Source organism: Chamaea fasciata, unplaced genomic scaffold, assembly GCF_029207755.1.
Source record: "Chamaea fasciata isolate MVZ Bird 193981 ecotype frontalis unplaced genomic scaffold, bChaFas1.0.hap1 SCAF_1, whole genome shotgun sequence".
NCBI lineage: Eukaryota > Metazoa > Chordata > Aves > Passeriformes > Sylviidae > Chamaea > Chamaea fasciata.
The window spans coordinates 129,675,739-129,795,613 of record NW_027094086.1 but is presented as its reverse complement, the minus strand read 5'-3'; the positions used below and the strand labels follow the sequence as shown (position 1 = coordinate 129,795,613).

At 37.7% G+C, this 119,875-nt stretch overlaps 1 protein-coding gene across 1 annotated transcript; it reads left to right on the top strand.

Moving 5' to 3' along the window:
• Positions 1-1,508: 1,508 nt before the first annotated feature.
• Positions 1,509-78,883, top strand: VPS50 (VPS50 subunit of EARP/GARPII complex). The gene is made up of 28 exons (XM_066197510.1): positions 1,509-1,624; positions 3,996-4,064; positions 11,292-11,414; positions 12,008-12,079; positions 16,604-16,657; positions 19,721-19,791; positions 20,203-20,320; positions 20,416-20,451; positions 22,884-22,966; positions 24,581-24,623; positions 27,363-27,461; positions 30,397-30,537; positions 33,647-33,782; positions 38,465-38,562; positions 39,263-39,357; positions 40,005-40,103; positions 43,386-43,476; positions 45,004-45,180; positions 45,644-45,762; positions 47,223-47,329; positions 54,642-54,763; positions 57,986-58,066; positions 69,557-69,705; positions 70,770-70,866; positions 71,014-71,172; positions 73,516-73,637; positions 76,518-76,707; positions 78,135-78,883. The coding sequence occupies exons 1-28, from the start codon at positions 1,592-1,594 to the stop codon at positions 78,252-78,254; spliced, it is 2,904 nt and encodes a 967-aa protein (XP_066053607.1). The 5' UTR covers positions 1,509-1,591; the 3' UTR covers positions 78,255-78,883.
• Positions 78,884-119,875: the final 40,992 nt, after the last annotated feature.

Here is a 119,875-nt window from a genome sequence, read left to right as displayed (position 1 = left end):
AGCTTGTTCCAGGTTAATAAAGCAGAAGTGGTCCCACCAGAAATAATATCACCACCTGACATATGTCAGGAGATGAAGAGCATAATTCACGTATTCCCAAAAGCTTTCTGGCTCCATTGTCCTGCCCACTTGAATGTTGTTGTTTATAACCTGTTTAATCCACCTAACTGTAGGCATGATATATCAAATTGCAGCCTTTCATAAAAGCTAAGTTAGAAATTATGATCTACTTGATTTCACCAGGTAATAAAATATGGCTCATAGGTACTAACGAAGTTCTAACTGAAATGATGGAACCTTTAGTACTGGAATAAAACCTACATTGGCATTTTAAATGCCCCATATGGACAAAGAAAATAGTAATAATAAAAGGAATTAGCAGAGTTATGTTTTTCAATTTTGTCCTGTCATTTCCAGCATTTGAATATATTCTTGATGTCATTAATATACTGAAAGTTTTTACAAGGACTCACACAAATGTCATGCACTTGAAAAATGGATTTATTTTCCTGTAGAATTATAGCTCGCGCTAGTTGTTAAATGGCATCTAGACTTAATATAAATCAAACCTCCCCTCTTTCAGATAGGAACAACTATATTAAAGCAGCACTATTCGCAGCACCAGCATTCTGAAAATTTTAGTTATTTTATTAATGAGAAGTAACTTTATTACGTGCTAAACTTGTTAGAGGTTTTCCACAAAACAATTACACGGTATTCCCAACGGTAGCCAGAAATAACGAGCTCCTGCTAAAGAAAGCAGGGAGGGACCATCGGTCCTGACCCTCCCTTTGTCAGTGTGCGCTTCCAAAGACACCTGCTCTTGCCTGCCCTACCCTGAAACAACACAGCAGCAGCTGGGAGCTGACTATCACCAACAGGATCAGGAAACAGGCGGAGCTGACCTCCCTGCACTCAAGAAGGAAAAAAACCCACCCCTTTTTCTAAAGGTACAACCATGCCACAGTGGATGTGCCGGTAGTTTCACCGTCAAATGCTGTCTCCACTTAAGCAAAGACTGGAGGATAAATGATTTCTTTATTTGTGCTGATATAAAATAGGTTTAAAAAGCTATCCGGTGGGTCTTGGCGCGTGTGGTTTTTTTTTAAGTTGCTATCAATACAACTAAATAGAGTGACACGCGCCTGTTTTGGCGACGCAAAACTACATCCGTCCCCCGTGTACAGGCAGGGCGCGCTCTGTGCGTAACACCCGAAATAACCCGAGACAACCGGGAAATTCTCCGCGTCTACGTGCACGCTCTAGCTTGTCTCCAAAACCAGTCTCTGTCTTCTGAGTTAACCGCTTCCAAATTTACACAGGCGAACCTCCGCGCTCAGACACCCCACCCGCACCCCGCGAGTCGCGGCGGGCCCCGCTCCCCACCGGGAGGAGCGGACGGGGCAGCCGCAGCTCCAGAGCCCGCCCTGCCGCCCGCGCTGCCGGGACTTGTAGTCGGGCCGGGCGGCGCGGAACTACCGCTCCCAGGGAGCCGCGGGCGGGCGCGGTCAGGTGGCGCACAACATGGCTCCGCCGTGCCCCTGCTCCCTGCGCGGCCGCTGAGCGCAGTCGGGGCGGCGGCGGGGCCACCATGCAGAAGATCAAGTCGCTGATGACCCGCCAGGTGAGCGGCTCTTCTCGGGGGGCGGCGGGGTACCGCCGCGGCCGTCCCGGGTTCTCCTCGGAGCCGCCGTGCCCGGGCGCTCTGGAGAGCCGCCGGGGCGTGGGTATCGCCCTCTGCCCTGCCCGGGGAGGAAAGGCTCGGGGCGTGTGAGCTCTTGCCGCACACGCATCCACCTTGTTTTTCTCTTTACGCCGGGAAATGGGAGCGTGCGCAGGTGCCGACGCGTAGCTCGTGTCACAACAACAGAGAAGTCGTTGTTGAAGATGACAGGGCAGGCCTGTGTCACTTTGCTTTTTTGACATGTAATTTTGAGCGCTGGGCTGTGGTTCTGTAACATGGCTTTGTCTGGAAGCAAATGCTTTTGGTCCAAAGGGCGGCGAGGCTGAGGAGGTGCTAGGGACGTATTTGGGTGGGCACATAGTGAATGTGTGCCAGAGCACTCGGTGCGTGTCTGTCAGCCCACTGCTGTGTGCCGCTTGTACCCAGGATTATGTAGATCTAAGCCTACATTTGGACCAACATTTCTAAGGCTGAGAGTCCTTTTAGGGAAGTGTATCAGCAGAACATTCCAGTTATTCACATACATGAGACACCCCTGAAAATAAGCCTGTTTATCTCTGTCTAATTGGAGAACTTAAAACAAATCACTTGTGTCACCCACATCAGGTATTCTAGATAGTTACAGAAAATAATGGGAAAGTCAGAGCCTTCCCCCCCCCCCCCCCCCCCCCCCAAAACTATGGCCTCAGAGTTGTAATCCTTACGCAGGAGGCAGGGCTTAAAAATAAACACTTCTGTGAAAGTGGAATTGCCAGAATAATATTCTGTTCTGCTTCAGTCGAGGGGTACATGATTCATTTTCAGCTTGACTAGAAGGAGTGCTGGGAAGCCTGCCCAGTGTGGAGATGATGTTTCCTGCAAATGATACAACTTAGGCAATTTTCAGTCATTCGGAAAGATTAGGTTCCGTTTACCATTTGATAAGTGAAACCTTTTATTTGTTCTGGAGATAAGTCACTAGAACTGCATATTTTTGAGAGGACTTGGGGAAGATTTTGTGTGAAGTATGAGAATCTGCAGCTGTTGCTTTGCTTCTCTCTTACATTGAATTTCTGGTGCGTAGAGGTGAGTCAGCTTTGATGATGGCAACTGCAGAGGGAGTTGAAATGATGCACAACAAAATCTGAGAATCAAAACCAAAATGGAGAGGTTTTGCATCTTGGGAAGATGAAACAGTTGCAAAATGTAGTAGTTACCACTGAAGTGATGTACAGCACTTAGTCAGTTTCAAAGAATAAATACAGACTTTCTCACCATAAACTAACATACCACTTGCATACGTCCTTATAGAAATATAGGTACCCAGGGCCAGAGAGTGGCTTGGAAAAAATACTGTTAGCATCGATCACAAGAGTGGGAAGGAAGTCTAACTGAAACTTGTGACTCACAGTATCACCCTGAAGTCTCAAGGGAAGCTGGAGTCAGGACCATATCTGAAATTTGAATTTTTAGATTCATTTCTGCCTAGGGAGCTGGCAGAAAATAGGCTAAGCAGCCTGTTCTGTGGTATTGCTGCATGAAGTGGTGAGATGCTGTTTCAGGTTGTCAGGAGAAGTTGTGGATGCCCCATCCCTGGAAGTGTTCAAGGCCAGGTTGGAAGTGGGGCCTGGGCAACCTGATCTAATGGAACGTTTCCCTGCCCATGGCAGGGCTTGGAACTACGTGATCTTTAGATTCCTTCCAACCCAAACCTTTCTATGAAAATTGTGAGTATGTTTGATATTCAACAAACATACGTGCTATTTGTGTGGCTATATGTGTTTTAAGGAGTAATAATTATATAAAGCAGCTAAGGTGGATTAGGCAACTGTTTCAGTTCAGTTACACACAGGGAAAGCCAGTCCTGGTAGTGGAATATGTTAAGTAGAAAAATATGCCATCAAGGTGAAATAATCTTGCTATTGAGTCGGTGGCACCTGACTTGAATTCAGTTATTTGATTCCATTACGTCATTAAGTTAGTGGAACAAAATATGTTCAAAATGTTTTTTGGACACAGGCTTGTTCTAAAATTTAAGATAACATCTGGACGTTGACAGGAGGATGTGAGTGAGTTTTTAAAGAAAATGGTAGTGAACTGTACTGAAAAGGTACATATTGCAGCATAAAACTGGAAATGCTCAGATGTTTGAGGAGCATAATTTATATACCAATGGTCTTGCTTAAATGTTTCTGGAATGAAATCTTAGCCTTCCAGCTATGTCAGAGTATTTATTAAAGGACCTGTCGATATCTATTCAACATCAGGTAAGACTTGATTGCAAGATACATAAAGGAATCAAACTTAACTGATTATTAAAATTCTTTTAAAGGGTCTAAGAAGTCCTCAGGAGAGTGTTAATGACCTCAGTCCTATTGAAAGCTTTCGGATTCCTACTAAGGTATGATACAACATCTCTCCCCTCCTGCTCCCTTTATTTTTAGTTTTTCATTTTATAGTTAAATGACACTTAGTTGTGTCTTTTTTTTCTTAACACAGTGTTTGCTGTTGTTTCTTTCAGTTTTATTTCTTCCTGAAAATCTTTCAGAGTGTTTTAATGAAAGAATTAAGAACTGTGAGACAAATCAGTTCAACAGCTCCAAATGAACTTGCATGAGTTTTTTTTTCTTGAAACTTTTCAGTTGTCACTGGATGCTTATATAGTGACATTATTATTATTATTATTATTATTATTATTATTATTATTATTATTTAGGTTTCTTGCTGGCATGAATTAAAAAAAAAGGAAAGAGAAAAAACCTTTTTTAGTTTTACTTTGGAAAGTAGATGCTGTGTGGATGGCCTGTATAGTTCTAGTCTTAACATTTAGTTTCTTCATGATTTTGGTGCTGTAAGTATATTTTGTAATTTCATAGTTTTAATCTTCAGCATATATAATTAACTTAATGTTCTACTTTAAAAGTTATGTCTTTATAATAGCAATAATTTTTGGTATTTTTTTGGTCTCACTACTTAAATGAAGCCAGCTCACTGTCGTCTCACAAGTCATGCTGAGTAATCTCTGTGTGAGGGAACAATTGTCACAATAATTGACTGTTCCTTATATCCTGTTGATCTGTCCCTGTTGAAGGGAGGATTCACAAGACTTCTCTGGTTGTCTATTATTTCCTATGAAATTGGTCTTTGCCTTTAACCAATAAGATACTTAAATTACTGACTTGAATTTAGATGACCTATTTTACAATAGTTTAAAAAATCAAACCAAAAGACCCCTTGTGTTTCTTTGTCTCTGTATAAGTAGTGTGTAATAAGTTGCTTGTGCTGAGGCAGATCATAAAATTAGCATTGCTGTATATTTAAAAAGTGAAATAAGAATCTCTGAGTTGGTACATTATACTTTGTTAAACAGTGACCAATACATTGATACCAGAGAGTCAAAGTATTCAGTTGCATCAATGTTGAAAAAACTATCACATCTCCATGGCTTATATTTCACAATTGCAGATTGCTGCCACTCCCTGAGCAGCCAGTTTCAAGCTGTCTTTTTGCCAAATGGGCTCTCCAGATATAAGTAGATGTAGGGTATCTTGGCTGGACTTCCATTCTGTAATGGTTTGATGTTATATGTCTGATAAGTCTACAGTGTGTAGCAATAACTGTTTTTATTTATCTCTTGAACCATGAAAGTCTCAAGCTGTTTTGGTGACAGAATGGTTATGATGCTGCACTTTCATTGTCACACTTTCACATTCAAATTGGTATCTCCAGACAGATCTAGGTCAAATGTTACTGGAAACTTTAAAAGCTGCATTAAAACTATACAGAAGTATACAGAATGAAAGGCTGCAGGGTCAGCATGAATTAGGGCCAGTATGAATTACTGGTAAAAGCACAAGCCATTGGTTAGCCCATCCAGTTTGTTTGTTTGTTAGGTACAAACCCATGGTTTTTGAGATGAGGGACTATCACACTAGTTTGGAGGTCAAATGGGAAATACGGAGGACAGGAAGAAGAACATTCCACCCCCATGAGGGCAAAACCAGCAAAATTCTTTTTGGTCTTTATATCTGAAAGTTGTTGATTTGCTGACTGGCCAGCATGATGAAGTGATGACTCTAGTCCTCAGGTTTTTATTTTTAGGCAATAAAATTGTTAGGCATTTGCATGTTTTAGTGAGTGCCTGAGTGTATTCACTCATGTTAACTCCAATAAGTTCTGCAACTATTTTGAAAAAATCCATTTTTTTATTATATGAAGGCCAATCACCAGCAAACTTGCTTTACTCATTGTTAATAGACTCATGCAGCCAACTCACTCTCAGTATCTCAGTAGAAAGTAAGTCTATAATAGTTTGAGTCTGTGGTAAAGTCTGTAGAGAAGCCAAATCTGAACTGCAAGGTTGGATACAACAGGTTGTGCAGAGAAGTTGTGGATGCCCCATCCCTGACAGTGTTCAAGGCCAGCTTGGATGGAGCTCTGAGCAACCTGGTCTAATGAAAGGTGTCCATGACAGGAAAGTTGGAACTAGATGATCTTCAGGATCCCTTCCGTCATTCTCTGATGATTCTTGGACAATTCTATGATATCTAGAAGAGAAAGTGATCCGTAGAAGGACATAATATCTGTTTTGACTGAGATACATTACTTCATTGGCATACTCTGATTACCCAGGGAAATGAATTGTTTTTGAACCATTCTGTTATTGTTGTTTCCCAAGCTGGTAACAGTTCTGTTTAGCAGATTCTGTCACAAAAGGCTGAGGTAAGTATTCTGCATGCTTGAATTCAAGAGTGTTGGATTAATGGTAAGTTGACTTTGAATTAAGTTACGTTTATTTTTATGATAATCAGCTCATATGCAATATATGAATATTATTTGACTTTGTAGCTTATCATGGTAAATAACAGTGAGATGTCTTTTAATGTTTTTTCCTATAGATATGGGAATGTGGGTTTCTGTTTTCCCAGCAGTAACTGAGTTCTTTTCAGGAGTGCATTAAATAGTACTAAGCAATAAGTAATAGGACTGAGATGTATTCTGTGGATAAGCTTTGTTGTTCTCTCCATCATGAGAGTTATTTTCAAAGTATAATGTTTGTTTTGGTAGAGTGAGAGCTTTTTAATAAGTACCCTCTATACATATTGAACAAGGAAAGATCAGAAAGAGGTTCTGGGCATTTTGTATGAAAGATGGGGAATACCACAAACTTCTCTGTGGTACTGCCTTCCCTAGCTGGGGGAGGGGGAGGGAGGGGCAGGGAGGAAAAGCAAAGTAAATTTGTAGATACAGTTCTACAGTGTATTTTGTGATGTTATAGACATTAATTGTTATATAAAATACATAGAGATATATTAGATCATTATATATATAGTTATACAGTATTTGTATATTGTTAGATGAAATATATACTGTTATAGTATAATACAGTATCGTATAATACATACATTAGATTAGATTCTAGGTAAAATTTCTTCACCCAAGGGTAGTTGAGCACTGGAACTGCTCTCCAGAGAAGTGATCACAGCTCCAAGCCTGACAGAGTTCAAGAAGCATTTGGACAATGCTCTCAGGCATATGGTGTGATTTTTGGGGATGGTCCTGTGCAGGGCCAGGAGATGGACTTGATGATCCTTGTGGGTCCATTCAAACTCAGTGTATTCTGTGGTTCTGTGATTATAAGACAAATATAATCTTTAAATATATCTTTGTATATGGATAAACTTGGAAGATTGTGTTTGCATGCGTGTATACAGATACATATATAAATGCTTTAATACTTCTTTTATTTCACGGAGGTGCAGTGTTGCAGTATACCTGCTGATTGAATCTGTTGAGCGTGACCCTCATCCTGGTATTTAGGATTAGCTTTTAGCACAGGTGTTATCTGTTTTCAGAATGGAGGGATATAAATCAGCAGCATATTCATTGGTGTGTTTTTGGCTCATGACAGAAAGGGAGGCTGTGTCCATATGAGTATAGCACAGATTTGGCCCCTGGTAATCTGTGGATAAAAGTGCATAGGCTGTTGCTTAACTTCAGCTTTTAACTAGCTTAGAAGCTGTTAGAATTTTTTTTTCTCTGAGTAGTGTCAGTTGACCTTTTTCAATATCTTCACTTCCCAGTCCTTTAGGTGACAGTGACTGGAATGCAGAAGGTGTTTGCTTCTACTTATTACCAGTAATGCTTCATTCAACAGAGCAATAGTGGTTTTACTGGTGCAGGCAACATAGCATACAAGGAGAGTGGGAGTGTGATGCACTGGGAAATAGCTGGTTAGACATCTAAAACTTGCTGAACTGCATTTCATGCATCTGCAATGAGGTGATTCTTCTGAAATACATTTCAAGGAATTGCCACAGGCTTCTAGACTGTAAACTCCTATTTTCACAGAACAGAAGGACAAAATGGTGCGAGATGTGTGTGGATGCAAGCACTGTGTTTTATTTAGCAGTGGCTTCTTTGAGTATGCAAAGCTGTCAGACTTCTTTTTCCTTCTTTCTTTTCCTCCCCAGATGCTGTCTTTCACTGTTCTATTTAGGTGGCATAATGAGAGAGGCCTGCTGCTGAAGGTTGTGCTAATGGTAACCTGATACCATTAAAGGATAAATGTTTTTTTCCATGAAAGTATGATCCCAAAGTACTGGGGGGGAAAAAAAAAGGTGCTGTTGGCACCACAAGTGACACGAGTTTTAAGTAGGAGGTGAAGCCTCTTGCTGAATAAAACTTTGGAAAAATGAGTAGCCTGTGAAACAGTATCTTACCAGGCTGTGTTGGCCCATTATTGATTGGAGAGTTTCTACTGCTGAACATGTGTGTTAACCTGGACAGGTGGATTGAAGTGAATTTTGTGGGGTCCACCTTGCCAATGTGCTGCTCTTCCTGACCTCCTGTGTGTCTTATTGATTCAGTTTAGGAATGGCAGAGTTGTCTGCAAGGGTATTATCATGAGATTCCTGCTGTCACAGCTTTGGACAGGTTTTTCTATTCAGAATAGTGCTTGGAAATGCTGAATTAACATAAAATGTAAAATGTTAAATGTGTTTTAATGCTGACTTGTTTGTTTGTTTGTTTGTAAGGAAGATACTTATGTGGCAATAGCTAGACAGGTTTTGAGGTGGAAAAATACCTTGAGGGATTTAGTAGCGCTTCTCTCTTTCCTTCTACTCAGTGTGTGAGTACCAAACCCACAGAGTTAAACCAGCCCTTTGCCAAGACTCCTGAAACTACGGGTTTATTTCTGTATAGTAAAATTGGTTTTGTGTATCTAATTGAAAGGATGAGGAAAATGGAATATCAGCAAATAAACTCCAGCTGGGGGTGGTTGCCTCCTTTAGTGGTGAGTGAGTAAATTGGCCTTCACTATGTTGGTTACTCAAACTACTGGAGCGTGATGTGCTGGAAGCTGCAGGTTATCCTGGCAGAAAGTTTGGTTTCAGATAATGTCATTTATGTGGAACCTAAAGCTTATCCTGGAGAGTTGTTCTAACTAGACTGATTTTCTAGAAAAATTGAACAAGAAAAACCTTGTCATTTAATAAATATTTTCCTGGGTAGTGTTTTTGCAAGTGAGTGATCTGAGACAGGATGAAATGGTTTCTTAGCAATTTTCCTAGGCACTACCTACATCAAATACAGAATATGTGTCCATAATGGCTTTCTTAATGCATCTTTAGTAGATGTAAATCACCACTGATTGAGATATTTTTTCACCAACGTGACAGGATATCAGCAGTCCAGAATTTCAAATAATCCTAAGCATTTCCTAAACATTTGCTTAGTTTTTCATCTTTTTTTTTTTTTTTTTTTTTTTTCTTTTAGGAAACATCCATACAGGAACTTGTAGGCAAATATTGGATGATAAATTCAGTTATTCTGTTTGCAGTGGTTCAGTGGACCCTGTTGCCTGTCTTGGATAAATTTTTAGTTTCATATAGCTAAAATTCAATGTACTGTAAGATATGAAACTGATTTACAGTGGGGTGTACATTATAAAGCTACCATTACAGATATATAATGATATAGCTGTATTATTTCCTTGCTTCTCTCGATCTGTCAGTGGAGTCCATGTCCTTTCTCTGGTTGGGCTTGGGTTGCTGTGTTCACCTGTGCTGGTGGCAGCGACTGCACCAGGGGTTTCAAATGGAGTTTGGAGACGCCTGGGGCCTCTTGGGGCAGGAGAAGGTGGCTTTCCCCAGTTCCCCACTGCCTCCTCGATGGTTTTTCTCCCATTCCCTGCTGCCCCGTCACAGCTCGGAGCCTCCCAGCTGCAGCCTGACCCGCAGCACTGCCCGCGGCAGCGCCTGGAGCCTTCCTTCAGCCTGGCTTGTGGCTGCTTGGGATGCGAGTTACACATGAAACCTGTTTTTCTCTGCATCAGAATCGTTGCTTTTTATTTCCCCACTGCCCCACTTTTTTCTTCTTTTCCTTTTTTCCCTCCTCTTTTTTTCTTGTGAGAATTATTTCAGAGGAGTAACGGCTTCTCTGATGCTCTTCCAAACCACCTACTTGTGACCCCTTGGCTGCCTCTTACTGCACAGAGAAACAGCACCTCGCTGTGTATTGTGTCACTTTGCCTTGGAACGTCTACACATGGATCTTATCTCAGTTGACACACAAAATAAGCAAATTAGTGTTTGTTCAGTCATTTAATTTAAAATCGGATGCCACTAGCTGGTGAAATAAGCCTCTGAGCTCTTTGTGATGAAAATACCAGGACTTTGCCCCGCTGGAACAATTCAGCACTCCTGGGAGGCTCAGGGTCATTATGGGACTCTTCAGTCTGCTGGATTGCTTCACCAGAGTTTAATTTCATTATCAAGCAATTTTATCTTTATTTTTGATGAAAAAATATTCCAATACTTCTCCCTTTTGAGTCTCTGGTAAAGGATTTTTCATTCTTTTTGAGGGAACGACATCCGGGAGAGGGCCAGAGGAAGAGAAGGTTCAGGCTGAGTCCTTGCTTTGCGTTCAGCTTCTGGAAGCATTTGGATTGTTGGGGAGACCTTCCAGAGGAGATCGTGACAGCAAGGAAGGAGATGCGTATCTCTGGAGTGTTGGCTTTCAAAAAGCTGACAGCACATCTCTGCTTAGACCACTGTGCTAAAATCTGAGAGCTGTTAGTCTTGTGCAAAGAAGGCAGATCTGTCCTGCTTTTACCTGTAGAAATCAGGTGTTTAATGGCATGACTTTTATTGCAGTGAATATGAGGACTGAGCTGAAAAGTTATGCATTTGTGGAGATACTGTCTCCCTGTCGTTTACAAAGAGGGTTCTTCTGTTTTTCAAAATTCAAGTTTTATTTGTTTTGTGCAATTTTTTTCTCCATCTGGAGAAGTAATCTGCCAGTATATTTTTAGTTTATTATGAGAATTTCTAAAATTAAGAAGGAAAAACTGGATTCAACATGCACTTGGTGCCATAAATGTATCAATGAGTAAATGTTTAAGTAGGCTGCAACGCTGAAGTCTTCACTATGTTTTTTGAAAAGTTTTAAATATTTTGCTCTCCCTAATAGGAGGTACAAGCCGCAGCGTACTGATCTTTCTCAATTTTGCCATTGCTTCTTGTGCAAATGTTGGAAGTGACCTTTGAAAGATGTTTGTTTTGTTAAAACATTGTTCTTCCTAGGATGTGTAGACATTATGGAAATTCTTTTTTGTTTTGTGCAGGAGGAGCTCAGAGAAGTACATGAAGAACCAACTGATCCTCAGGCACAACAGGAAATAATTAACAGCATTGAAGAAGTTTATTTTTCCAATGACTCCTTTGATATTGTGAAGTATGAGTTAGAGGTAAGCCGTCATTGTAAAAGATAAAATGGTAACATAACAAAAAATGAAGACCAGAAGTATGCTTGTTTCAATGTGCTAGTTTTATTTCTTAGATCTTGCATTAATACAACAGTGTATTCCCCCACATCATCTTGCACTTGTGTGGAGCTTCTAGCATAGAGTATCGGTGCATATATACAGTATATAGTCTCTTTTAATGTGGTGGAATGTGCTGACAGGCATTTTGTAATTTAAACTGTAGTGAAAATGTCAAGATAGCTGAGGAGACAAATCTGCTCTATGTTTTGTGTATTTTTTTAGCAAACTGAGACAATAATTTCTGTGATTGGGTGGTTATGTGTATACATATATGATGTAAAATAAAGTAACTTTGAGGTAATTATAATATGATATGACACAGTATGATCATGTGTTGTATATCTTAATGCTAATTGATTTCAGTATACATAATTTGAAAAAATGGATTAATTTTGCAGATTAGATTACAGAAGCCATAAGAAGGTTTCTTTAATGAAACTGATTGCCTAGCTAATACTATGTGTGATTAATAATCTTTAATTTCTCACTGATTTTAATTTTTTATTTAAATGCAGAGGCTTCCTCCAGTACTTAGTCTTCAAGAACTGGAAGAGTACAGAGACAAACTGAAACAACAGCAAGCTGCTGTAAGTAAAGTTTTTTCCTCTGTACCCTTACACAATTCGTTGTCTTGTCTGTCGGTCTAGCAAGAAGTGTAACTGAAAAATATTTGATTTCTTAACACATTAGATACTAAGCATTTTTTTAATATCATGTTGTGTGCCTTTATAGTGAAAAATCATCACTAAATTATATAATCATATGAAATCATGGGAGTAAATCTTAGTGTTAAGTACTGTAACAAAGAGCAAATGTGCTAACTATTTTTTTAGAAACTTGACTTTTTGAATGTTTATCTTGTGGTGTTCAACACAGTGCTGAATAGTGGTATCTCTTTGAGGGATTTCTGGCAATGTTAGACATAAAATGTTTTAAAAACTCTCTCCTTGAAGATGCTGTTTTCTCTTACTTTTCATTTGCCAATATGCTAATTGTTCACAAGGGTTTTTAGTGAACACTGATACAGAGTCATTATGTAATAAACCAAAAGGAGTAACTACGAGGAATTAGGAGAAATTGGAGTTGCAGCATTTGAAAGCTGCTTGTTATGTTGCAGACTTTGAAATTTTCTATTCATGTATTAATTGTTGTTCCATTACTCTTTTGAGATGAATAACATGGTAGAGGAAACAAATCTATTAACTGTGGCATTTGGAGAGTATCTGCAAATAAAATAGAAGTAATAGTCCTAATTCATGTCTTCAAATAAATGAAATGTATAGGAGACTCTTGCATTGTTAATAGTATGTAAAGCGAGTGCCTTCTGCCTTAGACTGCTTTCCCCATGATAATGCCTATCAAGTTTTGTGAAAGATTAGTGAGAAGTTGAGGAAATGAATATTCCATATTTCTCACCAAGATTTATAAGGAAAGAAGTTGGAAATGAGCGAGAGGTAGTAATTTTTTTATGTATTTGTTTGTGTGGTGGTGGTGGTGGTGTTTTTTTAAAATTTTAAGTGAACATCTGGTGGTGACCTTGTTTTGCAAGGAAGTGCTCCCAAGACTGAGACAACTTCACTGAAATATGCTGCATAAACCTAATATGTGTTATCAATGTCTTGGCCGTTTTTTGCTGGCAGGATGGGAACTGGCTGCAGCTGGGGGAGTGGTTTCAGGGCATGGCTGCTGCTGAAATATTTGAACTGGAATGTGCATGCAGCTAATGAATAATAGGGGAGAGGACTGAGCACAAGGCTTCCAGTAAATAATGCCAGATGTGTCTTTCTTTTAGAATACAAACAGGTAAAAGCTCTCAAAGCCAAAACTTTTGACAAGAAACATGTGCCCAGTTCTTCCCTCACCATCGCCCTCAGACAGGATTGGTCCTTGCTTGTTTCTTTCTTAATCCCATCAAAAAGTATTTCTGGTATAGGTAGGAATTATTTCTTCCTTGGGCATGTGCCGAGGTGCTAAAATGTCTTATATGCTGTGTTTCACGTCCTGATGTCATGTGTTCAGGTAGAGTGTGAGGCTATTGCATGTTTTCTTCTTCTGTCTCAGTTATTATCCATTTATCTTGTGATGAGTCATTTAGAGAACTGCTAGCCTTAAAGGACATTAGTGTCTTTCATGGAAGATAAAACTGCAGAATGTTGTATGTTATTGTTTCAGTCCTAAAAATATTTTAATGGTGAATGGATTATTAGATAGAGGATTCAAGAAGCCTGTTGACACATCACACAATACCTCTGCTTTTTCAAAAAACTAAATACTGCATTTTTCACTTCAGTATTTGTACCTACAGCTGGCAGAGGAATTTACAGTAGTAAATTGTAAATTGGAGATAATTTGCAACTTCTGAATTTCTCTAATGCAAAGCACTTATGTGAGTGTGAATTACAGGTACAAGAGCTCTGATCTTCCACTTCTCTGCTTTTGCACAGCTAATCTTGGTCATCCCTTTGTTTTCAGGGTCACTATAGACTTACTTTCTGTAGTTTGCTCATTAGTTGTCCATTCCACTGGAAGGACCCTAACTTGCTCACACATTTTTAATGTATGTATCATAACAACTTTAATTTGTAATCCTCTTGGTACAGAAAATTTGAATTAGAAAGGCTTTTTAGTTGTATGTCTGCTAGACTTAATTTTAAATAGTAATCTAATATCCTTAGCTATGTTGTTTTTTCTTCAGGAGATGAAATATTTTTTACTGATGTGATTAGGAAAGAGAAAATTGTCCCTTCAGCAAATGTTGGCAGGCATTGATAACCATGATCACATTCAGTACTAGCAGTTGTAATGCAGGATTCCAGGACTTAGCACAGCACAGTTGTGTATGGAGGATGCCAAAAGGGGTGTGGCAGTTTGGAAATATATGAAGTAACTGGGGATAATATTGCTCATCTGAAAAAATAATCTGAGAGAATAGCTTTGAACCTCAGAAAGAAACATAGTATCACTAAGTTCTGGGAAAGAAAAAAAAGTGCCTGTGGCAGGTGCTTGTCAATGTTGAGGTTGTTATTAGTCAAGGGTAACTGAGGACTTGCAAAACAAAAGGAGAGTAAAAGAAGTGTTATCTTTTAGTCATGTGTACTGCTTGAACATTGCTTAACAGTGAAGAATAAAACTGTGAGGTTTGTACCAGAGCATTGAGTAATCAGCAGTTATATCCATGTCCTGAAGTTTTTAACAGGTACAGGACTAGAATGAAGAATATATTGAAAAAAGAAGGTGAAAATTTCACAGGGTGTAGACTGCAGAGTGAACAAAATTCCTTAAGAGCCCCAGGGTCACATAGGCTTGTGTAGCGTTTGGCTTGATAATATCCTATCCTGACCCCACCTCACCCTGGAGTGGTTTATTTGCTGTCTGCAGAGGAAAGCTGTATTAGTTATGGAATAACTAAAAGGTTAAGAACAAAAGAAAAGTTGTAAAATTGCTTTGCAGTTCTGGCCTGCTTTTGATAAGGAAGGAGGAGAGCACAGCTGGGTATATGCCCCTTGTCCACATTGTCCCCTGATGACTTTGGAATACTTCAAAGACCATTTATGTGCAAGTGCTCTTCCCAAGGATGGGAATTGAGCTGGTGGAGCCAATATAAGTTTGTAACAGGAATGCTGATTGAAGAGCTCAACTTTGTGCTATGTTTGCCTAAGCAGTCAAGCTTACAAAACCCTCATTTTTTCTCTTTCCCAGTAGTACTTTGTGGGCTGGCTGTCATAACCAGTTTTATTTTATTTCCATTTCTGGGAGTACTGTTTCCCAAAAAGAATATAGAGCAATACCAATAATTACTTTTTCATGTTTGAAACCATTTCTTAAATATTTTTCGTCCCTGCTGAAAAACAAAACTAAATACACTATTCTCAAGCTGGCATTTATAGGACTATTACTGTTGTATTTCTTTTTAAGTTTCTGTGTTTGTGGACAGGAGATTGATTAAGGTAGCAATGCCCAGTTTTTAAAGTCAATACAGACAGCAGGTCTCAGGAGCATTCTGCTTAGAATTATACTCAAAGCAGTGGAGAAAATTTTAAAATATACATATCCTGTGTTCTAAAGAAAGGGTATAATGTGTAGAGGGTGCATATTCATTTTGACATAGTTTTAATTTAATGCAGGATTGGTCTCAAAGGTAGGTGTCCTTATGTTAAATGTGTTGTGGTTTAACTCTAGATGGCAATGGTGTATCACGCAGCCTCTCAGTCACTTCTCCAGTCGTGGGGTGGGGGGGGAATGGGAAGAATAAAAGTGAAAAAGCTCATGGGTTGAGAAAAGGCAGATAATGAAGAAGAAATAGCTAAAAAATAGGTAAAGCAAAAGCAAGTGAAGCAAAACAAGGAATTAATTCACTGCTTTTTGTGGGCAGGCAGCTGTCCAGCCTCCTCCAGGAGAGCAGGGCTCTATCATGTGTAGCAGTTATTTGTGAAGACAAATGCCATCACTCTGCATCCTTCCCTTCCTTCTTCTCCCCACAGCTGTATATGATCATGACACATGTTTAGGATATCCTATGGGTCAGATGAGATCAGCTATCTCAGCTATGTCCCCTTTCAAAGGTTTGTGCACCCCCAGCCCACTTGCTGGTGAGATGGTTTGAGGAGTAGAAAAGGCCTTGATTCTCTGCAGGCATTGCTCAGCTGAAGCACCTCTGTGTTACCAAAACTGGTTTCAGCCCAAGTCCAAAACATACCAGGTACTTTGGAGAAAATGGAATACCTCAGCCCAAGCCAGTGCACCATGCTGTATGGTTGACTTTAATTTGTACTCTAGCAACAGCATAAGCAAAATAGAAATACTTGCAGTGTCCCTAATTATTTCTATTTGCTTTTCTAGCTCGTTTGTTAGCAAGCAGAGAGCTAAGTGAGTAGTCTAAAAATGCCCACTAATCACTAGATGGAATTGTGAATGTTTCTCTTATTTTGATTCTAAGGAAAGCTGATCATAATTTTTACAATTTTTTATATGTTGTCGTGGAATATATATTGATAAACTTGAAAAATGCAGAACTTAATGGTAGAGAGTCACAAACTTGTAGAACTTTAGTATGGGCATGGCCTACTTAATTGAAATTGCTGTGTATCACATGGGGTGTTCTTCTTTTTAAGGTATCTAAGAAAGTTGCAGATTTAATTCTTGAGAAACAGCCTGCATATGTCGAGGTAAGACAACTAACAGTTACTCTTCAAGAATAAACTGCTCTATTTTGTGCTTTTATAATGCTGCAGTTGTGTCGTTATAGTAATTTGTAGTAGGGGTGCTAGTGCCTGGTTGGAACCAGCTATTTTTGTGTGCTAAAGCTCTGTCTTTATAGTGAAAACCAATGGTCTGTTGAGTTGAATGTCCCTAAGATGATAAAAGTTTTGACATATGGTTGTTTTACAAGGCTTTCTGAAGAATCCAGAATTCATGAATTCACACGCTTGGCTAATACCTGCAACAGACTTGAACAGGTGCTGCTTTAGTGCCCCTGTTTAGGAGTGGTTTCACATCTTATTCCGTAAGCGAAAGCTATAGTGATCTTTCTTAAGATCACTTAACTGTCACTAATCTCAGGCAGTTTTGAGAATCACAGAGTCACATAATATGTAGTGTTGGAAGGGACCCACAAGTATCATCAAGTCCAGCTCCTCTTCCTGCACAGAGCCATCCCCAAAAGTCACACCATGTTCCCAGGAGTACTGTTCAAACAGTTCTGCGAAGTGAAAATGGTGATTGTTATTGTTAGTCTGAGAATGATCCTGTGGTGAATACTTCTGTTTGTGTACAGCACCTTACTATCACCATTGTTATACTGGTGGTTATTAAAATAATTCTTATTTTGGACAAGAAACTGGAGAGAGTGTGGAAGAACAAAGATGGTTTCCTGGCTGTTAACCAGTGGTAGATGTCATGGAGCTGCAATTATTTTCCTCTTATCCAGAGGACACAACATCCTCTTTTGTTTTCTTGTTCTTATGGCCAGTGCGTCCAGCCTTAGTGAGGTTGCCATCTGTTTTCTGGCATCATTGCCTGGTGAAAGGAGTGCTGCTGTTCAAAGAACAATGGAGGGGGGAGAAGTGTCCACAAAAGAAGCTTCTATCATCTCCTGCAATAGCAAGTGGAAGAAAAAGGCTGTAACAGTAAAGTTGTTTCAGTTTTAGTTAAAGGTGTGAGGTTGGGAGGCTGTTGCAGAAGGAGGCTGATAAGTGCTACTGTGGTTGAATCTTCACATGACAGTGTAGAAGGGGGAGAAAGGGTAATTGTGTGTTATAAAAATCTTCTGGTATTATTTTACTGTTGTGCGGGTTTGAAATTGACAGTTTTGAGTGAGTGCTGCTTTTTCGGAATCCAGCAGCTTCACTTTGAAAACCTCTCGCTGCATAATGGAACTGCAGCAAATGTTCTTGCATTTTTCTGTGTAATGTTAATGTTCTCATTGCAGATATCTTAGTGAGGTGCACCTGTTTTATACATAGAAGTGCTTTCAGATGTTCCAAAGGGACAGTTAAAAATCCGTAGTGCTAGTAAAAATGTTTTAGAAACTTTTCTTAAATGCATTTGTGCCTGATGAAGTCGATAATCCTTCAGTGTTACTTATGGGCACAGGCCTGCACAGAGTTATTCTTGTCAGTAGACTTACTGGAGACTTCTGGTGGGTGTTATAGGTCTCACTTTCCCACTGATTCATGAAATGAACCTCCTGCTCTGCTGCGTGAACTTGTAATGGCAGCTCCAGTTCAGTGTTCAACTACAGTAACAGATCATTGCAAGGACCAACAATACAATTGAACACATCTCCTGTGCACATTTTCACTGTACAAAGTGTAGTTTAGGAATATCATTGTTTGAAGCCCATGCCTAGTATGAAGTACTGGTTGAACAGGTGCTTCTGTGGCCACAAGAGGCATGGCACAGACACTGCGTAAGGGTTTTACAGTTTTCTGTTGTTGGAAGAAAGACCTGCTTTAGGAACAACCAGTGGGTGAAAGACTGTTTTTGAGAAGAGAAAAAATTTCTTCAGCCCTAAATGCTGGGCAGAAGACTTCCTCTTTGGGAATATTAGACTGTACTCTCCCCATTTCTCTCCATCCAGTCATGTTCAAAGGAGAGATTTAACAGAGTTTGCGAGAGGCAAGACTGGAGTGGAGTTGCTCCTTATTGTATGTGTTTCCTCGTGAACAAGGAAACAATGGCTTTTTGAATAGCTCTGGTATTTGGAAAATATGTTTTAGAGAGAAGTAAGTATTGAGGAAAGTAATCTTTGAATTTGGTTTCTTGAAATATTTTACATATCAGCGACTAGGCTGTCATTTATACAAAGGAACACTGGTAACATAAAGGGGCAGGTTTTGGTGGACAATGCAGCTTAATGATTTGGAGACTGACCAGGAGCTGATCTAAAACTGAATTGAACTTTGAACTCATTTTTGCTTCGCATATTGTTAGAATTAGATTAGTTTTCAAAGTGAAAATCTCCCTTCTCATGGAAAGAACTTGATTTAAATTTAAATAATGAGCAGATCTAAAAAATAAAATAGAATTAAAAAAAAAAATATATATATATATAACCTCTTTTTCTGTAGCCTGGGGAAAGAATGCGCTTTTCTGCATAGCTGTTCTGACAAAAGAAATCCTAATAGTTGTATTAAAACATTTATTTTTTTCAAGGAGTTGAGATTATGCTAGGCACTTCACTAAGTCAAAATCAAGCTAAATTCAGGTCACCTCTGCTGAAGAGTTTTCAGCTGAAAGTCAACAGGATATAATTAACATTCATTATGATGTGACATCTATTAAATCAGTAGAACACAAGTGCTTCTAAACAAGAAAATGCTGTGTGAAACTTTTTTTTTTGTTTTACTGCTCTCTTGCATATTAATGCAAATTAAGTCCTATGCTTCTATCCCTGAAGCTTTGATCATTCTGTTGTAATACATTAATGGTAAAGAAATTATTAGGCCAAACGTGCAATATATAAATGTAGAGGGTCCCACTGCATTGAAAACAGATTTCAATTGTCTTATCTTCAAAATAGAATTGTATGTATTTCAAAACATAGTTTATATTAATGTTACATTGCAGTGTATAGTGTATATAAATGATGAAACAAATAATATATAAAGTAACTCTACAAAATCATTATAACATCTCAGGAGAAATCTCCTAATGAGTAGTCTTCACTGGTGTGTACCTTGTGTATTTGTTTAACTTGTATATTTGTTTAACCTGTTGTGTCTCTGTAGGAACTGGAACGTGTTACATCATTGCAGAGTGGCCTTCAGTTAGCAGCGGTTATTTGCACAAATGGAAGAAGGTATTTTGCTTAAGGAACTGCAGAGATTGAGAGTGGGAAAGTATTTAACAGGAAATCTGTAAACCCAGGAACTTTGCTTGCTGATGATATTTCCTGTTAATGTGCTGAATGCTATTAGGAGTAGTAATTAGAGATACTGAAACAATTGCAAACTCTTGCAGCTCTCACTTTTGTAATTGGGAGTTCTCTTTGAAACAGAAAGCTTTGGAAATATACCACAGATCCACAGACAAGTGCAGAAGGGAGGATGTACCTTCTTAGTAGTTTGTTGGTACAATCTTGTTTTCTGAGTTTCCCTAACAATGCTGACGATCTTATTTTCTACCATGTATTTTATTGGACTTGTTAGGATTGATTAGAAATAAATTTTATTTTATGAATTTTTGAAGATTGTTAATTTTTACCTTGCAGACACCTGAATATTGCAAAGGAAGGCTTCACACAAACTAGTTTGGGGCTCCTTGCAAATCAGAGGAAACGACAGTTGCTTATTGGACTTCTAAAGTCTCTGAGAACAATAAAAACACTGGTATGTAGTTGTTTTTTGTTCAATGACAAATATTTTTCTTAAATTCTGCGTAGTAATGACTGGAGTTTTTTTTTGGCTCTTTTTTTTTTCTTTAGCAAAGAACTGATGTGCGTTTGAGTGAGATGTTGGAGGTAAGTCCCTACCAGACTAGTATTATTTGAAGCTATTCTCAGTCTACATTCACCAGTCATCTTAATTTTGTCCCTTCCTTTCCTCTTGCCAACTAGGTGTGTGCATGGGATGAAATTATATTTTTATTCTTCTTTGAAATAGAGAAAAATTTCATATCAAATTAGATAGCCCCTCTGCTGGGAGAGTGTATTTTCTATTAAAAACTCATTCCTGCCTTTAGATCTGGGCACTGAAGCTTGAGTTAGTTCAGTAAAAATGTTGTGGGGTCTTCACTTGCTCCTGCTCTCAACTTAAACCTTTTTTCTTTAGCTTGATATTTGGATGAAAAAAAAAAAAGAAAAGAAATTTAGGTGACTGTTGATATGCTGGGTCTGGATAAAGAATTTCTATTGATAAATTACTATACAAATTTATAGATGGGCTCCCTGCTTGGTATTTTATTTGTAAATGTAGTAGCCTTCTGTCCTTATTCACTGGCTTGGCTTTTTAATTCAATTGTAGAAAACATTGCAGCATGCAGGCCATAACAGTGAAAATTCTGATGCTGTTATGTATGCTGTCTAAAAATGCAGTAGATACAGCACAGGGCAAAATCAGATCTTGTCTTAAGGTGATTAATTGTATGAAAGGAAGCCTCAGGATTTTACTGATGGCTGTAGTACATGTAGCATAACAATTTCGACTTGCAAGTTTGCCAGATGTTTACAGCTAATGCTGGATGGAATGTCATGATGACAATCCCCAGTTATTAAATTTGGGAATTGAATCTTATTAGTTTTAACTTTCAAGATTCTGTGAATTTAATTCCATCTTGAGTAAGTCACCTTGTCTCAGCAAACTTTCTTACTCTTTACCAAGCACAACTGTACTCATTTTCAGGTAGCATAAATGCCTTTTGCTCAGTAAACCCTGTACAATGATTAGCTTTTAATTTCTGTGCTGTATTTTGCTACACAGGAAATTAACTCTGCACTGTCTACTGGCAGCAGTTGACCTGAGGAGATGTGGGTGTTGCATTCACACACAGACCCTAATGTCTGATTGTCATAATTGGTCAGTGATTTTTAAGAGCTGGAATTGCTGTTTTTGGCAGAGTTCAGTTTTGGGACTGTGCTCAGTGTCTGCTCTCAATAAGTTATCCCAGCTACTGGCCCATTTATTTTCTGTACTCCAAGAAGTTAGTAAGTTGGAATATTCATGAGAACTATTAGTAGCCACTTAGAGAAGAGCATTTTGAAAGGGTTCCCAATTTAAAAAAGACCTGGAATGAAGCTACGGTAGCTTACAGGGCTGAGGCATCTGGAATATATTCATAGCACATCTTGTGCAAGCAGGCTTTCTGATTTGAGCCCTGTTAGACTTAATAGAGCAAGTACCAGGTTTGCAGTGGAGAGAGCTGTAAAGAGCTGTAAATACAGCAGTCCGTTTAGACCAGTGTACTGTTCTGTTTTCATCTAATGGATAATGTATTTGGGGTTTTTTTGTGTTTTTTTAGTTAAATTCAATCTGCATTAGAACGTTGCTGTTAAAACCAATTTCATTTCGAAAACTCCTCTATGATAGTAGCTGAATATAAATTACCCTTGCGTTTTTACTCTTCAATCAATGACTGAAGTTCCAGTAACAGCTTTGCATTTGAGCTCTCTAAAACATGTAATATAACAGATGTAATTAGGACAAAAACGAGAAGCTCTTAGCTTTTAAAGAGAGTTTCTTTTCTTCCAAGATTCTTTCTGGTCTCATGTCTAATAGAATACAAAAATAATAGGTGTATCCAAGGCAATGCCTGTATCTTGTTGGTAGGATACTTGGGTTTTACATTTTTGTGTGTATGTTTTTGTTTTGTCCTGACATCCTCATTATACTTCCTGATTGAACTGTCTATGTTTTTGATATTCTTCTTATATACTAGGTCTATGCATCTGTAGTGTGTTCTTTGTTTCCTGAGGCGTTCTATGGATCAGTTTTATTTAAGTTAATTTCTAATGAGCTGGATGTGTCAATTTAAATGGTGTTTATTTGAGCATAAGATTGGGAGTGTCTTCCTTGTCTCCTTTTATGTTTTATAAACTATGGGAACAGCCTGCCAGTGCCTGAACTAACCTCTTTCCATGCCCATGATTAGATTATTGGGAAGATGTTAGTTGTTCTGTAATAAAAACTTTGTGATGTATCTTTTATGTATGGATAAGGAAACAATACAGCAAGTTGTTTGCATAAGGTAATGTAATACCTAGTGTTTTCAGAGGCTGCTAATTCTAAGCTACTTGCACATTAAGTGCTGCACTAGACCCTCATTCTTTAACTTTACTGTGTAGACAAAGAGGAGAGGCAAAATATTTTATTCTTAATGTTTATACATAAGCATGCAAGCAAAAATGGATATTTCACTGTTGCTTCAGATGAGCTTTCAATTGTATTTTATCCTAAGGAAGAGGATTATCCAGGAGCTATTCAGCTGTGCTTGGAATGCCAGAAAGCTGCCAGCACTTTCAAACACTACAGTTGTATAAGGTAGGGTGACATTGTGCCCCTGTCAACTTCTGTATGGTTTTGTTTGTAAGTGGTATTAAATAGTGATCACTGATTCATTGATTCTCATTCTCTAAAGAAAGTTAAATTGAAAAGTAATTTTCAGCTTAGAAAAGTAAAATTGAGGCAGTTATAAAAGCATAAGTATCCTGTGTAGTTGCCCACCTCCCTCTACCATGACTAACCAGTCTTCACAGTTGTAACAGCACATAATCAGTGTTTAGATTATATAATTGTTTTCTAACTGTTGTAATATGTTGGCAGGTAAAGCATCAAAGTGAATTATAACTGTGGTACAACCTCCTGCCTAGAGATACCTGAGCTGAGTTTTGAATGAAAAGGTTTTATTCTAGAATTAATTTGCTTATATAAACAAGATGGCTTCTGCAGGATAACTTACTCTGATTCTTGTCAGTGAAATTAGCAAGTGCAGAGTTTCATGCTGACATGAAGAAATTGCTTTCAGAACCAAAACTAATCTAAATATCTGCAGTTTCTACCTTAGAAAGACTTAATGTTTCCATTGCTTTTAAAAAAAGAAATAGCAGGAAATGCTCATAAACTCCAGCAGGAGGTGTAGTATCATCAAGTTATTGTGGAGGTCCTTCTGTTTGAAGGTTCATTGCATGTGAAGAAACAATAAAGAAATAGTGGCCACTCTCTTTAGTGTTTAATGGCAGTTCTTTTTGACGCCTATTTTTTCTATTTAAACTTCTCTTTGGAGGGTGTTGTACCAAATTTATCTAATGGAAACAAAAAAGGAGGGTGATGGGTGTATCATTTAAGTGTAGAGAAGAGATAAGAGATGAGTCTAAGCAGAGATGCTAGAATCTGTCTTTTGATAATTAATGTAGGCCCCTAAGGAGAAGATTGACAGCACAGAAGGAAGTTGTCTAAAATCAGATATGATGATCATTTAATGAAAACTCTGCTTTCTCTGCTAGAAGAGGATATCTTACCTATTTCTTTGTTGCTTTGATGCTTCCAAACAAAAACAGTGGTCTTTTTTTTTTTTTGTCTTTTGTTTTAATTGCTGTCATTCTGAAATTTTTAAAGCTGATTGTTGCAAAGGTGCAGTGGTGCCTTTCTCTGTCCTAAGTAGTTTTTCTTATGGTAGCTATTTTGTTGATTTTTTTTATACCAGCTTCAAAAATTTTTTTTGAGAAAGCTTAGATTCTCTTTTTCCTACCGCATTTCTGTAAGGGGTTTCTGAGCAACAAATAAAAATTACTGTAGTTTGCAAAGATTTGACAGCCCTGACCCTTCTGGGTATGTTCTGCTGTAGACACCAATGCCAAACCAAAACATTTAGAGCAAGTTTCTTGGGCGTTGGGAATGTCTTTGAATTCTTGACTAAATCCTAGCAAGATGGAATCTTATCTAGACCCTCTTAACACTGCTGCATTATAAACCTAAAATAATGTGCCTTTCCACATAGCAGTGGTGCTAGTCTGACACAGCAGCAGCAGCTTAATGGTTTATGATGAATTACTATATTGTGGCTCAGTAACAGGGTTTTTGGAAATAAGAAATGATCTGAAATGTTTATATAATGAGTAATTTTATCCTAAACATTTTTTTTTCGTTCATCAATAGTGAGTTAAATTCAAAACTGCAAGACACCTTGGAACAAATAGAGGTAAGAATTAGTATACTGATGTTTAGTATATGTTAATATTTAACCTCTAAATATGTGCTAGTATCTAATCTCTAAGTACTAGAGCTTTCTAGTAAAATGTTCTTAGCAATTATAGAATGTGTACATTTCTTTCAAATACTCTCTTTGGATGCTGTAGCCATTGCTGTTCATATAGACTTTAGTGCTGTGATCAACCGAAATGCTCTGTAATATGTTATTATGTGATGACCCAGTCCACTAGTTGTGCTCACTGTAAGTGGTAGAGTAGTCAAATTAAAAAAGTCACATAACATTTGAAGTATTGAACTTCTAAAGAGTTGTGAAAAGTAAATAAATAGCAAGCCCTGGTAGGTTTGGATAAGCTATACAAGAGATCACAGTTTCACAGGAAACTTTAGAGGTCAGCAAACTGGAAACTGCTGGATAGGACCAGTGCTAAGCTCTAAGTGATAAAACTTGAATAGCTGTGAAGGATGAGACTAAGGTTGGTTTAAGTTGGTAGATAGTATCACAAAAGCAAAGGAATATAAAATGTTAAGTGTCTTCCTGGAAACTGGTGGAAACAAAGGAATTCTTTGACTCTACTACTGGGTAATTTTGAGCTGAAACTTGGCAAGCTTTTTGTAAGAAGTTGAGCAATGTAGGTATGTATAATGTCTATGTGATGCATGTAATGCATACACATGTAATGTTTAGCAGGAACCTGAATTAGCTATTTGAGCAGATGTCTACACCTGTTGTCACATGCTCTTCAGAAAGTCAGACTAGCGCATGTTTTATCATACCTTCTTATTTAATTCCCTGTAAAATTAGAACTTTTTCAGATTCTTTCAGTTATGTCTTTGTACTTCAGCTTTTATGCTAAGCTTTTTTTGTTCCTTTAGTCTTTCTCTGCTTTATTCAGAGCATGTCTGGTTCAAAAGAGCTGATGGAATGACTGTTTTCTTCCCACTCTAACACAGGCCCTGTGAGAGTGAGCTCTCATTTTTAAATTGTGAGCAAATACTGATGTTGTTTAAAAGGAGACATGCATGTTTACTTCCTTCCAGTAAAAGCTTTGAAGAGCAAATTCTGGTCTTATCAAAATATGATAAAATATGCCATATTGGTTGGTGAAAGCAATTCAGAGCTAGCTAAATAATCACATTCAAGATTTTAATTTATTACTTGTGAATTTATAAAAATATCTTACTTTCTTCCTGTGAAAGTATTTTATTTTCTACTGGAGTTATGCCTGTAGATATGGAAAAAACATAAGTCATCCTGGGGTCCATGGAGTATTGCTGAGAAATACATGGTCTAATTAATATAGAATAATAATCTGCTAGTTGGAATTTCAAAAATGAGTCTTTTTGAAAAATAGTTGAGTGCCTCTTCTTAAGTCCATTCCATTTTCCTTTTTTAAATTTAGGTTTTAATATAGATCTAACTTTTATACTATGTTACAAATAAAATGCAAGATGGCTATAGTGGAAGGAACTATTGAAAAATGTAACAAAAAATATTAATGTTCCTTGTTTAAGAGCTCTATTCATGGGCAGTTTGATATCCCAGTTTTTCTCTTTGTGCAGCTGTTCTGCAAGAAACAAGAGAAGGAATTTTATTTTCTTAATGTCTGAAATTCAAATTGCTGAGTAATGTTTTAGAGAAGTTATGAATCTTTAGGTTACTTGTCCTTTTACCATTTGGCTTAGGGAAGAAAGTGCAACAAACAGCTCCCACCAAATCTCTAGGATTAACACCAAAAATATTTTGTGACTAATGATTGATTAGTGAAAATATTCCAATGGATCAAGTAAAAGTACATAACAGGCTAAACACCCATCTACTGTGGTTTCTGTTTGAAAGAGCAAGACTGTACTGCAAGATCAATAAATAATAAGAATTGAAATGGTTTTAGTATCTAGCAAGGAAAAAAATTATTTGTTAACTGTGTTAACAAATATGTTATTATATGTTATTGATTCATTCTGTTTTTATTTTTTGCATTGTTGGTTGAAAATAACTAGTGTTAGGTTGTGTATCTGAATATATTATGGCGTCTACGTGAGAATTATGTTATTAAGCTACATAGTCAAATTTTTGAAAGCTTTATTAGTCATTAAATACATGATGCTACTGAAGTTTGTTTTTCACTTAGTTTACATAATAGGTGAACTTCATTTGTTGCAGAGCTATTTAGTATGCTCAGACACGGCTCTTGCTGGCAGAACTTGTATTTGTGTGTCTGCTTTCTTTTTTGACTCTCTTGGGTTCTGATTGTTGTGCTGATGTAGTATTCTAAAAGTGGCTGTCTTGCCAATGAACTTCTAATTCAGATAGTGTTAGTTACATTTCAGAGATGCTGTCAGAGGGTTAAGTAGTCTATAATTGAATTGATTGAGCTGAAACCCCCAGATCTGGATTTTTCTTAGGGGTGGAAGTAGACCAACTTAGAAATCCCAGCTCTCCCATATTGAGGTTTCTGGCCTTCTCAAAGTAAACGTCACTTTGAATTTGACTTCAGTGTTCTTGTTTGTTCTTGGGAGTGGTGGAACTCTGGCTGACGCTGCAGTACTTACGCTGCAAGAGGCAACGCTTAAACACCTCAGAACAGCCCAGAGACACTTGGTTACTTTACAAGCAAAATTATCACACTGTTTAAATAAATATCTTCCACGTTTGCCATTGTTTAAGTAATGTATTAGTTGGTCTGTTTTTATTTAGTGTTTAACACATTTTTTTCTTTCATTTTTATAGGAACAATTGGATGTAGCGCTTTCCAAAATATGCAAGAATTTTGATATCAATCATTATACAAAGGTTCAGCAGGCTTACAGGCTGCTTGGAAAAACACAGGTTAGTACTGATTTTCTGAGGAAGTCACAAAGAATAGTCATGTCACAGCATGAAGTTTTGACTACTGTGATGGAAATTTATTTTCCTAATCGTTGTGGTTAAATCCCAGGTGGCAGCTAAGTCCCACAAAGCTGCTTGCTTCCTCCTTGGTGCAGTGGCAAAGTCAGAGGGCAGGCAGGTGTTCAGTCATCCCCAGGACAACAAGACTCCATCATGTGTAACAGTGACTTGTGAATACAAACTTCATCACTCCAAACATCTCCCTGTTCTGTCTTCTTGCCCCAGCTTTTATTACTAAGCATGATACCACATGTTATAGATGATCCCTTTGATCAGTTGGGGTCAGCTGTCCTGTCTGTGTCCCCTCCCAACTCCTTGTGCAAGCCCAGCTCACTCTAGAGGGTTGGGGTGAGAAGCACAGGGCTTACACCTGAGCCTGTGTAAGCCCTGCTCAGCAATGGCTAAAACATCCCTGAATTATCAACACTGTTTCCAGCACAAATCAAAACCACAGCCCCACACCCCATACCAGCTACTGTAAATAAAATTAACTCTATGCCACCTCAAACCAGCATACTAATGCTGATGGATCTTGCCAAATATATTTATTTTAAGGTTTTTATAATGCTCATGTGATTTAACAGTATTTGCTAAAGGTAAGCTGTGTGTTACTGCAACATGTTGTTTTTTTGGACAGGTTATAACTGTAACAGTTGCATATTTCAGCTTTGTTTATACTGCTTTTTGCACTGTTCATTCTATTTGGTCATGTGAATACTATTTTTTATAGCTAGGTCTGTTTTTCTGGGTTGTGCACAACCTCTGCCTTGAGTATTTCCACTTTATATTGTACTGTTAACATGATGGGAATGGAACATGTGAGGATGTGATTGTTGCAGTAAAATACATCCCATGCCAAACATTCACTGTGGACATGCCTTGAAAGTTATGTCTGTGTGTGCCTAGAGCATTTTCTGCGTATGTAAGAGTAGGATCCCATGGGATGGAGTTCTCATCCCATAGGATGGAGTTCTCTTCTGTTTGGTGCACTGCCTTGAGGCTGCATATTGGTTTGTTTCTCTGAGAAGGCAAGTAACCAGTTTCCCTCAGAAGTTACGAAGTATGGGAGTTAATACCAAGGTCCTGTGATGTAAGGGAGTAAGGAGATGTGAAAATCTTTGAGGCATGTTTTGTCAGTGGTCAGTGCTCATAATACAGGCTGAACATGGTGGTGCCAGAGATTGATTTGCTCGGGGAAGAGATTCCCCCAGAAAGCTTTAGGTGCTAAAGATCAAGTCAAAGCACCTGTCCCCTGATGAAGACAGGACAAAGACCCCAATCATTTTTTATTACGCTTGGCTTTTTTAATGCTCTTTTCAGATTTCAGGAGCATATCTGATATAAGATTGCCTTTCTTGGGTTTGTTTTGAATTTTTGTTTTTGTTTCTTTCCAATTAGAACCTTTGTAGCAAAGTTGGGTTCTTTTTTCCTGGCCTGACTGTAGTAACAGTGTAGCTCTGCAATAGGATAGAACTGGATTTATCTTCCCATAGTTGGTTAATGTGCAGAACTGTTGGAATGCCTAAAGACTAGAACTGAAAATCAAGGGAGGAGATTAATTAGACTTTTTCTTTCTTTAGTGCACTGTATTCAATTTCTTATTTACTGAACAAAAATAGATGCAATGCATTCACTGCATGTCAAGTGCATGACATGTTGAGAAAGGTAGACATTTGTTGGAAAGGAATGAAGTTTCTGACAAAACATAAGTGTTACTTGTTACTGCATGGTTTTGCTTGCTTTATTCCATTATAGAATGACTTGGTTTTGACATTCTTTTTTATTACTAGTGAAGTACATATTTTGAACTTGTCCTGAAAATAATTTAGTTGCATTGTTATTCAAGTCTCTCCCATACTGACCTCTTCTCAGTAAAAAAATAGTCAAGAACTTTCAGTATCTTCAGTACTTTTCATTATTTCATTTGTTATTCTGTTTTCTTTGTCTAATTCAAGTTAGGACTAGCTGTAGAAGATGGGCTGTTTTCAACAGGATTTAAGCAGGCTTGCTTCTTCATTTCTTCGGAGTGATTGAGTTCTCAGCTCTTGTCAGTAGCTAAAAATGTCAAATAGGAAGTAGTGAAACTGAACACTTCCAAATCTGCTGATTACATGTGTGTGAAAACAGTGAGGAAATTCAGTTTCTGAAATGGAATAATGTTACATACGATTTATTAACAACAGGGACACTTGGGAAACATCCTGATCTGAAACTCAGACGTGATTATGGCAAAACTAGTATGTTGCATAGTCATTAGTCCTTAGTACATGTTACTTTTTCCTGGAAAAGGTAGTTGTTTTTTTTTAAAACAAATGCATTTTTTTTTTCCACCTAAGAGAGGAGTTTTATAGGAAATTTACTTATATGATGTGCATGTCTTTCTGTAATGCTTTATTCTACTTTGGGTTCTTCACTCTGGCGAGAGGATGAAGACTTCGTAATCGTGCTTTTAATTTTAATGATTGCAAAGGAAATATTTTTGTTTTGGTTGGCACTGTTTCCTCTGGGAGGAAGAGCATGAATCTTTTTGACGCATTGTCAATGATTGGGAGAGTAAATAAATGAGTGAGTAAATTCTATTATTAGTTGTATTATATTAATACTTAATAGAGACAGTGTAGCAAAAAAAAAGTAAATTACAAAGGGAAGATGGCAGAGGAAACTGATTTTACTTGCAGTACCTGAACTCTCTCATGTGAGGGTATTGTAATATTGCCAAGGTCTGTGTTAGGTATTTTTGAGGCAGAGATTGGAGGACATGCTTACAAGTGTTCAGTACTGAAAAAGACGAATGTTTAAAATGATGGCTAAAAGATGATGGCACATGACAAATTGAATTTTGCTATTTGATTTTACGTTACTCTGTTTCTTTCAGACAGCAATGGACCAGTTACATATGCACTTCACCCAAGCCATTCACAACACCGTGTTTCAAGTAGTCCTTGGATATGTGGAGCTCTGTGCAGGAAACACAGACACCAAGTTTCAGAAGTTACAGTACAAAGACCTCTGTACAGTATGTAATTCTTGCATATATGTATGCGTTTTAATCTGAATTTTTTCACTTCTGTAGGTGTACCTTTTGTCAGTAGGGATTCAGTTGTTAACCCTGTAGCTACTCTAGTTTCTTAACACTTCTCTTAATACAACTTATGACTGTTTGAAATATTTGCTACTCATAACTTAATGTTGATTTTGGTTGCATTAAATCTTAGCACCTTGGAGTTACTGTGCACTCCATCTAGCAAACAAAGACCAACATTTCAAAATGTGTGTGTCTTCAGTATGATATGCTAGTTGCTGGAATAACCATTATCTTTGAACTTAATTCCAGTGCATTTAGGTAGAGTTCACAATTTCTCTGATACTGCATTTTAGTAAGAATTCTTGTAAAGATTCTAATTTAATTGGAGTCTTCCCATTATTCCTGACTTTTTATGATTCACTTTTCATTCTCACATTTAATTTTGCACTTTTGATACCAGGATGGAGGACAGCTATAATATTGAGATGCAAAAGCCTGATGATAGGCAGATCATGGGCTGAGAATATGTATATATTTTCCTCTTCCACAAATTTTAAGTGCAGTTTCTTGCATGTGTTTTTAGAATGAATTACTGTAGTTTGAATAGCATTTTTAGTTCACTTTTTTAGTTTTTTCACTTGGGATTTTATAGTTATACCCTGAGAAATTTTCGAAAACTTCAGTGATGGGGAAAAATAATGTGAGATATTTTAGGTGGTTCTAATGTTGAATTACAATTTGAAATTATGTTTCTATCTTGAATGTTGTTTAGGATGTTTGTCTCAGTCACAGACTAAGCCCTCATCATACTTCATCAACTTAAGGACCCACCCCATCAGTTGCAATTTATTAAATGAAAATATTTAAAGTTCACATTCTGATCCATTTTCTGTTCTTTCATTTCTCTCATCTCCTGGCATCATTTAGCTGCCACTAGCAAGCAACACATCTGCATTGTAAACCATTTCATTTTAAAGAGGTGCCTCTTTAACTTAAAAAGCTTACATAATCTAAGAGCCTTCATATAAATGAAAGTGTGATAAGCAAAATAAATTTATTGGGAATGGTTGACTTAAGTATTCATGAATATAATGAGTAAGTTTCTGGATAGTTGGTATTTGCACTTCATTGAAATGAAATCTAGCTGCAGAAAGCCAGCAAACCCTGATCTTTGTTCTCCAGACTGCAGTCCTTTCATCTTTCTGCTATAAGCCTTCAGAGTTTTTATTTTTGTTTCTTAGTTTCTAATGAACTTTTCTTCCAAGTCTTTTTTTTTTTTCTTTATACTTCTGTATGTCCTTCAGTTTATTTCTCATTCCCTGCTACTGCTAATGATACCAAGTCCATTTATTTACACTTGCACGCTCTTACTGAGCTGCTTCTGACCAGTTCTAAAGTACAGGTTGTGTGTTGCTGTTTATCCTTATACCTGAGCGTCTGGAGGGATCTTTTAGGTACTTGGAAATACCACATTTTGTAATACACAAAAAGAGGGTGGCTTTAACTGCATGGTTACAAAATTATTACCTCATTATTTCTATTAGTTTTTACTTATGCAAAGCCTTAATGAGATGATGCTTAATGCTGCAATAGCTAGCATTCTGTATAAAGGAAGGTACTCAGATTTTGGGACTTTATTGTACTATGAATATTGCTGTAATTGCATTGAAATTTACTTTTTTTAATTTTTCATGACTATCTTGGTAACCATTAGATATGTAAGGACAGGCTGCAGATGGGAAATTTTGGTCTCTTACAAATCATGCTGTTCACTGTTCGTTGTTACCTGTTGTAATGCATTTGTGAAACCAGGGTGCTGAATAAGATGAACTATCACATCAATTCAATTTCTAACTTCCTGTAGAAAAAGCAGCAGATTTTCATCTCATGCATTCAGTTGTTGGGGAATAAATTGTTTAAGACTAAAATATGAGCCTTCTTTCTCTTCTAGTTCAAGTGAGAGCCCTCTTCAGGCTGCCTATGCTGTTAAGCCAGGATGCCCTTAACATGTAAAGGGTTCTGGAGTACTTACTCTAATTAAGCAAAGGAAGTAATATAAAACTGAAGTATTCCTATTGAGGCAGATATTCTGCTATGTATTTCTAAAAATCTGTCAAAATGAACTCATCTTTCTTATTTCCGCTCTATATGGGTAGTGGGGGACTATAATGGCTTTTTTCTTTGTTTTGTTTACATCTTTTTGGGAGTCAGATACTGCATATTATAATAATGTGAATCTTCTAAAAAAGAATAATGTTTTCAGAAATTCTTAAGCATTTATGAAAGTTAGTGCCTGTGCACTTAAGAGTTGCTTTTTCATTGTTGAGTGTTTCTTAGCAATATGGTATGCTTTTACATATTTTCTCTTTTTGAATGTTGCTGGAGCAGGGCAAAGCTTGGCTGCTTCAGGCTGCTTCAGTCTCAAGTTTTGATCTTCTTGATTCTAGTATAAACTCAAAGAAATTCAGTTGTTTCCTTAGTTTAAATTGAATTATCTTGATTTTTAGTAAGTAATCTTTTTTTTCCTGTCCACGTGAAAGTCAGTATGTCTTCAAGTATGGTGATTTGCGTAAGGAAACTTCAGATTTTATATACTAAAAGCCCTGAAATACAGTAAGACTAACATTTCCTGATAAGTTAGTAGAGAAAATTGCTGAACCAGCAAGTTTTTTTGTTTCTAAACTACTTCTTTAAAGCTCATTCAACCCAATGGGGTATTTGTCAGGAAGGCTTCTCTGTGGCGCTGAAGTGCAAAAGTCTGTGGTGTTGAAGTGACACACAGGGGTGGCTGCATCCCTCTCATAGTGAGATGGCCTTACTTCTGTATCTGTGTCACTGTAAAATAAATGTAAGAGGTAGTTAATATACAGGCCAATTGAGAAAAAAAAAAAAAAGCTAGCCAAACCACTTTGTACTATTGGACACCATTTGTTTAGTTGACCAAAATCAGGAATCTGTCACTTCTTAAAACACATTTGAAAATGAAACTGGTGTATCTCAGCTCAGCTCTATGAATTTGGAGAGTTTGGTAAGGTTTGCTCTGCAGCAAAAAAATGAAGAGAATTTTGAAGTTTCACAATGCTGTTTTGTTGTTCTGTAGCATATTACGTCAGACAGCTACATTCCATGCCTTGCTGATCTCTGCAAAGCCCTCTGGGAAGTCATGCTCAGTTACTACCGAACCATGCAGTGGCATGAGAGCCATGACCAAGATGAGGCAGCAGTTGTGTCTTCTGGTAAGAAACTTCTGGAAACAAAACTTCTGATATTTGGAAATAACTTTTCTTGTGCTCAAGTTATTAATTTATGTGCTAGTATCTTTGTGGTCTTGACTCAGCACCTTCAGCATTTTTGCTGGTAGTGTGCATTAAGGACTAAAGCACTCACTGGATTTTTTTTACTCTTCAGTAAAAGGTTAATTTTTTAATGAGCCAGTATTGCAGATATAAATGATTTTATATTCAACAGTGCTTAGGGGAAATGTTCTTCCCCTACTGTGTGGAATTTTATAAAAAAAGATAATTTAAAAATAATTTTTTTAGTAAAAAGATTTATTTTGGATTGTTGGGGCTGTTTGTGAATTGAAGCCATTGCTAGAGATGAAAGTTTTTATAGCTATATCAGATGTCAAGTTCAGGGTTGAAATATTTGCTTTTGTGATACGTTGTGTGAAGAAAGATTCTAAAGTTTTGATCGAATTGCCCATTCTCAACAATATTTACATTTACAGTTTAAATAAGATTTTATACATAAAATAACATTTTCTTCTCTTGTGTCCATTTCGCAGTGGTTTTTGCAGATGTAAAATCAAGCAGGTATCATAGAGAACTTACTTCGTGCAAAAATGATCACAGTAGACTCCTAATTCAGCCACATATGCACTTATAAAACTAGTTTCCCTTAGTGTCGTTACTTGTGATATCCTGAGGAAAGAAAATAATCTGCACTCTAAAGCCTTCTACAGGAACCATTAAGCCTAACAAAGTGATATATACAGTCAGATGCATAATTTTAAATGCACTGCTTTTACATGCATGCCAGAGTGTTTTGGTATGTTTACTAGTAACCTTCTCTCACTCCGTTTTTAAAGTTCTGGAGATATGGCTTAGCTATAATTTACAACTGAAGTGTAGTGATCTACTGAATCACTTTTTGAAATACCTCAGCAATGATAAAGCTCAGAAGAGATTTTTACAAATGCAATGTAATTTCAGAGGGGCTATAAATACCTACTGATTTTTTTTTTTTTTTTTTGCTAAAACTCACTGCTTATTCTACAGTAATCATTAAAACTGCGCATGGAATTCTCATTCATACTTACTGATTTAATGGCTGTGATATGTGGGGAAGTCAAAGAGTAAAATTCCTGTAGAATGGGCATGTATGTCAGAGGGAACCAGGGAGGCAGTTCAGGAGATTATGCTAAAGTTTTTCCTCAAATAAGCCCCATAGCCTGGAGGGGTAGATGTACCACTATGTCTGGCATTTATTATTTTGGGAACTCATGGCTGTCCCAGTATTGTCCTGCTTAATCTCAGCACTCTTAGAAAGTACCTTAAATGTGTCAAGGGACTCTTGATCTTAGGGCACAAGTACAACTGTAGAAGTGAGAAGCTGGACTTGAAAGATATTATTTATAAAGCTCTTTGTGTTTTATCTGTGAAACTTAGCCAAAAGAAGTCCTTGGAGAGATAGAATTAAGTATTTATATGTAAAACTTGTTTAATCAAACTGAAGATAAAATTAGTGAACTAGAATTATCGACATAACACATAAAATGAATTCTATGTCACATTTAATGAGCTACTACTTAGTCTATGATTTTGTTGTTTGTACAGTAAACAGCAAATTGCTGTTATATGGGGTTTCATCCCTCAAAATAAACTACTTACTGGAAAATTTTCCATTACACTGTTTGTTGTGGTCAGAGCATTGTTTATGTTTTTTAGTACAGAATCAACCAGAAAATGAGTTTTCAAGAGACCTATGCAGATCACTTTTGTCCTCCCTGCTCAAAGCAAAGTGAACTTAAAAGTCACATTGGTTTATGTGAGAGTTTGCCTAGTTCAGCTGGATTTTCACATACCATGAAATTTACTAATATGTTGATGTAATTTACATGCATTCATGAGACAATGATTTAACAGAAAACTTGAAAGTGAGTGGTAAAATGATCACTGTAGCATTTGAACTCCTGATTTCATAAGTGTAATCCTACAGGTAAAAGTTGTTAGCAGCTCTAGTATCTGTAAAAGATTCAAAGAAAAGCAAGAAGAAAATTATGTAGGATGTAAATTCAATTTCAAAATGTTTCCTTTATAGTACTGTGTAAATTCTGTGCAAGACCTGCTTAGTATTCAAATAGTGAAGCTAGAAGACAGAGATTTGATTGAGTCCTTTTTTTTTTTTGCTTTCCTCTGCCATGCAAGGATTAAACAAAAGCCTTTTGTTATGACTGAAAGCTGCCTTTTTGAATTTTGAGAAATACTGAAAAACGTGAAGATTTAGTGTATTTAAATCAGGTGTCTAGAATAGTAACTTTTGGGTGGTTTTGATCCTTGTTTTTATGTGGATTTATGAATATTTATGTGTTCTCTACCTGTTCCAAATTCCTCAACGCAAAATGTGTAAATACTTGTGCAGTCCTTGATTTTTCAAGCCAGTTATCCTAAATTAATGTGTTTGCATGTGTGAAATTAGCTACAGTGCAATTCATTAAAAGACTGGAAGCAAGACCTCTTAGCATGTCTGGCCATAAACCAGGACCATTGGGAGACTGACAGAGAATATTCCATTGATTTTTTTTTTTTTTTTTTAGTGAACAGTATCATCTATATTGCAGTGTCTGTCCATCCATTCCTTCATGAATGGCAGTTCGTGAGTACAGGGAGTGTGGTCTTAATCTAGAGAACAGGTCAAAGACACTGACTTGTTTAGCATTGGCTTCAGTCTGCAGAAGTTTAAAAGAGAGGAGGTTGCAGAAACACATGAAGAGTGTGCTGTGGCTAAGATTGCTGGTTTTCTTTCCTTGATAATCCAGGAAAGGTTAAATCCACTTAGAGGCTTTCTGTTTGTAGAAATTAGATTCTTAGATTCTTTCTATTTATGTTTCATTTAATCTTCCATGGAAGATCGGGAAAATGAATTTGTCAGAATTATTTTTTTCAGAAGATGAGCATATTTAGGTACAGTTACTAAATTATGATTTATGTAGGCAGTAGATAATATTTGTTTTATGATTTTTCTTTCTTAAGGATTTTTTTTGCATGCCCTGCAACAGTAGATATAGTATGGAATTATGTTTATAGGTCTTGTTTGCACATTAAACAGCCTTTTATAATTTCATTTTGAGTTATTAGGGTAAATTCTCAGTAAACCTGCAAAAACAGTCTCAATACCTTAACACAGGAAAAAATTGAACACAGATTTGCAGCCTTGTAAAATGAATATCCCTAATAATAAAAACAAAATCTGGATTGTATTTTATTATGTTTTTAATTTTTATGCGGAGTTATTCAATTCACAGTACTGGAACTTTTAGATTCTGGCTGGTTATTATGCTGGTTCTGTGTTCTTGAATTCCAGCCTTGTGGGCAGACATTTTAACTCAACTGGCTTGCCAGTTGTTCTTGGTAGTGTTTGTATGTTCAGTACTGTAATCCCTAGCTTACAAATAAAGCTTTCTCAGTGTTCGATAAAGTTCATAATTTAATAACATGTCCAGCCACACCTTATGGCTCCATCTGAAAGAAATCAAGCAAGGCCAGCATCCTTCTCAGTATTCATATTCCTCACATCTCTTTACTGAATTTAAATGGAGGTACAGATGTAGAAGATACCATATTTTTGTTGTTCCTGTTAAACTTCTAAAAACAGTCTTAAAATAGGCAATAGTTCTTTTTCTGAGAAACATACTCTGGAAAGGTTCAAATCAGAAACCAGATGGTTGATGAGGAGAAGGACAATGTATAGACACTCTTACACTTACAAAGAGTCTGGCCTAGGACTGGGAGAATGAGGCACTGCTAAATGCTGTTTATAATTGGTGATTGTTACAGAAGGAAACTGCTTGCTTTACAGCGAGCACTGGATGATCTGAAGAAGATGCAATCAAAACATGGTCAGACTGCTTGTGCTCTATTGTTATTTAGGTTTAATTGAATTGTCAGTGTCCGATACAAGTAATAATAATTCCTGTTAGTGGATGGTTTTTCTTTTGTTCTCTTAAATATGCGGTAGGGTCTGTTCTGCACACATCTGAAAAGGCTGAGAAAAATCCTGTATCCAGTGTCCCATTCCTTACTTGCCTCTTTAGTAAGGTGCTCACAGTATTTACATGATATTCATATAGACTGCAAGGTCTGGACTCAGGGCAAGGCATGACAAGGAAAGAGCACTTACTTTGTGGATAAAAATTTCTTGATGCTGACAAATGGAGGACAGATGTATGTTATTTATGTTTCTGGACTCTTCTTCAGTAGACAACAAAATTAGACATGAAAAATTGCAGTTTTCTCTAAGGAAGGTGAAACTATACCAGGAGTTTTTCTGGAAAAAGCTGTGAAGCCTAGTAATGAAGAACTGCAAGGGTCAGTCAGGATTAGATCTCACTGTGATCCTTGCAGTACACTACTACCTACTACACTACTACCTAATGTACCTGTAGTACATTACTACCTAAGGAACACTACTGGGACAGGTATTTGGTGTGCAGATGATGAAACTCTCCTGGTCTGCATTTGCATATAAAGCTTGTATGCTTATATGTGCATTATTCATTTCTGTTCAAAAGTTTAGAGCAAAATAGCTCTTCTGGAGTTTGCATAATTAATAATATGGCAGTAGCTAAGGAAATACTATTCTGTGTAGGATAACTTTAAAAGCTTTTGAAAATACTTACAATGCCTTTAACTTGAAGTTTCAGATGGCAACAATGTGATTGGAGCTGAAGAGAACAGTTTTGACCGCAACTATGTAAAAAAGAAATTGGAGCATGGGCTTTCACGAATATGGCAGGTGTGGGTTTTGGATTTTGTTTCCCCCTAAATATTTATTCCCCCTCTCTTCCACCTCTCCAATATTAAATATGGTTATATTTATGCTAATGTCCTTAAAGAAATGTCTCCAGGTTGGTTTTTTTTTAAGTGTTTTGTTTTGATTTGACTGTATCAAGACCATGGAAATATAATTTCTATGAGTCAGTGGTTGCAATGCTTCCAAACTCAGTCAAGATACCAAAACACAGTAACAGGACTTTTAGTCTGATCCCGTTTCTTTCCACCTGTGTGCTGCCACACAACCTATTTTCTTCTCATGTGCTTATCTCTGTATACTGCTTTATATTTCTGGTACAACCATAGCTATGGAGAACCTGGAGCCTTGTGAACCTGACTGGTTTAATGGTGTTCCTGGTGTGATTGCTGGATCAGTTTGGTGTGCAGTGTCACCCAAAATGTGTGATGAAAAAGCTGAGTTCTGTTTTTGCGTTGGCAATAAAGCATCTAGGAATGACTCTGTGTTACAGAGTGCTAAAGAAACTGATTATAGAATTATTTTAGAGAAATTACCCATGTTACAGAAAATAGAATTCTATTCTCATTCTCAAAAAAGGAACTTATAAGTGCAAGCAACCAACAAGTGTTAATGAACTGGGCATCCAAGCCATCACTTTTTGTCTTCAGTGTATTAAGTATACAAAAACTTTTGTGTTTTGTAGGATGTTCAATTGAAAGTGAAAACATATCTTCTGGGAACAGATCTGTCTAACTTCAAATACGATGACTTCATATTTGTACTTGATATTATCAGCAGGTATGCTGGTGTGGTCATAAGACCTTTTAGTACATGTCCACAAATAAGCTCTGATAAGGTAGCGCTGCTGATTAAGGCTGGTATTTGCATTTTGATGCCAATTTCATTGAAATGTGCTGATAGCTTGAAGAGCAATTCTTCTATATGTGAGAATTTATGAGGATGTCTTTAGGAGAGTAGCATGAACTGCTTTCCTGCTTAAGTGTGATATGATTTCAGTATTGTCTCTTTTTAAGATGTGGGATGTACAAGTCTAGCAATTTTTTTTCTAAGAGCTTTTGTAGGGGGTCTGAGTCAAGCAGAAAAATATTGTGGTACTGCCAACCTGTACAATATTATATCCTTCTGTTTTGGTAATAAAATGACAGATTGAGACTGTGAACTGTCAGCTTGCCCTGTGTAGTGGGCTCTCAAAAATACATTTATTTTGCATATGGGTCTTTGTCCCTATGTATGTGGCACACAATGATAGGATTTGAAGGAAAATGAGACATGGACTTCTGTGGAATGCAACCTTAACGTTGCAATGTAACACTGGTGCTCTATTTTGTGGAGATACATCTACACTCACAGTTGGAACAGCAGTATTAAGAAATCAATAAATAAATAATCAATAAATATGTCTAAACTTTGTCTTATTACTCTAGGCTGATGCAGGTTGGAGAAGAATTTTGTGGCAGTAAGTCTGAAGTTTTGCAAGAATCCATCAGAAAACAAAGCGTTAACTATTTCAAGACATACCACAGGTGAGACTATTGTATGTGCAGTGGGTGATTCTAATGACATTTATTGTTGTTGGGTAGACACTTTCCAAAGGAATTCCACTGCATAATCTTCGTGCACTGAAGTTGACAGTAGAATATGCTTCCTGATGAGAATAAGGCTCTGAACCCTGCGAAAGGGGAGAGGATAGAGAAGCCTTTGCTTCCACTGTGTTTGTGGAAAACTCTAGTTCTGCAGCAGGGAAGCCAGATAAAGATGAGCAACATTTTAGTGTAGAATTTCAGTAGCTTTTTAGGCTTCCTCTTGTCTCCTGGCAAGAGGAATTAGTGAGGAGGAATGTCTCTTAAGGCCATACTTTGTAGCTAAATTGTGTCTTCTTTTTCTACACTGTTGCTTAAGAAGACTCATCATGTACTGCTGTGAAATGTTTTTTTCAATTTGCAGTTCTGTCTTGCATCAAGTAAGATACTTAGAACTGAGTCCGTCCTTTTGAGTCATGTTTTCACGGCTTGTTCATTGGCAGGATCTAATTACATTTCACTCAGCTCTGTTGTCATATCTGAGGCCAGTCATATCTTGTCATGGACAGGCATTCTCTAGACTCAGATATGATATATGGCTATAACAACATCAAGACTTATCTTTCTATTTGTTTGTTTCAGTTGCCTTGAGTTTACAAATGTTTAGGTTTGGGTGATTGAAAACTTTTTAGTTCTAGTTTTCTGGCATGACGTTCTTTCTGGGTGTAAAAACTAGGAAGAGAAGAAATGCAGCCTTCCATGCTCTAGGAAATGCTAACTTTCGTAGTCTTGATCTGCTGTCCTCCTCTTTGAGAGCTGTCATTCAACTAATACCTCCAGAGCCATTTGAAAAGTCTGATGCTTTCTGCCTAAATTCCATGAAGTATGAAAATTAGGGCAGGAGAACATGAAACAGTGTCTAAATTCAGAAGATGAGAAGAATGTGGTTTGGAATTTCTTCCAGCTTTGGTAGTTTGTAGCTAGGAATTCTTTCTGGACATTTGATGAAGTCCTCAGTTCCAGTTAACTGAAAAACTTGAGCCTTAATCAGATCCACATTATGTCTTGTCAGGAGGTGCCTGACAAGACAATATTTTTATTTCTTGAAATTTTTCTGAATCCTGAAATGAATTTCATGAACCGATTTTGGTCTACCTCACTAACTTTTACTACACTGAAATATCACATAATGCCTTTTTGGGTTAAGTAAATATAATTTTGGCTGTTACCGTTTTGTTTAACAGCTTAAGGAATCATAGACTAATTTTCTGAATTATCTTTGAGTAGCATAAATGTTAAGGAACATTGATGGAATATGTATAGAAATAATAATTTTTACTTGTGTTTTTTAAGATAATGTAATTCTTGTGAAAATATTTTTGTCATGAATTAAATTATATTTCATATATATATAATATATATGAAATATATATAATATATATTCTAATATATTCTACATTTTTTATGCTGCATGGGTATTGTGAAGATTAATTGGCCAATTTTTTTTCATCATCAGAAGGAAAAACATAAAAAACCCCTGTCTCAGAGCTATGTCCCCTAGGTTTTTTAATATAAAAGCTTTAAGCATCTTGTGGTTTCAGATCAAGCTAATGTGGCTTTCACTTCTCTTGGGTATTTAATTGGAGGGGAAAAAAAAAAAGCAGGAGTGCTTTTAAGGATTCATTAGTACATGAAAGCTATACAGAGCTAAAATGCCTAGAGTCCGGGAGTAATCAGTTCTTTGTGTAATTTGACATATGTGCCCTCCTGGGCAGTGTGGTGTTGTAGAGAACTGCCAACATAGAGCAAATATTGAAAGGAATTGGCTGTGTGATTCAAAAAACGTGGAAAGGAACGTAGTACTAGAGCATACAGGAAGTCTTTTTCTGGGTGCAAGTTGATTGTTCTGATAAATCAGAATGGGTTTTTGGCAAAGAGCATTAGTAAGATTATTTTTGAAATGCAGTTTATTTTTTGTACTGTAAAAAAGTGTGTCTGATCACTTTAAGCTTTTTAGAGAATGAATGCAACAGGTCTTCATGCATTCCCCTTCCTAGATGTATATGCTGGTGAAAATTAAGAGCATTTGTTCGAGTACTCTGTCAGAGCCTTGGTTTCAGATTTGAAATGCTACAAAACCTGTTGTGTGGCTTTTAAATTTTGCTTTTCTATGACTCTTTCACCTTAGTCTCCTTCACAAAGACCTTTTAATCTCTAATGCTTGCTTTCACAGCGTCTTTATCTGTTGTTTCTGTTGGCTTTACTGTGAGAAGTTCTGAAGCTATGGGTACTCAATGCCCTCAAAATAGCACTTGAAGTCTACTTGTATTTAACTGGTGAATTTAAATAGACATAGCAAACTGTAGTCACAATTCAACACATTGCTTATCTCATAGCGGCAAGCAAATTTTAATTGTAGTGGTGGTTGTAGTTCATTATTGAAGTTGTGGCATTCCTAGATATTTTATTGCCTAATCAGAAACCCAGTGCATCATTTACCCACTGTTACTTGTAAAACAAAACAATATGCCCTATTTTAAGAGGAAAAGATAGAGCAGTGTGATTCCAAAGAGCATTCATTTGTGTCTTTTCCTGTGTGCTTCATTTATGTGGCAATTTTTTTTTCTTTATTAAAGATGTTTCTGCTTATGACAGAGTGGAGGCTTTTCTAGTGATTGAAAACAACAGAAGAAATGCAGAGATGTGATGGCTTGATTACTTTTCCTTATTACTGTATTGATACCAAAGTAAAATTAAGATATGATGAAAATTAGAAATTATTAGCCATTTAGGGTTTTTCTTTGAAAAGTTGAGATGTCTGTAGAATATTAGTTCTTTCCACTTCCCTTTGCTCTCTGTTGGCTTCAGTGTGTTTGAAAGAAGCATCTAGCTTATGTGGGCTCTCAGAAGCTGTTGTGCTGCCAGTGGAGTGTTTGTATATATAATACTGCCTTCTTCAGTTTACAGAGGAAAAAAATCCAATATTTCTGCATAACTGTAGGTGTCCCTCTATAATATGTAATCATTTTGACTAAAAAAATTAGTTAACGAATTTTGGAGATAGTCTCCAAGAAAAATTTTCTCCAGAGGTGTCATAAAAAATACAGTGCTTTGGTAGCTGCAGCTTTTGAGTGGTTTCTCAGTTAAAAGAATTGCTTAAATACTTGTTTTAAAGTATAACTTTCTGTACAGTTTTAGAAGGAGTTTTTCACTGCAGAAGTGAAGTAATTGCCTACTTTGTGATTTGCTCTTTCTGCCAATTAAGAGTATTCATTTGTGTTTCAGAACACGCCTTGAAGAACTAAGAATGTTTTTGGAAAACGAGACCTGGGAACTTTGTCCTGTTAAATCAAGCTTTAGTATTTTGCAGCTTCATGTACGTTCTATGAATAAAATGTACAAATGTGTTAATACTTTAATAACTAAGAGTCACAGTGTTCTAAGAAGTAGTAAGATCCATGAACTACTTTTTTTAATGTCTTATAAAAGCTCCTCAATTTTACTATATGATATTAGAAAGTTAGGAGTGAAATGGTTTTGAAACAGTAGTGTTTCTGTTTCAGGCAGGCAGAGGTTTTTATGGGAGATGCTAGAGTTGTAAGCATAATGTTAGCCTCTGTTTTTCATGTTTCAATGTACCATTAATTTGTCTGTTTTTCATTTCTAAATTATTTATCTGACAGTAAGATGCTAAAAGATGAGTGCTTAAAATTAGTTTCATGAGCACTCACTAGCTTGTACCAATTTGGCATCTGTTTCTGGAAACCTAGGTCATACAGCCTCATTTGGAAAGGAAAAGTAATACTCTTCTGTGGTGAAGTCCAACTGAAAGCAAGTAATTAGTGTGTTCACCTTCTAATCATCTGACGTGATTTTTTTAAAAATTATTTTTAGCATGTGCTGGATGAAATTAACTTGTTTTGCCAAATAAAACATGGTGCCTGTGATTAAAGCTATAGCTGAATTTCAAAAATGTTTTAGCACAGCAGTGTTAAGAAAGATTGTTTTGCAGCTTCTGTGGAGTTAACTGTTGAAGTAAGCAGTAGGCTACTGGGTCACTAAAAGTACAGAGGGAAAGCAAGGGAGGACCCTCAGCAGCATCCAGCAGCAAAAGGAAAAATATTTTTAATAAAAAAGGGGATTATCCATCTATACATACTGCTCAAGGGACAATGAAGATGGCAGAAAGTTACTGATTTGTTGAAGCAAACAGAAATCTAACATTGTAGTCCTTTTAGCTGCATGTGTTTTAATCTTTAAACCTTTAATTAAATGAAAATGTACATTTTACCATTATGAATATCAATAGCTAGACTTTAATAGATAAAAATGGTATGTCATCTGAGATAAGTTGTCTTTTTTAGGAAAAAAAACAGTAAAAAAATCATGCCTTTTGGGTCCTCCTTGGTCCATACACTTGCAAAAGTTTGTGCACTCACCCAGTGACCAGAAAACCTGCAGTGGCTTTGAGAAGTAAAAAAAATTTGACAACTTTTTAACAATAAAGTATCGACAAGAAAATTTCAGCTTTAGTAAATTACTTGGTAACTTCTGTAAAGAAAACTGCGTTTTTGGATAAAATTTAAGGCTTTTTTATCTCCTGATTTCTGTGAAATAAAAATCACAATTAGTTTTCACCTAGTTTTAGACAGTAAATACTTTCAGAATGAGGATGTATCGCATATTGTAGCAGAAAACTTCTAAAAGTACAAAGATGGGCAGTGTACGGTTGCCACTTTTGAGGTTAACTTGAACCAGCATGAAAAGCATGTTTAAGTAAACAGCAAACTTTGGCTAAAAGTTAATTGTCCACAAGTTTGTTGTCATCCTTTGTTTTTATGGAACTGGAGTCATAATAATACTGAAAATGCCTGATTAAAAGGTAATTTATTTCTGTTGATAGGAGTTTAAGTTCATGGAGCAGTCGCGTTCCCCGTCCGTGTCACCGAGTAAGCAGCCTGCCTCAGCGGTTTCATCGACGGTAACGCTGTTTGAGCAGTACTGTAACGGAGGAAACCCCTTTGAAATTCAGGCCGACAGCAAAGATGATGAGACAGAAGATGTGTTAGCATCCAATGGGGTATGGAGTGTTTCAGGAAAAAAAGAAAAAAAGGAAAAAAAAAAAGGCAAAAAAAAGAAAAAAAAGGCAAATTGTGCTTTCAGTAAACGATGCTTTATTTTGCGTGGCAATGATGGCAAACTGTCTTAGTGCAAGAATCTGTTGCCTGCAGTACTGTGCTGCTTTGCTTTTGAAAGTGCCAGGAAGCCAGGCATCCTGTTTAAAGTTCAGCTTGTTCAGCACTGGATCAGTACTTTTTTTCCACTGAAGTCAAGCATTCCTGAAGGTTAGCAAGACATGTTCCACCTAAATTAGTATTTTTCCGTTTTTAAAGAACATTGTCAGCAGCCTTTCAACCAGAAAAGTTATTTGTATTCCAATCAAGGTAAAAGCCAAAAAGTGACTGAAGTGCAACATTAAATGAGTGACAATATGATGAGAAAAATAATGGTAGTTGATTTATTATTATTATTTTTTTTAACAGTATGAATCAGATGAACAGGAAAAAAGTGCATATCAAGAGTATGATAGTGACAGTGATGTTCCTGAAGAGTTGAAAAGAGATTATGTGGATGAGCAGACAGGAGATGCCCCAATAAAAAGGTAAGTAGGCTGTGTGTGTCCTTGGTCTAATTCACATGCTTTTCATCTCAGTATTCTAATTAGTTCAGTTTCTATAATCTGTAACAGTGGAATAATAATCAAATAAACATTACGCTGCCTGCACAGTTAGAAGGCTCGGCACTTAGATCTCCAGAATGGGGAGGAACATGGAACAGCTCATCATTATTGCAGACTAAACCTGAAGAAAGGAACATTTTTAAAAGGAGATAAAGCCCCTCTGAAGCAGGTAGTGGAAAACTCATTAGTAAGGACTAGATGTTAACTGAAAGTCCTTTTATAGCAGCTGTTGTGTATATGTGTAATTTCTGTTGTGGCAAAAGCAGTTGTTCGCAGACAAATGCCTTGAATTTTGGGCTTCTGCTTCTGCAGAGTAGTAAACTTCTACAGGTTGAGAAAAATAATTAGATCTTCCATAGCTTGGAGACAGTACTTTTGAATTTTAAATTCTCTTTAATACATACATGGATATATATATAAGTGAATATACATATTCTATTTTGATGTATAAAAAAAAGTATTTATATATATTTCTATTAAAAAACCAACTTTCTATCCTTTAAAAGAATCTGAAAACAAGTTTCTGTCTAGGACACTGTGCAACTTAGATGTACATTCAGACTTCGTGAAGCAGGCTAACACTTTTTTTATGTAGGGTTTGCAGGACAACTAGAATGTCAAGACTTGGATCAAAGCAGAGTAGCAGAGTAGTTACAGGATAACTCTTTAGGATTAAATATTGTTAGCATGATTCTTTCTGTAAGGTGCATCATATAAACTGTCTCCTTTCAAAGAACAGGTGGATATATAGTTAAAAATTCCTTACTTGGAACAAACAAGAGTTGGTGTCAATAAATTTGTACTGTGAAATAGAAATTTTTGGAAGAATATAATTTTGAGGGATGGCAGCTGGCAGGGGCTTTCTCTTATAGAAAAACAAAATTTGTCTAGTTGGATAAATATCATTGAGTCGAACTTCCCACTTCTTTCAGGACTAAAATTTGTGAAAAGTTTAATGACTTCTTTAGTTTCATCTTCCTCAAAATTGCTTCTATTTCTAGGTGGTAACTTTCAGCTGTAGCTGACCTATCTGCCTTGCTTTGTTGTGACTTTTGTTGTTTTTATTCTCTTCATGAATTATAAGTTTGAGTCAGAGTGGTTAAAATGGCTTTTGGGGCAAGACAGAGGCCTGCAGAGTGCCAGTATTAGAATAAGAGTCAAAAATTGCTTTCTCTGGCACAGTTCTATGTAAATTAGGTCAGGCTTCTTTCTTAAATTTTAGAATCCTAACCCAGTTGTGCTTTGGCATAATTAAAATTCTGCACTGGAAGACATACTGTCATGTGAAAGAAGGGGGGAGGAGTAATACATTTTCCACTAAATTTCGTTTCTATGTCTTTGAATGTTTTCACATTTGCTGTAATTTGTTGTTTTCTTTGAAGCGTTTCTAGAGAAACTCTGAGGAGCAGAAAGAGATCAGATTATAACCTCAATAAAGTGAATGCACCTATTCTAACCAACACTACACTGAATGTAATAAGGCTTGTTGGTATGTAGAATAATCGTTTTTTTAAGTGTTTTTTGATTTTTGTTCAAACTTATGGATTATAGCAAATATGTTAAATGACATTTAAGGCCCTGAAAAATATACCTAGTTGGGCTCTCTTTCTACTCTTTGAAAACATTAATAAAATAGAAATGAAGCACTAAACAAGTTTTTCAATTAAATAGACAAAAATGCTTATATCTTGTGAGTTATTTTTACGTGGAAAATTAATCTGCATGCATATGTTGGTTTTAACCCATAATGGTAGCTTATTTGTGTGAAATATTGAATGTGTTAGGTGAGTAGAGATAGAGCATTAATCTTTTTGCTTGCTATGTTGCTGATGTGTTTTGTGAAATGATTTATTTTAAAGTAGAATCGTTGCGAAAGTAAGAGCATTAGGACTAGGGGTTTTTTTTCCATTTCATTAATCAAGTTCTCACATTCAGAATAACTGTTTTTACTACATAGTAATCAACTAGAAGAAAAGAGCTCTCTCATACATCCTTAGTAATCTCCAGGGGGTTTAGGGAATCTATCCCTGGAGGTCATTAAGGCATGGCTGAACAGGCTGCTGAGCAGCCTTGTGACCTGCTCTGAGCAGGAGGTTGCACTAGGCCACTTCTTGAGGTCTTTTCTTGCCAGTTTTCTATGAAAACACTGGCCTCCAATTTTAGATGTGATGGGATTGACATTTTGTGATCATGCCTTCTGTGTACAATAGCAGTTTTCTGCTACTGACTTCTGTTTTATTTTTAGAGAAGGGGAACTAACTGCCTGAATTTATCTGAGTAGGCAAAAGAGAGGAATTCTGTTTGTGTTGTATTAATGAGGTTTGCCTTCAAAGTTTGGAAATTATTGTTGCACTTCAGAGTGAGCCCTTTTAAAAAAGATTACTCCAACACCTGGTTAACACCTTTTGCTGTCTTTGAGGGCAGCATGAAAGTCAGGAATTAATTTTCTAAGTTTGTTTTACAGGTTTGCTAAAACCTTTTTTTTTTCTTGAGCATTTACCATATAGACCTGAAATGAGAGTTCATTCTGTTGTGACTTTTCTGGCATTGATCTGTGACTTAGGTTGAAGTGATTTGTTTGCTGCTTTGTGCTGTAAGGTTTTGCTCTAAGAAAATTTAAGATTGAATCTAGAAACTACTCATGGCACTTTCATGCAAACTCCAGCCTCTGTCCCTGCCATAAAACACTGTCCCAGTAGGTGAAGCAGTAGTTCTGGTTTTCCAGTTTTCCGTAAGGAGTCCTATTTGTGGATTATGTTCATAACCCCAAAATCAAACATTTTTTTAAAAGCTCATATATATGCTTTGTTGTCCTTCTGAAACTATTGCTAATTTTCAAATTTTCTGCTGTTTGAAGTGTTTTATGTTGTTTTGGTAATGAGTGATAGTAGTGCTATTTGAAACATGGAATTGAAAAGGGATCTCCTGCAGGAGGAAGATGTCATTTAGTACTGCCTATAAATATACTTGTTTTGAACTTCAGTTTAAATAGACTTCTGTTCCCACCACTCATTCTAATAAGAATTCTGGTTCAAAAGCCTTTTCAGCCTGTAGAATAAAAAAAAAATATTCTCCTATTTTTTGCAGACTTGATCTCATGACAAAAGAAGTTGTGAGGTTTAACAGGTTATTTTGTTTTCTGATGCATACTGCTCTGCTGTTTTTACAGGAAGTGATCCTATTTCTTCTTAGTCTTTGATTTGCTAAACAATGTGCCAAGATTTCTAGTGTCCTCTGTATTTATCTAGCAGAAATTTAAATTTTCTGCTCTTGTTGTAATCTTAGGAAAATCATGTCCAATACTTTGGATGAGATCTTCCTACATTGTCTAATTCTTATATCATTGCATCATGGTCCTAAGTTCCTTCAATTTTGCACCTCTTTTGATTTCTTACAGCTTCCTTGTACTGGAAGTGTGTAATAACCTTGTACAGCCAGCAGATCCTTCACTTTCCCAGTTTTTTCCAAGAGATAAAATGCTAGCTTATAGTAGAAAGATGCATATTTCTTAATTAATTGTCCCCTAAATTAATGGATTTATGATCTGTGCTACTGAATTTCATCAAATTCTTATTGCAGCAATCATCAAGTACTCCTGTACATTATGCCAGTCCTTTTCTGTTTTGATGGTGCCTCATTTTTTTTTCTAGTATCACTCTTACTTTTGTGCCAGAGTAATTCATGAAAATGTTAAAGAGATAGCCGATTGCTGGGAACTTCACCAGTAGCTTTTTTAGTTACATTCCTTTTCAATACACTCTTACTTCATTTATTTACTGTGCAATGTTGTTAAATTAATACTTTCATCAAACCCCAGATCGGTGAAATGTACTGTGTCCTTTGTGTAGAAAATCATGTACCTTAGTCTAGTACAGTTCACTTCTGTTAGATCCATGATTTATCTTAATTTTGTCTCCGTATATCTGTTTCTGTCACTTCCATACTTGCTTCAAAAGAATCTGAAATTCTGCATCCTAAAAATTAAAACAGTGGATCAGTAGTTGTTTGGATTACTATTTCCCCTCTTTAATATGTTTTTCTTTGCTGTGTTTCAGTCATAATGATGAAGATGGAGAATTAAGTTGCCCAACCAAGTAACAGAAATAATTGCCCTACTTTTTAGGAAAGTAGTAGTGCCCATTGTGTCATACTGAATTAGTATGACAGTGTTTGTTAAGCATTTTGAACTATTTCCGTGTGCTGTCTGTTTTTAATGGAGGCTAAATGAATAAAAAAAGAAGTAGCTTAATGTTTATAAACTACGTAAATGAGTTGCTAATGTATAACTGAAGTGGGAGCTGCTACAATTGCGTTTGAATTTCAAGTGAACAGTTCAATTTATCAGATTTCTCTCACTAATTAACTAAGGTCTAAGGTAAATAGTTCTCTTTCTAATATAAAGTAGCCATTACACTAATTTTATAAGGTTAATTTTTCCTATCAAGCCATTGCATGTTGACTTAAAAAGTAAAGGAAAAATAAACCTGTGTTAAATTTGTATGGAATATTTTGACTAAGCACTATATATCAACAAGAATATTTAATGACTATGTCATTGTATGTATTGATTCAGTGATCTCTTAATTAATATCATTCTGACCATAGTAATCGTTTAGTGGGTATTTCTTATATTGATGGGTTTTAATGCTTTTTTGCCCTTACTTTTGCTGGTGTTAAGAATGGGTTTTGAGGACAAATTCTTAGATTCTGCTTGCTTTAAATCCCATTATCTTTCAAGGAAATAATAATACTGATGACAAACCTCACAGCAGAAGTAGTTAGCTGAAGTGAGTGATTGGTCACATAACATAGAACCTCATGCAACTTAAACCTTGAATTGCAGACTCTTTCAAAATGGTCAAGCTAAACAGACTTTGCACTTTTTCCTTCAAAGCGGTGTTTTGGCTCTTAATGTATGTCTTCTCCCATTCCTTTTTCCCTGTCACCTGGGTCAGGGATGGTCTTGTCAGTGAAGACTGATGCACAGAAGGCATTTGGTATATCAGCCTTTTCTGCATCCCCATACCAGGGTTCCTTCTCCATTTTAGTAGCAGGCCTTTTGTTATTGATATATTTGAAGAAGCCCTTCTTCTTGACATTCTTGACCTGATTTGATTCCAAGTGAGCCTTGGGTTTTCTTGTCTTAGATCTGCTCACTTCAACAACATCTCTGTATTCATTCCAAGGGGCCTGTCCCTGTTTCTACTTCCTGTGGATGTCCTGCTTTAGTGAGTTTTGACAGATGTTCCTTGTTCATCCGTGCTGGTCTCTTGCCCTCTTTGAAATTTCTTGCTCATCAGGAGGCACCATTCTTGAGCCTGGAGGAAGTGGTGCTTGAATATTGACCCTCTCTCTTAGACCCTTTTTCCCTGCAGAGCCTGTCTCTTTGGGATTCTTCCAAAAAGATGCCCAAAGAAGCTAAAGTTAGCTCTCCAAAAGTCCAGGGTTGCAATTCTGCTTGCTGCCCTGCTTCCTTCATGAAGGATACTGAACTCCACAATCTCATGGTCCCTGTAGCCAACGCTGTCCCCAACCTTCACACCTCTAACAAGGCCTTCTTTGTTCATTAGTGTAAGGTAGAGCAACACATCGTTCCTCATTGGTATCTTCCAGCGTCTCTGTCAGGAAGTTGTTGTCAATGCTTTTACTGTTTGTGCTTTGCTGGTTTGTTCTTCTAGCTGATGTCAGGATGACTGAAGTCCCCTGTGACAACCAGGGCCTGTGACCATGGGCTGCTTCTACTTGTCTGTTAAAAGACTTCATCCACTTCCTTCTCCTCATCAGGTGGTCTGTAGCAAACAGCCTCAACAGTGTCACCCTTACTGGTCTGCCCTGTTATCCTCACACTTAAGTTCTCAACTGACCCATCATCCACCCCAAGACAGAGCTCAATACGTTCCAGGTGTTGTCTCACATACAGGGCAACTCCAACACTGCGCTTTCCAGGTCTGTCTTTCCTAAACAGCATATAGCCCTTCATTGGCAATTTTCCAGTCACACAAGCTATCCCAACATACGTTCATAAATGCGATGAAATCAAAGCCCCATGACTGCATACACATCTCTAATTCCTCCTGTTTGTTCCCTACACTGCGTGCATTGGTGTACAGGCACTTGACAGAGGTATTTGAGTGTGTCACTATCCCCTTGGGAGTGCCATAAGGGGATGTCCCATAGTCCTGTCTTAGAGTCATGTAAGGCTACTTCTGTCTGCTGGAGTTATCCCCACTTCAACCTTATTTTGCTGCATGCATGATCACTGTAACTCTCCCCTTATCCCATCTTTCCTAGTTCAAAGCTCACTTTACCAGACTGGCCTGGTAAAGATTTTTTGGTAAAGATTTGTGTGTGCTAACTTGTGAGGTGCATCAGTTTTGTATAAATTAGTCTGATAAAGAATGCTCTCTACTTGCTATCCTTAAGGGCAGAAGGAGTTCTGCTAGCAATACTTCAAAAGAAACCTGGCAAATGTTCAGCAGTTTAAGCTACGTAGAACTTCTAGAAATTCAAGCTACTTCCAGTTGCTGAAACTTTAAATGTTATTCTCAAATATTTCTGGAAGTTTCTATTTTGTTATGGCTTTGGACTGTGTTTGTGCTGTTTGGAAATGTTCTTATATATCCCTTTTTAACGCAAAACAGTAACTTCAGGGCAAGCAGGTAATGATGTGTAGACATTTAAAATTGGTGTCCTGTTAGAGAGAGCAACGAGGAGGAAATGTTCTTGGAACACTTGTTGTGTCAAGATGCTGAGTGATGTAGTAATAGAGAAATGTTCTTGGCGCTGGAAGATTTTTATAGGGACAGTACTTGGGCAGTGTACAGTGCATAGCCCTTTGGAAAAGTATAAGACACTGCCCAAGAGATTACCTTCAATGTTTGTGCCAGCTGCACAGATACTTGGAAGTCTTAACTGTCCAGAATGTGACTCGTCACTCATACTGTGTTTGGGTTGCAGGCAAGTTTAAAAATATGTTTATCACAGAGTAAGTGGAAAAAGTCAGCCTGTCCAATACAGAATATTCATATAGTATGGGTGAAGGTAACACTTGGTTTAATTAGGGTACCAGTACCATCCTTTCACAAACATCCAAAAATTTCCACATTGGACTGTGCATTTGATTTTCCCTTTTAGAAAACAAATTGATTTTTTAAGTCCACTTTTCAGGTTGTTCACAATGCTGTGGGTCAAAACATTAAAAAATAAGTAGTATAGAGTTAACAAATGTGCTAAACTGACAAATATTGATTATTACAACCTGTGTCAAATCTATAGAAATAACATAACAGCTGCGTGCATGTCATAGCAAACAGGAGCGTAGTCACATAGCTTTCAGTAAAGAGTCTAAATTACCTGGAAGGTAGCAATGTCAGGCTGTTTCTTGGTTCTTACTCTAGTGCTCTACCATTTTACCAGGTATGTAGCTGTATCTTGCATTCTTCAACTTAGTTACCTTTGCTGACCTAAACAATTACTTGCTTGAAAAATTCAAATAACTCCCCCATTATTAAAAGATAGCTTTTCTTTCTTTGTTGACCAGTTTCTCTGATTAAATCAATATTTTCTCTATATTAGTAAATTACTTCTCTGGGCACAGTATTATCTTGAAGATGAGTGTTGTTGACTAGAGAAAAAAAAAATGGTTTTAGCACCTTGTAATTTTTCTAACCTGTCACATGTAAACATGTGGAGTATGGCAATTTGTGAAATGACCTGCTGTATCCTACATGCTGGGGTAGACTGCATTTGTGTTTCAGTTTAAAAATTGCTGTCTGTCTCTTACTGTAATAACCAAAAGTCTGGTATATGTTACATTTTTAGAACAATGAAAGAGTAAGCAGGATGTCATTTGTGAGGTAGCCAGCAGGAAATGTGGGGTGTCTGCAATATCAGGGTTTTCATTAAGTGTGCTTCTTTTGTGACCCAATGAAGAGCCATGTCCTGTGCTGGAAAACAAAAATAACTGAAAATTATAGGCCCTGTGAATTAGGTCTGTAGGGAAAAATCCCTTTTGGACTCCAAATTCTATGATCAGTTTGATTCAGATAACATACAGATGAAGATCCTGTGGCTGGGGGGGTTTTATTATTAAAAAAAAAAAATAAAAATCCTAAGTCCAATATGTTACAACAGAAAATAGGAAGGAAGAGAAGGAATTATTCTTCTCCCTGGATGTGCCAGGGTACTGACATCCTCCTTTACTCATAGTCTGGCCCCCTGGAGACATTTCAAAACTACTTGGGATTCTTACCACAGAATATAAAAGAAAGAAAGCAGAAAATGCTGTATCACCGATGTGAAGCACATAATTCCTAGAGTTGTTGGGTAAAATCCAATCTTGGACATATAATTTTTATGCTGTGTTTTTCTATTGCCTGAAAAGTATCCATGTGTGCATATATAAACACACTAATGCATAAAATCTTCAGTCGCTCTATATAGCATTTGCCAAAGACTGCTTTAGCAGATTATTATTTTTTAGCTAAATGAAGCTGAAACTTCTAGAGGATCCAGTATGTTTTGAATTGGGTAGCAGAAGGCTTGAAACAGTTGAAGACATTTTGATATGGATTAACATATACATTTTGAGAAGTCTTGAAACAAGTGTGGTGTCTTAAGCCATCATTTTAGCTGTTTTTAAACCTTTCTGATCTGTAAACTATTATTAAGTTGTTGTTAATAAACATAAATACACTTGTAAATAAACATAATACACTTGGTAAAGCTGTCTTTGAGTTTGTCCAAACTGTCTTTGTAGCACTTGTGCTGAGGAAACTGATCTTCTGTATTTAATTTTTAAGGGAAATACATGCAGATGATGAATATTCTGAAACCTATTGCATTTGATGTGATCCACTTCATGTCCCAGCTGTTTGATTACTATCTGTATGCAGTCTATACATTTTTTGGCCGAAATGACATGGTAGGTAGAAGCACTTTTCTTTTTCAAGTATCACTGTACACAGAGAATGAAAATACAGCTCTTTGCTTAAAATACTACCTAATATATAATTCCCAGAATTACATATTAATTAGCGGCAAAAAAATGGATTTGAATATAGGAGTAAGAAAATGCTAATTAGATCAGCAATATGGGGAAGAAGTACTGGGAGCATTATTGTCAGTGAGACATTAATCATATTATGTTTTGAATAGACAGATTCCTTATTCTTTTTTCCAGCACTATTGAAAAGGAGGAAAGACAAAGTGAAATACCTGGAAGTAGTGGTAGGAAGTGGGTAACAAAGGAGCCTGCAGAAGGAGGGTTTGAGCCTCAGGGTTTGATTGACTTTTTCTGTGTATGTTTTTCTCTGCTTTACATAAGAATAGCAAATATAGGAAAAGGGAGCCATGAAAGTTAAGTAATAACTCAAATTTAAAAAGTCTGAAAGACACATTTTCATATCTAATATTCCTCTGTCAAACTACTTGCATTAATGAAAGCAACATTTTTTTGAGTGATCTTGTAGCTGAAAAAAATGCTAGTTGGCAGTGTCTTTATGTAACATAGATCAACTTTCAATAGAATTGTCCTAACAGCTACATATAAAAACTACTTTCTCCTATCTTGGCCCCTAAATTACTCCACAGGTAACAATGTTGAGGGGTTCCAAATCCATCATCATGCATTGGCAAATTGTAATGAATTTTCAGACTCAACATATGGTTCTAAAAGGTTTTGAACTGTTTGGCAGGACAAATGTGTTTGCAATTTGTGTTTACAGGATGGGTGGAGGGGTTTTCTTTTTGTTGGGTTTTTTTTGTTTTGTTTGTTTGTTTGTAGTTTGGTTTGGGGGTTTTTGGTTTGTTTTGTTAAGATAATTGATTTCCATTGACTTAGTTGCTCTGGTATTCACACTGTGCTGCATTTATTGTTATTTTTTTGCACCTCCTGTTTTGTGTTTCTAAAGCCCATACCAACTTCCTCACTCTGTGCTTCTAACAGAGAGCAGCTCAGTGCTAGGCAGGTAAATGTTATAGCAGATGGGTGGTAAAATTATGATGTTTTTGTAGTGTGCCTAGTATTTGTTTTGACAAATTGTTTTCCATGGGAAACAATGCTTGCAAGGGTTTATGATTGTAATAAACCCTCTTGTAATGCTGCTTAAATGTCCTCACTCCCACAGTGTTTCTAAACCTTTAGAAAGTAGAGATGGGTGATGGTATGTGATTTAGACCACTCCGAGAGTTCCTGTTTTATTTTTATTTAGAAAATTATGTCAAATGGGATTCTTAGAGTATGCTGGTATAACTTCCTTAAATGTTTAAACATATTTGTGAATATTGTGGTTATTTTGTATATGTGAGTTAGTACACACGTAAGGAGAGCAGTTGGTTATACAAAATTCATTGCCAGCTCAGTGAAAACCAGGGATTTAAAATATACATGTTGAGTTTTGTGTCTGTTCATGATGCTGTCATTGCTCTTTCCAGACCTTGTTTTAATCATTATCCTATGTAATTGGTATTTAGCTTTCTTCACTGCCAAAAAATAAACAATATTGTAGCCAGAATTGCTTTCAAAACTTTCTTTATTTGTGGGATGCAAATTAAGCTTGCCTTATCTCAAATTATGGAAGAAGAAAAAATTAAGAGGATTGCCTGTATGTAACATCTACTCACTAAAATTTAAGACATTAATGAGCATGCCACAAAATTCTTTTCCTTAGCAGAAACAAATTGAGGTGAGCTTTCCTCTTTTTTTTGACTGGACATTGCATTAATTTGGAAACTTTTTTTAAAAATAACTATAGGAGGTTATTAGAAGAGGTAATTACTGTAAGAGGTTAATGATAAGAGGTAAAATTGGTGATGAATAGAATTATTCTACAAATTGTTTAATGCTCTGCTTACTAGGATTCCCAGGTCATCAATTTATGGAATTTAAAAATCTATAGATCTGCAAATGGAAATAGCAAAAATTTGCATGAAGTGAGTCAGATGTAGTGATGAGTGAAATGTTCATCATGAGGCTGTGAGGTTCTGTTCTTGTGGACATGTCTCCTAGATCAGGTTTTAGATTTCATTAGAGTGTACTTCCCGTGAGAATTCAACTCAGATGTAAATTGTCATTTAATATATAGAAGAATTGGAGCAGATGGACATTTTAAATCAAAAACTTTAGATGCACTAAATGGGGACCTAAATGATACCTGTTTGAATTCAGACGGAGAGAGGAGGAGGTCACATAAATGCAAATACTTCCTTCCCTGATTCAGCCCACTGAAAGGAAGTCTAATAGTGCAGTGTACAACAGTGCCCTAAATATTGTTCAGCAAATTGCCTTTTGGTGTGAGTCACATACCAGAACTGTATTCAAATCCTTCCAGGTTGTTGACTTAAATGTGTGTTTCTTACATGTCCCGTTTCCACTTTCTTTGTTGTGTTAGTTTGTTGGGGGTTTTTTATTAACAGTAGAAGATAAGATGTTACAATAATTATGCATGTCAAATCAGACCTTCAGCTGGTATAATCTGTTGCACTGAGGAGGGTATTAGTGTGGCTATATGTATATGTATATATAAAATAAATACATCTATAGCATAGGTATATATATAAGTATATATCCAGTCTGAGCATCTACCCCATACACTTGTGAGCCATGAACATGAAGATGGCACATTTCTGAGGTTGATCTTTGTAGGCATTAATTAATAATGTCTGTTTATAAAGATCAGTGGTTATAATTTTTGCATATGCAAAAGATGTATCTATTTTTGATAATTACAAGAGATTTTATAGGTGGAAAGAGTAGTGAAAACCATTTGACTTGGGTGTGGTGTGAATGCAAGGCTCGAGGTGATGGTGTGGGGCACCATTCTGGGCTCATCACCCAAATGAGAAAATCTAGAGTCCTGCAGTCAAATGCAGAATTGTAACAGTAAAAAAAGATATGGGATGTTTTATTGGTATGAATGATACACTGTCATCTTTATGAAAAATACTTAGGTCATTCTTCACACCAGTGCAGTGTTGAGTGCTGTGAACTTTGTTGATTTTCTTTTCATTTTGTGTGGTTGTGATTCTGTGCTAAAATTTTAATATAAGCAAGTTGTAGATAGTCTTTGCAAGTTCAGGTTTTGCTGTGTGACTTTAAACCAATGAGATTTCCTTTTCCAATTTAAGTAGAATGTATTTCTTCCAGTTTGAATCAACAGGACTGGGCCTCAGTAGCAGCAGATTACGCACCACACTGAACAGAATCCAGGAGAGTCTGATTGATCTGGTAAGTACCTGGATTTTGCTAATGCTCAGTGGGATAGGGGCCTGTGTATGAAATTCAGGAATTACATTTCATCAGGGCTTTTTGGTTTTTTTGTTTTTTTTTTTTTTTTCTCTTTTCTCGTTCAGTGTCTAATAACAAAGGCTTCATTTCATGATGTAGAGGTCATTATTGTGTGAAATCACTTGTTTCTAATGTACAACAAAATGAATTAAATAGATTTTGCTAGATATTATAGTGAAATTCTATATTTATATCTTCTATTATGCTCCATGTAATAAAGAGAGACATTCAGTATTATTCTTACTAAGAAACATTTTATAAAAAGAATTGGATGACTCATTTTTCTTTAGTAAAAGAATAGCAAAACAGTAAGCTATCCTGAAGATTATTCACCTTTCAGGATAATAGAGGTTGTATACTAAGACCTCTCTTAATTTTGGGGAACTTTCCCTGATGTATATTTTGGATTTTATCCCACTGGTCATTTCTTGATTTATTTTCAAAGTGTGAAAAGCAAATATGGTGCTTATGTCACAGTGGCACTAGATTACTGTTCTGCACAGGAGGATGGTAAAGGACAGTGTAGGTAGTTCTTGTTATAAAGAAATATTGCTAGAAACTACATCAGAAATGGAAGTTCTCATATTCCACCTAAATATGAAACCCTTGAAACATTGTGAAGAAATTTCCTCAAGCTGTCATAAATGGCTTGTGTAGAAGTCAATACCATAGATGCTACAGGAAGGTTTTATTTTCTGAGGCTTCTATCTTAGAAAGAAGAAAAAGATGTTCTACTCCGACTTGTACAAGGATTTGACAGTCCACAGAAATGTACTTTATGCTTTTTTTATTCCTTGAATCATTATGTCAAATCCTAAACTGTTCTCTCAGAGAAGCATCTTAAAGGGCTTGGGGGCCATTTCTTATGCCGTCAGTAGAGGGAGCATAAGATAGCCAATAACCCTAGGCCTCTGTAAAAGAGAAAAAAGGCTTCTTGATATTCTTCTCAAGGGCAGTGTATGCAGAAAGAAAAATTAATTCTAGGAAGTGCTTGCAAATGAATCAGTTAAAGATTATTGGAAAATGGCAAGTTATGGAATTAATTTTTGAAATTACTCTATAGTGATGGTTCCTGACAGTGCTTTACAGACTTCATTTTTTTTAGCAATTGAAATAATTTAGAAGTTCTGGGAGTGAAATGGAAAGGTAACAGTAGTTTGTTTTCTTCTTCGGTCATTAATAGTACTGTAACAGATAATGTATTGCCATTTGAAATTAATAGCTATGTTCACTGTAAGGTTTGAAAGAAGAAAGAAATCTTAGCTAACTGCTATTAACTTAAAAACATTCCATGAGGCTTATTAATATCTTACGAACTTATCCCAGTCTTGTACTATAAATGGTAATTTTTTACTTTTTGATTTTTGAGGAAGTAAAAGTATTCTGGATATTTTTGTTTATTGTTCACTTTTTTTTTAAGAGTTTGTGAAAATCAAGGTTCATTTTCATTGTGTCATAAAAAGGGTATTTCTCAAGACTGTTTGGACAGTTCTGAACTGCTCAAGGGATTCTCCTATCTTATTTTAAATTTTTGTAAATTGCTTTCTGAAAGTATTCCTGTTTGTGTTGTGGCATTCAGTCCCATGGCCTGTTGGGAATTAAAGGTTGTTGCCTTGTCTCCTATCCATGGTAACTTTATTGAGGGCTTCATTTCTGTCACCTTTCAGTTCCTGATGGCAGCATCAATATTTTATTTCCATAAAGATAGTCTGAATCTGACAGTTCTGTGACCAAAACTCGGCCAGACTTGCATGTAGATCAGAATAATTTCACAAATACATTAGTGTCTGTGAAGGTTGAGCTACATGATCTAGATCAAGACTCTTCAGTAATTTAGTCTGGATCATTTCTAGCTTTCCACTTGGACTTTCTCCATTCCTTTTTTCGAGATGTCAGTTGATGAAGACAACTTTATTCAAATTTATTGTCAGGAGTTAGAGGAATAATTGGGGGATTGTGTGGCCCCCCCCTCCAGCTTCGTGTAGAATTCTGGTGGTTCCTGTTTGGGATTGAATTAATGCTATCTAGTTTATACCAAATACCTTTTTTTTAGAATACTGCTTTTATTGTTATTCAGTGAATTTTAAGTTTCCTTTGTGAAGGAAAAGGCGATTTGGAATGGAAGTTTCACTTCCGGCAGCCTGTTCATTATGAAGAGTATGGAGGTTGACTGGAGACATTCCCTGTAACTCCTTATGGAGCTGCTCTATTTTCCCATTGTTACAATATAAGAAGTTTCTGTCCTTTAGTATATACTGTGCTTACAGTATACTAACCGTACTTGGAAAAGAAGTACTATCCTGGTTTTTATTTGGACCACTGAGAGACTAAGTCAAATTTCTGACTTGAGGCCAGTGTGCAAAAGGCTGCAGCGATTTGAAGCACTGCATCTACTCTTCCCTCCATCCCTTCTCATGCATCACGTGCCTCATGCTTTTGCTGGAGCTCCTTGTCTCCTCTGAGCAGTATTCAGCTGTAGCTGAATCACTTCTTCATTGTTTTTTGCCATCTAATACTTCATAGCAAAACCAACTGTACTTTATAAACTGCAGCAAGTCCTCCTGCAGTTTAGATTAATGTTTTAGATGGCGAACAGGAAACAGCTGAGATGCGAACATGTGTTTAGTCCTGTTAACTTCTTTGCAAGGCAATAATGTGGCACCTCAGCTGTGATACATATTATTCAATGTCAATATGTCTCTCCTGCACTGAAAAATGATAAACTACATTACAGTAAAGGAAAACCCCCAAACAATAAACAATCACTGAGCTGCTTCAGTTGGTGGTAGATGTGCTCCTGCTGGTGGTAATTGGGATACAAAAGCACTTTTAATTTGAACTTTTCTTGAAATTTGGATGTTCTGTATGATGTAATCAAAATGACAGTGATGAAGGACTTTATTATGACAATGATAAAGGGACTTATTTACAATTTAGATTCTTAAAACACTAGTGCTTTAGATATGCTTCCAATCTCAAACTGTTACAAATTTAATAATAATGAAATCCAATTTTGGCTCTTCTTAAAACTCTGTACTGCTAATACAGATACTGGTTTAAGTATGATCTGAAATTTCTTTTGGTAAATGAGTAGACTTAGTTAAAAATAAATCAAAGGGGGCCAACCATTTAACAAACCTTTATTTGCTTTCTTATAATAAGTTACGTGGAGGTGTGCTGACAGCTTACAGTGACTGAGTAAGCTGTTTTCTGTGTGTAACCTCCTTGTTTTTGCCTTAAAGAAATACCTTAGGCTAAACCAAAAGAATGAAAAATAAAAGCACTGTGAGTATTTTACAGTAGTTTAGGGTCCAATTTAATTTCTGAGAGTTAAGAGAACAGTATGATTTCCAAAGATTTATTTGGATACACTGTACTGAACTTCGTATGTCTATCTGTACTTCATAGTCACGTCTTTGAACATCTAGCACAAAGTAGCTTTCATACAGATTTCTGTTATGCAGCAGGTTCAGAGTTAATAATTAAATAATTACTTCTGGATCCTCCAGAAGTAGCACTCTACAAACACTACTCATTCATATACGCAGATTTTATTAAAAAGAAAACAGAGAAAAAGACTGTGAAGGGGATGAAGAAGTGCTGTTCTTTTAGCCTTACTCAGATATGGTTTAGATTAGGCTAATTACATCAAAACAAGCCCCTTTTTTGAGCTGCTTGTATCTCCTCACTAGTAGTTTCCAAGTCAGTGTGTAGAGGTACCTACACACATTATGTCCTTGTGTTTGCAATTTCTAACAGGAATGTGTTTTAACACAGCAATGATGTCCATATTTGTTCACTGAGAGCTTTAAGCCCCTAAGTACAAGGCATCAATCAGTTTGTTCTGTGCTTTGGTAGGAATAATTGGTGCATTGGAAGGAAAATACTTCTGATTCCTTGCTTCTTCTGTTTTTAAGCAGCTTCCTTATCTTCACAAAATGTTATGTAATTGTGATATTGCTGTTGCCTAGATCTTGTTTGTGAATGTCCTGTGTATGTAAATAACTGCTTTGAATGATTACTGCAAAAAGAGATTTGGGGGCCAAATAACCATGGAATACTCATAAATAATTCATTGCAAGCAGGTTTGCTCAAGCAAAATTGAAATTTAGAATGAAGTTTCTTAAAGTTACTGTGTCTTACAGCAGTAGAAAATAAATCACTGTAGTAAAGTATGTAAGCATTGCAATGCAATGTATAGAAGAGCAGATGGAAGGAATTACAGATATAAATGAGTATGGGTCAATGTATTTTAGGACCTGTCTTTACTTTGGCTTTTGGACTCCTTCTCCAAAAAGTGTAGGTCTTTTTGGAGACTCAGGTTAGAGATTGATGTTATAGATTTTTCTGATGTACAAATAACATAAAGATTGGTAAGAATATTTTTTTTTCTTCATGTCTGACTTCCCATCCTATTTTGGCTTTGTCTCTTTTGTCCCGTAGAATGGTACAGTTCAGTTCCATTAGTCCCAGTGCTGGAAACCAATAGTTTGGTTTTACTTAAAATGTCATATCACAGGCCTGTGTTACACAGTGTGGACGGGTGCCCTGTTATGTGTGGTTTGGCAAAATACTAGTGGCAGACTCTGGAGAGTCTTGGCTGTGGAATTGTTTACCTGACATGGCTGTGCCTAGCACAGGATGCAGCTCCTAAAGGGCATAACTAAGTTCTTCAGTGAAATGGTAGCTGTGATTCTCTATGAGGTTTTATTTGGCTGAATATATCTTATGCAACATTTCTAATCCATGCTTGGTCTCCTGCTGCTTAAAAGGCAAAAAAAAAACCTGAACAAAAATGAAGAGAACAGTTTGTGTGTTTTCTCTTTCCTCTCTTTAGAAGAGATTTCTAACTGTACATAATGACAGTTTTTAAGGTGGTGTATGAATTGCTTGTCAAGGGAAGAGAACTCTGTATATACAAAGTTCTGACATGACAAGCACTTTGAAATTATGCTAGGACTTCCACAACATTATTCATTTACTATTCTTCATACAGGTTTTTTTTTGGTTTACTTTACTGTATTACCAAGTAGACTGGAATAATTTACTGACGTTTTTGAGCTTATTTAATCGGATACTTTTTCAGGGTTTTGGCACTTCCTTGGTCTGTCTTTAGGCAGTCTCTGGTACATCTCGTTTTTGTCACTTCAGACTCTTCTTGCTGGGCACTGAAAATGGGCTCTTTCCAGAGGAGTGCAGGTGTCCACCGAGTCACAGCTGAGCACCTGGGAACCAGCAGCAGGTCTTCCTGAGAAAATTTCCTTCTACAAGAAAGTGCTGCAGTAAAAATGTGTATGAGCAGACCAGATCAGCTTACGTGGTTTTTTTTGTGAGGTAGTGGTTCAGGTTCTAATGCTGCCTGTGCATGTGCTTTTCTGTGGAGTCTCATTTGACATTTTTTTTTTTTTAGGGCATAGTTAATGACTCATTTTCTCAGTTGTCTGTCGGCACACAGTGGTTCCTCATAGAGGCATTGTTGCACTGATTGAAACAAGATAGTAAATAAACCTTCCAACTTGTAATTTTTTGTGCAAAAAGTCTGCCATTTAATTTTGAACATTTAAAAAAAAATAATAAAAAATGCAAAGATCCCAGAAGTTTCAGTGCAAACTTTATTGAACTCTTTTACTGAAGTCAGAGCGACTGACCCAGCTGAGGTTTGTGACATGCTTGTTTTGTGACAAAGAGCGTGGAGGATCCACACTCTTGAAATCAGAACCTTGTACCTGCTGTGAGGCAATGCTTAACAATTCAACCCTGAGGACAATGTGAAGTGTGTGCACTAAAAATGTTGGGAGGTGTGGGGATCCCTTTTATGGCTCTTCAGTAATGCTATAAAGATATCCCTTTCATGAAAAAGGTTGTAAATAATAGAAAATACATAGCATGATTTCTCAAGATGGTTTGTAGTTTGGTTTTTAAAGATCTGCTTTCTTAAAGCCTGTAGAGTGGTGATCATTATAGTAGCTTATATTGTTTATGTTTGATTTACTTTCTTGAGGGTTGAGGCAAGATTACCTTGCTTGGTAAGTTTTGTGCCCCTCAGCAAGAAAATACTAATCTTGCAACTTAAAGCCTAGTAGGAATATTGTAAAATGCCATTTTAAAACCTTAACACATTTACAACATATTCAAGAAGTACTTCTACCTTGAAAGCAATGTGCTTTTGCAATTGGCCCTACCTATCATTTTCAGCATTTGGTTTCAAGAACAGTTAGGGATGTGTAAGCTCAAGTGGGAGAAAAAAAACCTCACTGGTTGCTTTGAGTACATTCCTTGTGATAAAAAATTCTTGTATATTAAACATCTACTTGGAGTTAGTTGAACTATTTTCAGACAGCTTTTGAATACAGTAAGAAGTTATGCTTTCCTGGATCAGTTTTCTTGTAATCAATGCTCATGATATTAACAGGAATTACAGTTCTATAAACAGAGATGATAGAACTATCCTGTCTTATATAAACGTGTGGGGTTAGTCTGCTTTTCCTCATCCATCAGCACACATCAAGTTGTTGGTAGAAGTGTTGGTATGTTGCAGCTGCTGTAGACTATTCTACTGCCAGAACCTTTTCAGATAGTACAGTTTTGTCCATGCTTTTTAAACACGCCTTACTCCTTTAAGATTGGGATTTCTTCAGTAACATCTAGAGTTATTGCAAAATCAAACCTAAAATTTTTGCTATTGTGTATGTATATTAAATCAAAACAATTCTAAAACTGAAATCTTGTGCAAAAAGTATTAGGCCAGAAGAAGAGCAGGTTTAAAAGATTATTGGTTATGAGTGTGATCTGCAGAACTTTGTGTGCTGGGGAGAGGTAGTGAAGTTTCGTGGCTTTTATTTAAAGTTAGTGGAAGTGGATGTTTGTAATTAACTGTCGACTATTTCACCATAATTAGCAGATAATCAGTTTTTCAGTCATAAGTTCTTTTGGATAACTGAAATAAAAGTGTTTCTCACAACGAGATCCGCCCTGTAAAAATGTCTCTCTTGCAAATTGAATGTCAAATTTTTAACTTAGATAATTAACTTATGTAGTTATACCTCTGATTTAGGTAATTAGTTTATAGTCTCCTCTTCCAGTTGAGATGGAAAGCTTAACAGAGGCTTGCCATTGGGTTCAGCCAAACTTGAAATGAAAATGTTCTCTTGTTACAGATGACATTTTTAGAGGAAGAGATTGAAGGGGAGGCTTGTTTCTTACACAGATAGATTTTATTTTTCTACCTGTTCATTAAAATTGTTCTTCATGGGAGTAAATAATTAAGTGATGAAGTGAAATAAAGTGAAAATTTAATAGGTAAGACCTGATGTAAGATGTCTGCAGCCTGTAGTGGTTAACCTGTCCTGCTGTGCCCGCTACAGTTCATTTGGTTATTGTTCAGATAAGTCTGGTGCTTCTAATATTTTTTTTAATTTTTTTAAACATTTTGGGTTTTTTCTTCTTTGGCAAGGAAGGAGAAGAGCATCTTGTAGTTTGCATCAGTTCCGAATATACCTTTAAATTATTTTATCAAATCTATTTCATGCAATTTTCTTACAAAGATGTTGTGTGGGCTGTGATATGTCTTTGACATATCCCAGTTCTGCTGGATCGGGAAGATCTGCTACTCTGATGCAGGGAGGAGCTAAGCAAGTTTATTCTGCTTTAGTGTTGCTCTCTGCATGCTTAATGCTGGGTGCTACAGTATGTTCTCAGTGTAACTTGACATTTCTTGAAATTAAAGTTCAGCTGGCTGCTATTTAATTTTCTGGCTTCTACTCCCCTCCTCTCCTCTTCCTCTTGAGGCTGGCAGTTCTACAGGACTCTGCTTGTTTTCTATGGTACACAAAGTGAGTCTCTGGCTACAGACATTTTCTTGCAGATTTTCTTCATTACTGGAAGGGTTAACTTTAACAAGTCCAGTACACTGAAAAACATCAGATTTCTTTAAGTAGTCTGTAGCCTTTTTTCCTGTTCCAGACTGTGTGTTTTGCCCCTTTATTTGCTGCTTTCAGTCATTTGATCATTTCTGCTAATGAAGGCAGGAGGAAAAAACACATGCATCACTGAGGCCCTTTCAGAGTGATCCTGTGCTTCTTCGGGGTATTGGCACACTGGCTGTTTGCTTTTTGCTATCAACATGCTTTTGCAGTGCCTGCTTTTTAGAACAAATTAGGAGAATGAGATGCTCATGCTGTTTGGCCACGATATTTGAACCAGAGTTTGACTCCTTCGTTGAAGGTAGCATATCTCTGACTTAGCTGGTTCTCACGTACCTTTTGTGTTCTTCAGATGCAACACAATTTTGGCATTTAAAAGATGTTACTTACCTTCATGGGAAGCAAAAAGGAGGAAAAAAATTGTTTAAAATGTGTATGAAGTAGCAGGCAACTTCGAAATGAGATAAATAAAAAATGAAGTCTTCATAATATTTAGTTTTTACATAATTTGTAATTAGTCTTTGAAAGAAAGCAAGCTTCTTAAATGTTTACTACTGGTGCTCTTCCCCCAGCTCTGTCACTCTTTGTCTCTCCTAAGGATACAGCATTGCTTGGTGTGCTGTGGGTTTGGCTACATTTGTCCTGTGTAAACGCTTTAAAACTGCTTTTTGTTTGTTTTTGTTTTGTGGGTTTGTTTGTTTTGATCTGGGTTTTTGAGAATGGAATTAAGTGAAAAAAGTAAAAGAGAGGGCAGATAAAGAGGGAATTTTTATAGTTAATCAATATTGTCTTTGCCTTAATGTTTTTAGAGAATTGATTGTTATGGTCAGATGTCATTGTCTATCTGCAGTAAACTTGTGGATGTGCTCAGGGAGTACCTTAGAGCTCTCTGAAAGAGGTTACATGAGCTTTAGCAAATAACCAGGGCTTTTGGCTTGCTTATCTGTTCTGATAAACTCGGCAGAATGCAAACTTCATAGTATTGTGAAGCATCTAGTCAGTTTAATTCCACATTTATCTGGCTGAATGTGAACACAGATCAGACCAAAGAAAATTAATTTTTCAAATAGCATAACCTCGTAGCTAGCCTTTATAATTGTTCCTATGCTCAGTGCAAGTGTATCTGATCACGTTTGCCATAAGCTTCTTTTAGAAGTTTTATCTTCTGCTCATTGATGTATTCCTGTGAGATCTTTTAGTGCTAGAAATGATGTGTTGATGGAATTGCTCAGTCAGCATTCCTTGTTTTCAATGTCAGAGTTTCTGTGGAGACCACTCTTCAAGGTTCCCTGCTTTATTGGCTTTTTATGTCTGTAACCTTATTGCAGTATTTTTAAAATAAGTCTGAAGGTACTTCCTCACCCTTGTTAGTGAGAACTCTGCTTTCCCAGACTCTGCATTGTTCCATCTGCTGTAGCCCATTTTTATGTTTGTGTTTGACGTCTCTGGAGATGCAGAACTGAAAAAGCCTTTCTGATTTAGCAAATCCACCTCCTATTGCCTTGGGCTGTCACACCACAGGAGGAAACTGCCAAATAAAATCTGAGAGAGTTAAAAGTGGAACTTGTGAATATTTTTTCCTCCACACCTCAAACCACTTTTAACAGCTTGGACGCTATTATCTTCTCAGTTGTCTTATATTCTTAATGTCACTTTTGGTTTGGCATTCATCCAAGCAGTAAATGCATTCTGGTGCTGCTTTGTCTATAGCAGCAAAGTTTTGATCTTTCTGCTCATCCTGTATCACTTAAATTCTCACCAGGTCCTTACATATTTTGACATAATCAATTTTCACCTGCCCTACCTTTAATTGCTGCAGTACTACTGCAATGGATCTGTTAGATATGTTGCTATCAGAATAACCACCCTGTTGGTTTTCTAGTTTTTGCCTAATCATATGTGTAATACTTTTTCTCTTGGTGTTTCAAGGTCTGCAGTGAAATACTCCTCTATGTCTCAATCCTGACATAGAGAATGAGTGGCACCACTACTAATTTCCACCAATGTTTCAGGTGCTCACTGCTCTCCTCCTTAAGCAAAAATGTCTAAACAAAACCTGTTTGAATAGCAAGTACTCTATTTCAGGTCACTTCTCACAGCTCTTATCTGCCCTGAAGCCCAGAAGAAATTCATGGCTGCTGTTGTGGTTAGCTTGAGTCTATTTCTCTCCCCCCTTCCTTAGTTACTTCACTGCAATTTCCTCTGGTATTATTTCTGTCTCTAGTTGAAACTAACAAACTAACAATTCACAAACTTGAAAGCTGCTTTTCTTCATTATGTTGTTTTTGGCTTTATCTTTTCCCCTTTTTTAACTGCAATTTCAGAATTACACTAATTTGGTTTTTTGAGTCCAAACATAAATGTTATTTTTAAGCATCATTGTTGTCGTATTGGTTGGTTGTTCCTATGCTGTTTACAGCAGCCATGTTGGGCCACTGATTTTACTTTTGTAAAAGTTATTTTTTCCACTGCTTTGTCACTGTGTTACTGTTATTTGTTTTCATTCCATACATACAGGCCGATATGTTGTAGCATCTACAGGCTGCAGACTCTGGCCAGGGTTTCTATTTCCAGGGTATTGAAAGACTCTTAATAAAATCAGTGCCATATCCTGCCTGTCTTATTACCTGTTCTGGGTGCTGTATTATCTTAACTTTGTAGCGTTTCTCATCTTCTTGTGGCCTGTGTATAAGCATGGTATGAATAATTAATCCTAGCCAGCCAGAACTACCTTTATGTTTTCATGCCCTGAAACCCTCAGAAGCCTGGGAAACAGCCTTTGTACACCTGCTCTGGGAATTTTTTTCCTTCTATGGTTCCTCTTCTGGCTGTATTCTGTACTTAGATTCCTTAAATGTGGGGGTAGAATTTTTCCTCTATTTTTTTCCTTTAATTTTGGAACAAGGCCCTGGTATAACTTATTTCTCACTACCGATTCTATTCCTTTGCTGTGAATATTTCCTTGCTTTCTAGCATCAAGATGTCTGTAGGATAGAAGTTTTCGTGGAATAGTTTAGTTGAGGTGTTAGGGCATGGGTTGGACTTGATGATCTTAAAAGTGTCTTCCAACCTAGTGATTCTGTAATTGAGAACATAAATTGTTTTTTACTTAAGTTAGCCAGCTCATATAAGCAGTAAAGCCCTTGCAGAAGTAACATTTCTTTAATATGTCTCTTTATCTGGTTGCTGTCAGATTGAAGATACTGCCTCCAAGGATGAGAAGTCAGTCTCCCAAAAGGCAATTGGGCTAAAGCCTATTTGGATGTTACAATGTCGTGAGAACATTGTTTGCTGCCTTTTAATTTCCTTTTTTCCTTGGCTACTGATCTACATGATATGATATTTTTTTTCACCCACTTCACTATACTGTTCATATAGAAATAGGCTTGATTTAATTACACCTTAGAATTTGAAACATTCCTTCATCTTACCTGGCGTCTGAAACTGTTCAGCTGGAACCATCCTTGCTGTTTTTTTTGGGTTTAATTTGTTTAATTCTTTGTTTCAGGAAGTGTCTGCTGATCCTTCGGGAACACTCACAGCTGCTGAAGAGAGAAAAGAGAAGGTGCCAAGCCCACATCTCAGTCATCTCGTAGTTTTGACATCTGGCAATTTGCTGTATGGTTTGGCAGAGAGAGTGGTGGCCACAGAATCCCTGTAGGTTGTTTACTGTACACACTGTGTTTGTGATCACTGAAAGCTATTGATTGTTTAAGAAGTTGTGGTTGCAACCCAAAGCCTTCTTGACAGGTCAAAAATTCCTACCTCTGTGTGATTTTAAATATGAGCGATAAAGGTAATTTCTTTATTAAAGGTACTGGAGTCTAATTCTTTGGTCTAGCAATATGCAAACACAAGAAATGTATTTTGTGACAATACATGGTCAAATCTAACAGGAAAGAGGTTTAATTTCCAGGAAGCTAATGGGAATGTTTAATCTCTATGGGTCATTTTCACCTTATATTAAATACTTTACTCAGAACTGCTTAGTTCATATCAGTTTGGCTTGAATTACCATGTTCTTTGCAATGGGTAGAAGTGGACCTATGTCACACCACAGGAGAAGAAGAGATTATAGCAAATTAAGGCAAATGTTATGAAATAATTTTTACTTGAAAAGAATAATAGGAAGAATCAGATAGGAATTATTTCTTTCCTCACACAAGATGACACTTCAAGATTAGGAGGTTTTTTTTTTTTTTTCATTTATGCTTAGTTAGAAATATATTTCCTTATTATGTTGTTAGTAACAAATTCTAACCCTGAGACGGAATATGAGATCAAGTTCTGTTTTATAGATTCACTAGTATAAAAATCAATTGGAAATGTTATTTTGAAATTCTTAGATGGATATATTAATATTGATGTTGACTGTCCTGCAGTGGAAGTTGTGACACTCTTGGTCACTGACTTTTACTAGACCTTGCCTCAGACTTTTGCAGCGTATCCTCAGTAAAATAGAAATATGAATTCTTGATATTCAAACCTAAGTCTCTTTATTCAAGCATTTTCTTGTTTGCAAATGCATTTTAAAATTTTCAGAATTGAGAATGCTATTGAGAATGATATGCTGGCACACAACTGATATGGTTCTTCTTGGGACTAAATTTTCCACGTTTGCATATTGGTATTGCCAGATATGTCAGCTGTAGAGTGAAAATTGTAAAGAGACATGCCAAACGTTGCATTTAGTTCACAGTAAATTTTCTTTGCTTTCAAAGGGTGTTTCTGGCTGAGCAGTTTGAATTTCTTCAGCCTCATCTTGATGCAGTGATGCCAGCTGCCAAGAAGCCTTTTCTTCAACAGTTCTATTCTCAGGTCAGAATTGTGTAATTTACAGCTGATTTTCATACAGAAGATTTGAAACTTGTACATTATGGTGCAAATACTTCTACATCATAGTTATATATTGCTCCTGCTGGCCAGATATTTACTGAAGTGAATTTAATTTATTTTCTATTTCAGACAGTGTCAACTGCCAGTGAACTACGTAAACCAGTTTATTGGATTGTTGCTGCTAAAGCCATTGATTATGAACAAATGCTGATTCTCATGGCTAATGTGAAATGGGATGTGAAGGAAATCATGTCACAGCACAATGTATATGTAGATGCTCTTTTAAAGGTGAGTGGTTTATGGGAAATGGTGTTCTAGAGTTTATATAAACGCTAAATTGCTGCAATACTTCACTAAAACTGTTAAATTGGCATGGCTAAAACAGTATATCATCCTGACAAATAGGAAGTTACTATGAGATCTATCCAGAAGTGTCATTATTCATGGTTCTAAGGCATTGTTTTCAGTGATGATTTTTTGACTACATGGTGTATGAAAGTGACCAAAACAGTTTAATGAGTCTCACGTCTAAGTCATGAATGGTAGAGAAATGTGTAGTAAACAGAGTAACACTGAGGGAAATTGAGAGGCCAGAGACAGCATTTTTAAAAAAACCCCAAAACACACTATTTGCTGTTCTGAATAATTTTGCTGATTTTCTTTGAGATGTATCATAGGAGCTGTAGGTCAAATCAGTACCAATAATCATGCAGAATCTAATTGAAGTTGCTATATTTAGAAGTTAACATTTGAAAAGGAAGCTAAAGGGTAGTTATTCAACCAACTTGTCAATTGCATTCAGTAGCTGTCATTATACTATTGCCATGTCTTAAGGCATACAGAACTAGTTCTTGGGAGAAGCCCTTTCTAATCCTTTCATTTATGCCTAAATAATGTTTCTAAGAGTCTACAGAGGGAAGTTCTGGCAGTGGTAGTATTATGCTAATTAATTTTACTATACTAATTACTAAATCTTTCCAGAGAAACTGAAAATTTTATTTTAAAGATGGGTGAAGTGTGAATCACAGAAAAAGCTACACTTCCGTGTGGAATAACAGTTTGGATAACACCTTCATACTTTGTAGCTCTTCTCTGTTTAAAAAAAAAAAATCAAGGCAAAGAAGGAAGAATTCGAGAGTGACATTGCACTGAATTTAATGGAATCTTTGTGATTAACCTTGTTTATGCTGCGGTGACTTTTTGATACCAGTTTGTGCCTAAAATAGTTGATCTCTAGGGCAAAACTTTTTCCTTCTGTAAGTATGCAACTGCTGATAAATTTGCTTCAGGACAATCAGGTCTAATACCATTTAAAACCAGTTTTGATCTCTCTATTCTATAGCTAGTTCTAATTGCAACAAAAGCTTTTAAATAACTGCTAAGCAATGAGTGATTTTCGGTGTACACTGGGTCTCCAGGAACATCAGATGTGAGCAGAGTGTTTAAAGTAATAATCAACTACTTTTGGCCATGTGCACACATACGCAAAGTTCTATATTCAGTCATAGTATGTTGGAAGCCGATAAAGTGGGGAAATAAGTAGATTATGGAGAGTTAGGCATCTTCGTTTTCAGAAGAATGAGTTGTATACCAGTTAAAGCATGACATTGTGGTACCCTGCATCTTGTTGCCAAATTCATCTGTCAGAAAATTTGTGTTAAATGCCAGTTGGTTACTGAGGTCCTCTTCTGAAATTCTTCACTTACTGAATTTTTGAAAGGGGATGTAAGAAAAAAGGAAAAAACCCTAGATTAACAGCCTTGGTCATAAAATCTCTGCTGGGCAAGTATGGTCTTAAAAGACTGCACTGCTAATGACTTTTGCTGGTTATGCAGAGGAGTTCATTACCAATCTGCTTGATAGTGAAGTCATTTGATACTTTTTTATATGATAAAGTCTTTAATCATTGGCAGAGGACTTCTCGTTCACTTTAAGTCACAAAATCATTGTAGCAGTAATTGCATTCAGTTACGACTAGTTTCTCACTCACAGTATCAGCTGAAATCCATCCAGGCCATTGATGATTCATGTGGAAACAGGTGCCTTCCTTTAACCTGAACTGTTATCTGGTGCTGCAGTGTTAGCAGCACCTAAACTGTTAGATTTGACCTCTTTCAGTGGGTTCTCTCAGCTCCTTCTAAATCACTGAGGACTTACGTAATGTGAAAGGTTGAAGAATGAAAAGTGTTCACAATATTTCTAAGCTTCTCTTTGAAAGGGTATTTAGAGGGATAAAGAGATCATCACTGGATTTTCTTCAGTGGCTACATTTTGACTTAAGCTAAATATGAGTTTAGGGAGTGAGGCAATGAAAATGGCATTTGAAGGATAAGCTATGTGGTTCATTTGCAGAGGTGTCAGTTTCACAGAGAGCTTCAGCTCTGGGGAACAGAGCAGCAGTTCCTTTAAAAAATATCACTAAGGTAATGTTGTGAGTGGTGTACTAGAAAGTGATATGTTTTTTGCTTTACACATTGACTGGTCTACAGTTTGTGCCTGTTAAGCCTCTCTTTTTTTCTCTTTTCAGTATTCTCTTTCATGTGCATTTCTAATTAGTTGTTGCTGTTGTTGGATGTATAGAGTATGATCCATCTTATCCTAAAGGAATAAACATCTTTTATGTTTTATTAGGAATTTGAAGAATTTAACAGGAGGTTGAATGATGTGTCTAAGAGAGTCCGTATTCCATTGCCAGTCTCCAACATCCTTTGGGAGCACTGCATACGCTTGGCCAATAGAACTCTTGTGGGAGGGTAAGTATTTATGAAAGTCTTGCTTTTGGGTAAGTATGTTTATAATGATAATGTTTATTTTATAGAGTTAAAAGGTCTAATTTTATAGTGTCCTTGTGAGTTCATGTGCTTTTGGGGATGCTAAAAATTATCAGTGCTTAACACACTCCTTAGCAGTTGTTTCACAGTCTGGTGCAGCATTAAGCCTAAAGGGGGTGGTCGTGTTCCTAGATACTGCTGAAAAATGACACTGAATATTTTAATGAAGCTTTTAAAAATACAGTACTCTTTCAAAGAAGCTTCTCTATGAAAATTATCATTTCCCAGCAGAGCAAAGAAGGAAGTTAAAATATAATAGTCAGTACTTCCATGTTGATGCCATTTTTCTTTGCCAGGAAGAAAGATGAAGTTATCATCACTATCAGTTTTCTTAAAGTAGCCATGGCACATGATTTTTCCAAATTCATCAACAGAGAGATGTCTTAGTTAGCTTGCTCTAGCACCTTAGTCAGGAGCCTACACCTTGCTCATCCCTTGCTCTAGTAATCAGTGTCCCAGTCTTTTTTGATTCAATTTTGTAGCCTGAGTACTGTAGACTTTTCATCCCCTGCATTTATTTTTATGGTTTTCTCCCCCGCTACATATGATTGGGCTCTTGCCAGAACTTCTGCATCATAGAATATGTGCTGTTTTCCACTCCTTCTACATATGTTTCTGTACTTCTTTCCTGGCTTTCTTTACCCTATTCACTCCCTACTACCTATTTTACTACTTTCCATCCCACTCCCCTGCTGTCTGCTCTAAATTAGGATCTCAACAAAACACCCTTCTCCTCCAAGCGTTAGCTGCCTATTGAGGATCAGCAGCGTCCACTGCATGCATAAAACCATCATTTTTTTATCTCATGCCCCTTTTTTTTTTTTTTTTTCACGCATCATCCTTTTGCAGTCTCTAGAGAGATCAGTTTCATGTTCAGGGTAACTAAATCCATGCATGACCTGTCTCTGGCTTCTCAATTCCTTCATTTGACATGTGGCTTACACAACTAGCTTTCCTTTTTGAAATTTTATTTTCTACTTATCATGCCTCAAATAAAAGGAACTGAAACAAAGGCCTATCTCTTCTTCTCCCTGTTCCCCTTACCTTTCAAGCTGATAACACTGTCAGTCACTATCAACCTCCTCTGCCTCAGCCTTTGTGTTTGTTTTCAACTTGGTTTCCTTTTCTTGCATCTCATTCGTCTTCTGTGGCTTCAGTGTTCATGAACCATTTAATCCTTAGCTCTGAAGATCATCACTCATATGTCTTGCTCCATGCTGCAGTTTAGCTCATGCTTGTGACTTGCCATGAAACTTTGACCTTTACTTTCGCCTAAGCAGATTGGACTAGGAATACTTTCCTGATGTAATTTGTCCTGTACCATTTCTGAGAGTGTAAAAAGTACTCATTATCATCTTCTCCCAAATATTTGCCTGTAATTTTTTTGTTCTTGGCCAGTTCTGTAATTTTTACGCATTTTGTAGGTTCTTTTCCCATGTGGAAAGTGAAGGAAGGTGTTCTGAATAGCTGACTCTGAATACCTTCGTAACTTCTTTTATCTCTGAATTCGGTGAATGTATGGAGTTAAAAGCCACGAAGAAGATGTTTCTCATCCTGTCATCCAGTCAACTGAAATTGCTTTCATCAGGCTCTTCACTGAATGAAGAATTACCTCCACTGCAGTCAGCTGTATCTGTCTTTAAATTTTTTCCTTCCCTGTCTCCTGGTTCTATGTTCTTTCCTGTTTCCCAGCTGGCTTCTTGAGCCTATTGAAAATCATCTGCTAGCCTTCTATGAAGTTCCAGAGGACTTTTGCCTTGATCCTCTCTCTTTTTTACCTCTGTTACTTTTGCATTCTGCAAATTCTTACTGTGTACCAACTCTAAGTGTGAAATTTCTTCATATTCTAACCTGACCTTGCTGTGTATCCAGCTTCCAGCTGCATGTTTCTGCTGCCTCTTTTGCATCAAATGTAATAATCTAGGAAGTCTATAATAATTTGAGTCAACTTCATGAACCAGTGAAAAACTGAGCTTGGTTTAGATTTTGTAGAGGGGTAGAGTGAGACAGGGTTGTCACTTGTGGGCGCACCTGGTGGATGAGCTGGATGAAATCTCTCAAGTCACTGTGCCCCAGACCCTGTACACAGTTGAAACTGGCATTCTTCAGGGCATTGCAGTGTCATTTCCTTTGATCTTTACAGATGCGGTTCCTTATTCATTTGAAGAACTGCAAAGATTGTTTTCCTTGTTTGTTGCCTATCCCCCCCACTGTGATCCTTGCTAGTATTACGCTGTCCTTAAACTCATCTACAGTCTCCTCTAACCTGCCACTAGTTTGTCAATCTGTTCTCATCAAATCATCAGCTTCTCACAGAGATGAGTCACCCTTCATCCTCTGGTTGCTGTGCCTGTTTTTGAACAAGTAGCTTTGTGTCTTTGATGTTCCCACTCGGTTCAGCAAGCTCCTGGTGACCATTCCTAAAGCTGCTGTGGTGCCTTTCAGACTCCAGTGCTCGTGATCACTTGAAACCACTGTCCAATGTGCTGATTAGCATCAGCTTAATTTCTTCTAACTTGCTTATAGTGAGTTGTTCAATGTAAGATTTTTTGTGACTTTTGGGAGAGTGTGATTTTTCTATGTATCACTGGATATAGTGCGGTTCTGTGTGATGTCTGGGCTAAAATGTGTTATACTAATGCAAATAAAGCTCTGCAGCAGACATCTTAAGTTCTTGTCTGCTTTTGACATAAAACCATAATTATGCTTCTCCTCAAGATTCAAAAGACTGAGTTAACTTTGAGAAGCAAAATTAATTTTTATTTCCTTCTAAGTTTTGCTTTCCACTGTTTCTCTTTTTAGTTATGCCAATGTAAAGAAGTGCAGCAATGAAGGACGTGCCTTGATGCAACTGGATTTTCAACAGTTCTTAATGAAACTAGAAAAGTTAACAGACATTAGGCCTATTCCAGATAAAGAATTTGTGGAGACCTACATTAAAGCATACTACCTGACAGAAAATGACATGGAGTGCTGGATAAAGGAACATAGGGTAAGAGTTGAATTTTGATTATCTCCTCTCTATTGAGAAAATTCACTCTAATGATAAAAACATGCTAACAACTATAAATAATCAATCTTCCTATGTGTTAAAAATAAATATAGTCGTTTATATGTGTATTTCCATTTGTTGTAATAAAACTTATATAGGAAGCAGTATAAATATAAATGTATGTGTGCATGTAGGTGTTCAATTTTATCATATGAAGTTAGTATGTGTTTGAATTGGTTCAACACCTGATGACTGGGGAGGATGGCTAAGCCAGTCACATCTGGCTATTGTATCAGAAAGTGTAGAGAACTAGAGCAAAGGGAAATTGAAAACATTTGTGAGCTGTTCACAATATGCCAAAGATCACAACTTGATCATCAAGAATTAGGTTTGGGATCACACCATTAGGTTTTGTATTGCCTTTAATAGTAGATTGCTTAAACCAAGTTGTAAGGCACAATGTAGAAGAGTCATTGCTTTTTCTTTCTTCATTTGATAAAGCTTAATCAGCATTTCTTGCTGAGATAAGTCCATACTTGTGTTTTGAAAACATTCAGATGCTATCACTCTAGCATGAACTAAGTTATAACAGATCTATGGAAGTAATTGTCACATGCTATTGGAGATTCCATCTTTGAAGTAAAAAGTCTTTCAAAGTGAAGCACTTGAAATCTGTATTTTGGGATTACTTTGAATCCACTGGAAATGGAGGAAAGAAATACGTCTTTGCTTGAATTTTCCTTGTATTGCCTGGAGCCCCAAGAGAGATTGTGAGCTACGGGATTTGATGACCTACAGGGAAAAACACTTTTCTAAAACACATTGGTGGGAACTGTGTTTTAGATAGTGCTAAGACATAAAGCTAATACTGAAAAGTATGGTGCTTTCACGGGTGTTAAGAATTCTCTTCGTCACATTTTTGACATTTTTTCCTCCTTTATCATGTATGAAATCAAAATTTTTTGGAGACTCTGCAGACAGAAGCATTTAGAAGCTTATTGGAAATGAAAAGTAAAAATAAAAAAGATCACCAACATTTATCATAGTTTGTTTAAAAAAATGTTTTTGTGTTGAAAGCTTAACCATTTGCATATGTATTTCCCACCAGGCCTCCCAAAGAATGGAAAATACATTAAAAGTTGATTTATATACATGTTCACAGAGTTACTTTCTGTGAACTCTGTCCAGTACATTTAAAGTCATAAGCATTTTCTATTATAAGCCACAATGTAGCAAAATAAAGTTTTGTCCTCTGCCTCAACTATGAAAACTATCCAGGCATGACTGAACTACAGCTTTAAATCATCCTGTGTCCTGATGCTTCTATCAATTGTAAATTCTGCACTGAGTATGTCTGGGTTTTTTAAATTTTCTGTCTTTGTCTGGTGTTTTATTTTGCCCTAACATGATCTGTTTTTGTTTGCCAGGAATATTCCACTAAGCAGTTGACCAACCTGGTGAATATTTGTCTGGGCACCTACATCAACAAAAAGGCAAGACAGAAGCTGTTAGCTACCATTGATGACATAGACAGGCCTAAGAGATAACTGGAGAAAGCTGCTTTCTTTCTGACTTGTACCTTTTTCTGTTCACGTGGAGCACGCAGACATTTCTCTCATGGACTTATGACAACGTTAGAAATGTTGTGCATGACCTTTCTTAGCAACATTGGAGGCACTCTGAAGTGGCAATGTTCTAAAAATACGACTTTTCTAATCTGTAGAATTCTTTTCTGTTGTTTTTCTTTTTCTTTTTCTTTTTTTTTTTTGATCACTTACCCTAGGTGAAAGGCCACTGTGTATCATTGATGAGCTGTATGTTTTGCAAAAGCGTATACTGTAAGTAAAATGGAAATCAGAGAGAAACACATTCGCTTAATATATCATTGATGCTCTTTTTAAATAAAAGGGCTACTTGAAAATATGATTTCTTCCCTCCCTGCTTTCACCTTCAGAAATTGTGCTGTATTATAGACCAGTGTAAAGTGAAAGGATATGTATAATAATTTGATCGATGTATCCTGCATGTGGATTAAGAGTGCAGATCAACTCAGTACTCTCATGTTAAAGCCCATCATCTTCATATGTATTTAAAATGTCTGTTTATTTCAGGATTAAATTAGTCATCAAAATTATTGACCTCAGATTAGTAGAAGGTAATAAACATTGTATGCTAATATGAGTTGTTTGTGAGACTTTATTTTTCCAATTCAACAGTGCAAAATGTCAGCAATAATGCCAGGGAATTGGAATAATGTTTTTCTGACTGATGTTTTGGATTGATCCTAAGATAATCTTCCTGTTTCCTGCTCTGCTGTAGACATTCTGAGTGATCTTGAGCAAAGCAAAATGGCTTGACTGCATATGTGCCCTAGAAATCAATTTGTCAGAGCATCACTGACTTCACTGAAATTTTCAGGTTTGCTTTTGGCTTTCAGTATGTAAAGTTTCAGGAATTTTATTTTTTATTACACAATCAACTTTTTGGAATGCTCTCAGACCATTTTAAAGGAAACTTTGAGCTAATAGGTAAAATAAATTACATAGGCTGCAATCCACTGGTGTGTACAACGTGCTGAATTCTCAGTTTGGGATTCATATTTGTCATTGTACTTTAATTCAGACATGAGGGAACTAGGAGTTAGTGAATGTCAACAGTAATGTGGTGACAGAAAGCTGCCCCATGGAGTCACCATAATTGATCTTTTCTGTGGCCCAATTTCCTCTTCAGAAGTGTACTGAGCATCATTGTGTGAGTTAAGAGGAAGCCTCTCTGCAGTTTTAGAAGAATGATAGAATTTACATTTTAAGTATTGACTTCCTTGTTTATCTGTATTTTAAAGGAAATAAGATTTAAACCAAAATTTAACACTGTTTTTTATTGACCATGCTGTTTTGCCTCGTTCCATTTAAAATTTGCTTAGTGGTTTGTCACCATATATTTTAAAGCTGAATCACTTTTGTCCTCACTAAGAAGGTGGTACAAATGAAAGTGTGAACTTGTGCATCAGCCTATCTGCCCTGGAGTCAAATCCTGAGCGAGAGCTCTCAGAAGAAACAGAAACATATCGGGAACTATTAGTGTGAAATATTTTTCAATTTTCTTCTCTTGGATGAAATAAGAAATTTAAATATCTTTACTGGAGCTTTGGTGAGCTGAACACATTTAATTTCTCCTGAACTGCTTAGGTCGCTGTAATTTTAGTGCTTACTGAAAGGTAGAGGTATAATCGTTGGAATGCAGGGTCAGGGTGAGCAATTGCATGAAACACAGTCAGGAGTGATTTTTTTGTGGTGTATCTGTAGTTTGACTTGTAATTTGTAAGTAAGCCCCCAAATAAAAGAATGTGTGGGAATCATTTTTAAACCTATTCAACAGCTGTATGATCTTCATTCATATATACCCCAGAAATCATTGTATTTTCCACAAAAACCTTTCCTTGCTGCCCAAGATTGATGCCAAGCAGGAAGCCACATAGTTAAATGGCCTACATACACACTTAGATACATGTTTTTAGGTTGTGTGAAATCATGTCTTGGACTCAGTGATCTTGCGGGTTCATTCTAACTCAGAATATTCTATATATCTTGGCTCTGACTGACCAATTAGTCTTAAGTTTTCAGTGAGTGCTGAATTATCTCACTAAGGATATGTTTGGTAGTTTCCATGCTCTGATACAAGAATTTTTTATTAACCATTGATTTTTGAGCATCTCTGTGCATCTTTGTTCTCCTTTGCAAGAAGCCTCTTGTACTGCTTTTTCTGCAGTAGAGAATATACCTTAGATATCCTTTATGTTTTAGAGGAGTGTTTTTCAAAACTTTAATAAAAGAAAAAAATTTCGTTCAGTCTCCAAGAAGACTGACCAACAGTGCAGAAGTGGGCATCTGTCAATCCTTCTTTAGCCTGATGAAGACTTTAAATCCTGGTGCCCAGAAAGTAAGTACTCTGATATTTGTCAAACTCACCTGGAGCATAGATGAACGGTTTTCAAGTCTCTGGTTAGGCAAAGCCTAAACCTACACTGATCAGCACACAAACTTTTCTACTGTCAGCTTCTCTCAGTTATATCCCATGGTGACTGTGTTCTTCCAAAAGGCAGCTACTGGGACAAAAATAGCAGGAAGTCAGCTGATCGTTTATGTGGCCCTGATGTACAACTGAGGTCCTTGCTTTGGTATTGGTTTAATTATTCCAAGCAGGATGACATTGATGGGGATGACCATCTTGGATCAGCAGCGCTTCAGCTGATAGGATAGTACACAGAGCAGCCCCCAGAAGTGTTAAATGCCTCATCTGGGTAGGCACATGGATGTTCCATGATTTCAGGCATGTAGCTACATTTTCAGGTAATTGTTCTGGGTTCCATTTTTCCCACATGGCTAAGAGTCTTCCCATGCGCACAATAAAAACTTGGCTCGCTTTTGGTCTTCTGTGGGAAAAACTAGGCCCAGTTCAGATCTGCTTAGCAAGCCCTGGATGTGAAGTGTAGATTATAGCTTGTGTTCACTGAAAGAACAGCCTCCCTTCTTTGCCCTTGTCCCCTTAAGGGACAAAAGAGGATGGGTGATCAATGTCTGTCTCAAAGCTTCTGTGAAAGGTTTGCATTCCCTCTTAGTTTTTTGCAGATGTGAATGATAAAGGTATGTCTTGTGATAGATACCTGATGCAAAGCTGTGGATGTGACTTGTGCTCTTCACTTGTTATTGAGCCACAGAATGCACAGAACTATGAGGACCCCCTCTTCTTACTATGAAAGTGATCTATTTGGGGTCTTTTCCTGTTTAAGATTTGCTATATTGTAAATGACACAAATGGAGGTGGACAAAAAGTGCAGATTTATTATATTTTTATGGTATCTATTTTATTTTTAACCACTGCTTGAAGCAGCATAGCATAAAGGCTAAACATTTTACCAACTGTGGGATTATGTTACAAATATGGAAATAATGCAGTTTGCAAGCAGCAAGGTTTCTGTGCTTGCTGGCTATTTAAGGATATTAGTGAGTGTGTTGTTTTTGCATTGCTAGAGCTGGTTTTCATCACATCAGAGACTTGTTTTTTAAGGATCTCCTGTTCATCCATGAGATCATGAAGCGTTATGTGGAACAGCATCTTTAAGTAATATTCAGGGCTTTGCAAACACGTATTTTGGTTTTTTAAAAGTAGGCATTAATCAATAGCATGCCATATGATAAAATACATGTCTGAGAAACAAATTATGACATGAGTAACCTTGGTTTTTGTGTTGTGGATCCAGTGCTTAATTTTGTTGAGTATTCTGTTCAGTCCCAGAGACTTTACATGTATAAGCTAAATTAAAAATGGTTGTATGTGAACTGGAGTCTGCTTGGCTATTCTGCTAAACAAAATCTCTACAGTATAACAGCTGTGCTGGTTTGGTCTGGAGCTCTGGATACATATGTAAAAAGAAAACCTACTTTCAGAGAAGAGATGTACAAATCTGTGCTACATTTGTGGATTATCTTGCACAGATTTCAATATTGTCAGATTTAAAGTTGTCAAATATCTGTCTAAATGTGGTGATCTTTGAAAAACAAAGTATATGAGAAAGCAGAAGATCTAGGGGAAGATATGCAGGGAGATACCTCTTGTCACTAAGCACAAAATGCATGATCAGATGTGCAAAAGGACTGCAGGTATTTCTGAAGATCTTTTTTACAAATAAATCCAGGGTTCGAACCTATATGTATTTCCTGCCCTATATCACTAGTAATTTCTATTCATACAAAGAAAGTCATCCCATTCATTGTATTTCAGTAAACAATAAAAAAGAAATGTCACTTAAGCCTTAAAATAGAAAGGATCCTTATACAGGAAAGTTATCCTGGGGCTGCTATCTGAGAGCTGCAGGGATGCCATGTGGAATAAATTTGTGTTCCTTGAAATTTATCCTTATATTACAGTGTAAATATATACACACACAGAGCTTTGTGTGCAATGTAAGGGACTACAAAAAAAGAATGGTAAAATTGAACAACAAGCCACAAGCTACTGGTTTCTCTGCTGTCATTGACACTGACACTGAAGCCTGGGTAGGTAGTGTGGAGGTGTTTCCTCATGGGAGTAATGGGTGTCCATTGAGGACAAGGTGTCCGTTGAGGACCAGGACAAGACATCTGAGTCTGAATTCTGAGCCTTGAGCACACACGAGTTACTCTTCTGCTCCCACTGCCACTGCCTGTGTGTGCCACTGATGTGTGGTCTGCAGGAAGCACCACACGTGGGCCTGCTGAAGAGGAGCTCCAGCACAACCCATTGTGCTAACATTGAAAGCAGCAGGCTGGACACTTGGTGGAGCATGTTGCTCTTGCCCTTAAAGGAAAGCTCCTGGATAGTCATGGTTGCTGTCCTGGTTGCTCGAGGAGGATACCTGTTTGAGATGCAGAACACTCCTGGGTCAGGGCATGGGTGGATCGAGCTGAAATGCAGTGGAAGGGCAGCCTGGTGAAAATGTAGTTTGCTCTGGGTGAGCTTGCGGTCCTCTTGAAACCTCAGATCCCAATAAGTGCAGGAATTCAGATGCCTGATGCAGTTTTTAGCACAGTACTAAGCATCTGTGAATTTTCAGGACCATTTGTTTCCAGAAGTGTAGGAAAATGTCATTTATGTAGATGAGTTTGACCTTGGGCTAGTTCCTGGCCCTGAGCTGCTAGTTCAGCTGTCTCCTCCAGCGCAGTTAGAATGTTTAAGCAGCCAAATGTTCCAGCCAGCTGAGTGATCATGGGTGGTTTATAATGTGCTACATTTCACTAGAGAAAATACTTGCCATGAATGGTAGTGGTGTGTCATGGCTGTAATCCCATTAGCCCTTCCTTCCCCCCTTGCAGACGCAGCCCAGTGCTGTGCTGGTGTCCCTGCTGTTCAAAAAGGCATTTCCTTCTCAGACCTTTATGCTGAATTCTGTTTATTTTTAGTGAGGTGTTTACTTCTGCCTTCAATTGCTCAAAATGTCTGCGATGAGATGCAGGGCTCTGGGTGACGCACAAGTGCTTTTGCCTTGTGTGCTAGGAGAGCTCTTGGTGTTTGTGGCTACCCTGGCCAGGAGAAAGGATGCCCCCGTGGGTGGAACATCTTAGAACTACTGCATACCACAATAGGCAGGTCACAGACCCATCCTGAGCTTTGATTCAGGTTCTGCTCTGTCTCAGTGCCTGGTGTAGAGAAGTTGATTATATTTCCTGTTCTTTACTTCCCTAGGTATGAAAGAAATGACGTTATCTATCACGTTTTGTGAGGTACTGTTAGGCCGTGGCTCCATAGGCACAAGCTGTACTTTTAGCAGCTATTGGTTAACCCCAGGGAAGCTGAAACATGAACTGGTTCTTTTCACAGGGTTACAACAGGCAAACAGCCAATGTGAATCACATTTTTATTTTTCTTGAAGCTCAAGTTATATTTCCTAAGGTACTGAGTTAAGACCGAAATACTAGAATTAATATGCAAACAAGCTAGACTGGGAGGTACAAGGAGAGTGTAGATGAGATTTAAGACCTTGTTTGCCCACAGGAAAATTCGGACATAAAATTCTTGGCCATTTGCTTTTTTGCAAGTAGTGTTTTTTGGTAAAGCCCATATCTGAGACTCTTACAAATGAAATAATCAGGTAAAGAGATTGGGGAAATTTTCTCAGTGCCTATCCTTGCTTTTTAAGATCTATGTCTTCAATAATGGGAAATGATGGGATAATATCTCTAGAGACTTATTTTTTGAGGCAGTAAATTGATTAGCTTTAGTTGCCTGGGTGAGTATGCCGACTCTAAGCTGGTAGGCTCTGTTTAAGATTCTGTATGATTACTTCCCATGAACTTGGGCGCTCTTGTCTCATGTCTTTAGGTTGATACTCATTTTTGTATTAAATTTTAGTTTTCTGCATTTGAAAGGAGGGAATTGTATGAATAATTAAAACACATTCATTAACCTGTAATGAATAGTCAGTAAAGCTGGGAATTGGACTGAGTGACATGCTCGTGGGACATTTTGAACTGTGGTCTTTGTAGGACTAAGGAAAACAATCTTGAAGTAGATAATAAATAATTTTCTGGGGGTCAGTATGTGCCTGTATCACAACCTGAAAAATAGAAGTATAATATTCTTTGGGGTTTGCTGGTACTTTGTGATGAACCTTTCTGCTCTCACTATTTCATGACGCCAGTGAAAGATTTTCAGACTGGGCTCTTCTACTCTGTACTTTCACATGTTTTCCTGGAAATGGGATAGTGTTTGTATTTCCTGTTTTACAAACACTGATCTCTTAGGAAAGAAAATTACAAAAAATACAGAAGACTGGGCTTCTTTAAATGTTTTTTAAAAATATTTTTACCTTGCTTTACTTATACAGTGTGGAGGAGAATTGGATTATAGCAGTATCTTCTTTTGCACGTAACTGACAGGTTAATTTTTGGCTTTTTTTTTCTCTTGCATTCTACTGTGCACTGCAAGACCAAAAAGAGTTTAGTAACGGTCAGTGGCAGTCTAGGGGGAGCTCTTCCCATGGGCATTACTTCCAATTTATGTGAGTCTTGCTAACAGCACTCAGGAGCTCCAGTCATGGGCCCCATCATCACCCTGGAGACATCAGCCCTTGGAGTGGAAAGCAGAATCCAGCCCTGCAGTTATTGAGGTGTTGAGCCACATCTTCATGGGACCTCTGTGACCTGCGTTGTGCCCCCCATCCTGGCTGTGTCGATCTTCCAAGAAGAGGGCTGGAAGTGGTGGGGGCAGCCAGCCAAGGAAATGTTGGGAGAAACTGGGCAAACACCCCAGCCTGGATGACAAGGATCCAGGGCCTGGTGTCTAAATGAGACCTGGTTGCCAAGAGAAAGTAATCTTCTGGTTAGGTTTACTGCCTTCCACATGCTGTTGAAGCAGGGGAGCAGCCAGGGGGACCACACAGAGGACTGCCTCTCTCTCATGGGGTCATGAGCTCTCTGTCACAGTGTCCAGGGAGGACATTCCTCCTAATGAAATCACCAGCCAGTCTCTACTGCCTGCCCGTTGTGTTAGTGGAGTTTGAATTAGGCTATCACTCTGAAACACCAGTGTTTCTTTGGTAGCGATGAGGAGATGCAAGTACAATCAAAGGAGGAAATTAATTCAATCTGATTCATCTAATCTTGGTTTTAATGGAATGCACCAAGGAGGCAATAGGGACTTGCCTTTCAGCGCATGCTGGATCTTGGGCTCTGGCTACAGAAGCATTTCCATTCCAGCCCTGGAGCAAGGCTGATCGAGGGTATCTGCAGAGTCTAGGATGTAGGCTGAGAAGAGTAGCCAGGCTACAGGTTTAACACAGTCACCACCTTGCAGACACCATATTTCCAATATGTTCCTGGGCTGAAGAGAGGAACAAATGGTAAAAATCCAACTACAAAATGGATGACTTTTTATATAGGTTTTTTGGTGATCAGATTCAGGACTAAAGCAATGATGGACCAGAGAAATGCAAAATGCTCTGCATATTTGACAGAATCTCACATTATCTACCACAATGCATATATTGTGGTAGATAGAGAGGAGTGGGAGGACAACAGAGCAAAGTGGCCTCTCTGTCACCTGCCATGAAGTGAGAACAATAACCTTTGCAGTTCCTCCCCTCTGACTTTCTAAGTCAGCCTAACATCTAGCTTTTGATGTTCATCTCTAATCATTATTTTTTATTCCAACCGATTGAATGAAAATGAAGAATATATTGAACAGTTTCTTCTAGAAGGTATGGAAAACATTGTGCTTATATAAGTAGTCATTCTTCATCGCGTGTTAAATACCTGCCTGGGTATCAGTGAAAAGTCGATTGCAGAACTGGCGTATATGTATTGTCTGATGTTTAGAATGCCTATTTTGTGAAAATTAGGCTGCTCCAAATAATTGGGTGTAATGAAGAGGAATATTTGTGAGCAGAATATTTGTGCTATGAAAAGGCTGAATGTGCTGTGGAAGAAGAGTTAGAATTTCATTCCTCCTGTTGCAGCACCTAAGAGTAAGATAATGTGAAAAGGAAAGGGAGTACTCTGACAAACTACTTTTATTTTTGCTTCTCACAATAGCTCACAGACAAAAGACAGACCATTTTTTTAATGCATTGTGTCAGATCATTCTCTCTTCTGAATCAGCCACCCTCGCCCAACCTTCATGTTACCCAAATGTCAATTCATATGCATCCCACCATCTTCCTAAATGTGGCCTCAAGGTTTATCTGAAGCACCATGGCCTGTATTTTCCCTGTAAAATTTAAAGGTCCCAAACAGTTCTATGTGTACAGGAGGAGAGGTGGGATCAAGTAGGTGGTGTTGCCCTTGCAGCCAGCAGCCCTCAGGCCATTGCCAGTGTCCCCTCATGGTTCAATCACATGTGCTTAACTGGAAGAGCTGAGGAAGAAACCTGAGCAAGGAATAAAGTGTCTGAGCAAGGTATAAACTGTCTGAAAACTGTACATTTTTAGACCATTGGGGCATTTAGTCCAATATAGAAATGCACAATGCCAGCCAGAAGCTAAATAATTCTGCAGCCAGCTTGGAAGATTAATTCCCTTTCCCAAGGAATAGGATGACCCACAACTGTGGAGGAGAACAGAGGAAATGGTGAGGGTTCCTGCTTCCTCCAATCTTGCGAACAAGGTCATTAGGTTTTCTTCACAGCATTCCTTTTCCACAGTTAACCATCTGCTGTGATACAATATAGCCTCAGTGTCACTGTGCTGTTTTAGGCTAGAAAGGAATATGACTGAAGCTTTCACAGTTTCTCAAAGGTAGGAAAGAATGAATTGCAAAATACAGAGGACGCTGTCATGACTGAGATAAAGGGAAGAGGACTGAAGCAATGGAAGCCCAGAATTGTTTCTCCATAACACAAATGGATCACAGAAGGAGCGGGAAGGTGGCAGAGCCTGGCTTCATCCCCCAAAAAGGCAGTGAGGAAAAAACTGGCAGTGCAAAGAAGGATTGGCAAGAAACACCCTGAACAAAATGTTGAGATCGAACCTTCCATAAAAATATGCTTTGAAATACTAAATCAAACACTGAATTCCAATTAGATACAAAAAACTCTGAAATAAGCTTTTGAGATGAAAATTAGTAAAGTGAGGAGGAAATGGTTTCTTTCATAGAAAGTTAAGTGTACTTTTTATTCCATAGAGGCACGTATGTGCTCAGGATCATTGCTATATGTGAACTCTGTCAGAAAGACACTTTTCTCCATCATAATCCATTTGCAAATTGAGTCAGTGAAGTACCAATTAACCTTAGGTCATTAATTTTAAATACACTATCAATTCTCTTAATTGTTTTTTCCTTGCTTTTTCTTTTTTTATCTTATGTAAAGGTTGGTGGGGAGTCTTGGGTCCTTAGCCTTAAACAGATCTTTTTTTAATGCACCAATATCAGGGCTCAGATAACCATTATCCTTGGCCTTAGAGCTGCTGAAGATGCTTCTATACCTTTAGTTTTAGTCTCCATCCTCTACTTCCTCCGGTGGGGTGTTGTGTGAAGGGCAGGAATTAGCTCCAGCCCTTTTCTTGGTTGAGTCTGTGAGTCTATTTTGGGTTTTTTGAGAGACACAGAAGGGGCAAGAGTTCAGCATCTATCAAAACAAATTCCTGCTTTTTTTCTTTAGTTTTATGATTTTTTTTATTATTATTTTAAAGTTACTTCCATATTGTAAGGTTTTATATTTCACTTTCAGATGTTTTTAAAGTTTTAGTTGAAGGCTCAAAAGAGCAGGATGTGTGTTTTCTTTTATGATTTGCCAGGATATCCTCTGCTGTGAGCTTCTTAGGCAGATTTGGAAGATTTGTCCATGGCTAAGTTTGCGCTAGGAGAGGCTTCATGAGGTTGACCTGACTGTTCTGCCTTTGTTAAACCATACTTAGCAGTACTTCAAGTAGTGCTGATGGAGGAATTGCTGGGTATTATGGAAACCACACAATCCTTTGATTAGGCAGGAGCTGTATTTATTACCTTTTGGAGACCCATCCAGTGGGTTTCCAACGGCTCAGCTCAGTTGCATGCACGTCTAACACCATGAGGAGCTTCTCTGTGCAGGTCCTGAGCACAGTCAAACATAGACCCTATGACCGAAGAGCTGCTCTGGAATGGATTCCTCTGCTTGTGAAAGAAGAGTGATGCCCACCTCATTTTACTAATTTTCTTATCAGCTATTTTAAAAGCCCAGGTGTTTAAGCTTAAAAATTGAGAACACCAAAAACTGGAAAAATACTAAAACCCCAGAGCTCTTCCAAAATAGATTAAATCCATATATTCATTCAGAAATTTTACCTGCATTCAATTTAGTAAAATAAAGCTCTATCTTGGAACAATTTCATAGGAATTAAATATTATGTCTGGAAAGCTGGGGTAAATTGACTACACCAAGCCAGAGTTGGGGACCCCAAGCTTCTGGAAGGTGCTGGATTTAGCATGCCCAAGATTTCTAATACATGCATGTCTACATGAGGGCTTTGGCGATGCTGTGCAAATCAAAATGACTCCCTGTGAGCTAAACTACATGTTAACCTCCACTGACTCTTCCACAGCTGGGATAGAGAGCTGGCTCAGACCTGCCCACTTGCATACACACGTCTTGAAACTATCAGCAAATAATTTGGATGATCAAGAATGTGTAGTTACTTCTAAAAGAATTTATGTTAGCAGTATGGAATGGATCTACCATTTGATTTAGGAACTTGCAAGGTTGTTCCTCAGAAATGTATCTTTCTTAGAACTGCTAGTGTCTTTCTACCTGGCATAGGAAGGATTTACACTTGCAAAATGGACTTACAGCTTGTGTAATTCCAGACTTACATTAAGAACTGTAGCATGTTGTCTTGGTCAAAAATTAAAGCAGTTCTGAATAAAAATAGTCCATCAATACTTTGAAATAAGCTGCACTTTAAAAAAAGCCCAAATCACTTCATTTATGCATATCTCTTTGCTTCCTGTTAACAGTTCAAACCCATAAGTTTTATGGTGGAGTTTTTACATTTTTATTAATATTAATTCATATTACAGTTTCCAGTTGCTTGGTAACTGGTGACAGGCTTATGCTTGTCATATTCATGAAGAATGTAGGAGAATATACAATGCAAGAATGAGTTAACTGTACTGCCATCTACCCAAGACATGCTATCCATGGCAATTCTTCACACTGCTCTACAGTTTATTTCTCTGTTGTCTTGATCCTACTCCCTTTTCTGGATTCTACTTGCATGCTCCTGCTCCTCTTATCTTTCTCCTTTTCTCTCCACTTTGTTTACTAGGAGTAAAACTCCTGAAATGGCTGATTGCACTTAGGTCCTGTGTGCGTAGTGAGTAAGTCTCGACTCTGATTGCAGTGTGACAAAAGCTTCACTTGCCCAGTGGCTGCCAACAAGCACCTTTGGTTTTTTTCAGACACATTTTCTATGCAATACAAATGAGCTATTCTCTGCAATACAGTGGCATTTGAGAGTCTGAGACAACACAAAATTGATCAAATAACAATCTAATAACAGATTACTATTCATAAGACATGCTGTATAATTTGTCTGGATGGGAGATCAGCTGGGGAAGCAACTTGGTGGACAGGACAGAAATATTTATGATGATTTTACTCTTACACTCAAATTCCTTTTAGAAGCAAAAAGAACATACCTATATGAGAAAATAAGAATTTGTTGTTGCTCTAATGAAAAGTTTTTAGAGCCTAATCATAATAACATTGTTAGTATTGTTATGATATTATATATTGGTATTCCATGTACGTAATTCAAATTAATACAGGAAATCCTTGATCATAAAGTTAAAATGTGATAAAATAAAATTTCCTTCCTGGTATATTTCTTATGTTCACCCTTGCAATGCTTCTCCAGTTGACAGGCCATGAGTTTCAGCGTGTATACCTGTGGGTGCGTTATGAAGAGCTGTCAGTACCCTGCAGCATTCACTACGGAACAGAAAGGTGTCCTGTCTCCCTCCTCTTTGCCAGGACAAACATAGTGATAACTTTTTGTACACCATTCTCTTGGGTTCCGCTTGGGTTTATTTAATTTGCTTTTTGTAGCAGTTTGTTTCTGTGCTTTTCACTGCTTCCCATTTACTTATTTTTTCTATTCTTTTTCTTACTGCTAGAACAGTTTTTCCAGAGCAATGCAAGGTTGTACTCCTGTAGGAACTGCTCACTTTATCAGCATGATTTGTTTTACACTCTGTGACCTCCAGTATGATCCTGCACCTTCCATCTTTCACACCAATTTCATTCCAGGCAGTTCAGAGGCACTTTGGTCCACACAACTTAGGTATTCTATTAAACTATAAACTGTAAGTCAACCAAAATAAGCTTAGGCAACAAGTCCCAGACATTGGACTATTGTTACAGTTAAACAGCTAATTTCAGGCCTGTCTAAGTCAGGGCCTCAGGTTATGCAATTTCAGGCCAATATGGAGCCTCTAAGTCATAAAGGCAAAAATTTTATTCCCTATGTTTTCTGGATTCTTGTTCAGTCTTAGCATATTACCTTGATTTTGTTAGAAGCTACATTGGAAGACTTACACAGATCCAGCTGTGGCTTTCAGCTGACTAGTTTTTGTTGATGTTATTTATTAAATAAATAAAAATTATTATTTATTAAATAAGCTGACTAGTTTTTATTGATGTTTGAGGGGCTTTTTAATTGTGCATGATATATTGTGCAGGATAATTAGTTGTCAAATGGATAAGAATGGCATGCTCTTGAATCCTGTGCAACGTCCCCATACTCGCACAACACACATGGCAAGCATTCTCTTTTACCAGAGAAAAACAATTAGTTTTTTTGTATTATTTGTTCTTCTCACAGCAACAGCAAATTCTAATAGAATATGGGCTCTGAATGTTCCGGTGATGAGGGCTGAGTAAAGAAAGGAGTTGTGAAATGTCCTGGTTCTCACATATTGGTTAATTCCTCGGCATTGTTGGAAATCACAGAATCAATTAGATTGGAAAAGACCTCTGACATTGTTGCATCCAACCTATGGTTGAGCACCACAGTGCCAATTAGACCATGGCACTCAGTGCTATGTCCAGGATTTTCTTCAACACCTTCAGGGACTGTGACTCCAGCACCTCCCTGGGCAGCCCATTCTGAAGCCTGATCACTCTTTCCATGAAGAAATTCTTCTTGACGTCCAAGTTAAACCTTCCCTGGCACAGCTTAAGACTGTGTCCTCTTTCCTCTCACTGGTTGTCTGCGAGAAGTGGCCAACCCTCACCTGGCTACACCCTCCTTTAATGAAGTTGTAGAGAGTGATAATGCCTCCCCTGAGCTTCCTCTTCTCCAGGCTAAACAACCCCAGCTCCTGTAGCTGCTCCTTACAAGACTTGTGATCCAGACCCTTCACCATCTTCACTGCCCTTCTCCAGACATGCTCCAGCATATTGGTGTCCTGCTTGAAGTGAGGAGTCCAGAACTGGAGAGAGGACTTGAGTTATTTCACTAGTCCTGAGTACAGGAAGAATCACTTCCCTCGTCCTGCTGGCCACACTATTGCTCATCCAGGACAGGATGCCACTGGCTTTCTTGGCCACCTGGTCACACACTGGCTTCAGCTGCTGTTGACCAGCACCCCCTGGTTCTTTTCCACTGGGCCACTTTCCAGCCACTCTGCCTCAGCCTCTGGCACTGCCTGTGGTTGTTGTGACCCAAGGGCAGGACCTGGCACTTGGCCCTTGTTGAATCTCACACAATTGGCCTTGGTCCATTGATCCAGCCTTTCCAGGTCCCTCTGCAGAGCCTTCCTAACCTCCATCAGATCAACACTTCTGCCCAACTTGGTGCTGTCCATGAATTTACTAAGAGTAAACTCGATCCCCTCATCCACATAACTTAAAAATATTGAATAGTTCTGGGCCCAACATTGATCCTTGGGGAACACCACTTGTGACCAGATGCCAACTGGAGGTAGCACCATTCACCACCACTCTCTAGACCTGGACATGCAGCCAAAGATGGAAATTGAAGGAATTCAGAAAAGGAGAAAATTTTTGCAAGAATTTGGTGCTAGTGTTGCTGGAAGCTGGGATATTGTTATATAAAATTTATTAGGAATCCATTTAGCTCCTGGCAGCAGGGGCCATTTGGGTCTGGGAAAGGTTAGTATGAAGCAGTTTTGTAGGAGTGATCTTCAGTATAGTGTGACTTCTATACTGGGCTGATATTTGCCTGTCTCATGTATGGATATTTTATCTCTTCCAGGTACAGGTTGACAATCTCTGTCCTCTTGGGTCAGTCCAAGTCAGTCAGAAATTTGAGGGCAAATTTGTATGTGAATAGTGGATTGCATCATTCTGTAGGCTACTGTTGCATTTTTTCCAATGATGATTATTTATGTGTGCAAGCTGAATGGTAGCTATTGAAACAGGCCCAGTCCCTTGAGCACATAATACCACTAATTCTTTGTGTTGGTTGCATTTTAGATGATCGCTGCTGGGGTTGATCCAAAATGGAGTCAGTGGACATCAAATCTTAACTCCTCAAAGTCTTTGCCTTTGCTGTAGAAGTCAGGTTCTGTGCACTGTTTCACTTAGGGGAGTAATGCAGAGAGTTCATACTAAGGAAGAGCAATATACCCAGAGCAAGCTCTTGTGAACATTGCTGTCTACAGCTGATTCCTATTTCCCTCTCTGAAATCCCAATTGCTGCTGTTGAAGCAGATAGATTGATTCATTTCCTTCAGTAGAGAGATGCTTGCTCTTCTGGGTCCATTTCCCTGGCAAGTTTTTTGGGTGTTTTGTGTGTTTACTGAGAGTAAACAAGTTGGGAGCAGACAGACCATAAGATGTTCTATGGTTCTGCTAGCAATGCAACTCTTGTTGGGTTTCAGACTGGAACTTCCTGTGGAGCCCCAGAGAAACTAACCCTGGGAGCTCAGGCAAAGGCATCAAGCAAAAAAACCAAATCACAAAGCAGTAGATTTGTGGGAAAGAGCCTTCCCAGAAACCCTTCTTATGTTAAAGTCAACATATTGATTATTTCTTAAATAAAAATGGTTCCTTTTAAGACAAAAATGCTGAAGTATAAATTAGTCCAAAAATGTTTTTTGATGCTTTGTGCCGAAGTGCTTCAAATACATACATTTGTATAAAATTTGAGTGTTTCATATCATACTATTTTCCTCATTATAGGAGTACGTTTTGTGTCTGTTTCCCATTCATGGAAAGAAGGAGTAGCTCTGATGGCCACCAGCAGAAAAGTGGCTTTTGCTGTTCATTTGCACTTAGCCACAAAGTACTGCAGTGTATGTTTCAAAATCTTCTGACTTTGTGCTGAAAGAGATAGGGTCATTCAAGAAATTAAATGCTTCTTTAGATACTTTGCTGAATCAGACTATAGTTTGAATGAGGAAATGTTATATAATGATTGATCTTTGGAACACTTTGGTGCAAAATATGTTGGCAATATAAAACACTGCCATATTAAACACAGGAAACCAGTGACCTAGGGTGAATCAGGAGGCAAAACTGAGTGAGACCAGTGGCAGCAGCCCAGGTCGTAGGCACTGCTGAGCAGAGAAGCTTCCCTAGTCCTCTGCTAGGGAGTTTTATCTGTATAATGCTACATGTTTATACATACACAGGATGCCTTAGTGTTCCATAGGACTAAGCCAGGGAGGAGTAAAATGTCCTGGAAGAAGGCTGGACTTGATGCCTTGATGCCTGGACAGATGGTAAGTTCTGCAGCCAGTCTTCGCTGTCCTCTTTTTCTTATTGCTAAGCTCCTCTCCTGGTGGTTACGCACCTAATCCAAATTTTTCCATTTATGAAAGACAAATGCAGAGTGCATTACATTAAAGGACTCAAATATCGATGTGCAGTGTATACAAACCCTACAGTAATTTATCAGAGAGCACCCCTGCAGAACAGAGAGCAGATCCCCATTCAGGTGAGAGCAGGTCCCTATTCAATCTGCTTCAAGGCAAAGACTTGAAGGTGCTACTGCTGGCTCCTGCTGTCAGGTGGGATTTCTGCTGCAGTTGTAGCAGGTAACATACGGGGAAAGGCCTGGCTGAAGTAGTTGTGGGTAAAAAGTTGGTGTAGGTAGATGCTATGTAACACAATGAGAGCAAGTAGCACCAGAGTCCTCTAATAGTAGCTGTCATTGGGATGTTTACCACAGGAGAACTCACATGCTGCATTTTGATGACAATTTTCTGAGGTAATTTCTCAGATACAGAAATGCAACACTTCAATTTTGCTAGGAGTTAATTTCTGCAAAACATGGCCACTTTTGACTCATCCTGCATATCCACTACGTCCTTCCCCTAATGTTGTTTGCTGTCATTCACAGATGCTGTTAAAATATTTTCATTTCATATTTGGAAGTTGTGGGTATCTTAAAACTATTCTCATCTATTTTACCAGTCAACAGGAGAAATGAGGCCCCGGGGTCTTGAAGTGTAATTATGGATGAGTTTAGCCCAGCAAACAAAAAACTTGGGCAAGCCTTCTGTGAACAGGCACTGCTTTTCTGTGACAACGTGGATCATAACTTCAGAAATGATCTCCTGTCATCTAACTTGGTTTGTTGCATGGTGCATTTCATCTCTTTATTTTCAAGGAGATTTTAAAATGCTGATTTGGTGGTGTCTCTAAGACCAAGTTGAGCATTGTTCATTCAGTTTTGCTCAATAGCAGCTGTTAAGGACCAAAATAAAGAGACTTTAACCAAATTTAATGTATAACTGATAGTAAATGATATCTGAAATAATGACTCTGAACGATCTAAATAACAATAAAATCCATCAGGTTGGGAAGTACTAACACAGACTCACTTAAGCGAACATGTCCAAAAGAGTCAGACAGTTAGCCCACATCCCATGTTCAGAAATTAGTGGAAGTGAATGAATAAGGACCAAGTCCTAATCATCTGAATAAGTCAACAGCAGTTTTTCCTTGACGTGTTTTGAGGCCAGAATCCTTGATTTTCTTCTGGTCCTCCTAAAATCTGCACCAGAAACCCTTCTTAGCCAGTGACTCAGAAACTGGTGGCAGAGGTCCTGTTCAAAAATTAAACACAAACTCTTGCCATTCAGTTTGGAGCAAAATATCCAGAAGCAGATGGAAAATGAGGATGTAAGATCATGACCACAACCTTCAGCTTTTAGCACTTCTTCTGCTCTGTTTAATTCACAGGCCTGAAGCGTTGGAAAGATTTGCTGTTCTGGCTCTGGGGTTACTGTGCACATAAGTACTTGAAGAAATTTAAGCTTTTAAAGTCATGTACTGCCAACAATTCAGCACATAATCATGACAAATCATCAGGACCAGGTGGGTTTTCAGGTTCTGCACTTTGAACTTAGGTGCTTAAAGTGGAGTTTAAAAAACTGTAGCAAGTTTTATAATTGATGTTTTCCTTCCTTACTAACAGTGATAATAATATATTCCTGAGTTCTTTCATATTTATTATGCCTGAAGAAATGCTAATGTACTGTCATTCAAAGAATTACAGGATGTGTTTATGTAGAACACTACACTGCACAGCTTGCACATCCTGAGATTCATATTGTAAATATAAATACTTCTGTCATTGTATCAAACCCATTAAATTTTAAACCTACTGCAATAAAAATAATCAACAATTTTTATGAGTCATAACATTCATAGTTGCTACAAAGGTTAATGTAAAATGGAATGAAGAAACTGCATGAGTGATAAAATTCATAACTTTTACTGGATTTAATCTCTGCATTGACTATAAACTCAGCCTTTTATGATCCACCAGTTCTGTCTGCTCTGTTCTGAAAAACTTTTTCAAATGTTGGCAATATTGCAGTACTGCTGCTTCAAACACTGCTACTGCCATTGTGGGGACGTTCTCTGTGGACATAAATCAGTTTTGCTCAGATCTGAAGCTGTTACCAACTGATTAACAAAATCAGAAATCTAAGGGCTTATGCTGTTGTAACTGAGAATTCCCTGTGGATAAAATCTGCCCAGAGATTTGGGTTGTGTTTTCAGATTTGTGCATTTTTGAATACTGTCTTGTGTTATGATTCTGAAACATGAACGAGTGAAGGCTGGAAGAAACATCTTGACAATTCACCTGAATTTTGAATCAAATTACTGGTATGAGCTCTTTGAGAACACCATCAGGCTCAGATTTTTCTTGTCATGGAGCTGAGAATGAAGGAGGCAACTAAGGAGGCTTCTGGGTGAACCTACCGAAGCTGTGTGTGCTGTTTTCTGGAATACTTCCAGGGAAACTTCAGAGTCCCTTTACATGTGCAGAAGATTTTAGATGAAAAAACAGCCCCAAACCAAGAGAAAAATGTCAGAGTGCATGAAGTGAAATGGAAATAGAGGCAATGTTTTCACAATGTGGAATAAAAGGTATTCATCCAGACTCATACAGTAAAATTCACACATACCCTGTTTCTGGTAGTGTGAGTGCCACATCCTCTTATGGAGGAAGAGAAGTTTCCCAACGTAAATGTGAATAGTCACAGATTTATTTTTTAATTTGAAAAGGACTTAACACTAACTACCAAATATCTGATATTTTATAATCACCATCATTTTTGGGATGCACAGGGACTCCACTGGTGGATTAGAAGTACCAGCTCAAAGAAAGTGTGGAGAACTCTTTGCTACATTGCCAGCCAAATGAAAATTTCATGCCAGACTTGTAACTTCAGTGGAAAGTCTAATATTTGTAATTTTGATATTTCATGATGTTCTCTCTATTTACAGGACTATGTGCTGAAAAGTGAGGTGTTAAGGGACAGTATGGGTTGAAAGCAAATCTCTCCCAAGTCAAAACAGAGTATTTTCTAGCTCAAATACATTTGTATGTTTTATTGTTATAAACTGGTGAGAACAAAAGTGACTAGACATTAAGTTAACAAAGTTGACTAAGTTATTGTTTCATGAGCTACAGCATATCTAGACTTTTGAATATTAAGCTTATTTAACATCTTAAGAACTTCCACCCACAACTCTCACAAAATTTCCCTTGAGGTACTAGATTTGAAAGTCTGATAGGTAAGTTTTTAGCAACTCGAAGTGAAAATACCAAAAAGGGTAAGTGCTGTTTCCAGAAGTTTTGAAAGCATTTGAAACCTCCAGGCTACTATATGATTAAATATTGGGAAAAAATACTTCTAGAAAACTTCTCCATAAATCACTGTGGTATGAGAACTGGCAAGGACTGCTGGCTCTCAGGCACTGGGTTATTTCAAGGCTCTTCAGCTTACCCACCACAGTGCTGAATTCACCGTGGTTTCACATGGTGTTTCCATAGGTCATCACTCTCTTTCCCTGACAGTAAAGCATCTCAGCAGTGAGCAACAGCCTTGTGTGAAAACTGGTGCATGCAGAAATGTCCAAGACAGTACTTGTCACTACATGCAGCCTATCATTGCCCTGCCAGTGCAGTTTGTAGACTTTTTTTTTTTAATGAAATCCCTTTATTCTTTCAGCAGTATCCTCACTTTAGAGTTCAGTTACTGTAGCCGTATAGGTATGTGCAAAATGAGACACCACAGCTCTGTCCTAGATCTTACCTCTGGTACCAGCATTTACACATGCAAAGGTCTGCAATGAGTGGGCAACTTCTCTCTCTCCATCCTTTGCCATCCCCCAGTCCTCTAAAACATAGAATCTGAGTTGTCTATCTTCACTTTGAGCCCAAGGAGCTCACCCTGGCCGCAATGCCAGTTCTCCTATTCATATTAACTGAATTTCAAATTACAGTCATTGTGCTTTCTCCTGTTCTGTGCCTCATGTCTGGGGAAAAATGACTTACCGTTAACACTCTCCTGCTGACCATGCTGCTCTTCTGCAAATCACTCCTTAAAATTCTTTCCTCTGCTTTGACATTTTCAAAACATAAGAAACTTATGAAGTTCTTTATATGCTGAGAATAGTGCCTGTCATGGTGTCCAGCACTGTCTCCCTTGTTTCCTGAACTTCTTGTCTGTCTGTATTTGCCTTTCTGTAGTGTTGAGACGAGCGACTTCTTGTTACACATACAAAACACAACAACACAGAAACAATAACAACTGTAAAATCCAGTAATTCACAATAACATTATAAAATAATGGAAGAACGGTAAGGATAAAAACATCTGTTTAGGAAGTTTAGGGAAAAATTGGAACAGCTTAGCTGTTTGCCTTGATTAAATAGCAAGTGGATAGTACAGAGCAGAGGACAAACGTAACTAGGGAGTACTTATGAAAGGATGACTGTGTGATGCAGATTACAGGTTTGTACTTTGCTGGAACAACCATCACTACCCAGATTTTTCTGGAGGAAGGCAGGTTCTTAAGAGTGTCAGGAGTCTTGTTGAGTAAGTTCCCTCTTTGTATACAGCTTAGTCACCATTTCTGACTAGAAATCCCATGCTTGAGGATTTTGTGGAAGCCCTTTTCTAGGTAGACACTGCTATAAGCCCACCCCTGTGCCATGAGCTTAACTGTGCCCTGTGGTCCCTTCATCATGGGGACAGTGCACTTGAAGGCTGAGTTCAATCTGTAAAAAGGAAATTTCAGACAGAAGACAAAAAACCATATGGCTGAAAAGGCATGAATGAAATGCATCATCAGCGAGATTTGTGATAAACCAGCAAAACAGATGTCTGACTGGGCGTGGTGGTGGGGGACACGGAATCTATAGGAAATCCATGCCTTTTTGGAGGGGCAGACCAGACCCTGACCCCACCATACCAACTCAGTATCTAGGTATGACTCATGCAATGAACACTAGACTTGCTTTCTTTTTGCTACACCTCAGTTTTGGATTTTAAGCAAATAGGAGGTTTTACAAAAAAAGTCCAAATCCTTCTGTAAAATAGTAAGGTTCTCAATCCATCATTATCTGTAGAGTATTGTTGTCTTTGATGAACGCTGTTTTCATGTGTCAATCATTAAAAAGAAGTTCAAGGCTTTTTAGCTGAATAAAACATGTATGATACTGAACATAGCTTCCTGTATTTGTATGCCCAGTTAAAAAATGCTTTCTGTCACTTTTTGAATCCTTCTATATCCCCCTAGGGTTTTTTAAAAACTTAAAAAAAATACTATTTTACTATTGGCTAATTTAAACCGCTTCACTGAAGCTGCTCAATATGATAAGTGACTTTGAAGACAAATCATAGTGCTATTAAATGCCTGGTTTATCAACACCTGTAATAATGGGAAGTTGAGCTTCATTCAGGTTTAGGCAAGGGCTTAGACAACTGATAAAATAGATTTCTCTAGGACCCTGACAGAGAATAAAAAGGCATTTTTTTATTTCAGGTTTTTTACTCTGTATGTATCAGTGTGTACAGAAGTGGCAGAAGAAGCAGAGAAAGTGCGAGAAGAAACACCAAGCAGATGCATTGATGGCAACCTGGAAGAAGACAGAAGACTCAGAGAGATAAGTGAAAAACTTTTTGTGGCAAGATATTGCAGAAGAACACACAGAATTAGGCAGAAACGATGGAGATTGCCATGTCCAAAAAAAGGGGGTAGGTGCACAGTCAGTCATCTGACTTAATGAGAATGAATAGAAATGCTCCCAAAACTACGTCGGTTGAGGTTGGTGTTTCCTAAAGTGAGTGCAGGAATGAGTTCTAATATCCTGGTAATAAAAGAAAAAAAAAAAAAGAGCAAAGTCAATGTCCTCTAATTATAGCCATGTGAAGTTAGGGGCCATGAGTAACATCTACAACAAAATGGATTGAGCTGGAAAGAGGGGCAGTGAAAGGGACCAAGACTTGCCAAAATGACTCCAATTCAAATCCCCAAATCAGGGAAGAAATGTAAATAAAGAGAGAAAAGGAGAAACTACAGCAACGCAATCTTAAAATAAAAACAGCAAAAATTTTGAAACTGAGCAAAAAACATAAAAGTGAATGGGATGACAAGAAGTGCTGGGTAAGGGACTAAAGCTTGCGCAATTAATCTTCATTGAAATTGCAAGATTTAGTTCACATTCCTGAAAGGAAAGCCTTCCGGGTCTTCCCTCCAACCAACTCCATTTCAGATTCCAGGAAAAACCTGCTCCAGGTTTTCCCTCCAACCAACTCCATTCTGGATTCCAGGGTAAAAACTGAAAGCCTTCCTTTCAGGAAAGGAAACGAAATCTTGAAATCAGAGAACAAATTTGGACAGACACTCGGGAAAGGAGTTATGACGGGAAAGAGCACCATTGCAAAAACCGAGGTAGAAAGGTGGACACAGAGTGATTCTAAGTAAATGGACTTAGCTGGAAAGAGGGGCAGTGAAAGGGACCCTTTCACTGGGAAAACTTGCCAAAATGACTCCAAATCCCAAAATTAGAGAAGAAATGTAAATTAAGAGAGAGGAGAAGAAACTACAGCAATGAAACCTTAAAAAAAAATGAGGAAAAATTCTGCAACCAAGCAAAAAACTGTAAAAGTGAATGGGATGACAAGAAGTGCTGGGAAAGGGACCGAAGCTTGCCCAATTCATCTTCATTGAAATCACAAGATTTCATTCCCTTTCCTGAAAGGAAGGCTTTCAGGATTCTGCCCAGAATCCAGAGTGGAGTTGGGGGGGGGGGGGGGGGGGGGCAAAAACCCAGACTGGATTTTCAAAAAAAAAAACCAAAACACCAAAATACCCAACCAAGAACAAACAAACCCCCACAGAATGGAATCGGTTGGAGGGAAAACCCAGACAGGATTTTTCATGGAGTCTGGAATGGAGTTGGTTGGAGGGAAAACCTGGTCCAGATTTTCCCCAGAGTCCAGAATGTAGTCAGTTGGAGGGAAAACCCGGACCAGATTTTACAAAAAAAACCACCCCAAAACAAAATCCAACCAAACAAAAAAAACCAAACACCAGAATGGAGTTGGTTGGAGGGAAAACCTGGACAGGACATTTCCAGAAATGCTTTCCTTTCAGGAAAGGGAAGCAAATCTTGAAATCAGAGAACCTAGTTGAACAGATGCTCCAGAAGGGAGTTATGATGGGAAAGAGCACAGTTGCAAAAACTGAGAAAAAAAGGTGGGCATGGAGTGATTGCAAGCAAAGGGACTGAGCTGGAAAGAGGGGCAGTGAAAAGGACCATGATTTGCCAAAATAACTCCAATTCAAATCCCAAATCAGGGAAGAAATGTAAATAAAGAGAGAGGAGGAGAAACTACAGCAACGAACTCTTAAAATCAAAACTGGAATGTCATGGTTGAGATGGCCATTGCACTCAATGTTCTTCAATATAAATTTCAGAGGGCTTCAAGTATCAGCACCATGTTATCTAGAAATCTTTCATAGCTTTTCTATGTAGCCTTCCAAGGGCAGCTCCACACAGCTCTGGCTCTTTCTCTTCTTCTTCTCTTTTCCTTCTGCAGTTCCAGCTTGCTGCTTCCTTTCCTTAGCTCCCACCTAACCCTGCCTATCTCTTATACAGTGGTTTACCTTATCTGTCCCTCACACAACTTCCAGTCTGTTCATCCTCACACCACAGACTGCAACTGACTCTCTGCCAACTAACTCACTCTTTTATCACATCCAGCTCTGAGGGCAAGGCTGTTTCCACTCTTTGGTAATTAACACAGCTGCAATATATTGGAGGCAAGATTGCTTTAGCAGTATCTCTATCTATACAGGAAAAATTTCAAAACCAAGTGAAAACCATGAAAGTGAATGGGATGACAAGAAGTGCCGGGAAAGGGTCCGTAGCTTGCCCAATTTATCTTCCTTGAAATCGCAAGATTCTGTTCCTTTTCCTGAAAGGAAATACTTTCTTTCAGGAAAGGGAATGAAATCTAGAAATCGGAGAACCAAGTGGAACAGATGCTCTGGAAAGGAGTTATGATGGGGAAGAGTGTGATTGCAAAAGCTGAGATATAGTGGAAAGGGAGTAACCTCTAGAACTCTCTCTTCATTTTCTCTGAATGGAATCCAGGTTGTTAATTTAAATTTGTTACACAAAAAAGTGAACAGGGAGATAATATGAGGTGAGGATATATCTCACATATGCCTCTTGCATGTCTGACAGTATGATGTAAATCAGTAAGATCCTCTGAGTGAAGGAGTTTTATTCTCTCCTGCAAGGATTGCCGGATTATTTTTCTGTGTAAATAAACATCACTTTGAATATGTTTTTTTAAGTTTCACTGCTGTGTTTGTAAGATAAATGTATATCTGATGAAGTCTTTCAGACTAGGCACAGTTTGCTCAGTATTGCCACACTTAGTTTGTTCCTGAGGGGAGGGATAACTGAGTTATGACAGTGCATCCTAAGGCTGTCTTCAACATTTGTGTAAATGCGCTTATGAAAATTAATTTTAAAGATCTTGTGTCCATCAGGCTGTATACACTGCAACAGGACAAAGTCAGGCAACAACTTGCCAATGTCTGTATGCTGTGTGTGATGCTCTGACAGCTGTGGTAAATTCATCTGCAGAAAAGGGAGCAATGTGCTTGCTAGGAGCCATGGTGGACTGACTGAGGTGGGCCAGAGACATGCCCTGACTGCCACTTTTTCTGCCATGAAAGACACCCCTTGTTGCATGCCGGTGAAAGTAGAGTCTGGCTTTGGGAAATTTTCAAGTAAACATTTTTGTTTGAACATGCAATAAAATACTGATAAATGTCCAGCCATGTGGCAGTAGCAAGGCCATAATACTTTGCTACACTAGCAACCACTTCTGCACACAGGAGTCACTCACAATTGGTACAATTTATTTCTGAGGGGAAAGGACATTGCTTTCCCAGGTTTTACAGTTACATGCTCAGCAGCCTGTGCCCTGTGATGTGCTTCCTTACACAGAGGAAGGTGACCAAATAATTGTCAGACCTGTTGGCATGGAGAATGCAGCACCTGAACGACGAGGTGGAGTCACACCATGGTCCCAAGGTGTTGCTGCCTTTCCAAATGGGAGTGCTGCTGGGTCAGGCATGGCTACTGTGAATAAAGGCACAAAATTTACTTCCATACTTGAGGCAGCCATGTAGTAAGGCTCTATCAGCCTACCCTTTAAGAGGCAGGAAAATTTTAGGCAGCTCCTTATTTTCCTCTGGGCACTTGTGCACAGAAATGGACTCGCTGCATTAGATAAGTCCAAACTAGAGTGGCTCTCCTGTTCAATGGCAGCCCTCAGGAGGAAAGAGTTACAAGCAAATAATTCTAAATTTTAGGATATTCCCAGTTTAAGTGATGGAACCAATGAAAGGAAGTCAGATTTAATGGAAAATTAGACTCTGCATAATTTGTCCCTGAGATAGAAGGAATGGTAAAAGATTTCTCTTAAGCTATAAGCACCTGAGATTTATTTTCCCCAGCATTTAAAAATAATTATTCCTTCCAAGCCTTTCAACATACGGAGAAAAAAATGAAATTAGTAAATATTGCTTCTCACATCAAATTTCTACCTTTCAACCTACTTTTATAGGAAAAATATTTGCTGGGTTAAGCAGTTCTGGAAGACAGTTGCATGATTTATATTTCCTAATGTTTATATAGGATTTCTCCTCTGCAGATATCAGATAGATGAACTGAAATTTTATCTCATTTTAGCAAATATCTTGTGACAATAGGATGATGAAGATAAAAAAAAACATTACAGGAGTAATATCATTGCTAAAAACTCCATAGTTCTACTGGAGTCCCAGTAGATTTCCCAGGTAAGTCTTTGGACAATTTCAGAGGTGTTTACTCTGCCTGTTTATTAAATATTTTTTCTGTGAATTTTGGGAACATTTCTTGTGAGCAATATGGACTGTACCCCATGCGCAAAGGCTATAAAAGGCCACTGCTGAAGTCAAGGGGGAATTAGTCCCTCTTTGAACTAAGTAAAAACTTTAGGACATGAATAACAGTGATTTCTTTCACTTGCCTTTAGGCAGGAAAAGTTTGCACATTTTACAGAACATCAGCAGTATTTTGAAATATAATAATTAGGACCTCATATCATTGAAGCACTTGGAGAAATGTTTAGCTAAGTTTTAAACATTAAGGAAAAAAAAAAGCATTTAAGAGCCACTACATTTTAAATATGAACCAAACTGTTAAATGAGCACCTTCTTTGAGTGGCAGGGTCAGTTTTCAAACCTGTGACTTCAGATATACTGAATGAGGAATCAAACAGGGTGGGTGTTCAAAGGAACAATTCAGATTATTGAAGACTTTTTCATAAACTGCCTAATTTTTAGGTAAACTAGCATTATTTAGCTTAAAGATTGTGGGTCTGTAATCTTTCCTTACAGTCTTGCTGCATCAAGGGAACAAACAGCCTTCCCAGGGTTTAACAGCCCTGGAAGCTGGAAGTTGTCCTCTTGTGCTGTTTGTTGTTAGAGCCGTCAGTCTTTATCAAAGTTGGAAAACAGGCAAACATACCAGGCCTTTGTGCCACTGTTTGAAATAATATTCTGAACAGATTCAGTAACAGAGCCATTAAGGAAAATTTCTTGGGGACAAAATCAACAGCTTTTTCTCTTCGCCCCATTAATTAATATTTTCACATTCTGCCTGTTAAGATGTTTTTTGAAGGCAATGGAAAAATGGAAAACTGATTTTTGCCTAAGGATATACTAGATTCAAAAGCAATGTATTTCTGCACTTGCAGAGTGTTTCAGTCCTAAGCGTCTGTCCACTTGGCTGATTGTAGAGTCAGGAAACTGAAACATTTTTCCTACACGTTGTCATTAAGTTTATCTATAAATGATCCAGAGACAGTAAACTTTCCCTATTCTTGGTAACTTTCCCTAACTTGGTAACTTCTTGTGAAGCATATCAAATTTACAAAGTTTCAGGGAAAGCCACAACTTGTCCTTAAAATGCCCTTCTGTTTTCATTTATCCTGCTGGTTACGGAATAGTTATTAAGGCTGTTTGTCCTGGTGTGATGTGCTTTCTACATAGGCACCAGAAGATATATTATTCCCTCATGCAAGCAATAAAATAAAAGCAATAAAATGGGCAATTGGATATAAACCTGATGTAAAATAGGAATTTTTTTCCCTTTTCACTGGTATCATTCCCACTTGGTGCTTTATCCCACTGCACTCTGGCGCCTATGTTCCTGCACCCCTTTGCTTTAGGGAAACCAGTGGTCCTGACTACATATGGGGGTGAACTTGGCCATATTACCTTCAAGCAGGTCACAGGTCAGAAGGAAACCACAGGGGATGCTACTACAGAAGCAGCTGTAGCAGGGACTTCTGTGTCTAGTGGTCCAGTTACAGTCCCTGTTTTGGGAATGAATTGGCACAGCAAGAGCTTCACTGAAGTATTTAGACAGCTCTTGTTATCATTGTTTTTTCCCTAACACTAATGAACACTAATATTTGGTGCTGAATGTAGTGGATTTTTGAAGACAAGTGCGTTGCAAGGAGCAGAGCTGACTCTGTGTGGTAAGACTCCTGTGTTTGCATCACTCTCCAGCCTTCATAGTGTTTGACCGGAAAATCCTCCAAAAGTATGTGTTTCTCTCTGCCTAGATATCTGCTTTCATTCTGTCCTACTTGAAAGATAACATGTTCATTTCTTTTAAAGGTGGAGAAAGACTGTAAGATTTTCTTAAGAATAATTGAGCTCTTGAAGTAATGTTAAATGGCCTCAGAAGACTTTTTTGAAGATGTTCTACTTCTCTTTGATGAAAAGAAAATCAGACAATTGTAAAAGCAGATTTAAACCTGTTCTGATGAAAAAAGGTATTGTGTAGGTGTGCTTTCCATGTCTGCAACAGAAACCTGCACTGACAGTTTGATCCTCTCATCCATCTGGTTTTCTGCTCATACTGCTGCACCAAACTCCCTCTGTGTATCTGGTTCCTGAAACCTTGTCAGGTTGATGAGGAGATATTTGCTCAAGGTGCATCCAAGAGCTTTCTGGAGATTTTGAGAAAAGCCACTGGGATCCTGTGGGGACATTACACTGAAAGGATGTCTCTTACCTGCTTTCAGACAACAGATGGAATGTGTTTCTCAAATAAAGCTGCAAAGACCTGCAATAGCAGGGTGAGACTTTAAATAGTAAGAATTTTGACTCCAGAGAGCCTATAATTTTTATTACATACTCCTTGAAACCTTACATGAAAGCACCTTTGCTAAGGTGGCACAATGGGTGCCTCAGCTTCACTGACTCCTGGGCAGGGACCTCTTTACTTTGGACAGATTTGCAGCCTACTGGGTAAAAGATCAAAAGTTTTCCTCCTCTTCTGTCAGCCCCATTTCCAAAGCAGAAGATGCCAGTACTGCTTCGGTGTGCCTGTGTGACACTGTGTGTCTCTCCTATAGGAGTAAGGGCACTGAGTCTCACAAAGATAACTTCTGTCTTTTTCCTGCCCCTTCCTCTCTTTCCCACCAGATTTGAGAGGCCCTTACTTTTGCCATGGACTAGCTGGCACAATGTATGTGGGCCAGCAAGGATGGGAACAAGTGCTGTCAGTCAAAGATGAACTGTCTTTGTAAATCACAGTGAGCTGATGGGAGTGCCCTGTGACCATAAAACAGATTTGGAGGGTTGTGCAGCATTGCACCCAAGCTGTTTTGCCATGTGCCCTGATGGGATGTGTTTCCAGCTCCATACCTAGCCCAGAGTCAGTCCAGCCACCCTCCAGCTAGCTGTGGTCCCTAGTCTTACATACATTGGAATGAGTCAGGAATCTGCTTTCCCTGCTTTGTTGTAATGAAGTTTTGAGTTCCTGTGAGACATGACTTTCATCTCAGGTGCAGTGCTGCTATCCAAGTCTCTTTTTTCCTGTCTGAGTGAACTCAGTGCATTGCTGTGAAGCTGTAGATATTGGATCCTAATCTAACAATCTCCTCTCAAGAATGTGGAATATTCACACTCTATCTTTTCTCAGGTTGTTGGAAAACAGGAGTCTAAGTGAGGAAGCTCATCTTCAAAGGCGTAGATGGGTACAGGCAAAGGGAAAGTGGCTTGGACACAACACTCCTCTTCATGCATTTGAAGTGGATTTCTTTTCTATGAGCAATTTATCCCAGATTACTTTACAACACTTCTGTTTCCTGTTCTACTGACTAGACACTTTGAAGCCATGCCCATGAAATAAAATGCCCTAATTTTTATGTGTGTTTTCATTTCCCCATAAAAACTGCAATACAGATTTACAGACTTTTTCCTCCCCAATCTCATTTGTGATATTTTTCCCTGATGGTAACCAGAAGCCTTACATAAGGCAGTAAAACCTTCCAAGGTTCAGCAACCAAGTAAAATGCTGGTCCTTATTTCCACTTGTTCAGAAACAACACAGAAATTGATCATGCATACACTTGTCCCACATGCAGCAAAACACGATTTGAGCAGGGAGCTGCTGAGAATGTTGCCAGCTTGCTTGGGCAGTGGGGCTTGGGGGGGCATGGCGAGGCTGGATGGGGCACTGAGCAACCTGGTCTACTGAAAGGGAGGTTCTTGGATGATCTTTGAAGTCCCTTTCCACCCCAACCATCCTATGATTCTGTGATTCTGGACGAAATCCTGATTCTCACTTTAATTGCAGCAGCTGTTCCTCTCCCTTGGTAGCACGGCTAGTGAATTACTCTGCAGTTCTCTTTACCTCACCCTAGCTCTCTCTCTGAGCATCCTTCTCCAAAGCGAAATTCTTGCTGGAATTTGATGAGAGTTTTTTCTACTGGATTTTCAAATATTTGTTCCAAATTATAGCATATTGTACTGTATTGAAATCTATGTTATTATAGTACATAGTAATACTATATTCATATACAGTATATTGACAAATTATATAGTATTAATTTCTATTTCTATTTCTATTTCTATTTCTATTTCTATTTCTATTTCTATTTCTATTTCTATTTCTATTTCTATTTCTATTTCTATTTCTATTTCTATTTCTATATTCCTGTTCCTATTCCTATTATTTCTATTTCATCTTCCTTGTAATACCCTTCAAAGCAGATGTAGCCAACCCAGACTCTGTTGAGAATTTGGCCTATGAAAACCTTAACTCATTTAAAGTAAAATCCAAGTCTTGGGATTCTAATTACAGTAATCCAAAGCCACTAAAAACTTCTGGAAAAAAACCCTTCCTGTTCCTTCCTTTCTAAGACCTGCAGAAATACTTTTTTCTTTATTTACGCAAGGCAATCATACAAGAATTTTCATTTGTTGTTTAGTTTTCCGGTAAGCACATTTTTGTGGTGAATACTGTGTGTTTTGTTACCAAGGATAAAATACTGTTTATTGGCTTCTTAGAAAGATTTCTGAATAAGAGTAGTTGCCAGTATTTATTTTCCAAATTACAGAGATTTGGAGCATATAACCAAACTAATTATTGTATTAGCCTTCTGGCATAGGATTAAGAGTTTTCCAGTTTGGTTAAATGATTAAAAATACGTCCATAGAATATGATTCACTTATAGCATATGCTAAACAATATATTGTTTTATTTCTAAAATTACATATTCTGTTTTTACCTGCAGCAAAATGACTGAAAGAAAAATATACATTGCTTCAATGTTCTTGAACGTCATTTGACAGAAAATTCATAGAATACACTTTTATCCCGTGTATCACTTAGAGTGTTGACAATAACTTTCGGGTCTAAAGGGTACAGTCCCTAAATCAGAGACAGTTCTTGCAACTTAGTCTGAGCCCTGAAATTGATAGTAGTTTGATTTAATGATGACCAGGTGTCTTGGGTTTTGTAACCAAAAAAAAAAATTTATTGTATTTCATCTGTTGAACCCCGTCTGGTTTTTTTTTTTTATTTGTTCCAACTCCAGAAGGGAGGGGGTAACTGCCTTCTCTGATAACAAGCCAGCTGTTAAAACTGGGTGGGGCATTGTTTCTTATCCCTGTTCAGCCTTCCACTACCCCCATGGGGATATCTTTTGTTAATAGGCCATTAAAGCTCACCAATGACATGACACATTACATCATCCTATTGTAAGATGCTCTATCTGGGGAGGAAGAGCCAAACCATTTTCATCTAGATAAAAAGGAGCCACAAGTGTCACCAGACAGCCAGTGTTCCCACGAGACTCCCAAAGGAAGACTGGATCCATTTCTGGACCCTTGGCTCCACAAGGACCACCTCTGCCTCCAACAGGACCACATCTGCCACTCCAGGAGAGCTTACTTTTGGGCTGTTTCCAACACACTGACCATCAGGCTGTCAGGTTGTATTTCTGACTCTGTCAGGGTTTTTTTTCCTAAGATTTCTTGTTTGTTTGTTTGCTTGCTTATTCTTCTGTACTACAACGTTTGTATTTTTTTTATATCCTTAGTAAAGAACTGCTATACCTATTCCCAGAATCTTTGCCTGACAGCCTTTATAATAATTTGGAAAAGGGGAGAGGGGGAGACTTACATTCCAAGGGAGACTCCAATCTTCCCTGGCAGATACCTGTCTATCTAAACCAAGACACCAGGAAAAGGATATATTGATGTATCAGCTGTGGTGGCAGCCACATCTGGCAGAAGGAGGGGTAGACAACATGGGAATAATAATTTCTAGAGCTCTTCCAACAGTCTCCTTGGTTTCAGTGCTTGGAAGCTGAACTAATTTTGGTCCTATCAGTCTGTTCTGAATCTGCAGTGAATTTATGACATGGCTGTTACAAGGAGACATGTGTCAGTTAACTCAGACTCCTTGTAATGGAGACAGCAGCAAACTGCAGACAGCCACTTAATCAAGTGGATAATTAAGAGGGTCATTCAGACTGAATCTCAGCCTTTCAGTCCTGATAGATCCTTACTGTTTCAGTTGTCAGTTGCAGATATGTAAAATTCCTGTGCATCACTGTTACAGGAACCAACGTTTTTTACCTCTGAGGGTTATTTTGCTGAGATTGGCAGCTGTAATTTTTTGGAACCATAGATTTGAAGGCATAACTAAGAGATTTGTAATTAAAAAAATTGCTAAAGTTTTCAAGTCAGTGAAATCATAGACAGCGAGGCCTTTTGCCATAAAATGTAGAACATTTATGTTAGAAATCAACCTAGACAGCATCCAGACTTCATACTGGTGAGAAATGGAGAATGAGTGGTTTGCTGGGCAAGAAAGTGGTCAAATGGACAAGAAATTAAGAGAAGCTTTGAAAAGACAACACATTTTATTTTCAGGGAGAAAAGCTTGTTTCTAAGTTCTTAGTGCTAAATTTATAACCCTGTCTTCCAGATGACCATGTAACAGGTGTTCCCTTCCTCTTTGCTACATGGGTTTTCAGTGCTGAGAGCCTGTGAAACACCCTTTCCCTTTGTAGCCTGAATGATTAGGGTGTGAAATATCTTCAAAAGCTGAGCTTGAGGATTAGAGTATTAAACACAAAAAAAAAAAAAAAAAAAAAAAAAAAAAAAAAAAAAAAAAAAGACTTAACCAAAGCAGAGGTTTCAATTTACTGTGCATTTTTCTCCATGCTCATCTTTTGCAGCCCCACCTTCTCTTTCACAGGTGGAATCAGCTCTTCTCTTGCTGCCATTCCCCTTGGGTCTGTTGGTGGGAAGCATGCTTTCCTCTTCCTGACCTTAACTGAGGGAAGATGTTGACCAGTTCATTTTCCAGTACAAAGGAAATTAAACACAAGAAGTGGACCTATTTTACATTTTGTCTAGAAGCAAAGCCGATGCCAGGGTCTTCCTTTTCCCTCTCCTTTCCCACATTGCATTTTACCATCTCCTCACTGCACTGTCCTCAACCAAATCAATCAAATGGCTGAGATAGATACAAGAAAAATAATTTTGAAGCGTAAATTTTGTCTATTTGTTTATTTATAGTTATAGAAAATAGTCAGATTTCTATGATTCAAACCGGATGTGTAGAAATGGCTATCTAACATGTAGAGAGAGGAGAGGAAGCACATCAGGTACTTTTATAATTGCCTTTAAACTGCTTATTAACAAATGATGCTATTTCTAGATAAGAAATCTTGATTTAGAGTAGGGTGGACTAGTTTCGCAGAAACTCGAATTAAATATCCAATATACTTGGAGCCCTAGGACAAAAATACGATGTTGTTTAATTCCTTGAAGACTATACTCCTGTGGCTGAGGCTCAGTAAAAAAAAAAGATGATAGAGAAATTAATTAGGAAGTGAGAGATCTTGGAAAATAACAAAAATGCTTCTTGAAGAAGATGTGGAATATGTTAATGAAGTGTTAACCCCTGCTGGCACTTTCATAAGACAAATCTTGTCAGGTGGAAAAACACCAAGCTGCATGCTGGGTGGGAATCAGGAAGTAAGGCTCTCCTTCCACTGCAGGGTCTACGAGCTCCTTGATACCAAGGGGCAGAACAAGTAAGAACAGCCCCTAACAAACCCAACAAAAACAAACCCAACAAAAACAAACAAACAAACCTATCATAAAATAGTTATTGTCAAAAAAACCCAACTTCGTTACATCGAAATACCATCCTAGTCAACACCAACCTGTTCATTCTGAGGATAGCTGGCTGCACTGCAGCCTAATTGCCTCCTGGTTTCTTTGCCTGCTCTAAACACAGCAAGTTCCTGGCATCCATTATCATTGCGGTGAGAGGCACACGTATTTACAAGTAAATACACATATATTTGTAACAAACCACAATATTTTTTGGGCCTTGCGTTACTCCTGCACTTTGCAGGCTGAATTTCTCTAAGCAGGAAGTACCCCATGCCAGGGCATCAGCCTTTTTCTCACCTGCCCTCTGTAATTTCAGCTTGTGCTGCGAGAACAGTGTCTATGGACAGACTCCTGAGCTCTTCACAGAGCAGGCTCTCCTCTTGACTTTGCCTTGCTGTGCCCAGATAGCAGCACTTATAGCCATTGCCCAGGATCTTTTGGCAGTGAAAACTCTTAAATAAGCAATAATCCTAATAGAGACTATGATTGTCTCAATCACAGCTTAGACAGAGCCTGAAAGATGGCTATGAGCAGTGAACGACTCTGAACCTCATGTTTGGGAGGAGTACAGCAAACTTCATAATTTTCTGTTCTTACTGGCCTTCAGCGGAAAGACCAAAACCAAAGCAGCTAAGTTGAGAGAAAACCCAAAAAACTCTGCTAAAAAATTTGGATGCACAGAAGTGTTTTCTGTATTCTTTAGAGACATTTTTAACTCAAACAAAGGAAAACAGAACAACACAAGCTTTGTCAACATTGTTTTCATGCAGCCAAATTATCTCTAAACAACAGTAATGCTAGTGGAACTTGAAAGATTTCTAGCCTGGCTTTTTTTTTTTTTTTTTATGTAGGAAACAGGCGCCGTTTGGACCCCATGTGTTTTCAAAGGTAGATGAATTCAAATGTGTTAACTCCTATATGTTCAGTTACAGTTGGATTATCAGAAAAAATTATAACCTTCCAAATCCCTCTGTATCTGGCTCAGTGGGGTTTTCTCAGCTTTAGGGAGGTTACTTATGACTTCTGCTTGGGCTCTGATGCTCTTTTTATTAAACCCTTCCAAGCCTAAGAAAGAAAGTAACCTCACAACACATAATATGTTGCCCCATAGCACACATTTTAGAGCAAGAAAAGCTAGAAAAGTTGTTTGCAGTAGAGTTTCCTTCTTGTTTTGTGATGCTGTAATGAAAGGGGCAAATACCACCTCTAGAGAAACTTGTAGCTTGCAAGAATTTAATATACATCCCCAGGTTTTTTTTCTTCCCTTTTTGTTGTTGTTGTTGTTGTTTTGTTTTGTTTTGTTTTTGGCCTAGTCACTGATCTCTGTTGTTTGGGGCTGGGAGGGAACATTTTTGCCTTTCACATTTTGCCCTACAGCTGTGTAAGACCAGAACCAACACCAGCAATGAAATAACAATCGCAACCCAACCCTTCCATTAGGAAGAACCTAAAACTAGAACCAAGCCAACAGGAAGACACATTTTCTCCACTTTCAAATGTTCTTTTAATGTCAGAAGATAAATGAATCTAACAGAGCATGCTTTCAGCAAGAAATCCGAGGAGTGAGGTGACCCTACTCATGTACAAGGCCTCCAGAAATCCTTGCACTTTCAAACCACATTTTGACAGACTCAGTTGTAGCAGAGAATTAGAACAAGAATGAAAGTTTTCTGAAAGATAGAGATGAAGAAATGAAAAATTATTCTCTAAGAAAAATGTCCAAAGTGTGATTCTGGAATAAATTTTGCATTTTGAATTCTGTGCAAAAATGCAACTAGAATATGTATATCCTACCACCATAGTTCATAGTAGCTCCTCTTTAATTCCAGTTTCTTCTTAGCATCAACTGCAACACTATGCTTATTGTAGTTTCCATCTTGGAAATTTAGGTTAATATTTCAGCTGCTTCTAATTTGACCACACTGAAACTTGGCTTTAATCAGGTACGTTTCCTGAGGAATCCAATGACCTGTGTTTTTTTGAAGTGAAACAAAAATAGCAAAACTCTGTTGATTTCAGATATATTTTCCAAGGTCCTGCATCCAGAAAACCTTGGTTTTGAAAAAACAGAAAGCTGCAGGAAAATTGCTCTTAGTCCATGTCTATCCTGGATCTCTCACAACACAAAAATGGTGGAGATGGACTCCAAAACTAAAGAAAGCTGATGAACATTAACCAAAATTTCTACTTGAACCTGGGATTTTTGCCAGTGAAGGGCAAAACCACACTTTCCATCAGAGATAGAATGTCCCATTCATTTCATGTTAAATTAGCTGGAGAATGGCAAAAGGATGGAAGCTTTCCACCATGAAGCAGTGGGAATTTTTCAAGGCTTTAATGGAAAAGAATAATTTAGGCTTTTAGGAGAAATAAGACAGCTATTTGGGGGCAGTGGGAAATGGCTGCCGTCACAATAGAGGTATTGATCTATTATGGATACATCTTGCTATGGCAGATTATTTGGGGGGTTAAATTTAGACTTGCCGAAGTATTCACTGCCTTGCTCCTATACTGTTAGGAACAGAGTCTTGGTTTGGAGACAATTTTTATTACTCTGATGTAACCTTGATAACCTTTTCAAGCTGTGCCATGTGGCATTTTGAAATTGTGTGATACTTAGCAGAACAACTGAGAGTACAGACATTTGACCTACCAGAGGCAGAGGGAAAATTTTCTAAGATTGAGACCATCCTTAAATAAATTTTAGAAATACATGGTACTAAAACACCTTAGAATAGCTATGCTTTCTCTGTAGCTGAAATATGTTAAAAACTTCATGTCCATTCTAAATGTCAGTGTTCTACAGTCTGAACACAAACCATTCCTTACCTATGTCCTTGAAATTCGCATGAGCAAAAATGTTTGATAGAGATTTTTTTGTCATTACAAAATCCATTCACACTCAAGAGCCATGCAGAGAAGAATCTCAGAGCAATATCTGAAAACAGCAGAGAAATGTAAAAAATGCTGTGTGAAGCAGAGTGGTTTCCGATCTGTAAATGGAGCAATCATTTTTGGCTGCTGCTTTTAAATTGCATCGACACACACCATTATTCTGCATTTCAGCTCAGAACCTCAAGCAACTGTATGGAAAGGTATCCATGGGGATGAAATCTGTTTTGATGGGCAATGAGTGCTTTGCTACCAGGAGAAATAAGCACCCCTCCAAAAGTAAAGTAAGTTTCTGAAGATTTGGAGGAGAGTTCCCATACTGAGAACAGTATACTGTTAACAAGCAACTACATTTATCACAATATTATCAAAGATAACAGTTTGGTACTTGTCTATCAGATCTGACTTTTTTTGTCTAATGTCCTGGAAACACCTCCCAAGGCACTCAGGTCTCTCTTGGGCCATTGCCCCCACATGAGGAAGACTTGCTATTTCTAACGGAGAAAGCGTGTAACTGCTAACAGAAGCCCTTTAATCTTGTTATTAGTCCAAGGTATATGAAAATAAAAAGGTTTCCCTCCTATTTCCTTGCAGATGTTGTTTAGGTACAGAAGGTTCCATTAAATACTTGATGCCAAGAAAGCATGTATCTATGAAATACACTTGCCAGCCCAATGAATCTGTCAGCAATGGACCAGACTCTTCTGTGCAGCTTTTTAATGCACTGAGCAAAATAACAAATGCAACTAAATTTGGGAAGTGCTACTGAAAGGTTTTGAGCCTTGGCTGAATGAAAATATTCTTAGGACACATTTGAACACCACAGTGTCCCATGCAGGTAGAATTGTCTAATTTGACTATACTGCTAATTGGTGGTGTTTCATCTAAAGTGAAACATTGCATCAGAAAGAGCTCTTTGTCTGAAGACTGACAAACACCTCTGCCCAAATTAAATTCCTCTGAAGAGCTGATATTTTTTATATTAGTGAACGAGTGTGGGAAAGGCCTTTTGGGTTTTGTCTTTCTGAGGGCTGCCAGCATTCACACACTGGGCAGGAATGGCTTGCCTATGTCCATTTTGCCCTTTTACAAACAGAGGTGGGTTCGTCAGGTCATCGTGACATAATGGAGATTTTTAACTTTCTCAGTAAATTTGTCACTGGTGGTAGGCACACGAGAAATTGTCTTGTTGAAAAAAAAGAGGGAATTTTACAGCAGAAATGGAGAAAATTAACATCAAAAGGCTGATATCAAAGCTTACAGATAATACTCTGTGTGTGTTATATGCATTTGATACGCTCTTTTAAGTTTTCTTTTTTAAACATTTATATGGAGATTGACCTTATTCATGGAGAAGGGTTCAGGTCTCTCAAATACATACACATTTTAAAACATGTGCAATATATCCAGGCTACATATGTGCAATATATCAGCTATGCCTGAGCCCAGTAGCCACCTTTCAGCAAAGGAGTTGCTGAAGCACTGCATCAGGCATAGGAGCTAAATCACCTCCCTGCCCAGCAACACTTGAAACTGCATCACTGAAACCCCAGTCAGATGACTGGAACTACACATATAGAGTCTATGTAGGTTTTTTGCATTATATGTGAATGTATAAATATATATACATTTATGTATGGTGTCATCATATATATGTGTGATGTCATCATCATGCTAGAGGGTTCTCTTAAGACAGACCTCTTTCAGAAGAAATTGTTGAACATATTTCCTTCTACCTCTTTAAAATGTTCTAAATATTTCAAAAAAATTCACTAACCAGAGGGAAGAAACTAATTAGTGCTCATGACTGAGCACTATTGCACAGGAGGAGAATTTGGTACAAAATTCCTGTCAGAAAGCAGAAATCCAGGTCAGCCAGGAATATGTTGTTTCCAGGGTTGGAGAGACAGCTTTCCCCCATTGACCTTTATGGGAACATTGGTTAGGACTCAGAGACAGTTTAGATGTATTTACAAGAAAATGGTCTGACAGGTTGGGAACTTTCACCTATGAAAACCTTCTTGGAGGAAAAGTCTCCATTTTGAGTACAGGCCCCTAAATCTGTCAGTGGAAGTTTTAGTGGATTCAGTGTCTGGCACCTGGTTTGCAATCATTTTCTCAGGACCACACAGTAAGTCTGTGGCAGGGATATGACCCAAATGTAAGTCTGCTGAGTCCATCCAGTCCAGCACCTTAACCACAGGTTTTTGTTTGATTTTAGTAGGTATTTATTTAATGCTATTTTTCTACTAGCTCATAACTGTCAGAGATTTTAAGAAAGCTTTTGAGGGAGTGAGGATTATCCAACTGTTTAAGAACTGGTGGTTTGGTACTCATATGTGTCAGAATATCTTAAGAGAAGAAGACATTCCAACAGTTTTAAAATTAGTCAGATTTTAATTACAAAAAGAAGCCTCTCACAAAGCCAAAATTTCCCAAAGGTTCAGTTCTACACCAAAGAAATTGCATCTAAACCAATTCTATGCAACATGCAAAATAAACTAAAGGGTGATTGACTTGCGCTCAACTTGACATGGATCCCACCAGACACTGCCTGACCCGAGGGCTGGAGCTGACCAATATTTCCAGTTTTCAGAGACTCCATCTTCCTGTGTTTACCATGAAAGGAAATGTCAGAGCAAGGCTTAATTTCTGCATTGTTCCTTCCAGCCTTGCTCTCTGATCAACCTCCACAGTGCTCTGGGGGAATGACCTGAAAAGACAACAGCAGCCCCCACATATTTGCGGCCCCTGTGGGTGACATGGTTGTTACAGATGTAGTACCAAACCCCCCTTTCCCTGATCTGTCCATAGCCTTTATCGCTGGAAAAACAGGATCTGTAAAGGATGAAATCCTTGTTACAGCAGAATTCAATCAGCTGATCTTTTAATTTTGGTATGGTTGAGATTTCACTCATATCTTTGCTGTAATTCACCATGTGTAGAAAACTTTCTTACAAATACTGACCAAAGTGCAGCTTATGTACACCGCACAAGGCAACAGAACAACTGGTTTACAATCAAAAATATACATCTCCTGGTGTAAATAATCATCAGGGTATATATTTTATGTCAAGAAACCACATTATGTAACAAATACTAAAGCAGACAATTAATTTCTTGGGTTGTATATAAAGAAAGGCATAACTCAATTATAACTCTCTTTTCATTCATATCAATCATGAACAATGAATCTGTGACTTATGAATGTGCCTCAGATTTGATAACTTGGGAAGTTTTCCTACATTTTCAAACCTTTTAAATTTTGTGAACTATGCATTTCAAGCATCATCCAATAAAAATTAATTGCATAAAACTGTCCTGCCATGAACATACAGTAATATTCTATGTAGACACGGATTACAAAAAACAAAACAAAACAAAACAAAACAAAACAACAAAAAAACACCACCGAGGGAAAAATTCTTATGTGCCCATGGAATATTTTAAATTATAAATTATATCCAGATTTTATTGAATGTGTTTTGCTTACTGAGGGTATATTGCTAATTTGTGACGACTGTATATGCTGAGCATCAAATATATTTACTTTGTTTCTTTGTCCTGATTGAATTCACTTGTTTTGCTGAAGTGTGTTGTTGGCAACTGATGCGCCATTCTGCACTGAAGAGTGTTAGTACTTGTGTGATGTAAAACCAATGTGCAAAAAGCAAGAGCTCTTTGCTCATGACATCCTGATGTATTAAAAAAGTTGATACCAACTTTTTTCTACATGGCTATAGCTAGAAAGGAGAAACATGATCTGTCTTTTGGGTTTGTTTTTTTTTTTTTGCATTTACCAAAACTTGGTAAGTACTGACAAACTATTCAGAGTGTATGTGGCAGTACCCATACCTGTGTAGGCGACAGCACATCTGGAGTGACATCTTGTCCTTCCACATCTTTTCTAACTCTGACTTCCTGAGGAATCTCCCACAGGGAAGAACAGAAAATTAAAATGAAAAATCTCTGTAGTCTCTTCTTTCAAAATTGAAGGCTATTTTGTGTTAGATACTCTCCCACCATAATTCTTATGAAGACTCTAAACTGCTGCCAGTTCAAAGATGCAGCATCCCCAGAGGTACATCTCCTTTCTGCTGCTTGAGAGACAATCATGGCAACCAGAGGCAACCTGACCTGTGGCTGGGTCCTTGCGAGTTAAATATTTGCTATATGCCAAAAGATTATAAAAGAAAAATAAGCTGTAGGATAAAATAATAAGAAGAAACTTTTCTTAAACTATCTCCTCTTCATTTATTATGGGCCTGAACTTGTTAAGCCTGCCTGCACAGTCTGCGGCAGAATATGTCCTCTGACCATTTGTAGAGTGACACTCATTAAAGGCAGCTATTTTATGTAAATTCCTTCCATGTGGAAGTCTCTACTGGCATTACTGTCTCTGAACCTGAGATACAGCCTTCTTGCTCATGAATCTTCCTTCACAGACTGTTTAAATTCTGCAGAACTCTTTCCAACCCCTTCTTAGCAGGGATCTTTATTGTGATGGTACATATACCTAAAGGTATCCTGCATACATACACACTGGGAGAAGTTCACGTCCTTGCAAAGATCAGTGGGAAAAGCTGTACATCTCCTGTTCCTCCCAGAAACAGCTATCCATACAACCTAGTGCTGATCAGACTTGTGCTGCCATCTGGACTGAGGTATGTTGGCCCTCTTTGCTCAAAACTAAAGAAATAACTAGGAAATAAGAGAGGAGAGTAGGATACAAGGGGTTTCCATCTCTCTGGTTTTCCTATGTGGTCAGCATGGGGTGGGAGGCCTTTTGCATTCTTTTTATTTTGATTGTCTGGAAGATGTTATATGCCAAGCCTTTCATTTAAGCAGCTGTATCTATAAATGTAACAAGCAAAAGAGATGTTAGTGGCCAAGTAATCTGTGAAGTTTGTCAAGTACATGTAACACGTATAAGCACGGTCCTAATAGAGATCAAACATTTTACTAGAAAAACCCACACAAATATAAAAATAGTA

What these genes read in the sequence shown, in the direction of transcription:
- VPS50 (XM_066197510.1), top strand. Translation starts at nt 1,592, where the DNA reads ATGCAGAAGATCAAGTCGCTGATGACCCGCCAG. An exon ending in ACACCTTGGAACAAATAGAG is followed by an intron (nt 24,624 to 27,362) that starts GTAAGAATTAGT and finishes TCATTTTTATAG; the next exon opens with GAACAATTGGATGTAGCGCT. An exon ending in TTCAACAGTTCTATTCTCAG is followed by an intron (nt 70,867 to 71,013) that starts GTCAGAATTGTG and finishes TTTCTATTTCAG; the next exon opens with ACAGTGTCAACTGCCAGTGA.